Below are 144,179 nucleotides of genomic sequence, written 5' to 3'. Positions count from 1 at the left end.
TACCTCCCCCATCAGCTCGTTCCATACATCACCACCCTTTGTGTGAAAAATTACCCCTCATATTTCCATTACATCTTTTCCCCTTCATGATATGATACGATACAATAGAACTTTATTTATCCCAGGAGGGAAATTCATCTGCCAACAGTCATAAAACACAAGATACATGAAACATTAAATTAAAGTGACAAGTGGAAAGGATTGGGGATGTGCAAAATTTGGGTCTACCTCCAGTGTAAACATAGAAACATAGAAAATAGGTGCAGGAGTAGGCCATTCGGCCCTTCGAGCCTGCACCGCCATTCAATATGATCATGGCTGATAATCCAACTCAGTATCCTGTACCTGCCTTCTCTCCATACCCCCTGATCCCTTTAGCCACAAGGGCCACATCTAACTCCCTCTTAAATATAGCCAATGAACTGGCCTCAACTACCTTCTGTAGAATTCCAGAGATTCACCACTCTCTGTGTGAAAAATGTTTTCCTCATCTCGGTCCTAAAAGATTTCCCCCTTATCCTTAAACTGTGACCCCTTGTTCTGGACTTCCCCAACATCGGGAACAATCTTCCTGCATCTAGCCTGTCCAACCCCTTAAGAATTGTAAGTTTCTATAAGATCCCCCCTCAATCATCTAAATTCTAGCGAGTACAAACCGAGTCTATCCAGTCTTTCTTCATATGAAAGTCCTGACATCCCAGGAATCAGTCAGGTGAATCTTCTCTGTATTCCATCCATGGCAAGAATGTCTTTCCTCAGATTAGGAGACCAAAACTGTACGCAATACTCCAGGTGTGGTCTCACCAAGACCATGTACAACTGCAGTAGAACCTTCCTGCTCCTATACTGTACTCAAATCCTTTTGCTATGAATGCTAACATACCATTCGCCTTCTTCACTGCCTGCTGCACCTGCATGCCTACTTTTAATGACTGGTGTACCATGACACCCCGTCTCGTTGCATCTCCCCTTTTCCTAATCGGCCACTATTCAGATAATAGTCTACTTTCCTGTTTTTGCCACCAAAGTGGATAACCTCACATTTATCCACATTATACTGCATTTGCCATGCATTTGCCCACTCACCCAGCCTATCCAAGTCACATTGCAGCCTCCTAGCATCCTCCTCACAGCTAACACTGCCCCCCAGCTTTGTGTCATCCGCAAACCTGGAGATGTTGCATTCAATTCCCTCATCCAAATCATTAATATGTATCGTAAATAGCTGGGGTCCCAGCACTGAACCTTGCGGTACCCCACTAGTCACTGCCTGCCATTGTGAAAAGGACCCGTTTACTCCTGTCTGCCAGCCAGTTCTCTATCCACATCAATACTGAACCCCCAATACCGTGTGCTTTAAGTTTGTATACTAATCTCTTATGTGGGACCTTGTCGAAAGCCTTCTGAAAGTTCGGCATCTGCACTTCCTTCCTACACATAAAAGACATTTGGACGGGTACATGGATAGGAAAAGGTTTAAAGGGATATTGTCCAAACACAGTCATGCGGGATTAGTGTATATGGGGCATCTTGGTCGGTATGGCCAAGTTGGGCCAAAGGGCCTGTTTCCATGCTGCATGACTCTATGATTAATTCTATTCTAGCCATATGCTTCGTTCCTGCATCCCATGCCTTTTGTGACTATGCAGCAGGTGAGAGGCTCCCACCAACAGTAGACCATTCGGAGCTCCATCTTTCTTGAGTCATCTGTGCCGACTGTTTGTTCTCTACCTTTTCACATCTGTAATTTCTCTCTCCAGTGACTCTCAGTCTGAAGAGGAGTCTTGACCTGAAATATCACCTATTTCTTTTCTCCAGAAATGCTTTACCCCAGACTTGTTGAATTATTCCAGCATTCTATGCCTATCTTGTGTTCAAATGTTAACTCCTGCCTGCCACAATCAGATCCATACTTTACCATGCAGATCTCCAGAGTCCCACGACAATGGTTCAGATGTCTACAGAGGCCTAGCTGCTCCTTGCTGTGCTGCGCAGGAAGAGCATTCCATATAACAGTGGGTTCTGTTTGTCCGGTGTTTCTGCTCCGCAGCTGAGACAATGAACACATCCTGCCTGGTACAGTAAATACGCACTGATGGTGCAGATAATGGAGAAGCTGCAAGAGAGTTATGACAGTTGCCTGCAGCAGAGTTCCTTGGCAGAAGCTCATTGCTGAGTATTTTCTCTGAACAACTGCTGCATTGATATTCATGCTCACATCTCTGCAAGTCCATTCACCCTCAAACAGGCTGATTCTGCCCAAAGCATTGATATTTAAGTCAACTGACAGTGCGAAAACTCTTCCAATATGAAATGAGTTAAATAAAAACCTATTGCAATTGTATTAAATTGTACAAGGCATTAAAACCTTTAACTACCGTTTAGACTACCTGGTGTCTGTTTAACTCTTTCACTACTTGATACAAGGTTTCACACCCAGGACCAAATGGGTGGCCCTGTCTAGGGTGGGAGATACAATGCCTGATCACCTTTAGAAGTTTGGGCTTAAGGCACCCAACAGCAACTCAGAACGTAGCCAACTTTCTGGCAGCAAGTTGGACATTTGTGGAAGGAATTGCATGAATGAAGACATTTTGCCACCTTGAGAGAAAGCAATATATTCCACACCTCGTGAGCATCTTATCGCTGCCAATAGGCTCTGGCTCGGCCCCCATGATGTGCAAGAGAGCAGAGTGTAGGAGATGGACACATAGTCTGGAGTAACTCAGCGGTTCAGACAGCATCTCTAGAGAAAAGGAATAGGTGGCGTTTCAGGTCGAGAACCTTCTTCAGACTGAGTCGGGGGAAAGGGAAACGAGTTATAGACGATGATGTAGAGTGATATAGAACAAATGAATGAAAGATATGCAAAAAGTTAACAATGATAAAGGCCATTGTTAGCTTGTTATCGTGAAACAGAAAGCATTGCTGTGAAATGTACAAGCAACTTCACCCTGTTTTAAAATCCACTAACAACCAAGTGAAGAAAAAAGCAAAAGGATCTAGGATGCGACATTACAGTTTGCACAGAAGTGAAATTAAAATTGGAAACACTTCTTCTAATTTTACCGAGTACTTTTCAAGATATACAGCATTTTGTAGAACGCATGTGGGTATGTCTTAACCGATAAAGTCATTGTAAATATAGTGGTCAAGGAGTTACATACGTTTCTGCTGATTCCCCATCGTAAATCAAGTGAAATTTACTAGAAAATACTGGATGGTTGGTTGCTGCTTGTGTTTTGCATTTCCGAGAGTCCTGACATGCTTTCAACCAGTAAGTTGGGTTTAAGTCTGCCTGCAGACACCAAGTCAGAGGTGGTCATAAAATTAGCCTGGTTTCCCAAGTTAAGCAATGCTAATGCTCAGAGCCAACAGGGCCTCGATGGGCCAAATCATCTCCATTCCTGTTAAATGAAATACGGGAAAAGTATTCTTTAGTATACTTACATCAGAAGCTGTTTATTTAAATTCCCTTATGAAGACATTTTGTGGAAACTGGTTTAATATTATATTGGTGAATTTCACATACCAAAGAATTTCAAAATATAATATCTTAACTCTTCCTTGTGATCATCTTAAATTTGTCTTCACTTATTAATGCCCAATTTTTTCAATAATTACTGGTTAGATTTTTTCTTAAATGCAACTTAAATTGCAGTTCTTTACATTGCCCCAGTCTTGACAGTGACACAAAACATCATATTCTTTGCCACAGAAGGCTGTGGAGGCCAAGTCAATGTATATTTTTAAGACAGAGGTTGATGGATTCTTGATTAGTATGGGTGTCAGGGGTTATGGGGAGTAGGCAGGAGAATGGGTTTAGGAGGGAGAGATAGATCGGCCATGATTGAATGGCGGAGTAGACTTGATGTGCCAAATGGCCTAATTCTGCTCCTATCACTGATGACCGTATGACCTTATCTTGATGGATGGTAGATCATGCTCATCGTGTCTGGTGGCTTTTTCCTGCTCCTATTTCTAAATTTCTTATTTTACAGCCTGATCTCATCCCAACAAAATTTGAACCATGTGAACACTTTGGAAGCGTATTTTTTTAATATAGGAAATTCAGACAGGCCATTTGTGCATGACAAATTTTCACAATCACTTTCGGGATAATGACTTGATGAGTGGTTGACGTGAGGGACATTAATTACCTTATTAACTGAGGAACAAATATTGGGCAGGATACCAGTGATACTTTGAAATAATGCCAAGGGATCTTCTATGTTCATGTGTGGTGCTTCCATTTAACAACTCATTGACGTCATAGTAATAAACAAGCTGAGAAAATAGTGCTAAATCCAAACTTTCAAATAGGTGGTTCTTGTTAACACAACAGCCATATAGTATTTGTTTTCAACCACTGGCTAAAATAATCCCTTCAGCTGTGTCAACTGGCAATAACTTGGAAACTATACCTACATCTGCACAGAACATTTTATACCCCTATGTAAGAATGCTGATTATAGTTGGAATTTACACCTTTGTTGCAGAAGGAATGATCTTTAATTTAAAACTCTGGAATGAATAAAATATTTGAGTCACAAGGCTACTTGGACAGTAATGGTTTGAGGAGCCTGTTATCATCTTTGCTCAAGGACTTGCTTGAAAATTCTGGACTATGTTCACAGGCCATATATAATAGACAAGGGCATACACATTCAATATGTTTCTAGGCCTTTCCTCCATTGACCGAACAATGGTAGAAAGAGCAGAGGAAGACAGATAGTTGCTGAATTTGGGTCATGAGTTTAGTGTGTAGAGAGGTTGTATGGATGTAGGTGGTCTGATCAGGATGAGACAGTGAGAGTTGAGGAGCCGCTTGATGGAGGAGATTTACCATCTCTCAGGGTTGAGATATTAACAGGAGGTCCCAATTAGGGAATATGTTTTAGTTTGGGAGGTGGTTGAGAGAGCCTCAGGTAAAAAAATACCTTAAGAAATTCTTTATTAACTTAAAGTGCATCCAACAAGCCATTTCCCAGTACCAGATTCATTGGAACCAGTTCCATTGAAGCCCAACACAAGCTTAATAACAGGACCTCACCTTCCATCGAAGCATGTTGTAGCCTTTCGCACTAAATATTGAATTTAACATCTTCGGATAACTTGATTTCTTGGTAATTGGCTGTGTATGAAACTGGCTCAGCTTTTTTTTCTTCTCTTTCGCTTATTTGTTTTCCTCTGGAAATGGACTCCCAGTGCATGTCTTACTGTTCTGCATTTAGCAACGCTTACATTTCTTTTGTAGATGTTCTCATTCTCTAACATGTAATTGCTATTCTTCAAGTCCCACATTGACCATAAAACCAGCTCCCACTTTATCCTATCAGAGACAACCCTCCACCCTTGTTAATCCGCCTCCCTGCACATTTTGTCTCCTTCCCAGTTCGGACAAATAGACTATGGCCTGAAAAGTTAACTGTTTCTTTTCCCACAGATGTGGCCTGACCTGTTGAGTATATCCGGCATTTTCCACTCTTATTCCAGCATCAGACACCTTGGACTTAGGATTTCTCTTGCCCAGCTCCCCTTAACTCAAGACAAAACAGGTCTCTCACATTTTGTGAAGGTCAGCATTTGCATTATCCATGAACTATGCAAGCTTTAATGATAATGACAGATGTGGAATCCAAACATGAATTGCATGGCTCTGGGCAGAACGGAGCTTGTCTAGACATGGATGTAAATCCTCAGGACTCAGAAACCCTGATGATTAACACCATCGATGCAATAGCCTCCTGCTTTAAATTAATAAGCACAATAGTACATATAATGGTTATGCTACATGGTAGGATTTCTAGTTCCTGTTATTTGTTTATAATGGTGTGGTGGGTCACATAGAAAATGCAATTTGTGCGGTTTATCTAATGAGTTTTGGCCAGGGTGACATGGTGTGTCAACATTCTGCATTTGCCATAGCAAACGACATTCAATTCAAGTGCAGCTGTTTACCTGGAGTGTCCACAAAGAGAGTTTCAATGCCGTCTGACTGGAGAGAAGGAAAGAAATTCAGCCTTGAAGCATTTGCATGTCAGGCACGCACAATTTGCAAAGGTAATGAAAATTCTAACATAAATACTTTAAAATTCTGTTGAATTAAATACATATAAATTTGTGCTTTAGAAACCTAAAATGCCCAACAGTTAATCACCAAAGTAATATGCTACATTTCATAAAATGCGAGGCATGTGTGGCATTTTGTTGTCTGTGGCTGCTCTTTGTATTGTGCTGATGATCCTTGTCCAACAGGCTATTCTGACTCTATTATTTTTGCTTCAGTGCAAGCACCAGTCCTGACTAATGAGTTAAAGGTACATTTCTGGATCTTAAAGAGTTCTAATTTGATAATATGTTAAGATTTATACATTTCGCGGCTTCCACTGTCATCGTACGGAGTCAGGGCAAGGTCAAGTAATTTGTGTGTGTTCAACAAGGCTCAAGGGTAATCTATGCATGTCTTATTCATGGTGGTGGGAAATAAGGCACTGCATTGTTGCTTGAGGTAACCGAGTACGATACAATACGATACAATAGATCTTTATATATCCCAGGCGGGAAAATGGTCTGTCAACAGTCACCAGATACATGAAACATGAAATTAAAGTGAGGAGTGGAAAGGATTGGGGATGTGCAAAGATTGGGGGGGGGGGGGGGGGGGGGGGGGGGGGTAGTTGAGTCAGTCTATCCCACGACTGAGGGAGGAGGAGTTGTACAGTTTTATAGCCACAGGGAAATTCTGTACTGCATCTTGGTGGAACCAATCTGTTGCTGAAGGTGCTCCTCCAGTTGACCAGTGTGTCATACAGGCCTTTACCAGAGATGTGAGCTTCCATGTTCATTCAATTGTTTCACAGGAGGCCAATCTTGCCTTTCAGGCTCAACTTCATGTTTACACTGTGGGCCCGTGACTTCACGCTGCATCCATTGCAGGGTGTAGTTTGTGGAACTGTGAACGGTTCTGACATGGGAAATCCTTCTTCTTTGTCCATCATCTCCACAGCAATGAGTCATGCTTGGGGCAACTGAATATCCTCCCTTGCCTCAGCCTCCGCTAAGGAGAAGTCACATGGTGTGTGGCATGGTGGTCCAGAAGTTCAATTAGGCAAGTGAATGGGTTTGTCATTAATAAAGCCATAATCTGGCTTACTCGAGAAAATATTGGTTACTGTTGTTTAAAAAAAAATGATTACCTGAATATGAAGCTTACTCTCTATCCCACAACTCATTGAACTCTACATTCTTGTAAATCTGGCTGTAGCAGTATTCACTCGTTAATGCATTCCTATACACTTTCTGGCCACCCATTCTAATATTTTATCATTTATCATAAGGTCATAAAGTCTTGCCCATCAAGTTTACTCCTCCATTCATTCATGGCTGATCTATCTATCTCTCCCTCCTAACCCCATTCTCCTGCCTTCTCTCCATAACCCCTGACACCCGAACTAGTCAAGAATCTATCTATCACTGCCTGAAAATATGTACAATAACTTGGCTTTTACTTTATCTTGGCTTTTACTTATTTCTGATTATTCTGCTTTGAATATTTTTTGTTAAAAGCATCATATTAATCAAAACCTTGCAAAACTAGTGTTTATTGTATTTATGTTTTAACTTTCACAAAGTGTACATGTGCCTTTATGTAATGAAGAGTCTTCAGGTGATTTTTACATTCTGATATATAACATGTCAAATATGTATGGAACTCACATTTTTTTGTGATCAGATATGGTTTGTTCCCTAACTTTACGAGTTATTTTAGCTCCAAATTAAAAATGATTGTACATCCATGCTCTAAAAAGGAGATTCTGGCTAAAAGAAGCATGAGAAAGAAAAATACATCAGATAAAAATAATTGATTATGACAGTGAAGAATAATAAATAAATATTAATAGTTGAAAATATATTTGATAAATGCCAGGGTAAATCATCACTCCTTATGCACGAGACCAAATTCATTTCAATGTTTCTTTCCCGTGTTTTAAGTCCACAAATTAACACATGGCAGTCAAGGACTACACTGCAGATCTTCCGCTGCTATCCTGTTCATTCTTCTTCTTGTGTATGGTGTGCACAACCTGAAGTTGTAGGACAGGACAACTTGTTCTATTTGATCTTAATTGATTGTGCATGCCAGGTTGATTGCATTCATTGAAACAGAGCGAACAACATGAAGGTTGCAATCTCCCACCCCTATTCATACCGAGAAAAGGCATCAGTGTGTGAGAAAGTGCCCCCAATTTATCAGAATGAATTGACTGGGAGGTCTTGTTGCAGATTTACTTCATGCTGCGTTTTATGCCAGTCCAATCAATTTTTTTTCTCTTGGCCAGCCAGTGGAATCCATTGGCAGAAATCAGTAACCATGTTTAGGACACCTAGAACCACAGATTTAGGGTCATTGTATGCCTGATAAGTGTAAGTGTGAGAGTGTTTTGGCATAGGCAAGCAGTACTGGAGTATACAAGCTTTTAACTATGTGTGTGAGCAGTGTTGATTTCAGCCCATTCAAATCACACATCTTTTTGTTGCATGATGGTATGCCCCCAGCTGCTTGTTGTACTTGGACACTGCATTGCGACACAGCTATCTGTACTTCAAGGAGGGGGATCACAGACCAGCTGTTATGGGTGAGCCAGTCCGGTTAGTCACCTTGAATGACTTCCCCTTGGGGTAATGAATTGTTATCCGTATAGAGTTTGGAGTTATCCATATAGAGCCAGTTGTGGAAGGTCAGTCACTGGATACATTCAAGACATATTTTAGTTTAGTTTAGTTTAGAGACAGAGCGTGGAAAGGCCCGTCGGCCCGCCGAGTCCACATCGCCCAGCGATTCCCGCACACTAACGTACAAGCACTAGGGACAATTTACATTTTTTGCACCAGCCCAATTAACCTACATACCTGTACGTCTTTGGGGTGTGGGAATAAACCGAAGATCTCGGAGAAAACCCACGCAGATCATGGGGAGAACGTATTTACTCCAAACAGACAGCACCCGTAGTCAGGATCAAACCCGGATCTCAGGCGCTGTAAGGCAGCAAACACTACCGCTGTGCCACCTTGCTGCCCAATGTAGTAGATGTTATATATTAAAAGGAAGATAGACACAAAAAGCTTGAGTAACCCAGCGGGACAGGCAGCATCTCTGGAGAGAAGGAATGGGTGACAATTTGGGTCGAGACCCTTCTTCAGACCAAAGATCCTATAGCGGAGCAAGATAGACCACTCCTGCTAAGTGCAATGGGCTGATGTGTAGTACGCAACTGGACGGAACGTGTGCCTTTTTTTCATCCATTTCCGTAACCCGACCCGACCTGACCCAACTCGCAGTGTAATCAACGTTGCGGGGGAACAGTTTGTGCTAATAAATTAAAATTCTGAAATGAGAAGATTTTTACCAAATAAATTTTATTTTTACGAGGATGTTTCCGTAACCGGCTTCCGTCTCTGCACTAGTTATCTTTGCTCCGCTATGGGATCTTTGGGGCGGAGACGGAAGCCGGTTACGGAAATGGGACCTAAAATTACCCATGAAACTGCCCATGACCGTACTACGTCTTTTTCGTCGACTGGTCTATCTTGCTTGCTATAGGATCTTTGCTTCAGACTGGTTAGGGATAAGGGAAACGAGAGATATAGACGAGATATAGTGGAGAGATAAAGAACAATGAATAAAAGATATGCAAAAAAGTAACGATGATAAAGGAAACAGGCCGTTAGCTGTTTGTAGGGTGAAAACAAGAAGCTAGTGTGACTTGGGTGGGAGAGTGATAGAGAGAGAGGGAATGCCGGAGTTACCTGAAGTGAGATAAATAGTAAGATTAAACGAGAACATACCAGTTTGAAGTTTGATCTTTATTTTATGAGGAGTTACGATGAGGGATTACGTGAAGACCCCGTCCAGCACGCATGCGCGACATTCTTCAAAGCAGCGGTGTGAAGTCACAGACAACAGTAGATGAAATAAACATAGTAAGATAAGAAGAACTAGGATATCAGTTGACCTTTATGATAGAGGGCGGGAGCGGAGGGCACGTAATCCCTCATCGTAACTCCTCATAAAATAAAGATCAAACTTCAAACTGGTAAGTTCTTGTTTAATCTTACTATTTTACTTCGGAGTCACGTGAGTGACTACGTGAAGATTTTAAAGATCTGTGATTTCATGCCATGGAATGAGTCCATGCTTCACTCACTGCCTTAGTTGACCAGGGGAGGAAGTATGTTATCATATTCAGACATGAATAATGACAATAGTAACCTCCCTTACCCGGGAGGAACTATGAACAGAACTTAACATAGAGTTCGTAAATAACCCCCCATCTGGCAATGGGTTAGTACTAAATGTGTGGAAAATTGCTAGATTGACCATCCTGCAACCGCTAGGATGTGGTCTCGCTAACTTCCATAACCCTGCTGCTGAGGTTGTTGCAGCCTTGGTGGAGTGATTTGAAATGTCAGTATTTACTCCTGTATAAGCCAGACCCATAACCACCTGAAGATGGTCTGAAGTGATACCTTCTTTTGAGGGTAGATGTAACTAACAATATTGCTAGTTCAGAGTCTCTAGGCTCCAGTGATCTAACATTCTGGTGTAGATGTGTGACCATACACAATCGAAGGTTCATGGGATATGTGAACATCTAGTTTGAGATCTGGTGCCCCTGGTCTATACTGCTTGACTAAGTCATAACATAAATGTTATTTAGTCTGCAGATATAATCATCCTATCCAGTCAACGTTTATGTAATGACTAGACCCATAGTGCTGCATGCAGGGCTATGAGCATAACCACTTATAAGTGAGTTAGTCTAAGGACAGGGATGTAGCTGGAGCCCTTCAGCGAAGCGACGTAGCACAACGTTAGCACCCCATATCTCTGCGTCCCTAGGCCTGGGAGTTTTTCGAGTTGCAGATTATCTTAATAATCTAGAGCTCAGAGGGTGACCCCCCCCAGAGTGGATTCTACTCCTTTCAGCCAGTATGATGAAGCACTTAGGTATGGTAGATGGCACTTAAGACATCATGATTTGTCAAGCCCTCATATGAGCCTGAATTACAAGACGTCAGTCATCCGTGCTGAATATGTAATATAATTGTAAAACTAATACCTCCCATCTCCTTATGAGGAAATATTGATATTTTTTGGTGCTATCCCTGCATCTGCAGCGAGCACGTCCATGGTTATTTAACAACCCCAGATTCAGGAACTGTCTTCTCAGTCTCTGTAATACAAAGAATTGATTATATCATGCTGAGGACGGTTTCCCGCGTCACAGCTAGACCAATGCTTGTGTCTAGAATAACCATATATGGTTCTATCATTCCCCACTTCAGTGGGAACCATGGCTGGCTAAGCCCGGCAGGCACTATAAAAATGCCTGAGGCGGGAACTTGCTGAATTTCGCAAACCCGTCTGTTGAGGCAGAAATGGAGGAAAACATAAAAGAACATTCCTCCTTAGTGTAGCTAGAATGTAACGAACGCTACCGATATGCCACATATTTTCCATTGGTGATTGAGCCTGGATGCAAGTTTCTTGGTCTTTAATGTTCACAATGTATTTTAATACTTTGTGATCCAACACCCATATTGTGTACCGTAATGAGTTTTGGGTAAACTATCACCGGATATTTTGACTTGTTTGCACCAATGTAAACAGACATTTGCCACCCCCGAAGTGTATCAACTTGGACTAGAGCATGCAGATAGGCATATTCGCATAAACCTTTAATCCCCAGAATGCGCCCAGTGTCTATAGGTAGTTGATACCATGTAACTGATGAATTGGTAACTCTACCATCCACAGCTGTAACTAGATGGCATGAGCAAATTCTCATCCTGAACAATAGCATCAGTATGTAATTTAATTAAAGATTTACTGATTTAGTGGAATAGCATAGAGCTGGTAACAATGACCACATGGTACTTGAGTGCTTACTTCTTTTGCATGCTGTATGGTTCTGATTGTGCAAAGGCCTAAATAGCACAGCTGTAAGCCAATTATACTTGATGAACAGAAGGTTGCTTGATCAGTATTGTTACGGGCTTCAATTAATTCCAATCCCTTACCTCAGGGCGGAGTCCCAGACGATTAAATAGAGTTAAAGGTAATCCCAATCATCAATAAATTCAGTTGGTATCAACTTAAATTTATCTGGACAGATGAGAACCCAATTTCTCAAATGGGTTTTGTGGCTGATACAGCTAATTTAGCAAAATACAGCGTTTAATCTCATCCAGATAGTTCTTAACAATATCTTTAAAAACTCTGAGCAGCCGAAGCACTCATTTTGTAAATAACCTGGGAACCGATGTTAGCCTATTTTGCAATGTTTTAACCATATAACCATATAACAATTACAGCACGGAAACAGGCCATCTCGGCCCTACAAGTCCGTGCCGAACAACTTTTTTCCCTTAGTCCCACCTGCCTGCACTCATACCATAACCTTCCATTCCTTTCTCATCCATATGCCTATCCAATTTATTTTTAAATGATACCAACGAACCTGCCGCCACCACTTCCACTGGAAGCTCATTCCACACCGCTACCACTCTCTGAGTAAAGAAGTTCTCCCTCATGTTACCCCTAAACTTCTGTCCCTTAATTCTGAAGTCATGTCCTCTTATTTGAATCTTCCCTATTCTCAAAGGGAAAAGCTTGATCACATCAACTCTGTCTATCCCTCTCATCATTTTAAAGACCTCTATCAAGTCCCCTCTTAACCTTCTGCGCTCCAAAGAATAAAGCCCTAACTTGTTCAACCTTTCTCTGTAACTTAGTTGCTGAAACCCAGGCAACATTCTAGTAAATCTCCTCTGTACTCTCTCTATTTTGTTGACATCCTTCCTATAATTGGGCGACCAAAATTGTACACCATACTCCACATTTGGTCTCACCAATGCCTTGTACAATTTTAACATTACATCCCAGCTTCTAAATCAATGCTCTGATTTATAAAGGCTAGCATACAAAAAGCTTTCTTTACCACCCTATCTATATGAGATTCCACCTTCAAGGAACTATGCACGGTTATTCCCAGATCCCTCTGTTCAACTGTATTCTTCAATTCCCTACCATTTATCATGTACGTCCTATTTTGATTTGTCCTGCCAAGGTGTAACACCTCACACTTATCAGCATTAAACTCCATCTGCCATCTTTCAGCCCATTTTTCCAAATGGCCTAAATCACTCTGTAGACTTTGGAAATCCTCTTCATTATCCACAACACCCCCTATCTTGGTATCATCTGCATACTTACTAATCCAATTTACCACACCTTCATCCAGATCATTGATGTACATGACAAACAACAAAGGACCCAACACAGATCCCCGAGGCACCCCACTAGTCACCTGCCTCCAACCCGACAAACAGCCATCCACCATTACCCTCTGGCTTCTCCCATTCAGCCACTGCTTAATCCATCTTGCTATTCCTGCATTTATACCCAACAGTTTAACCTTCTTAACCAACCTTCCATGAGGAACCTTGTCAAAGGCCTTACTAAAGTCCATATAGACAACATCCACTGCTTTACCCTCGTCATTGCCTCATCCAGTTAAATTTCAGATATTTCCGTTGCCCTGTGAATGAAGCTGACCCCATGGGAATTAATAGTCACGAAGTTCAATGTCTATACTGCACATGCGAGTTGGGCTTGTTGATAATAAACAGGCCTCATTTGTCATGATAGCGAGTCTGCCTAAAGAGGCAACTCCAGCCATATTCCTAGACTGTCTCGCTTGTACTGTGCAGTATAAACTAAACTCATCCAACCTTCTTGTAAATGGTCCACAACCCCACGTTTCGGAAAGAACCAGACCCACCTACCATCATGGCTACCGGTGGCTTTATGGTAAGCCCAAAAGGCCCCCGATGTGGGTTCGATTTCCATCCTTGATTGGGTCGTAGGGCTGCTGGTGTATGTAGACCCATGTCTTTCCAGGTGCATGGTAACTCCCAGCCGGCACCTGTCCCTCGGACATGCTTCCGAGTTCAGAATCTTCTTCTTCTTCTTCTTCTTCTTCTTCTTCTTCTTCTTCTTCTTCTTCTTCTTCTTCTTCTTCTTCTTCTTCTTCTTCTTCTTCTTCTTCTTCTTCTTCTTCTTCTTCTTCTTCTTCTTCTTCTTCTTCTTCTTCTTCTTCTTCTTCTTCTTCTTCTTCTTCTTCTTCTTCTTCTTCTTCTTCTTCTCCTCCTCCTCCTCCTCCTTCTCCTTCTCCTTCTCCTCCACCTCCTGGCTTCACTCCACAGTCCTCATGTCTTTACATTATATCCTTTTTATAAGGCCAGAGGCCCTCAAGAAATTAAACAACACCTTTACTCCTTTTCCTTCCCCTCCATACTCTAGAATGTTCTTTTCTGATATATCTGTCATTCCAATTTTCTTCATTTCACTGATCAAAACTCTTCTTTCTGTTTCATATCTTCTACATGCAACTAGAGCATGCTGAACTGTTTCCGGCTGATGGCATTCCTCACACATCCCAGTAGGGTGTTTTCCCAACATTTTTAATGTGCTGTTCAGGTGAGTGTGTCCTATCCTCAATCTTGTTAATACTACCCGTTCTCTCCTGTTCCCCCCCTCTTCTTGCTGTAATGCCCACTCTGTTTTGTAGCGAATAGAGGTGTCTCCCCTTTGTCTCCTGTTCCCAGTATTGTTGCCATTCCTGATTTATTTTCTTCCACACAATGTGTCTTCCTTCAGATTTGGATAATTGTAAGTTTACCTCTATGTTCTCTTTTTTAACGGCCTCTTTTGCTAATTTATCCACGTTTTCATTTCCTAGCACACCAATGTGTGCTGGGACCCACAACAAAGTCACGTCACTGCCCTTCCTTGTTACTTGGCTTAATAGTAGTAGAATTTCATACACTAGGTCAGGCCGCCTATGGGATGCACCAGACCCAATACTCTGGATTGCAGACAATGAGTCGCTACATATTAATACTTTGCATGGTTGCACCTGTTCTATCCACCGAACTGCCATCAAAATAGCGTACAGTTCCACTGTATATACTGCCAAATAGTTATTTGTTCTTTTGCAAATCTCAACATTCATCCCTTGCACTACCACAGCTGCCCCTGTTGTTTCAGCTACTGGGTCCTTTGATCCATCTGTGAAAATTAAGAGGTGTTCCCTGTATCTATTATATATATGGTTATGGTATTCTGTTTTTAGGTCCGAATTTTTTTCCCTCCTTTTTGCCTCCCATATCTCCAGGTCAACTTTTGGGATGTTTAGTAACCATATTGGGACAGATGGCCACAATACTGCAGGGCAGAACTCTTTGTCCTCTACTTCCATGTCCCTTGCCACACCTCCTCCAACCCAGCCGAAGCTTCCAGACTGAGCCACCCCTCTCTCCCAGCACTCCTGTACTACCTGTTTTGTTGGGTGGTTCTCTCCATGACCCTTAAGGCTTAGCCAGTAATTAGCCATTAGTTGTCTGCGGCGCAGTCTCAACGGCATCTCCCCAGTTTCCACCTGTAGTGCACATACAGGTGACGTCCGCACACCTCCTATACAGATTCTTAGAGCTTCCGCTTGGACTTTGTCCAACTCGGACAACACTGACTTAGATGCTGATCCATAAGCTATACTGCCATACTCTAGTCTGGATCTGATCAGTGATACATAGATATGTTTAAGAGATAATATATCTGCTCCCCACTCTAAACCTGCTAAGCATCTCATTACATTGATGGCTTTTTTGCATTTTCCAATTATTTTTGTAATGAGGACTCTCCATGTTAATCTGGAGTCAAAATGGACTCCCAGGAAACGGAAATCTTTTACTCTTTCCAAATTGTTGCCGTATAGGTTTAACTGGACATCCTCTTTAATTTTCTTCCTTGTGAAAACCATTGTCTTTGTCTTCTCTATAGAGAATTTAAAACCCCATTTCACTCCCCACTCTTCCACCTGGGCTATCCCTTGCTGCATTTTTTCCACGATAAAATCTATATTCTTCCCCTTTCTCCATAGGCTGCCATCATCTGCAAAGAGCGATCGCCCCATCTCTGGTTGAATGTTTGCAAATATATCATTGATCATGATTGAGAATAGGATCGGGCTTATCGCACTTCCCTGGGGAGTTCCATTCTCGACTACACATTTACTAGAGATGTCTGACCCTATTTTAACTTGGATACTTCTACCGTTAAGAAAATCCATTATCCAGTTAAAAATATTTCCTCCTACTCTCATTAAATGCAGCTTTATTAGAAGACCTTCTCTCCACAACATATCATAAGCCTTCTCTACATCAAAAAATACGGTAACTACAGATTCTTTTTTAACTTGTGCTTTCCTTATATCATCTTCCAAGCACAGAACTGGATCATTAGTACCTCTCCCTTTTCTAAAGCCACTCTGATAATTAGCCACTATACCGTTTTCTTCCATTAGATGCATTAATCTTTCATTTACCATTCTTTCCAACAGTTTACACATGTGTGCTGTTAAAGCTATAGGTCTATAATTTACTGGATTACTTGCATCTTTCCCTGGTTTCTTAATAGGCACAATGATTGCTTCCTTCCACCTCTCCGGTATTCGTCCTTCTTCTCACACCTTGTTATATAGTGCAAGTATCTTTTGGAGTCCCTCCTCACTTAGATGCTTTATCATTATGTAACAAATATCATCCTTCCCTGGGGCTGAGTTCTTACACTTGGCCAGAGCTCTCTTTAGCTCCCCCAAATTAAATGGAATATTGTACTTGTCCTCTGTGATACCTTTCCTTTGTAAGGCCTCAACATTTTCCTCTCTTGTTCTTTCCCTACCTCTTCTTCCTTCATCTGACAAGTTGTGGGAGCTGTGAACCCTACTAAAAGTGTTAACCATTAGTTCTGCTTTGTCTTTATTTGAGACTACAGTTTGATCTCCATTTGTTAAGATAGGATAACTCCACTCCCTTTTATCACCTTCCATTTTTTTAATCATCCCCCATATCTCCCCTACCTGTGTTGCTTCCAATTGAATCACAATACTTCCTCCAATATGCTCTTTTTGTTTGTCTTATAGTCCTCCTTACAATTGCCTGAGCCTGTTTGTAATTAATCAAGTGTTGGTAGTTATGAGTTCTTTTTAATAATCTGAATGCTCTGTTTCTATTCACCGCCGCCTCTTTACATTTATTGTCCCACCATGGCACAGCTTTCCTTTTTGATCTTCCTTTACTTTTAGGTATGGAAACTAATGCTGCTCTTTTGATACCTTCTGACAATTTATTCTCAAAGTTTTCTATATCTGTCTCTTCTTGTATCGGTTTTACATATCTATCACTTTCCTCCTTAAATTTCTCCCAGTTAGCCTTTCCAAACACCCATCGTCCACTTCTGTTTTCTTTACTCATAGTTAAAGTAATATTTATTTTGCATAGCACAGGATGATGATCACTTCCTATGGTACCCTTTTCATATACTTCCCAGTTACATTTAGCAGCAATCCTATTAGAAACAAGTGTAAGGTCCAACACAGACTCCTTCCCTGTCCTAACATCTACCCTGGTCTTCTTTCCATCATTTAGACATACTAGATTACCATCATTTAATAATTCCTCAATTACCTGTCCATTATTATCTGACTTTCCACTGCCCCATAATGTATTATGTGCGTTAAAGTCCCCACACCAAATAACATTAGATTTGCTCTGGCCTTCTACTTCCTGTAACTTATTGACCTCTAATCGCTTACATGGATTATAGTAATTTATTACCACTATTTTCCTCCTCTCAGACCACACTTCTATTACCACATATTCCTGTTCCTGCCCAATTCCTAATACCTTGTATGGTATCACTTTTTTTAATGAAAGTGGCACAACCCCCTCCTCCCTCATTTCCCCTATCACATCTCACTGCAACATAATCATATAGAACAAAATCTAAACTTGGTTTCAACCAGGTTTCCTGGATACATACGATATCTGGTTTTTCCTTCCTACTGTCTATGAATTGCTTAAAGTCTTGCCCATTGGCTAACAAGCTTCTTGCATTCCATTGTAGGATTAACATTAATATTATTAACCCACACATGTTGACTCTTGGCTCGCCTGGATACTGAGACCATCATGTATTTCCTCCCACTTCAATCCTGCCATGCCCAAGTGGTGGACTGCAGCCTTTACAATGATTTGGATCCTTTCTGTTTTGGATTTTACTTCTGCTGTCGCATTTATTACTCCTGCTATAAACTCGTACTCTCCTTTGCAGAAGGGAGTTTTGTAGGCAGCCCTGAAAAAGGGTGCTGCCACGGGCTCTCGAGGAGACCTGCGCTGATATGCCCCTCCCTGGCCAATTAGGATGGGTAAAACGTCCGAGGACGAACCCATATCGGAGGGGCCCTCCTGGCCTGACTTCAGTCTAGGCCTTTCAGTCTCCTGCTTTCAGTCTCCTGCTCTTACCCTCCTCGGGCAGCCGGAGTCTGAATTCGCCGCCGGCTACCCGCTCTTCTGCGGTCCTAGCCGTGTCTTCCACACGGTCCCCGTGGCTGAGGTTTCCCCCATGCACGGATCGACCCGCAGCTTTTGCACGGTTCCCGTAGTTGAGGTTTCCCCCAAGCACGGCTCTGCCCGTGGTCTTCACAAGGTCCCTGTAGCTTGGTTATCCGCAGTCTTCCCGCGGTCCCTGAAACTGGGTTATCCGCAGTCTTCCCGCGGTCCCTGGAACTAGGTTATCCGCGGTTTTCCCACGGTCCACGAGGCTGGGTTATTTCCAGTCTTCCCACGGTCCTTGAAGCTGGGTTATTTGTGGACTTCCCACAGTCCCTGAAGCTGGGTTACCCGTGGTTTTCCCGTGGTCTCTGGTCGGATTATCCGTGGTTTCTCGTGGTCTCCGAAGTCGGGTACCCGCGGTCTGCCCCGCGGTTTCGGAGACCGGGTTACCCGCGGTCTTCCCCTGGTCCCGGAAGGCAGGTTACCTGCAGGCTTCTGAGGTTCCGTGGTCCCCGCAGCCAGGCTTCTTCCTGCGGTCGGCATTCCCCACGGCCCTTGTAGTTGGGACCTTAAATGCTGGCGAAACTCAGCGGGTGCAGCAGCATCTATGGAACTTTGTAGCAGGGATCCTTGCAGTGTCGGGAGCCGGGATTTCCCTTTTGAATGCTCCCTCGGTTTGGGGCTTCCCCCGAGCCAGCGTGGCTTAGTAAACGGGTTTCCCCGCGATTCTGTGGTCGGCTTCGGATATCCCCGCGATTCGCAGCCGGGATTCCCTCCCCTTCCCTCCCCCCCGGCGGTCCCTGTAGAAGGGAGCCGGGTGGCGCTGGGGTTCCGACCAGGAGCGTTGAACGCTTCCTGCAGTAAAAAAGAGACCTGAAAAAGTTAAAAACATACCTTCAGGTCCGAGCTGTTGGAAGCAGCGCTCCAACAGCTTGTCGTTTGCGCAATGCGAGGACGATATGACGCGCATGCGTGCTGGACGGGGTCTTCACGTAGTCACTCACGTGACTCCGAAGTAAAACCAATATTCATACCACTGGGCTGTAAGCTGCCTAAGCAAAATATGAGATGGTGTTCCTCCAATTTGCGTTTAGCCTCACTCTGACAATGAAGGAGACTTAAGACAGAATTGAGGGAATGTGAGGTTTGTGCAGGAAAGTGGTTTTGCAATAATGGATCAACCTTGATCTTATTAAATGGTTGAGCAGGTGTGAGAAACTGAACACTCCCGACCTGATATTTATTATATTCTCTAACTTGTCAGACAATCGTCTTGGCCTCCAAAACAAACCCTATTCCCTAGCCATGATGGGAGGCAAAGATGGAGTAGACAGTCAGAATATTTTCTCAAAGTGGACATGCCAAATATCAGAGGGCATAGTTTTAAATTGAGAGGGGCAAGGTTTAAAGGAGATATTTGTGGGGTAAATTTTGTATGTAGAGAGCAGGAGATACCTGGAATGCATTGCCAGGTGTGGTGGTAGAGGCAATACATTAGGAACATTTAAAAGGCTTATAGATAGGCAGATTGATATGCAAGGAATGGAGTAACATGGATCACATGCAGATAGAGAAGATTAGTTTAACTTGGCATCATGTTGGCATGGATGTTGTGGGCTGAAAGGCCTGTTTCTGTGCTGTACTGTTCTATGTTCTTCTCCATCCCCATCCTTGGCATTTATCAGAAGGTGACCCATGCTTGTCTCACATTTAGCCCGGAGATGTACTTCAACCCTTATCTCCTCATTCACCAGTCAGGCCATACCTTGCCCTTCCGGATTTAGCTGCTGTTGAAACCTTTAACCACATCAACATCACCAATAATTTTGACTTTCCACAACTTCTGACTGATTCTGCTCGCTGTAAATCTGAAATCAAAACTTTGTTGCCTGTATCCTTATTTTCCTCAAATCCTATTCTCATATCAATCCCATTCTTAGTTAAGCAATCCTTGATTTAAAATTGCACACATATTTTCCTATTTCTCCATGGCCTCAACCCTCTCTCCCTCTGTAATCTCTTCCAGACCCGTCACTTTGAAAAAGTGTCCTTCCTTTCAAATTCGGCCCCTTGATTATCCTCAGATTTAATTAATCCACATTTGGCAGCCATGACATTAGTTATCATAGAGAGATACCGTCCACTGAGTTCATGTTGATCACAACCTTCCATTTGCATTAATTTTACCCAAGCCTATTTTATTCTCCCCACATTTCTATAAACTCCCCCTGGATTCTGCAGCTTACTTTTCCCTTGCAGAGCATTAACAGTTCAAGTAAAGAAAATTATGGTGACAATATGAAGAAAGGCCATTCAGAGAAAGAGTGAAATACATCATTTTAATAGTGTTCATGTCATACTTGCTAAAAAATAAGAATATGGGAATGAAAAGATGTATTATATGCTCTTGCACTTTTTCCCAGGCCATCTGCAGAGCATCGTAGAGCATTCACTGAGAGACCGTGAACATATCATTTTTGACTCCACCTCACAGCACACTATCTCTGTGGCATTCAAGCATAGTAAGGAATTATGAAGCTGAAAATAAATAAAGCTTTTGGAGCGGATGAAATCTCTGCTGAAGGGCTGAAACATGGTACAGAAGTTCATCTGCTGTACATTCATGACTCCCTCTCATTCAGCTGGGAAGAGGAGGCATGCCAAAGTGGGGAATCCTAGAGAAGTCAAAATTGTGACTATCTCCAAGTAATAACAAGCCAAGATAGTTCAATAGATTGCTGAAGTGCGAAGATGAAGAGGCCAATGAATACTGTGGCTTGTTAAGGGCGACACGGTGGCAGAATGGTAGCGCTGCCTCACTGGGAGACCCGGGTTCAATCCCGACTACGGGTGCTGGCTGTATAGAGTTTGTATGTCCTCCCCATGATCGCGTGGGTTTTCTCTGAGATCTTCGGTTTTCTCCCCCACTCCAAAGACGTTCAGGTTTGTAGGTTAATTAACTTGGTATAAATGTAAAATTGGCCCTAGTGTGTGTAGGATAGTGTTACTATCGGTGCGTACTCGGTACTATCTGCCTGTTTATCTGTGCTTTTTTACCTAATAAGCTTGTTGTGCACCGTATATCTCCAGAATGAAACACCAACAAGAGTCTGATGAAGGGTCCCGACCTGAAACGTCACCCAATCCTTCTCTCCAGAGATGCTGCCTGACCTGCTGAGTTACTCCAGCACTTTGTTGCAGAAGTATCTCTGTCTAAATTACATATTTTACAGCCTTTTACCTAGACTTGAAGATCCTCATATTAACTTGGCCATTAAAAGTATTACAACGAATAATTTAACATTTCTAATGTCAGAGTGTCCTCACATAGCTCAGATTACAATCTGAGGAACTGACCTAAATGGTATGCAGTTTAGTTCAATAAATAGTTCAAGATATTTGTTGAAAGGATGGCTTTTAATCATTATTCATTTTTATCTTCTGGTTAGAACTAATGGGCTTGATTTTCCTGAAACCGTTCACAAAAATAATGGTGGGAGATTTCCATGTTAAAGATTGAAGAAATTCGGGGAGTAATGTAACCTTCACTTGTCTAAGGCTACTTCAGAATTTCCTCAGTTATTTACCATGGGTCAAACATGGGGTGAGGAGCTGATTTACAGAAGAGAATGACAGTCCTTGACATCAGGCAGCATTTAACTAAGAGTAGCATTGTCGAGTATTGCTAAAACTAAAATCAATAGGCATCAAAGGAAAACTACTCCAAGTCTGAAGTCATACATTAAACAAATGAATATGGTTGTTATTGCCAAAAGGCAAAAATCCCAACCCTAGGTTATCCATAGATGTTCAAAGTGACAGAGTGTTCTTACATAGCTCGTATAACAATCTGATGAACTAAACTAAATGGTATGCAGTGGCTACAGGAGCAGGTTGGAGCCTAGGTACTCGGCAGTCAGTGACTCACCTCCTGATAACCTGAGGTCTTTTCATCATCTAAAAAGCTCAAATCAGAAGCATGACAGAATTCTCTCTGTATAAGTGCAATCATAAGAACTCTGAAGCAGTCAATGCCCTCCAGGACAAGGCAGCCTTCTTTCTTGACCCACCATCATCCACTCTAAACATCCATTCCCTCTACCATGGTCGACAGATGGCACAATGGGCTAAGTGTTCGGCTGGCGACCGGAAGGTAGCCGGTTCGAATCCCGCTTGGAGTGCATACTGTCGTTGTGTCCTTGGGCAAGACACTTCACCCACCTTTGCCTGTGTGTGAATGTGTGTGAGTGATTGGTGGTGGTCGGAGGGGCCGTAGGCGCAGATTAGCAGCCACGCTTCCGTCAGTCTGCCCCAGGGCAGCTGTGGCTACAGAAGTAGCTCACCACCACCGAGTGTGACTGAGGAGTGAATGAATAATGCGATGTAAAGCGCCTTGAGTATTCTAGAAAGGCGCTATATAAATCCCATTCATTATTATTATTATGGTCATATTGTGAATCAACTTTAAAATTGACTACCATTCCTCTCTGGGTTACTTCGACACCACTGCCTAATTGTGTGACAAAGGCACACAGTGCGACAACGGTTCACCAGATTGAGTTCTGGACCTGGTGATTGTACAATGATTGTACAATGATTAAGCAGATTGGACCTTTGCCCTCTGAAGTTTAGAATAATGAGAAACATATAGAAACATATAATGAAGCTTGGCAGGGGAGATGCAGGGATGATGGTTCACCTGGCCAAGTGTCTAGAACCAGGGCTCAATTTCACAACATGGGGTTGGCCATTTACGGTTGGATGCGGATTTTTTTTTGCCACCAGAGGATAGTGAATCTTTGGAATTCTTTGCAGCTGGATTGTGGATGATTATTTACTGGGTATACTCAAGACTGAGAGTGATCACCTTCTATATGATAAGGGAATCAACGGATATGATATTGGTGAAGGAGAATGCAGCTGAGTTGACAGATCAGCCATGATTTTATTGATTGATAGAGCAGGTTTAAAGGGCTGAATGAAGATTTTCTGCTTCTATTTTAAAAAAATGTTTTATTTCTCCTTATTACTTTACAATTTCTTCTTATTAATACCAATCCTGCATTTCCTGCATCTTTGGAAGTGTTTTCAAAGCATCAAAATGCTCCCCAGTGACTGCCGTTTTTAAAATATCCTAGAAATTGGATCCAACATTGTCTATTGTTTGGAGTTCAATTTGCCTCGTAAAGCAATGTATTTGGTTGGGGTAGATTGTGATGGTATCTTTCTCCAGGTGAAGTTGATCTGGGGATTTTACTCATGGATTTGATATTATCCTGGCATCCATTGCGCATGAAAAGAGCCATAAGATGCCCACCGAGTGTTCCCTTTATCATCATGACAAATTGTGCACACACTAGAAGTGGGAACACTTCACATAAAGGTCAGCCATGAAAAGTTCAATGAAAGGTTCTGAATGCTGATAATAATGTCTTGCACACACCATTGAACATCATCAGTTTTTAGTGGTCAGGGTATATAAAACCTCATCATTGGTTGTGCACTACTCTTTCCAATCTTTCTCTGTTTACTTCAAAGCTGCAAATGCCAATGTCCACATCACTGATCATTCCTCACTTGGTGGTGGTAGGGGGTTACCTATGTAGGGACGATAATGGTAGCCATGCGCACAAACGCACATGTACACACACCTGCAAGCATGCACGCACGGGCATGCACACATAAACACAGAGGACAACCATATCTCCCCTCACCCTCACTTTCCTGTATCACCAAGGCAGCTCTTTATTCAGCCGTGGTTAAGGGGAGATCCTTAAAGGCTGAGCCCCTTTTCCAGCAAGCAGCATGGCAGCAAATGGCAACTTCTTATTCAGTTCCCATTTAAAATCATATAGGTCCAAATTTAGTGCTTGACTCTAGGTAGAAAACACCATAGTTCTGGTTTAGTTTAGTTTAGAGATACAGCATGGAAACAGGCCCTTCAGCCCACCGAGTCTGTGCCGACCATCGATCGCCCATACATTAGTGACAATTTACAGAAGCCAATTAATCTACAAACCTGCATGTCTTTGGAATGTGAGAGGAATCCGGAGAAAACCCATGCGCTCACAGAGAGAACGTATAAACTCCGTACTGACAGCACCCGCAGTCAGGATCAAACCCAGGTCTCTGGCGCTGTAAGGCAGCAACTCTACCTCTGTGCCACCATGCCGTTCTATGTTCTGAAGTAGATCTCAATATTTTGTGAGGCTCCAATTGATTGTTAGTGTTATTGATCCTCCAGTGCTTCTACTCAGTGGCTGTGGGAAGCATCTTGTCCGGAAACATCACAATTTGGCTTGGGAACTGCTCTGCCCAGGACAAGAAGGCTCTGCAGAGAGTAGTGTGTTCGGCCGAACGCACTATGGGAACTACACTCGCCCCCCTGCAGGAACTGTACATCAGAAGGTGCAACTCCAGAGCCAACAAGATCATGGGAGACCCCTTCCTCCCCAGCAACAGACTGTTCCAGCTGCTACGGTCAGGCAAACGCCTCCGTTGCCATGCTGGGAAAACTGAGAGGATGAGAAAGAGTTTCTTCCCAGAGGCCATTAGGACTGTAAACTCCTATCTCTCCAGGGACTAACTTTACTGTACCAATTTACTGTTGTGTGATATGTTTTTAAAATTGCTGTTTTTTCTTTTTTTTCCTCCCACAAATATGTAATATGTGAAAATGTGATTCTGTTCCATTCTGTTTTGTAGTTTTTTGCACAAATCCGCAAGCATTGCCACTTTTCATTTCACTGCACATCACGTATGTGTGTGTGACGAATAAACCTGACTTGACTTGACTTGACCAGATGCCCGTGAAGGGTGAAACCCAATTTCTAGTCAGCTTTGATGACTGAGAATAAAGGAAGCATTATTTAATATAAATGGATGAATACAGGGTAAGGTTTGTGTTTCCTTCAAGCAGTGATTTTGTAGGTTAACTTATATTTGATGTGTGCCAATCTTTCCATGACAGGATGTGATCACAGTCATGTAGTGACTCCACAATCAGGTTCAGCAGCAGTTCCCTGCCACTAAATCAAAGCCATATGCTATCTGTCAGCATTGCTACCTTACAATGCCAGCAAATTTTGGAACGGCATTTGTTCCATTATCCTAATTCAGTTAATAGGCAGCCATGAGACTAATTTTGGAGATATTGGGATCAGCCCATCAACTGTGGCTTCCTGTATTGAATACACATTGAATGCTTTCAGAAAATAATATGATGTGCAGACACTAAATGAGGGAGAGGAGCTTTGAGATCCCGGAGATGAGGCTCGAATATCGTTGCCCTTAAAGGAACACTCTCTGGCTGCAAGAATACCCCTCAAAATTAAATGTTATTACATGAATCAGATCAGAAATGAGTTAAAAACAGAAGGAAGACATCTGACAAATAAGGTGTCACTAAAAACTTTCTCCACCTTTCGACACATCTTTGCCCTGAGAACGCAGCCCTGAAAGCATCACACCACAATAAAAACTGGAACATTTTCAGCTGTCGGCTAGTGTTGGACAGCAATGTGTACTAGGCCCCAAACAGTGACCTGTTAATTCCTAGTCTTTGCTTCTTGTCTGCCAACCAGTTCTCTATCAATACCCTACCCCCAATACCATGTGCTCTAATTTTGCACACTAACCTCTTGTGTGGGACCTTGTCAAAGGCTTTTTAAAAGTCCATATACACCACCTACACTGGCTCTCCCTTATCCATTCAATGTCTCATCGTCAAAAAAATCCATAAGATTAGTCAAGCATGATTTCCCCTTCATAAATCCATGCTGACTTTGACCGACCTTGTCACTGCTTTCCAAATGCGCAGCTACAACATAACAGATTAGCAACAGGATAGAAAGGTTGTATAGGTGCTCAAAACCTTGGTAAATGGAACTTAACATGCAATGTCAAATGGAAAATTTGATAAATGGAACTTAACATGTAAGAGGAATCGAAAGGCAGACGATTATCTAAATGGAAAAAGACTGCAAAAGTGAGAGGTTCAGAGAGTTGTAGGTGTTCTTGTGCATGAAACACAAAATGTAAACATGTAGATACAAGTAGCTAAAAAAGCAAATGGACTTTTAACCTTTATTAAAAGGATAGAAACATAGAAACATAGATTGTGCAGGAGTAGGCCATTCGGCCCTTCGAACCACCACAGCCATTCAATATGATCATGACTGATCATCTAAAATCAGTTCCCCGTTCCTGCTTTTTCCCCATATCCCTTGATTCATTTAGCCCAAAGAGCTAAATCTAGCTCTCTCTTGAAAACAGCCAGTAGATTGGCCTCCACTTCCTTCTGTGGCAGAGAATTCCACAGATTCCTAACTCCCTGGCTGAAAAATGTTTCCTCATCTTAGTCCTAAATGGCCTACCCCTTATTTTTTAACTCTGACCCCTGCTTCTGGATTCCCCCAACATCGGGGATGTTTTTCCATCTCGCCTGTCCAATCCTTTAAGAATTTTATATGTTTCTATACGAATCCCTCGCATCCTTCTAAATTCCAGTGAATACAAGCCCAGTCGACCCATTCTTTCATCATATGTCAGCCCCTCCATCCCGGGAATTAACCTGGTGAACCTACCATGCACTCCCTCAATAGCAATAATGTCCTTCCTCAAATTAGGAAACCAAAATTGCACACAATACTCCAGGTGTGATCTCACCAGGGCCCTGTACAACTGCAGTCGGAACTTCTTGCTCCTAAACTCAAATCCTCTCGCAATGAAGGCCAACATGCCATTAGCTTTCTTCACTGCCTGTTGTACCTGCATGCTTACTTTCAGTGACTGATCTACAAGCACACCCAGGTCTTGTTGCACCTCTCCTTTTCCTAATCTGACACCAGTCAGATAATAATCTGCTTTCCTGCTATTGCCACCAAAGTGGATAATCTCACATTTATCCACATAATACTGCATCTGCCATGCATCTGCCCACTCACCCAAACTATCTAAGTCAACCTGCAGCCTCATGGCATCCTCATCACAGCTCACACTGCCACCCAGCTTTGTGTCATCCACAAACGTGGAGACGTCACATTTAATTCCCTCGTCTAAATCATTAATGTATATTGCAAATAACTGGGGTCCCTCTCAGGACCATACAGGCGACCCCTGGCGACATGTTGCGGGTGACCTCTCATGACCATAGGAGACCTCTCATGACCATACAGCCTGTATGGTCGTGAGAGGTCTCCTATGGTCGTGAGAGGTCTCCAAAGAGTCGTAGCATCTTTCTGGTCGCCGCGGAATTTTCAACATGTTGAAAATTTTGGCGACCTATTACGGGTGCCAACAGTCGCCTGTAAAGGTTGCGAAAGTGCGACAGGCCCTTTAATGTTTTAGATAGAGAATGTTTGTCTGAACTCTGGTTCTCTTTCAACAGATCTTGCTTGACTTGCTGATTGTTTCCAGAGTTTTCAGCTTTTATTTCAGATTTGCAGCTTTTCCATCAATTTTGATAATTAAGGTGTTTAGTTCCAATATTGCGATTAACACTAATGATATCTAAATCATTAAATCTAAATCTAAATAGATATAAAAATCATTTGAAGAATATTGCATTGCGGGGCTTTAACTTGTGAGTCTTAAATGTCTAAAAAAAAAGAAATTTCTTAGTGTTACTTGAAAACATGCAACCTTTACTGACAATTTCTTTTTTTCTTGATGTTGGTTTGCAACTCATATTTCCAGTAAGGAAGTTAAAATATTTCCCATATTAATCTAATGATGGATCTTCACTGCTAATTGAGAACATCACATCATGTGCTAATGTGACATTGGCATTTCTAGCGCACTTTGTCATTATGACCTTTCAGAGGAAGACTTATGCTGATCTGCACAACATATTTCAGGCTAAAATACACTTGGTTACCGCCAACCTCTTTTTAATATAATCAAGCCATTCAAGCACACATTGTACCACATTCATGTGGCCAAGTAGCATTCAGCCTGCAAATCTAATCTGTCAATAAGTGATATCTAATAATCCTAAAGAACAGTTCGCTCTGCTCATTTTCATGAATGTTTATGTTGCCTTCCAGCTTTGTTTTGCTGAAAAATTAGAATAGATTCACAACATGATAAAGACATCACTTTTCACAAGACTCTCTGGCCAAACAATGCTCAGGATCTTTTAAGAGACAGCATTCTAGAGAAGGAGGAATTAATTTTCTAACAAGAGACCAATCATCGGTCTATCATCGAAGAATAATTCTATAAAATTGTAGAATTATTTTTAATAGTTTAAACATTTTGGCCATCCCGACTATATTTGCTTGCTGAATGGCAAAGAGAGACCTCACAAATATAATGTATAATATTGCACATATTTTTTGCAGCCATTGAAGCCTCTTCCAGAACTTTCTGTATCCAAGATGCAGCACAATACTAATTTAATTTTAAGGAATGGGTTCAGCATTGTCTTACAGTTTTTACTTCCGATGTCCTAATAGTTTTAAGAGAAGGCATCAGCAAAGCACTACCAGCAAAGTGCTAGTGGAACTCAGCAGACACAGTAGTATTTGGGGAGGGAATGACCAAACGATGTTTTGGATCAGGACCCTCCTTCAGACATAGTGTGGAGAAACCTGGAAAAGAGAGGTGAGGGTGGGAAAAGGCCTAACAAGTGATAGGTGAGAGAGTGGGAGTTAGCTGGCAGATGGGTGTAAGCAACAAATACTCAGGTGAAAAGGAGACAAAAATAGCGTCAGATAAGGAAAGAAGAGAAGGAAAATGTAAAACGGGGGAAAGGATATGGGTGAAAGGGAACAAGGGAGAAAGGAAAGTGTTTGGATAAAAGGATAAAGATACCCCACCCACATCATTTTCCAATGTTTCCGCCAACTTCAAAAAGTTTTTGGTGAGATGTTGGAGTATTGCATTCAGTTTTGGTCATCTTGGTCAGATTCCATTGTTAGAAAGGGCGCAGAGAAGATTTATGAGAATGTATCTTTTTCCCAGAGTAGTGGAATCAAGTACTGGAGGGAATAAGTTTTAGGCAAGAGGGAAAAGTTTTAATAGGAACCTGAGGGGCAACTATTTCGCATTCAGTGCAGTGAGTTTATGGAGTCAGATGAGGTAATTGAGGCAGGTTCAATAACAATATTTAAAATATATTTTTACAGCTTCATGGGTTCCAAAGGTTGAGTGGTATATGGGCCAAATGCAGAAAATGGATGAGGTTAGATGGGGCATTTTAGTCGGCATGAACGAGCTAGGCTGAAGCACCTGTTTCAATGACTCTATGAGTTCCCTTTTATCGTTCATCTTTCCCTTCACCCCTCCCCACCATCCACTTTCACTCATATCCCCCCTCATCTTGCTCACAACCAGCATCTGCAGTTTCTCGTGTCTCCATCCAGAGAACAAACCTTTTTTTCCTCTCAGATATACAAACAGTAAAGGGAAAATCTATTCCAATGTGGTGCAGTTTCCCAGGCTTCAAGAGGTCAATCTTTTGCTTCTTGTCCATCTAGATTATCCAGGTACAGAGAGTCCTTTCAGGGACTTTCTGTCAGTGATGACAGGAGAATATATTGAAACACTCATCTTGTAGAAACAAGATCAGCATCTCTGATTTCAGGCTCCCCACCCCATTACCGCACCCTAACCCGAAGAAGCACATTGTTCAAGACTCCCACTGGAAGGCAATTTAATCTATATAAATACATTTCACGGAAGGAAATTAGATGCACTCTTAGCCCGCTGAATTACGCACAAGCGGAAGACCTCATAATTCACTTAAGAGACCATGTTTTAGTTGGCAAGCCTTGACAGTTTCTTTTTATCGAACTGTTGAGGCTCAGACATCACAGTTAAATCAGCTGTTAACACAATTCATGACTAGACATACATACAATTCTGAAAAGGAAGTAATGTTGGGTCCACACAGATTTTATAAACATAATGTTGCAAATGGGAATTTTTACTTCTGGTTATTAATGAAAATTAGAAACAATTTCTCAAGACTTGCAAAGGAGAATAAAAGATAAATTATTTGAACATTTTTTTCTGCACTATCCAGGCCTTTCACTATTCTGTATGATTCAATAAGGTCCCCCCTCATTCTTCTAAACTCCAGTGAGTACAGTCCTGGTGCGGTCAAACACTTATCATATGTTACCCCCATAATTCCTGCGGTCATTCTTGAAAAAACTTCTCTGGACCCTCTCCAATGCCAGCACATCCTTCCTCAGATATGGGGCCCAAATCTCCTCACATTACTCCAAATGCAGTCACCAATGAGGTTGATAGCAGTTCAGCATTGTTCTATGGTTGAGGTAGGATGAGTCAGTTGCCTGATAACAGCTGGGAAGAAAAACAGTCCCTGAATCTGGAGGCGTGCGTTTTCACATTTCTATACCTTTCGCCTGATGGGAGGGGGGAGAAGAGTGATTGGCCAGGGTGCGACTCATCCTTGATTATGCTGCTGGCCACCCCAATACCAGTGACACAACAGTTAGCACTCTGCTTCACAGCCCTGTTGACCTGGATTCTTTGTTGATTTCAGTTGCTGTCTGTTGTGGAGTTTGCATGTTCTTCTTGTGACTGTTCATTTGCTCTCACCCTCCCAAACACCAAAAACATGCTGGTTCATAAGCTCCGTTTTACTGCAAGTTACTCCGAGTGCAATTGGATTACAGGAAAATTAGTACCACGTGAGATAGAATGGATTACAGGGAAAGAAATGAGAGAATGGGATTGCTCTGCATACACTTGATAGGCTGAATCGCCTCTTTCTATGTTTTTATGTAATATGAGAAAATAATATTTCTACATTGGCAGTTTTCCAGGTTTAACGAAGAGTCATTAATGTGACAGTTTGAGACTGATCCTTTCTCCATGGACACTACCAAACCTGCTGAGCTTCCTATCATTATCTGTTTATGTTCCAATCACTATCTTGGGGTAAGAATTACAATTGACTTCTTATTTCAATAAACTCCACTAACTTTTCCCTGTCTAACTTAGTATACAGTTATGCTCTGCAAACATTCTCATGGGTAATTATGTGCATAGCAGCTGCTGTATAAATGTGGGAGGATATAAAACATTGCTTTAAAAAGCATGACATTAAATGAGCAATGGTTAACATTTAAAGAAATTATGCTTCAAAAATATACCTTTAAGGAATTAATCCCCAGAATGGAGCAGGTCTAATTAGCAAGAAAAGTTACAGATAGCACTGGATCAAAGAAAATAGTTTATAAATTTGACGAAAAGCACAGTGAATTTGAAGTGTTAATATTTCAGCGAAGGAAGAACAAGAAATTGATAACAGTGGGAAGAGTAGAAATAATCCAGTGAGAAAGACAAAGATAAACTGTAAGTTTCTGTGGCTATGTAAAAGGGAAGACATTTGCAAAGGTCAGTTTGAAAGCCTTCCTTCCAGAATTGGGGAATATTTATTGAGGGAGAAAGAAAAAGTTGGGAACAGTTTAGTGCTTGTGCCAATAAAAGAATGCATAAAAAATCCTCCAGAAAAAGTGCAAAATAACAGGTTTAGAGTGAATGAAGAACTAAAATAAATTAGTTGGCGGCGCGACTCACCCGTTGCAGCGGTCCCTACAGCTTGTCTGTCTTTTTTTATTTTTTGTCTAGTTTAATGTAGTGTTGGTGTTTTTTAATACTAGTTTTAAATGTGTATACGTGGGGGGCGGGGGGGGGGGGGGAGGGGGAAACCGTTTAAAATCTCTTCCCTGTCCGGGAGACCCGACCTTTTCCCTGTCGGGTCTCCGTTGTCGTTGGGGCCTAGCACCGTGGAGCGGCCTCCAACCTGAACGACCCGGGGGCTTGGGAGACTGCAGAGCTGTGGACTACTCACCATCGTGGGGCTGGCTGGCCTCGGAGCGTGGGGAGCGGTGGTGACTCGCTGCTGCGACTTGACTCCTGGGGCTCGGAGCCAGCACCGCAGCCGCATGTCCGGTGGACTGTCGGGACATCGGGAGCTCGCGGGTCCGGGGGGAGAGAGAGACCATTTCCCGGAGCTCCTGCAATGCAACTTCTCCAGCCCGTGTCGCGGGGTTGGAACGACCTGGAGCGGGGTCGTACATCGCCCTGCACGGCTTCATGGCCATGGGACATTCCAGCGCCCGCCGGGGGCTCCAACTTTGTGACATTTAGACCGGGAGTGGGGCCGTAAATCGCCCGGCACGGCATAAAACCTGGACGACAGATGGCACAATGGGCTAAGTGTTCGGCTGGCAACCGGAAGGTAGCCGGTTCGAATCCCGCTTGGAGTGCATACTGTCGTTGTGTCCTTGGGCAAGACACTTCACCCACCTTTGCCTGTGTGTGAATGTGTGTGAATGTGTGTGAGTGATTGGTGGTGGTCGTAGGCGCAGATTGGCAGCCACGCTTCCGTCAGTCTGCCCCAGGGCAGCTGTGGCTACAGAAGTAGCTTACCACCACCGAGTGTGACTGAGGAGTGAATGAATAATGCGATGTAAAGCGCCTTGAGTATTAGAAAGGCGCTATATAAATCCCATCCATTATTATTATTATAAAATGGCCGTGGGACTTATCATCGCCCGCCTGGGGCTTGGACATCGGGAGAGACATGGAGAACAGGGGAGAGAAAAGACTTTGCCTTCCATCACAGTGGGTCCACTGTGATGGATGTTTGTGTGAATTAAATTGTGTGTATGTCTAGGAAATTGTCTTTGTTTGTATGGCTGTGGAAACAGAATTTCGTTTGAGCCTCACATTGTATTGTATTGTATTGTTGTAAAAGAAATTAGCATTAATAAAAGATGCATTTTGGAGAAATTAGTGGAACTGTTTATGTTCTCAGACCTGTTGTCCTGCATCCCAAGGTTCAGGAAGAGGTGCCAATAGAGCAGGTTATGGAATCACAGAAGTGAATCTATGGAGAAACATGACCAAGCATTGGTGTAATCTTTCAAAATTCCACATTGTAGAATGGTTCACTGAAATTAGAACATAGAAAATGTAACTACACTATTTGAGAAAGGAAGGAGAGTGGAAGACCAAACAGCAGACCTGTTGATTGTATTATTAAAATAAGTAATCACAATGGCTTTAAAAAATCAGGGGGACTGGTGGAGTCAACATGGATTTATGAAAGGGAACCAACACCTATTAGACTTCTTTAATTAACAGTATGTACAAGGAAGAAACGATGAATATGGTGTATTTGATAATTGAGAGGCTTTTGATAAATTGATCCTCAAGAGATTATTAAATAAAATAAGAGAACATGGGCAGAAGGATCATACACTGGCATAGACTGAAGATTAATCAATAGATGGAAAGGGCCAATAAGAACAAGCAGGTTATTTTTGAGAAGGGAAGCTCTGATTAATGGGGTGTTATGGGAATGTGCTGTAGTCCCTGCTTTTCGCAAGCTATATCAAAGATTTGTATGAAGGGATTAAGTGCAATATTGCCAAGTGGTATAAATGTGAGGTGGTAATAACTTGGTTGCAGTGTGGGTTGTAAGAAGATCTTCAACCATCTCCTCCCTGTAATCGATGAGCTATCCTTTGGATCACAGTGCAAATTCTGTCTATGTAAATACACTGCGGTTGTGATCTTCACCACAAGACATTTCCAAGATAAATTCAGAGAGCAGCACTAGCCATTATCCATGACCTTCCTCAACTGACTCCATCATTATGACTCCATCAATCGAGAGAGATATGGAGCATTCTCTTCAAAAAAGACAACACAGAGAAATTTATCTCCATCTTATGCTTGTACCACGAACATGCGAGCTATGATATTAATGAATGGATCTGTAAAGCATCTATCTCATTATAGAGCCAAACAAGTGTGCATTATTGTTCCAACACTTCTCTCAATGTTTCCCGCTGCACCTCAACGGCACCAACAGACCTGGGTTTAATCCTGATCTTGGCTGTTGTCCGTATGGAGTCTGCATGTTTGCCCTGTGACAGCGTAGTTTTCCACCAGGTACTCTTGATTTCCACCCATATCCAAAAACATGTGGGATTGTAAGTTAATTGGCCTCTGTAAATTGCCTCTTGTGTATAGGAGTGGATGTGAAAGTGGTTGGTTGGTTGGTTGGCATGGACTCAGTGGGCTGATATGCCAGTTAATTCCCAGGGATGGCGGGACTGTCATATGCTGAGAGAATGGAACGGCTGGGCTTGTACACTCTGGAATTTAGAAGGATGAGAGGGCATCTTCTTGAAACATATAGGATTATTAAGGGTCTGGACACGCCAGAGGCAAGAAACATGTTCCCCGATGTTGGGGGAGTCCAGAACCAGGGGCCACAGTTTAAGCATAAGGGGTAAGCCATTTAGAACGGAGATGAGAAAACACTTTTTCACTCAGAGAGTTGTGAGTCTGTGGAATTCTCTGCCTCAGAGGGCGGTTCTCTGGATACTTTCAAGAGAGAGCTAGATAGGGCTCTTGAAGATAGCAGAGTCAGTGGATATGGGGAGAAGGCAGGAACGGGGTACTGATTGTGGATCAGCCATGATCACATTGAATGGCGGTGCTGGCTTGAAGGGCGGAATGGTCTACGTCTGCACCTATTGTCTATTGTTTTCACATATTGACTTCAATCCCACTAATTTATTCAATAGACATCTTTTATTGAGATCAATCAATGGATCGATGGATCAATTGATCATTCGATCAATCGATCAATCAATCTATCAATCAATCAATCAAACTTTGAACCACCCATAAATGCAAGCATTGGTGATGAATTCACTACACCCTTCAATGCACTAGCACCCTTCATGCCTTAGCTTGAGCGATGACAAGGGTGATTGAAGATCAAGACCTCATACTTGGCTTAAAATGCAAGGTCCACCAGCCAACAGGGATGTTTGTCCTCCTGTATGCCTTTGAGACCTGACCTACCTTCAGAAGATAAATCAAGGCATTGGAAAAATAGTAAACACAAAATACTGGAGTAGCTCAGGTCATCGAAACATAGAAAATAGGTGCAGTAGGGAGGTCATTCGGCCCTTCGAGCTAGCACCGTCATTCATTATCATCACGGCTGATCGTCCCCAATAGGAAAGAACTGCAGATGCTGGTTTAAATCGAAGGTAGACACAAAATGCTGGAGTAGCTCAGCGGGTCAGGCAGCATCTCTGGAGAGAAGGAATGGGGACGTTTCGGGTCGAGACCCTTCTTCAGACTGAAGCCAGAGGAGGGGGCGGGATAAAGATACAATGTAGTCGGAGACAGTAAGACTAGTGGGAGATCTGGGAAGGGGAGGGGATGGAAAGAGAAAGCAAGGGTTACCTGAAGTTAGAGAAGTTGCTTTCTCTCTCCATCCACTCCACCTTCACAGTTTTTCCACTAGTCTAGCTGTCTCCGACCCCATAGCAGAAGCGTCCACGTCATGGGGCTGGAAATTGGAAGTATCCCGAGCTAATTCTGTTACCATCATCTATTGCAACAAGTGATGGCTCCCACTGATTTTCGCCGGAAGCTTGCGTCCTGTTCAGGACGGACAATGACAGCGATGTCAACATTTGAAACATGGAAGATGGACACGAAAGAAGACTGTCTCCGATTACATTCTATCTTTATCCCTTCCCTGACATTAGCCTGAAGAAGGGTCTCGACCCGAAACATCACCCATTCCTTCTCTCCAGAGATGCTGCCTGACCCGCTGAGCTACTCCAGCATTTTGTGTCTACTTTCAATTTAAACAGCATCTGCAGTTCTTTCCTACACAGTGGGAAAATAGTATCCACTAAATTTTCCAAATTCATTGAAAGGATAAGCAAACCAGGTTCATTAACTTCTCACAAGTCAACGTCCCCACCATTAAAGGTCTGGATATATTCAGTCAGCTATGTTGGGCAGGCTATATTGTTCCCACAAGCTCTGGTAACAGATATTCTATTCCGAGCACTTTCATGGGATGGAAGAGAAGAAAATACAAGCGTGTGCTCAAAATATCTCTCTGAAGAAATACAACATTCCCACTATGGAATCTCTGGCTTATATCTACTCAAAACGGATACAGAATATTTGCAATGGTACTGAGAATTCTGACCATACACCAGGAGCAGAAAGATGCCCCGCATAAGTGGCTGAAGGAACATGCCATTTTACAAAGTTCACAGAATATAAGCAGAAAATGCTGGGAAAACTCAGCAGGTCAGGCAGCATCTGCGAAAAGAGAAATGGAGTTAATTTTTCAGATCGAAGACCCTTTTATCACAACTGGGAAAAAGAGAAAAGTTGGCTTTAAGTAGCAGAGAGTTGCGGCTGTTGGGACGGGGGTGGGGGAGGAGGGTAGAAATAATAGGACAAAGTCCCTGTAGAGTGGGGCCGGGTCTGCTGTGAGGTCACGCTGTAGATGGTGTCTCCAATTTCATAGGTCAATGAGGTCAATTTCATAGGTCAAATTGTCGAATTCAAAATTGAGTCTATAAGGCTGCAACATGCCCAGGTGGAAAATGAGGTGCTGTTCCATAAATGTATGTTGTGCCCCTTATAACAATGCTGTAAGCCACAGTCCCATACATCAGAGTGGTAGTGGGATGGTGAATTTTATTTCGAAGTCACGTGAGTGACTACGTGAAGAGCCTGCCAGCCCGCATGCGCGTCAATACGTCGACACATGGCGCGGGAATTGGAGCAGTTCGAAACTGCTCCAGCAGGTAGGCCAAATTTTGGTTTCAGGAACGGGTTGCTGAGGTGCAGCGGGCCCGGAGTAGCTGACGGGTGCAGCCTGTGCAGCTGCCGCCATTGGAGCTCCAAACGGGAGCAGGCGGCCGGACTTGGAGAGGCTGCCAGTGAGGTTCCGAACGGGACCAGGCGGCCGGATTTGGAGAGGCTGCCGTGGAGGCTCCGTAAGGAGCTGGCGGGATGGAAAATTGCGGCTGTCGGCATGGCCAGGTCAGCGACCACTGCGGAGGCTCAGCAGGAGCTGGTGGTTTAAAAATAGCGGCTGCCGGCTTCGGCCAGGACAGCGACCGCCATGGAAGCTCAGCTGGAGCTGGCGGGTTTACAAAAATAGCGGCTGTCGTTCTGCGACTGCTGTGGCAGAATGGGGCTCCACTGGAGCAGGTGGCTGTTTTGGAGCATCTGACGGGCAATGCCTGTTCAGATTGGAGCTCTGAAAGGGAGTCAGCCAGAGGCCTGAGGAGGCAACACCTGGTTCAGGCTTGCGTTCTATTTCCTCCCCTAAGAAGCTCCGTTGAGGCTCCAGAAGGGAGCAAGGACTCGGAGTCACTAGCAGGCGCAACCAGTCTAGTGAGTAAATAAATGAATAAACAAATAAACAAATAAATAAATAAATAAAGAGAAAATAAATGAATGAATAAATAAATAAAATGGAAAAAAGGAAATGTGCTCCTAGCTCAGGAGACATTTACAGGCTGTGTCAGTCAGATGCCTGTTGGAGCAACACCTGGTTTAGGGTTGCATTATAATATCTCCCGCTCAGCAGAAGGGAAGCAATACCTGGCTCAGGGTTGCGTTATAATATTTCCCGCTCAGAAGAGGGGAGTGTTGGAGATTCTTACATAGGTGACTCCAACTATGTGGATATCGATAAAGAAATCGAATCCCTGAACTAATGGGGGATATGCTTCAATTTTAATCATATGAAGGAACTACCGGCTCTTGTCACATATTTTCCATCGCTTTGGGGATAGGAGATTCACTGGAGGAAGATCTGGCTAAAAGTATCAGGGAAAAATGCCAGTCCAGATAACTGCCAGATCTCTGGATGTACCACCAGTCAATTTCATCAGTTGCGATATCCTAGTGATGGTCAACATTGGTTGTTATAAAGTGCTTAACAAATAAAGTTGGATTGGATTGGAGGATGTGTAGGCAAGAATTATGTCAGTAAGACCAAAAGCAGCTCTGGAGTCTTTACGGCCTTTTGCAAGTCAGTAGATGGGTTTCAACACTTGGAAGTGCAGAAAGCTGCATTATCACTTCTCTGTAATACACAGTTGGGGCTATTGCTTTCACAAGATGTTATAAGGCATGAGATAATTCCCAAAATGGCTCATTTTTACAGGGCCAGTAACATGCAGCCTGCATAGTATCTCTTCAGAGAGGACTTATGTAGCAAGTTGAAGACTTGCGGGGCGGGAGTTTAACGCTGCGGGGGTGGAGTACCATTCTATGTGGGTAAAGCTCCAGTATTCCGGTGGGTTTTCACCCTGTATTCAAGGAGCAGGAAGCGCCGTTGAAGCTCTGGAAAGGAGCAGTCGGGAGTCTAGCTGGCCTCGCTAGAACAGCTTGTAGCATGGCAAGCGTGACCTGTCCAGTGAGCCCCGCTGAGGCTCTGAAGGAGCAGCTGGCCAAAGGAACAGCCTGTCGATCCAGGCTGGGAGAATCTGGCAGCGCGATCTGTACAGTCAGCTCCAGCAAAGGCTTCAAAAAAGGCAGAAGGCCGCAGGAATAGCCTGTCGAGGCAGGCTCGGGGTTATGGCAGGCGTGGCCTGTTCAGTAAGCTCCGCTAAGGCTCCGAAGGAGCAGAAGGGGTCGAAGGAGCGGCCTGTTAAACCAGGCTGGGAATAACTGGTAGCGTGACTTGCACAGTAAAGCTCCAGTAAGGCTCTAAAGGGGCTGTAGGCCGAAGAAGTAGTCTGTCCCATTGGGCTCAGAAATGCTGGCAGGCGTGCCTTGCACAGCAATATCACTTTTGAGCTCTGGAAACGAGCTGTTTGACAAGCGTGGGGTTGAAGTTGTGGGCAGACAGGGTCTGCAATGGAACTTTGCTGAAGCTCCAACAAGCAGGTCGACCTGGGCATAGAGACGCTGGCAGGTAAGGTCTCTTTATTAACCGCCGTAAAACACAGAAATGGAGCAGTCTGTCGCCCCGGGTTTGGATTTACTGGCAGCATGGGCTGTCTAGTACCTTTCACTGTCTCTTGAGTAGATCAGGTTAATGCAGAGACATTGGCAGGGTGCCTTGCATAGCAACCTCTGTAAGTTCCAAGTAGGAACAGCTTGGCTATACTGGTTCAGGTTAGAACATCTCGGAACTGGCTGGCCATATGGAACATATTGACCAGGGACATGCTGCCTCAACGTCTGTGATTGAGGTTATCAGGCTGCTCAGTAGAGTGAGGTAGTTTGAGGTTTCCCTCAACCCATTTTTTTAACTCAGTTAGTAGAGTTGCCAGTTCATTGGAAACATCTTTGCCATCCTCTCTGGGATAGGTAGCTACCAGCAGAAAGCCGGTCTGGCATGTGGCATTTTTTATCTGACCTGCAGGTTCATGTTGTGAATTAAAAAAAATATATAACTAGACTAAATGGGACCCGTTGGGTCCCAGCATCACACGGGAGGGTTGGTCACCAACACAATATTCCACCTCTCCACCAATTCCAATACTGCTCGCCAGTGGGGGGGGGGGTCTGTCTGTTGCGCTATATTGGGTGTTACGGTCTGAAGGTACTGGTTTCCAGAGGGCTAGTATAGACGTTGTGGGCCGTATGAATGCTTGGCCGGGCATCCAACTGTTGCAACGATTTTAAAAGCCAAACCAAGGCAAACAATTGGGCTGCAGCCACCTGACAACCAAAATTCATTTTGTGAACACAAACTTGTTAAAAAAAGGCGAGGCAAACAATTGGGCCACAGACGCCCGACAACCAGAATTCATTTTGTGAACACAAACTTGATAAAAAAGGCGAGGCAAACAATTGGGCTGCAGACACCCGACAACCAAGGATGCTCACAAAGGATGCGTAGTCTACCCAAAAACACGAGGGGTATATTTCTTATCTTTCTCAAGATTGCAGAAACGTGGAGCATGCCAAATCAGGTTAGGATTTGGTTAGTCTGATCACGTGTTTGGTTACCCAGTTTAAGATGGATGATTGGCTTCCAGCAATTTAGCTGATTCAGAGGATTAAGGCCTCAATCGATCTTGAAGATGCATACTTTGCCATATCTATACACGAGAGGCACAGATATATCTGGTGTTTTGATAACAAAGCCAGTGGTGGAAAGTGCAGGCTCTACCTGGGGGTTGTCTTCAGTCCTAGGCTATTTACAAAGATTCTAAAGCTAATTCTGCCCTACTCAGATCAAAAGGGCATTGTGCCATGGAGTTTATAGATGACATGCAAAATTTGTAGCTGATAAACCAGGGGTTTATCAGTAGATACCTCTTACGATATTAAGGATGAGGCAACATGAAATTTAATAGTGCCAACTTTGCCCACTTATTCAGACTAGACTCATAGTAGTGTGGAATATATATCAGTAAATTATAATGCAGATATTCATCTACTGTATTCTTAATGGGAGCAGTATCTTTTAAGTTGTTTATGCTTTTAGCAACTGATTTCAGCACAAAGAACACAGTCTTTACTCAATCTCTGGCTCGGCCTCTGGGTCATAACTGATATGAGGGTAGCTTGTTATGGGAATGATCTCATAAAGCAAAACGGGCATGGTTGCGTACAATTTGGAGTTGACAGCATACCCACCAGATCGGAGATTGGGGGTGTTATTATGTATACAGGTACACTGAGCTTGCTAGTACATATGAGATGAAGGATACTTGCTTCATTGTTATTTAATAGTTTTCTCAAGAGATTGCTGATGGCTCATTAGCAGCCAATAGAATGGATATTCCCATTTGATCATCTTCTTGCGACAGCAGGAGGCTTACATAGTGTGCTTTCGCAAGTTATAAAATTTGGTTGCCTGGATGTTTGCTGATAGAATTCTGAACAATGTTGCATGAGTTATTAGCTAACTCAAAGCCAATTGGGATTGTGGTCCGATTCAGGGAAATGGCCATGTATGCCAGTTAGCATCATGTTGTTAATAACCCATGTCTTTCTACCATTTATCACACACAGATTGGGTTACTGCATGAAACCACAGAGCTTTGAAGGCTTCATGTAGTCACTCACGTGACTTCGAAATAAAATAGAAAGATTAAACGAAAACTTACCATTTGAAGTTTGATCTTTATTTTATGAGAAGTTGAAGTGAGGGATTACGTGCCCTCCACTCCCAACCCTGAATCTCATAAAGATCATTCGGTAACTCAACGGTTATTGATCTTTCTATAGTTTAGGTTTGTGCAAGTGGTCTGTGGTTCATACAATTGCTCTGAAGATTGATGCGCATGTGGGCTGGTGGGCTCTTCATGTAATCCCTCACTTCAACTTCGCATAAAATAAAGATGAAACTTCAAACGGTAACTTTTCGTTTAATATTTCTATTAAAGTAGAAAGCAGTTCAGACTCTAAAGTAGTTACTCTAAAGAGTCTAAAGTAGTTCAGACTCAGTCATGCATATTGAATGCTGGCTCTCTGCAAAACAATCACACAATTCTGTATTTTGGGTTTCTCCAGAGTAGAGGAGACTATAGAGTGAGCACAGAAGAAAGTATAGGCAGCATCTCTGGAGAGAAGGAATAGATGACGTTCCGGGTCAAGACCCTTTTTCAGACTAAAACATCACCCATTCCTTTTCTCCAGAGATGCTGCCTATCTTCGGTTTAAACCAGCATCTGCAATTCCTTCCTACACAGAACACGTTACACCTGATTGCAAGTGAACAGGTGTTTCACATGGAAGGACTGTTTGGATCCCCTGATTGTAGTAAGGGTAGAGTTAAATAGACAGATTTAGAGATTAGAGTTTAGAGGTACAGAGCGGAAACAGGCCCTTCTTCCCACCATATCCGTGCCAACCTGTAATCTCTGTGCACTACTACTATCCTACACATTAGGACACTTTATAATCCTTACCAAAGCCAACTAACCTACAAACCTGTATGTCTTTGGAGTGTGGGAAGAAACCAGAGCACTCGGGGAAAACCCATGTTTAGTTTAGAAATGCAGCGCGGAAACAGGCCCTTCGCCCCTATATGTCCCTGCTGACCAGCGATACCCGCACACTAACACTATCCTACACAAACTAGGGACATTTTACAAAATACCGAAGCCAATTACTTACAATCCTATATGTCTTTTGAGTGTGGAAGGAAACTAGAGCACACAGAGAATTGGGTGGTCATGGGGAGAATGTACAAACTCTGTACAGACAGCACCCGTTGTCAGGATCAAACTCAGGTCTTTGGCGCTGTAGGCAACAACTCTTACCACTGCTCCACAGTGCTGACAGATATTACACCTTCCACTGTTGCATGGGAAATTTCCTTGACAAAGAAAGTGATTGGTGGAAATCGAAGAAAGGACCAGGCAGTCCAAGGAAATGCTCCATTCAAAATGAATTCGGGGAAGATGTGTCAGGTGTGGAATCCTATTGAAGGAGGTAGAAATTGCAAATGAAGATCATTTGAACGTGAGGGCTGATGGGGTGGCAAGTAAGAACTCGATCCTCGCTCCATCTAGTTGGAGAGGAGGTGAGGACAGGTGTGCAGGAAATCACTGAGATGCGATTAAGGGCTCCATCAATATTGTAGACTGGAAGCCTTGGCTCAGGAGAGTTTGCAAAGTATTATCTGATCGTCCCATTTCAGGAAGGATTTGGAGGCTTTGGAGAGGGGGCAGAAGTGGTTTACCAGAATGCTGCCTGGATTATAGAGCATTAGCTATAACTAGATATATATTGTTGGATGTTGAAGGGTGCAGCGAGGTTTACCAGAATGCTGCCTGGATTAGAGCGTTTTAGAAAAATGAGTGTTTAGACAACCTTGGATTGTTTTCTCTGGAACGTTGGATGTTGAAGGGAGACCTAATAATTTACAAAATTATACGAGCCATAGATTGGTAGACTGCCACAATCATTTTCCCAGGGTATAAATGTCAAGGATTAGAGGGCATAGCTTTAAGGTGAAAGGGGCAATGTTTAAAGGATATGTGTGATGTATGTTTTTTGCACAGAGTATGGTTTAGTTAAGAGGTTTTTAGATAGCACATGTATGTGCAGAGAATCGAGGGATGTGACTCATATGCAAGCAGAGTAGATTGGTTTAACTTGGCATCATATTTGGCACAGATATTTTGGGCTTGTTCCTGTGCTGTACTGTACTGTTCTGTGTTCTATATTACCGTGGATTGCCACCTTGTCGTGGTAGAGAAGCTTGTGTGGACCTGAGATCCTGAGAGCGATGCTGTCTGGAGCTATGCTCCTGGTAGGGCCACCCATGGCGGTAAAGTCGAGGGGAGGTCTCTGACAAAGAGCAATTGAACTCAAAGGTGGAACAAGCGGAGGACGATAGCTGACCTTAGTGGAATGTCACAACGGCTGGGAAGGCGGATGAAGGCTGCAGCAGAAAAGGGTCTCCGGTCATCTTGGACTCCATGCCACTGGATCCTGACCCAGATCCGTCTGTGCACCAGTCTCCCCACATTAAACAAAGTCATGCACAGGCGTCCTCCATATAGGGAATAGCACCCGGAGACACCCATGGCCAGCCATGGCCGAAGGGGGCCTAAGAATTATTGTAAGGACAGATATGACAGAAATAGTGCAAGTGGGATCAAAAAACTATCTGCCTGCCCAGTCGGCTTCAATTTGCACACCTGCTCAAGAAAGGAATCAAAGGATATGGGGATAATGCAGGAACTGATTCTGGATGATCAGCCATGATCATATTGAACCGTGGTGCTGGCTCAACTCTACATATCTTCGGATTTTCCGCCGATGATCGAAGGGACCTGCAAGGCCGAGCACAAGTTAACCTCTGGGTATGGCAAGTATTAAGGGAGGTAAACAAAACATTGACCCTTATTATAAGAGGGTTGGAGTAGACATGTTACTGCAATTGTAATGAACCCTAATGAGGCCATACCTGCACCGTTCTGTTCAGGGCTTACCTCCCCAACTAAGGAAGATTATACTTGAGACAGAGGAAGTGCCAGAAAAATAATTGGGATGATATAAGACCGCACCTCTTGAAGGCAGAAGTATGAGAAGTGATCTAATTGAAATATGAAGAATTCTAATGGGGTAGTCAGGGGTGCCCCGGTTGGGGATCTAAGAAGAAACTCTTTCATCCATAGGATGATGACCCTTTGGAATTCCCCCCAATAAAGATTCTATCAGTATCGTTTGGTTTATTGTCACATGTACCGAGGTACAGTGAAAAGCTTTTTATTGTGTGCTATACAGTCAGAGGAAAGACAACACATGATACATCGAGCCATTTACAGTGTATAGATACATGCTGTATAACATTTAGTGCAAGATAAAGACTGTAGAGTCTGATAAAGGATAGTCTGAGGGTCACCAATGAGGTAGACAGTTGTTGAGGACTGCTCTCTTGTTGTGATATGATTATTCTGTTGCCTGATAACAGCTGGGAAGAAACTGTCGCTGAATCTGAGGTAGACATAAATGCTGGAGAAACTCAGCGGGTGAGGCAGCATCTATGGAGCAAAGGAAATAGGCAACGTTTCGGGTATAAACCCTTCTTCAGACTGATATGAGGGTGGGGGGGGGGGGCTGGAAGAAGAAAGGAAGAGGTGGAGCCAGTGGGCTGAGGGAGGGAGAGTTGAGAAGGGGAGGAGAAAGCAGGGACTACCTGAAATTAGAGAAGTCAATGTTCATACCGCTGGGGTGCAAACAGCCCAAGTGAAATATGAGGTGCTGCTCCTCCAATTTACGGTGGTCCTCACTCTGGCCATGGAAGAGGCCCAGGACAGAAAGGTCGGATTTGAATGGGAGGGCGAGTTGGTGCTGAGCCACCGGGAGATCAGGTTGGTTATTGTGAACCGAGCTGAGGTGTTCGGCAAAGCGATCACCAAGCCTATGCTTGGTCTCACCGATGTAGAGCAGCTGACATCTAGAGCAGTGGATGCAATAGATGAGGTGGAGGAGGTGCAGGTGATCCTCTACCACACTTGGAACGACTGCTTGGGTCCTTGAATGGAGTCAAGGGGGGAGGTAAAGCGACAAGTGTAGCATTTTCTGCGGTTGCAAGGGAAAGTGTCCAGAGAGGGGGTGGTACGGGTGGGAAGGGACAAATTGACCAGGAATTTGGAGGTATGCTTTCACACTTCCAAACCTTTTGCCTGATGGGAGAGGGGAGAAGAGGGAGGGCCAAGGTGTGACTCATCCTTGATTATGCTGTTGGCCTTGCTGAGGTAGCTTGAGGTATAAATGGAAGCCATGGAAGGGAGTTGGTTTGTGTGATGGTCTGGGCTACGTCCACAATTCGCTGCAATTTCATGCGGTCTTGGATGGAGCTGTTCCCAAACCAAGCTGTTATGCATCCTAATAATATGCTTTCCATGGTGCATCTGTAGAAGTTGGTTGTAAAGAAGTTAAGTCTGACACACTGTAACTTTACTGAGCATTTAATAAAGGCACATGTGAAGCACGTCCCAGTACTGACTGCATCTAGTCTTCAGGCGTACTGGAACCAAGGGAGGAGCAAGGGGAGGATATCACAGTTATACTGAGATGACTAAGGCGTGGTTAGTGGTATTGAGGTAGCTACATTATAGGTTGCATGCATAAACCATCTACATCCTTTCCCTTAGAAATCTGAAATTGAAGTTAGAACAGTGGCAGTGTGATTATACAACACATGCAAATTCAGGCTAAATCACCATAGCGGACAGGAGGTTTGACAACCCGACCCGAGCGTGTGCGTATAGCACCATCACCCTCCCCACCAGATAGAAGAGGAGGCGGAGCAGCAGCAGCCGGGAATGAGAAAGCAGGTGGAGACCCAACCGGGAATGCGGGAGGCGGGAGGCGACCCAGCCGGCACAGGTGATCCAGGAGGAGGAGACGGAGGAGGTCCACACCAACAACGGTTGCGAGTCGGGAGAATCCGGTGGCTGTCTGCATGCGGACGACCTGGCCAGGCAGTAGTGGCGAGAGCGGGCGGCAGGACTTGTCGTGAGAGCGGCGCTGTACCTCATGCCTTTGAGCAATCTGTTGCTGGACGGCGGCAGGCTGGAGGACCTTGGGCACCAGGGACTGTTGGGCGATCGGCATCGGTGGGCGAAGCACACGGGACATCAGACGCTGGGCAGGGGATCGCATGGTAGGGTCCCGTGAGATGTTGCGAAGGTTGAGTAGACCCAGGTAGAAGTCACCATTGGAGAGACGAGACTGCTCGAGCAAATTCTTGGCACTGCGGACAGCTCGCTCGGCCAGGCCGTTGCTCTGTGGGTATTCGGGGCTGCTGGTATAGTGAGTGAAGTTCCACTTCGCAGCGAAAGCCTGGAATTCTGCGCTGGTGAACTGACGGCCGTTGTCGGTCTGTAAGCGGACCGGGGACCCGAAGGTAGCAATGTGTCTGCGCAGCTTACTGATAACCATTTCAGAGGTGATAGCAGGGAGAAGGTCCACCTCGAACCAGTTGGAGTATGAATCAACCAACACCAGGTAGTGCTTGCCTCGCCATTCGAAAATGTCAGCAGCCAGCGAGGTCCAGGGCATAGCAGGCGCAGGCTGCTGCAGAAGTGGCTGGCGCTGCTGATGTGGGGCCAGGGTGTTGCAATCAGGACAGGAGGCTACTCGGGCTATAATGTACTTGGCCATGCCGGGCCAATAGTATTGTTCTTGGGCATGTGAGACGGTGGCATCGGCACCGGGATGCCCCATGTGAGCAGCGTTGTAGTGCAAGTCATATAGGGAGGCAGGGACGACCACCTTGTGACCCTTGATGATGATACCGTCCCGGAGCACCAGTTCGTCGTGGACCAGAAAGAAAGGGTGGGCACCCGCAGGCAGTGAGGTGCATCTTCTGGGCAACCCCCGCTGGATGACAGCTGCGAGCTGTTGCAGGTCGGGGTCGTTGGCGGTGTGCTCAACCAGGCACTGCAGCTGCTTAGAGGGAACAAAGTTGACATTGAGTACCTGCAGATCCTCCTGCTTGTAGGGATGTCTGTCGCAGGAGGAGCGGGGGGCCCGGGACAGCGCGTCAGCCACATGCATCTCGGTGCCCTTCTTGTACATGATTAGAAAGTCAAACCGCTGGAGCTGTAGCATCATGCGCTGTAGTCTGGCTGGAGCGATGTGGATGGGCTTATTGAGGATGGTCACCAAGGGTTGATGATCCGTCTCGACGGTGAACCTGGTACCGAAAAGGAAGTCCTTGAACTTGGAGCAGGCGAATACAACTGCAAGAAGCTCCTTCTCGATTTGTGCATATCGCTGCTCAGTGTCTGTCATGGTACGCGAGGCATAAGAAATGGGCTGTAGCGAGCCGTCATCATGGAGTTGCAGGCAGGCAGCACCGAGTCCGAAACGGGAAGCATCGCACGTAACTACAATCGGACGTTGCAGATCGAAAAACTTGAGAGTCGGTGTGCTGATCAGCTTTGTTTTGAGAAGGTCGAAAGCCTGCTGGTGTTGGGGAAACCAGGACCAGGCAATGTTTTTTTTCGTCAGTTGCCTCAGGGGTGCGCTCAACTCGCTGAGGTCGGGGATGAACTTGCCCAAGTAGTTGACCATGCCCAGGAATCGCTGCAGGCTGGTCACGTCGGTCGGGGCAGGCAGCTTGGAGATAGCGTTGGTTTTCTGCGGATCGGGTTTCAGCCCGTGGGCTGTGAAGATGTGGCCAACATAGGGTACTTCAGCTACACGGAACTTGCACTTTGACAGGTTGAGGTTTAAGTTGATGTGGCGAGCGCGGTCTAGAATTAGTTGGAGGTTGTAGTCGTGCTCAGCAGCATCTTTCCCGTAAACCAGGATGTCATCCACGATAATGGCACACGGCAGGCCAGCAAACAGTTGCTCCATGGAGCGTTGAAACACTTCGCTAGCAGAGTTGATGCCGAACGGCATCCGCAAAAATTTGAATCTTCCGAAGGGGGTGCCAAAAGTGGTTAAGTCTGAGGAGTGTTTGTCTAGAGCTATTTGCCAGAATGAGCTCCTGGCATCAAGAACAGAGAACACCGTGGCCTGGCCGACTTGGGCAGCAACATCTTCTACAGTCCTCATGGGATAATGAGGACATCTTATAGCTAGATTTAAGTCTTTGGGGTTGATGCACACCCGTATCTCGCTCTTACCCTTCTTCATGGTGGCGACCATGGTGGAGACCCAGTCGGTGGGTTCGCTGACAGCTTCAAGCACTCCCATGTCAACCATGTTCTTAAGCATTGCTTCGACCTTGCCCTTCATGGCAAACGACACCCTGTGCGGAGCACGGACCACTGGTACAACCGACGGGTCAGTTGCGATCTTGTACACAAGGGGCAGCTTACCCAGTTCATCATCGAATAGGTCAGGGTATTCAGAAAGTGGATTCAGCATCACCCGCACTTTGTGGACAGTACGGTCAAAGGACACTAGCCCGAGATCCTGACACGCCTGATTGCTCAACAGAGTCACACAGTCGCAGTCAAGAATGAAGAACGACAGGTCTCTCGAAGATTTCTTCAGCACACAGTGGAAGGTGGCCCTCCCCACAGGTTTTAGCTCCTCTCCCCCATAAGCACGCAATATGGAGCGATCAGCAGTTAACAGCTCATTATTTCTAATCTTCCTGAACAGGGATGTTGACATAACATTCACCTTCGCCCCCGTGTCTAGCTTGGCAGTGAAGGATTTGTTGTTGACAGTGACTAGTACAGAAGGATCAGGGAGGCGAGATTGATTATGAAGGAGAGAATAAACACTGGCATCTCCCATGGAAGTACTGGGCTCAGAGTCAAGGGCAGTGTCGACAGAAGACTGGGAACCGAATTCATTATCAACTTGTTGCAGGTTGTTTAAAACTTGTCTGGGAGCTGGTGGAACGTTCCCACGGGAGCGACAGGCAGCTGAGAAATGGTTCATCTTCTTACAGAAATTACAAGCTTTACCAAAAGCTGGACACTGCGACTGCATAGAGTGGACATAATTACAGTTGGGGCACTTTTTAACAAGCGGGACCCGAGCGGCATAAGTCAGCCGCGGTGCAGGGCGAATGGTGTCTTGCTTGCGGCGGGGCATAGCAACACCAGTTGGATTGATAGCCCGATTGTCAGATCCCCTCTGCCCATGTAGCGGGGCAACCACTTCAGCTAGTCTGCATGCATGCATAGCTTCAGTCAGGGTGAGAACCGGTTTTCGCAGCAGCTCGGCTCATAACTTCTGATCTAGCATGCCGGTGACTAAAATATCTCTAGTGAGCTGATCACACATGTTCTCGAAACGGCACCGCTGAGCAAGGTAGCGCAGGTCAGCGATAAAACATTCAACAGGTTCATCAAGCTGCTGTTTCCTTGTAAATAATCTAGCCCGCTCCAATATACGGTTGGAGGGCAAGTCACAAATCTCCGCAAACTTGCGTAAGAGACATACCGGGTCGTTGGCAGACTCCGCTGGCTCGACGACCTGGTCGTTGTCATCCAGGACCACTGGATTGTAGATGAAAGTCCGAGCTCGTTTCATGGCATCGGGACCGGCAAGGTTCAGCAGTAGTGAGGCTTTGACTGCATCAGTGTCATTTCGGTGCACGATGTTGATGAAGTGGTTGTAGTCCATCACGAAAGTAGCCCATCGCTCCGCAATGTCAGCGTCAAAGACAAGGGGAGAGGGCTTGCGGCACGAGAATGCCATGGCAAAGAGGGAATTAAACACTAGTAAAACTAGGGGCAAATAAAACCCGATAAACAGGAGGCGAGCGTTAAACCAGCTGACACCATGTAAAGAAGTTAAGTCTGACACACTGTAACTTTACTGAGCATTTAATAAAGGCACATGTGAAGCACATCCCAGTACTGACTGCATCTAGTCTTCAGGCGTACTGGAACCAAGGGAGGAGCAAGGGGAGGATATCACAGTTATACTGAGATGACTAAGACGTGGTTAGTGGTATTGAGGTAGCTACATTATAGGTTGCATGCATAAACCATCTACATTGGTGATAGTTGAAGGGGACATGCCAAACTTCCTAGGCCTTCTAAGGAAGTGGAGGCATTGGTGTGCTTTCTTGGTTGTAGCTTCAATATGGGTGGTCCAGGAGAAGTTGTTGGTGATAGTTACTCCTGGGAATTTGAAGTTTTCAACCATCTTTACTTTGATGCTGTCAATGCAAATTGGGGTGTGTGTACTGCTTCACTCCCTGAAGTCAATCACTATCTCCTTTGTCTTGCTGACATTGAGGTGAAGACACTTGTTGCATATAAAGTCAATTCTCATAAACCTAAAAGAAAATTGTTACTCATTAAGATATTGAGGAAATCTAGGGATGTCGGCTAGTGCAGGACTGTGACACCGGGATAAGACATCAGACCTCATCTGACTAAATGGCAGAGCAGGTACAAAGGGCTGAATAGGCTGTTCCTGCATCGATTTCCTACAAAGTTATGTGTTTTTTCTCTTCACTGTAGTACCAAAGAATGGTGAAAACTCATGGAACCATGCCTGTATGAAGTAAGAAGGAGAATAATGTGGACAGACAATATATTAAAAGAATCTCTTTAAAATAGCAGTCCAAATAAAGTGCCCCAAATGATTACTCTTCCAAATTAAACAAACTTGAACAAACAAAAGCTGGCTTCAGCTCAGCACGACACAGTTGGTTGACTTTGGCAATGAAATGCAAGAAATTTCATTTCATTAGAAATTTAAATACATTTCAAAGCTTTAACATAAATGTTATGTCGTAGCAGCCACATGCTGATTCTCTTTGCCCAATTGCTGATATCTCAGCATCTCATTGTCAGAGCTCTTTATCTCAATTGCGTCAAACCTTAAGAGTTGCAGTTGAACATAAATAGAGGGAAAGCAGGATGATTGTCATGAGTAATAGTTCCACTCACAAAGAAAAAGGGCACAAAAAAAATGGGTTGTGTAATACATATTATACTGGTACAAGATTTAATAGATGTGACATAATGGATGAAGACAATTTTGCTTTCCCACACTACATGAATTGTGGACAGAACGTAATGTCAACAGTGAATTAGGCTTCTCTGCTGAACCAACAGCTGATCTCTATAGATGGTTGGCATCTTGTAGAATCATGTTTGCCAATAGAAACAAGGACAATAGCTGACGCACTTTAAGTGTAACACACTGATGCATTTCATTGTGGCTTAATGGTAAACATATGGTTTAATTCCACAAAGCATAATGTAGGCACTTTCATAAGGATCATCCTCTGCGATAATCTGCAACACTGCTGCTCCGCAAGGATGCTTTTTCAACCCCATTCTTTACTCCTTAAACACCAGTAACAGTGCAGCCACATACAAATCCAACTCAATTTACAGACGACGCCGTCATAGTGGGCCGGATATCAAATAATGATGAGACGGAGTACAGGAAGGAGATTGGGAACCTCATGACCTGGTGTCAAGACAACTACCTTTCCCTCAATGTTAGCGGGTCAAAGGAGATTGTGATCAACTTCAGGAAGTGAAGAGGCAAACATACCCTAGTATACATTGACGGTGCTAAAGTAGAGATGGTTGAAAGCTTTAAGGAGTAAATATCACCAGGAACTTGTCCTGGACCAGCCACTACAAAGCAATGGCCAAGAAAGCACACCAATGCCTCTACTTCCTTAGAAGGCATAGGAAGTTCAGCATGTCCCCAACAACTCTCACCAACTTCTACAAATGTGTTGTAGAAAGTATTTTATTGGCATGCAACACAACATGGTTTGGGAACAGCTCCATCCAAGACCCCAAGAAAATGTAGCGATTGGTGGACACCACCCAGGCCATTACGCAAACCAAACTTCCTTCCATTGACTCCATCTACACTTCACACTGCCTAATCAAGGATGAGTCCTACCCTGGATACCCCATCTTTCCACCCCTCCCTTTAGGCAAGAGGCACAGAAATGTGAAAAAGCAGGCCTCCAGATTCAGGTACAGTTTCTTCCCAACTATTATCACTCAACTGAACCATCCTTCACCAACTGTAGAGCGGTTCTGATCCACCATTTAACTCATTGGAGACCTTGGGCTATCTGGACTTTATCTTGCACTAAATGTTATTCCCTTTTTCCTGTTTCTGTACACTGCGGATGGCTTCATTGTAATCATGCATAGTCATTCTGCTGACTGGACAGCACGCAACAAAGACGTTTTTCACTCTACCTCCGTAAAGGTGATAATAAATAAAACAAACTAAACTAAACTAAACTAAACTAAACTAAACTAAACTAAACTAAACTAAACTAAACTAAACTAAACTAAACTAAACTAAACTTAAGTAAACTAAACTAAACTTACTACGTAAAAATACTAGGAAAGTTGTTTCTCCTGCCTATGGCACTCCACCCCAAATCCATATCCTACATCAGCCATCAATAAGAATGCAATAAATGAATAATAAATAGAACAACATCCTGAAAGCAAGGACTGGTGTTGGTATTGATTTATTATTGTCAATAGATGTGAAAAATGGTGTAAACATTTGTTTTGCATTCTATTCTTGTTCTATTCTTGATTAGTACAGGTGTCAGAGGTTATAGGGAGGGCAGGAGAATGGGATAGATGGGCTGAATGGCCTAATTCTACTCCTATTCCTTATGTCCTTATGTCCTTATCCAGGTAAATCATCTATACATGATTACGATCAAACCATATCTTAGAACAGGGATAGGAAACAATGGAACAATTGTACAAGATACTTTTTTTTGGACGAGCACACCTTGCCATCTTGCTGGTGGCAACCAGATTGACATAAGAATGTACAAGTAAAAATATACCACATGGCCCTTCAATCCTGTGCACCAATGAATATGATCGTGGGTGATCTGCTCAAGGCCTCGCCTACGTTTCTGTGCTATTTCCTCAGAGCCCTCAATTCCCTGATATTTCAAACTTCCACTTTAAATACCCTCAATAACCAAGACTCCATGACCCACTGGATTGGAGAATTCTAGAGATTTACCGCTCTCTGCAAGAAAAGTGATTTCAGGCAAGAGGAACATTCAGACCTGAGAAGCACCACCCTTGAACCCTTGGTGTGGTTTTGCATGGACTCATGTGTAAGGGGAATGATTTTGCATGATGTATCTAAGGGTTGTAGTCCTCGGGTCTAAAGGCTCCTCACCCTTATTGTTGCAAGTCTGTGAAGATGATATTCAGGGATTTCCAGCTCTAGAAAGAGGATTGTCTGAGGAGCTGGGGTCAGGGTCCAGATGGTGAGATGGAAAGGCAAAGGAATTAGGGAAATGAAAATATTTCTACATTAGGGAGACATCAACGGTTGAAGCGACAAATAAATTATTTGTAATTATTTGGAAACATGAATCAAATTCATTTGAACAAATTGCAGGAAATAAATCAAGGTTTCAAGGTCAGTTTATTGTCACTGGATAGTAATGTTTTCAGGCACTAGCATAGCAGAGTGGCATCTGTGTTCAAGTACATTTCTAAAATGGATGTTGGTAAGGGCATTAGTGCATAATTCCAGATGGCATACAAAACTAAATTATCTTCCTTCTGCAGCAACTGCAGGTAAATGAATACAAAAACAACTCAATGCCTGGAACTTGATAAACAGGCATGGTGCTTGCGCTCACTTCTTCTTCACATTGGCCTGGAATCTGCCATTATCAACAACACAATGTGAATTTGAAGCCACAGTATCCATCTGTAAGTGTGCAGTTATGAGTGGCAATTATATGGTGTCAATGATTCTCAGACTGTTCTGTGGCACTCTTTCCAAATACACTAGACATTGAATCAGTGATTTGACATGAACTTAAAAATGGTACAGACTATACTTGCTATGACAAAGAACAGAAATATTGAACTTTGTTCAGTCTGGAGTAATTACATTTTGTACAAAATACCAATATAATTACAGCTAAGTAATTTCTACGGCCATCAAAGCTTAATTTATAGTGTTGAATCCCATTCTCTTCGTTGGAAAATACGACCAAATTAAAAAAAATCCAAGGTTTTAAAAGGTTTTTTTTGTTGTGTTATTTCAATTTCACTCTCAATTAAATGTCAATCTCAATTAAATTCTCAATTTCTGTGTAAAGATACTTTGGAAGAATGGAAAGTATTTCAGAATGTTTTCAGGAAAAGAATTGTATTGTCTTTTTGAAAACAAAGACTGTGCATGATCAAGATAGTGCAAAATAAATAACAGATGGTATCAATTATATAACTTTCAGTGTTTAGTTTTCGCAGAAAAATGAGGGAAAGACATAAAGCTATACTTGAAAAAAATAATGTAGAGCAACAAGTGCCATGTTTGTAGATATCTCACTGGAAGGGTTCCAATTTATGGCAGATCCTTGCTAAAAAATTGGATCAATCCTATCTCGTAGCACCTATTCTATAGTGTCTGGCTATCCAATGCCCATTCATAGCAGTACAACATGGATGTGAAAGGTAATTGTGGCTCTCATGTTAACTTCCACATGCATCTGTAGCATCCAATGCTATCATCAAACACAACCTATACAGATTCCAACAATAAGTTCTTGAATTCGATGATCTTGATAAACAATTCCAGTGTTTTTAGTGCCAGGGCTCTGGCCCTTAAAGACCCCACCCCATTATGTCAAGGAATTGCTGGAAACATATTGATTGCTGTGGTACCTGAAATAGCTGACAGAGAATGTGCAGGAGGAAGGGAGAGGGAGAGAGAGGTCCTATTTCTCTGGTAACCATCATATCATCCTCGTGGATAAGCTGCAGGACAGCAGGCCCATCCTTCAGACCAGGTACACCAGGAGTCCTCCCAGAGCTGACATGTGCAGGAAGTAAGTTAACCTCAGGGATTGATGCACCTCCACAAATGGGAGGTACAAATCTCTCATTGCACTGGGTGGAACACTGTTGACGGGCAGTTTATGTAAATTAGATCCCATTGTGACGTCACACGCGCTAACTGCCAGTGGAACACTGGTGAGAGGCAGTTTATGTAAATGAGAACCCATCGTGATAGCATAGGAGGGGGGCAGAACTATAAAACCCGGATGCCTGGACGAGACTCAGTCACACTGCAAGATCGCGAGGGAGAGGCCACGACTCTCATTCTAGGCTGTGAATCAACTGAACTGTGAGTCTGCAATGTACTTGCAATAAATGATTTGTTAGTCCTTAATGACAATGCCATGAGTTGTTTGGTCTGCTGCCCTGCCTGTGCTTGAAACTGCAATTGGAAGGAATAAATGCTTTATTAGGTCCGACTGTGTTTGGTTCAAAAGACCCGCTCATTTCGTGACTTCCGCTTAGTTGACAGGTCACGCTGATTGCCTAATTTCCGGTAAGTGCCGAGGTCACGCTGATTGCGGGAGTGCCATTGACTGCATAAGCCCCAAAGTGGAGAGGCCGCGCTCAGCTGTGTGAGTAGATTCAAGAAAGTTTACTGCCATATATATGGTGTGTGTGTCAGTGAGTGTGTGTTTATGTGTTTGTGAGTGCATATGTGTGTGAGTGTCTGTGTGCGTGTGTGTGTCTTTGAATGTGTGTGAGTGTCTGTGTGTGTGTGTGTGTGTGTGTGTGTGTGTGTGTGTGTGTGTGTGTGTGTGTGTGTCTGTGTCTGTGTCTGTCTGTGTCTGTGTCTGTGTGAGTGTCTGTTTGTGTGTGTGTGTGTTTGTGAGTGTATGTGTGAGTGTATGTGTGCATATGTGTGTGTGAGTGTGTGTGTATATGTGTGTGTGAGTGTATGAATAGAATAGAATAGAATAGAATGTATTTTATTGTTGTTCAAACCTTGTCTGTTTTCCTACAGTCATGACATTACAAAAAAAACAAAGACACACACTTAATACAATTTACACAAACATCCATCACAGTGAATCTCCAAGCCTCCTCTGTGATGGTAGGCAAAAGTCTTATCTTTTCCCTTTGTTCTTCTCCCGCAGTCCAGCAGTCCAACTGCAGCGTCGAGGCGACTGGGGCTCGCGATGTTAAAGCCCCCAGTGGGTGATGGTAAGTCCTGCGGCCGTTTAAGCCGCGTCGGGCGATGGCCCCACTCCGAGTCATTTAAACCCCGCGATTCCGGCGGGAGCAGTTGCCATTGTGGGAGCTCCGAAAAGCGGTCTCCCATCAGTGACCTGCGAGCTCCCGATGTTCCTGTCCACCAGGCCTGTGGCCGGAGCCTCCAAAGCTCTGAAGTTGGGTTGCATCCATGCGCCACCACAGCTCTCCCCGCTCCAAAATCGGCAAGCTCCGCGATGGCGAGTCCGCACGCTTCACGACTGGAGCACTCAGGTTGGTTCAGGTTGGAGGCCGCCGCCGGCTCCACGATGTTAGGCCCAACGACACCGGAGACCCGACAGGGAAAAAGTCAGGTCCCCATACAGGGTAGAGATTAAATGGTTCCCCCACCACCCCCCCCCCCACCCACCACATATACACAGCTAAAATAAAATAAAAATTAAAACCAAAAACATCCATCTAATGGGACAGAAATTTAAAAAAGACAGACGGACTGCAGTCGAGCCGCTGCCGTTAGGCGCCGCCACTTTGCTGTTTGTTCGTGTGTGTGTTCGTGTGTGTGTGTGTGTGTATGTGTGTGTGTGTGTGTGTGTGTGTGTGTGTGTGTGTGTGTGTGTGTGTGTGTGTGTGTGTGTGTGTGTGTGTGTGTGTGTGTATGTGTGTATGTGTGTGTGTATGTGTGAGTGTGTGTGTGAGTGCGTGTGTGTGTGAGTGTATGTGTGTGTGAGTGTGTATGTGTGTGTGTGTATGTGTGTGTCCGTCCATACTAGCCCCCTGGAAACCAGTCCCTTCAGCCCACAACACCCATGCTAGTGCTCCAGAAAGCCTCCCCCCCACTGGCCAGCAATATTGGAATTGGTTGAGAGGTGGAATATTGCGTTGGGGACCAGCCCTCCCGTGTGAAGCTGGGACCCAACGGGTCCCACTTAGTCTTAAAAAAAAAATATATATATATATATCTATCTATCTATATTTAAAACTCTGTGTGTGTCTGGCTGTGTGGCTGTGTGTGTTTCTGACTTGTGGCTGCCAGCCTTTGATTCATTGCCACGCCAACACCCGACCCACAAACGCCCTGATTTTTTCCCATTTCAGTAGAGATTTCACTTTTCATTCCAAGTATCCACTCCTCATTAAATTTCGGCGTGTTTATGTACACATTTTTAATCAAATCCTTCTCCCCCTCCCTCAACTCACTCATTTTGTCGCCTCCTGCTGGCCAGCGACCATAACAGCTGCTGGCGCCCGCATCTCGCCTCAAAGACGCCATTTAAAAACAGCCGCACTGCTGATTCCTGAGCCGCTTGAGTTGGAGGACCACGTCTCCCGTGGGGGCTACGGGTAGGGTCGGCTGCGTTGGGGGAGCAGACCCAACGGGTCTGCACTTGGTCTAGTATATATATATATATATGTGTGTGTGTGTGTGTGTGTGTGTGTGTGTGTGTGTGTGTGTGTGTGTGTGTGTGTGTGTGTGTGTGTGTGTGTGTGTGTGTGTGTGTGTGTGTGTGTGTGTGTATATATTTATATATATAAGTATATCTGTGTGTCTGGTATGTATATATATATATATATATATACAGGTGCACAACCTTTTATCCGAAGATCCAAATAACGAAAACCTCCGAATAGTGGCCATTTTTTCGGTCCTTGAAGAAAGGTCCTTGAAAACGTTCACCGAGGGCGGCCCGCAGAGGTGACAGCGGAACCTCCGGTCGGTCCTCAAAGAAAGGGGAACTAAATCCCCATTCATAAAAGAGAAGATGAGGGTATATTGCGCGGGAGGGTTAATAATTGACAATATGCTGCTGCCTGCCCGCTGAGTTAAAAAGTTCCCACGGTAGACTCACGATACACAGTGCAGATTGTTGCTCCCTTCAGTTTCACCCCACCTACGCCCCTCTGCTTCCCGGCCATATGTGTGACCCCTTCCCTCCCCTCTCCAGCTCCCCGCCCATTGCACCGGCGCGGGGGCTTTGCACTGTCTTCACGTCGGCGATTGCAGCAGGACCGTGCCAGTCACCGGAGACGTCAGGACCAATTGGACACCGATCACCAGGCCCACCGCAAGCACGGAGAACCCAGAGACCCACAGCCAACAGCAGCCCAGCCCAGCCGCACTCCAACTACAGAGGAACCTGGGTTGCGGATGACGGGGCGCAGCTCGGGGCGTCGTAGGGGCCCATCGGGGAGCGGCCACTCAAAGCCACGCCGGGCGATGTAGGGCCCTGCCCCGGTCTTGATGTTGGAGCCCCCGGCGGGCGCTAGCAAGTCCGCTGCAGTTTACAGCCGCGCCGGGCGATGTAAGGCCCCCCTCCAGGTCACTCTCAACCCCGTAATTCGGGCGGGAGAAGTCGCCGTTGCCGGTGCCCCGCAAAGCAGTCTCCCACCGGGGACCCGCGAGCTCCCGGTGTCACCATCCACCGAAGTCGGGTCGCAGCAGCTCGCCCCCGCAGCTCTCCACGCTCCGAAGCTGGCTAGCTCCACGGAGGTAGGTCCGTAGGTCCACAGGCTCCACAGCTCCCACCGACCCCCAGGCCCACTGCAAGCACGGAGATCCCAGAGACCCACAGCCAGCAGCAATTCCAGCCCCGCTCCAACTCCAGAGGAACACGTAGGGGCAGAAGCTGATGGTGTGCAAGGTACGTCTTGTTCTTGGGGTGGCGGATGAGGGGGCGCAGCTCGGGCTGTGGGCAAACTGCCACTTGTCGCCGTAGCGGCCCATCGGGGAGCGGATTCCTCTGGAGTTGGAGGGGGAGGGGGGTATTGTGCTGTTTGATCGCCCCCTGCTATCCCAGGGACAGGGAGACACAACGGCTTTTTAGACTGGTGGGCAATCACTTCCAAAGTGGGCAATCACTTCCATCACTGCGACTCTCGTCTGCAGCGGCCTCTGCAGTCCGTCTGCGTTTTTATTATTTTATGTCTATGTTTTAATGTAGTTTTTGTTATTTTTGTTGGGGTATGTGTGTGGGGGGGTGGGGTGGGGGTGGTGTGGGGCGGTTGGGGGTAACTTTTAAATCTCTCCCTGCACGGGAGACCCGACCTTTTCTTTGTCGGGTCTCCGTTGTCGTTGGGGCTGCAACGAGGAGCGGCCTCCAACAGGAAAACCGGGGGCTGTGGTGCCGACTACTCACCTCACCGTCGCGGAGCTGGCTGGGTCCAGAGCGGGTGGAGCTGTGGTGGACGCTGCTGCAGCCCGACCCCCGGAGATTCGGTGGCTGCAACTGCGGGTTGGCGGACGGTACCACCGGGAGCCCGCGGGTCCCTGGAGGGAGACCGCTTTTCAGGGCTCCCGCAACGGCGACTTCTCCCGCCCGAGTTGCGGGGTTGAAGAGCTCCTGGAGCGGGGCCTTACATCACCGCCCCGCGCGGCTTGGAATGGCCGCGGGAGTTTGCGAGCGCACGCCGGGGGCTCTAACATCAAGACCCGGTGCGCGACCTTGCATCACCCGGCGTGGCTTAAATGGCCACGGGACAATTCGCCATCGCTCACCGGGGGCTTTGACTTTGACTCTGACACGGGGGGGGGAGAGTGCAGTGGAGAGAAAAGTTTTTTTGGCCTTCCATCACAACAATGTGATGGATGTTTATGTAAAATATGTTGTGTCTTGGGTCTATTTGTTTGTAATGTATGGCTGCAGAAACGGCATTTCGTTTGGACCTCAAGGGGTCCAAATGACAATAAATTGAATTGTATTGTATTGTATTGTAAGTTGTGCCCACACAGTCAGTACACCTCTCCTACACTGCATTTCATACAAACATTTATTCTGCAAGAAAAAACGACATTGAAGACTCAAACTCGCGATCGAGTAACTGCCAGGATCAAGGCGCAAACTCGCGACCTTGCGGATATGAGCCGAGCACTCTACCACTGAGCCAGCCATTAAAATCTACGCTAAAAAATTTCCATTCCGAAGACCGACAAATTCTGAATTACGAAAAGTGTCTGGTCCCAAGGCTTTCGGATAAAAGGTTGTGCACCTGTATATATATATAATATGTATATATATTATATATACACACATGCAAACATGCACCTCTAAATATGCAGAATCAGTTGGCTCTGTCATTTTAGCTTTCTTATAGCAATGAATGCATTGTCTGCATATATTTTCAGGTGAGCCGGCCACTCTGCCTAAGGAGCATGTATTCAACTTGGACTCTTCTGTTTGAAGAGTGTAAAAAGATCTTGTCATTTTAATTGACAGCATGAAGATGCTGGCACCAAGCTTTTTGGTCGCATCATTTCTGCTGGAGAAGCAAATTGGCACAAATGTTCTGCAACTAAACTAAGGGACAAGGAAGTTAGTGTGCCAACTTCCAGAAGGAGATCCCCCATCAGAAGATTACATTAGGACTACAGTAGACAATGCATGTCAAAATACACTGCCATGTCTGGTCTGCCTTGCACAGTTAAAGGGATTTCAAAGCACATGATGCACACGGACACGAAGACGCGGTCTCCGGTGAGGAAGAGCCGATCCTGGACTGACTGGACTCTGGTCCTGTACACGGGGGGGAAATGGAGGAGGACTGGCCAAATATTTGTGCATTCCACCACAGTGATGAATGCTGTGGTGGATGTTTGTGTTACAGTTTTATTGTGTGTTCTTTATTATTGTACTGTTGCTGACAACCCAAATTTCCACCAACCCTGGTTGTGTGGCAATAAATTATATCTATCTATCTATGAGGGAAAACCATCATAATCTTTGCACCAGACTTTATGTGGAGTCAGGGTGACATCATTTTCGGTCTGGAAGGTTGTGTGACTTACAAAGTGAGGCGGCGTTGGCATCTTCATGGGGAGATGTCCGATGGAGCAGGTTCTTGCTGTTTTCTCTCACTGCCATCTGTATTTCTCTTCCCCACATTGCCTCATGGGGAGAGGTCATGCCTGCACAACCTCTAGGAAGCAACTCAGGACTACTGCCGATCACACCAAGATGCTTCAGTCTTTCACCAGCCTAGCTGCAGCTTTATGCATGCTTTGTGCTGCATGCAATAGTGGTTGGGTGGGGGGAGAGAGTTAGAAACAAAGAAACATAGAAATTAGGTGCAGGAGTAGGCCATTCGGCCCTTCGAGCCTGCACCGCCATTCAATATGATCATGGCTGATCATCCAACTCAGTATCCCGTACCTGCCTTCTCTCCATACCCTCTGATCCCCTTAGCCACAAGGGCCACATCTAACTCCCTCTTAAATATAGCCAATGAACTGGCCTCGACTACCCTCTGTGGCAGAGAGTTCCAGAGATTCACCACTCTCTGTGTGAAAAAAGTTCTTCTCAGTTGATGGAGGGGAGGTGATGGTAATGGAAACAGCAAAGAGGGTGTGGTGTGGAATAACAGGGCCTTGTAACCCTAATGGAATGTATCAATAGAGGGTTACTCTGGTTGTCAAGTTAGTATCGAACGTATATGAAAGCTTTCCTTTGTCATTATTGCTTAGAAAATTCTGGAAAAAAAATCTCTTAAATCATTCTAACATGATTCAATGGAGTTCAATGAGAATTGCAGGTGTAGTGTTTGGGTAGGATTGAAAGTTGGAATAATGTACGCTGCAATAATTTTAATGACGTAACCTCCGGTCTTCATTTCTTTGTTGAATACGCTTCCAACTAGACTCACTTTGGCAAAACTCCTTCTTTCAAACAGTGCCAATGCCTAAGCCATTTTCTCAATACCCCAGCGAGAAGATGCAACAGTTGTTGGGCATCTGTTGGGCAATGGAGACCATCTGGAACATCTGTGAAAAGGGATCAGCATCAGGGGCCGTCTACTCAAATTGCCGTCGACTCAAATTGTCTGAGATCAAATTTCCCCTGTCCTTTTTTTTTAACAGAGACAGATCCCTTTTGAAAAATCGTAAGACATATGAGCCTTCATGCCTTCCTTGTAGCCCTGACCTATCAGTGAGGCTTTTCTGGAAAGCTTTTTTACTCAGTAGTTTTATGCATGTCAAAATATGAAAGCAGTAAGAAGACTAGGTTAGCAGACCTAACTCGTACAGAGAATCCACGCATTTGGATGAGGGGGATATTGTGCTCCCCATATTACATTGTGCACAAATCTTGAGCATTTCTGTTCCATTAATGGTTCGTTCAATGGTTTTGTGGAACTTTATTGTCACATATCCCTATGTATAGTGAAATTAATTTCTTTACATACAATAAAAACCTTATTATACATGGGCACAGTCACACTTAAGTATAAGAGGGTAAAGGGCCTGTCCCACTTGGCCGTCATTTGTGCGTGATTTATGCGACATCATTTACGCGTCACGCGTCACGACGCACGACGCGCGCGTCGTGACACGCACGTGATGCGCACATGGTGATGCGCACATGATGACATAGGCAGTGAGGCGTGGCGTCGCAGGATTTTGTGATGTACAAAATCTTCGCACTCCATCTGCGTGACGCGTAAATGACAGCAAATTGGGACAGGCCGTTTAGAATAGTAGATTATACTGAGGCAGTTCATAAGAGTCGCCATGTTTTCAGCACCATCTTATAACCTTCAAATTTAAACGTTCTTAAAAATGTAGAGTCTTGACTAAGTCTTAAGGGCTTGCTGCCCTGGAGGTGGCACTGGGTCGGACTCGCTGATGCCATGGTGAACAAATACTGTAGGGATCTGCCACAGTTGCTTGGAAAGATCTCATTTTAAATCACATGTTCATTTTGCATGTGTTCTCTTTAGACATTGAGAATATTGTAGCTAGGAAGTGGAATGTTTTAGCGCACTGCACCTTTCTCCCTTTTCTTCTCTCCAAACACTTACGAGGTAATAATGAAAGAATTGCCAAATTGAATTGAATTGAATTGAATTGAATTGAATTGAATTGAATTGAATTGAATTGAATTGAATTGAATTCCTTTATTGTCATTCAGACCTTACGGTCTGAACGAAATTTCGTGCCTGCAGTCATACATACAATCATACAATAATAAACAACACTAAACACAAATTAACATCCACCACAGTGTATCCTCCAAGCACCTCCTCACTGTGGTGGAGGCAAAAATCTTAGGGCTGCAGTCTCTTCCCTCCTCTTCTCCCTCTGCGCTGAGGCGATACCCCACCGGGTGATGGCACAAACAGTCCCGCGGCTCACCGAACCCCGCAAACGGGCCGGTTCAAACACCGTGGCCCGGGGTGGTCGAAGCTGCCGCCCTCCAGTCCAGCGGACGCAGCCGCTGGTCCGCGGCTGAACCCAGGACTCAGGTCATAGCCGCCAAAACGCCGTCCCAGCCACCCGAGCACTGTTCCAGCCCCGAGCCGGATCGCCCTCATGTGAGTGCCGTTCCTCCCTCGAGTTGGGCCGCTCCGACGGGAGTGCCGTTCCTCCCTCGAGCTGGGCCGCTCCGACGGGAGCGCCATTCCACCTCGGGCTGGGCCGCTCCGACGGGAGCGCCATTCCACACTCGAGCTGGGCCGCTCCGACGGGAGCGCCATTCCACCCTCGGGATGAGCCGCTCCGACGGGAGCGCCACAGCCCCTCACGGGAGAGTCTCAGCCCCTCGCCAGGCCGCCCTCACGAGAGCATCACAGCCCCTCACGGGAGCGCCGTTCCAGCCCCGAGCTGGGCCGCCCTCACGGGAGCGAGCCCAGGGTGAGTCCTGACTGGCTGCCTCCGGAGTCTCGAGGTCGCCAGCTCCGCCATTAGGCCTCAGTGCAGACGGAGGCAGAGAAGGGGGATACGACAAAAAATCGCATTCCCCCGAAGGGAGAGACAGCAAGCCCCATTTCAACCCCCCACCGCCCCCCCCCCCCACATAAACACAACCTAAAAACCAAAAACTTAACTAGACAAAACTAAAAAAAAACAACACAAAAAAGTAAAGAGAAACGGACTGCAGGCGAGCCGCAGCCGTTCACCAGCGCTGCCACTTCCGGATTACCAACACTGCCATGTATTTACACTGTATGAACACCTCATTATCATCATTCCTTGAGCTGCAAATGGTTGATGATTTGGCTACCCGCTGTATTTAATCCAGTGTTAAGGGCCTGTCCCACTTAGGCGACTTTTTAAGTGCAGGAGACTCTGCGCTCACCTCATGATCGCCACATGGATGCCACATGTTCGCTGGTGGTCTCTGGTTAGTCTCCTTCATGGTCGCGAGAAGTTCCTGCATTCTGGGAACTAGTTGCGGCCTCAGTATGGTCGCCGCAAATGTTTCAACATGTTGAAACATTTTCTGCAACCAAAAATTGGTCGCCATGGAGAAAATTGATAATCCTGTAATCATAGGTGCAGTTGTAGTGGGGTTGCCATGTGATTATGGGTAGTCGAGGTAGTTGTAGGTAGTTTTAGTTAATCTCCTTTGCTGACCGTTCATTTTCATTGGCTCATTGGGGAAATAAAACGTAAGCACGAGTTTTCAGAACCAAAGATAACTGACCGATAATGGTAAATGTTAAATGCTGTGTATCTCTGGCTTAAAAGTTGTCTGGTTTCTTAAAAGTGTCTCCATTCCTTCTCCCCCCTTCTCCCCCCCCTTCTGCCCCCTTCTATCCTCCCTTCACCCCCCTTCCCCCCCCCCTTTTTAAAGGATTTACCGTACACTGTGCTAGCCGTCTTAACCTTCCTGTTCATCGTGGTGTGTGTCTGTATCACCTTGGCTTTGCACCGTCTGAATTTCAGACAGCGCTCCCCCGCTTTCCCTGGTCCCCGCCTAGCGATGTGTTTATGTGTGTGTGTGTTCCACTCTGACAGTCGGCGTTCCAGTTCCCGGTTTTTCAGGTGAGTGCCGCGAACTTGACACTCCCCAGCAGTCCGCTGAAAAATCGCCTAAGTGGGACAGGCCCTTTACTGCAATGCACGCTACCTAGTTATATTGATTTCTGAGCTGACTGGTTATTACAAGGTCCAGTACCTTAATATTCCCTGTGTTAAGAGATAAATCCCGGCACTCTGCTTCATATCAATAACTTCTGAAATAGCATAGCCCCAGGGTTGTTGATTTGTTTAGATGCAGCTGCTCCAAAATGTCAATCGTTCGTGCTTCAATGGTGAAATTGGTTCTGATTTTGCTCATTTGTCATATGTCAGATTTTAATGATGACACTACTCTGTAAGGTCCTTTGTAAATTATCTTAATTGGACAGAATGAGGTCTCCCTTTAACTAAGAGTGTCGTTGTTGAGAATAAACCATTGACAGTTCATCTTCTCCGTAACTGCTGAAGCACTAAAGTAAGAACATTGGATTTAAAGATCATTCACTTGGTTCATGCAGGACAGGCAGTGAAATAACTCTATTCTTCCTCTCAATGGAAGTGTCATTCAGCTTTATGCAACTTTCTTCAAGTTTCACTTTGGAAAACTGTGTTTGTAGATGATGGCGATTGCAGCTGATGTGCAAAAAATGTGAAAGATACTGTAATCTCTCCCTGTCACCCATTGGTAACCACAAATCAAGTGTTAATAGTGTGGCCCATAATTTCTCTGCTTATTAACTTCCTGTCTGAGGGCAGAGTTCATAGAGTGGAGCCCTGGACAGATTTGCCAGGACATCAGATTGTCCTAATGGTCCATTTGGGATGGGTTGCTTCTTATGGCCAAGGCAAAGTATGCCCATTGGCTTGTACCTCATCTACCTCTTTCTCCTACTCCCGATGCTGGAGGATCTCAGGAAAAGATTTGCTCACCTGACATCAGAGTTGTGCAAGAGGCAACAAGCATTAGTGAATTATGAAACTGTCAGGAGAGAATTGTAAGTGACTCGTGGAATTATTTGAGTACCTCAGGTATCTGGTGTTCTCAAGGCAATCACCAGGCCAGATGCACCATGGACAGGAGTGCTGGGATAGATTTCTGGGTGAAGCAGCAGCTGAAATATCACGGGCAAGTCTCACCAACACCCACAATTATATAACTTTCATGGGCAAAGTAGTTCAGGTTCATTCGAGGTGGCTATAAGTCAATCCCTAGAATATCACAGATCTCTCTCATCAAGGCCTCAAGCTTAGCTTCCAAAAATATTACTCTTCAGAGAGCAATGGGTAGTAGCAGTGTTGGCATTAAAATCTTGGGGTTTGGGGTCTGTGGATGTGTCTTCTCCCCTCCTCACTCTGGACCCCAGCCATGCGTGGTCTGTTTGTGATGCTTGCCATGTTGTGCAAATTGACCTTTCACAGTTGCATCACTGTAACGTGCGGTACTGGAAATGCTGATGCCGAAGTTGTCTGGGGATTTGTTACATCTGTGTACCTGAACAGACAACCTCCAGTGTTACAGAAGTGAATGTTAATTGCGCAAGTGGACCTTAGAATTGCATGTTTGCACTAAATGGAGCATTCTGAATCCATGTTTCCCAAGAATGGATAATTATTTATCTATGGCAGATAACTTCACTCAATTTCACCTGGCAATGCTTTATATAGACACAATGAGAGATACCATGTTGGCGTCCTGTGGTAAGCATCTGTCACAATATAGGTAATCTCCGTATTGCAACTATTTGCATTACAGAAATATGTCCCTACAAAATTCACAAATCACAACCCAAAAATTTGAGTTACGGAATAAAATTCACTCTTGTGGAATTCATGTGAAAAACAGTAAATAAATCAACATTTTTTTTATTCAAACATTTCTTGACACGATAACAAATGATATGGCTTTGCATTATTTAAAATCGTGATATGGCTCAACTCATCCATGCTGACCAAGAAGCCTGTCTATGCTAATCCCATTTGCCTGCGTTGAGCCCATATCTCCCAATCTTTCCCATCCATGTACCCTGTCCAAATGTTCCTTAAACATTGAAACTGTACCTGCCTGCACCACCTCTTCTGGCAGCTCATTCCACATGCCCGTTACCCTTGGTGTGAAAAACATGCTTCATAGACACCCACACTATGAGAAGAAGTTCCAGGCCCAGTTTCCTGCACCATATAATGGGATTATATTTGAGATTAGCTTGGAAGTACACCGATCCTCAGTTCGCTCAATACCAATTGCCTGACGTCGAGACCGCACCAAAAACATTCTTGGGATCATGCTTTTCAACCATCTTTGAGTAAAAATTAAATCATGTTTTAATTCAATTTCCCAAACACACACGAAAAGCACAGAAATGAACAAAAATTTTTAAAATTGACTAATTCTGTCTTTGTAAACTGAGTAAGTTATTAAAATGGATAACTGTCTAATATCCAAATATACAGTTAATGGATGAATTGAGTGCATCAAGAAATGAAGGAAGCCAAGCTGGCCTTGCGGTTTCATATTTAGTCTGAACTGGGTGATCTTGAATGACAGTTGCACATTATCACTATTAATCTCAGTATTCTTGTACGAGGGAAGGGGAACTTGATCCAAAGTTCTATTCCTGAGCACCATCTACTTCTATCTTGCTTGAAGGTTCACTTGTGCCTTACCGCCATTACCTAAAGAGCACTATCCTACACCAATTTTGAATTCTCACATCAGTCATTCTGTTAAACACAGAAACATTTTGCTAATTTACTGCCATATACTTGGGATATGTTATGTTTTGGAGCCTTGGCCATTATAAACATTGTTGAACTTGAGACTGCCCAATCTTGTTTCACTTGGGAAACAGAGAGTTGCCAGAAAGCAGTGTTTCATCTCACAATAGAGGACTGATTGCAATCTAGATAACAGAAATAAACAATGATATGAAAGTCCCTGCAATAATCAGCATTCCTTACCTCTCTTTCTCGTGAGATTTACAACAATACTGATTTGATTCTTCTTCCAAAAACAGTGGTTTCTGATGTTTAATATTTAAAAAAACTTAAGCAGCTGCTGAATCGCATAAGGCTTTCCAATTCTGCAAATGATTAAAAAAAAGACAATATATTAAGGAAGTCCTGTGGAGATTTTCATTGTGGGTCAGTGATATACTATTCTGTACATTCAGCACAATGCATTATTCTGCTGCTGGGTTGGAACTTACTGTTGTCTGCAAAATCTGACCTTAATTATGCAAAGAGCAGCCCAGGTCACAAGAACAGGATAGAGACATTTAACCCCATCAGGTTGTTTAAACATTTAACTAAATCATGGCTCTAAACACTCTCTATTTGCCTTGGGTTTTTAACTCTGAAGAAAGTCCCCCCCTTCATCAATCAGAGTAAAAGTTAGGAGGTCATGTTGCAATTATATATTATGTTGGCGGTTGCATTTAGAGTATTGTGTTCAGATCTGGGCAGCATGTTATAGGAAAGATGTTGTCAAGTTGGAAAGGGTACAGAGAAGATTTACGAGGATGTTGCCAGGACTCGAGGGTCTGAGCTATTGGGAGAGGCTAAGAGCAGGCTGGGATTATATTCCTTGGAGTGTAGGAGGATGAGGGTAATCTTCCAGAGGTGTACAAAATCATGAGAGGAATAGATTGGGTCGACGCACATAGTCTATTGCTCAGAGTAGGGGAATCGAGAACCAGAGGACATAGGTTTAAGGTGACAGGGGAATGATTTAATAGGAATCTGAGGGGTAATGTTTTCACTCAAAGGGTATTGGGAGTATGGAAAGAGCTACCAGAGGAGGTAGTTGAGGCAAGGACTATTTCATTGTTTAAGAATCGAATAGACTAGTACGTGGATAGGACAGGTTTAGAGGGGCATGGGACAAACTGACATATGATGACAGAATGGATCGACTGGGCTTACAATATATTAAGTGGAATTTAGAAGGATGAGAGGGTATATAGAAACATATAAAATTCTTAAGGGATTCTTCAGGCTAGATGCAGGATTTGCATTTCTGTGCATTGTCACCTTGTCGTGGTGGAGAAGCTTGTGTTAACCTGAGATCCTGAGAGCGATGCCATCGAGGGGGAGATGTATGGTCGAGGGTGAGATCTCTGAAAAAGAGCAACCCAACCAAGACCTCAATAGTGGAACATGCGGAGGACGATGGCTGACCTTAGTGGAGCGTCACAACGGCTGGGAAGGCAGATGAAGGCTGCAGCAGAAAAGGGTCTCTGGTCGTCTTAGACTCCATGCCACAGGACCCTGACCCAGATCTGTCAAGGATCGTGGGGTGGCTATCTGGCACCTGTCTCCCCACGTTAAGTAAAGTCACACAAAGGCGTACTCCATATAGGGAATAGCATCCTGGAGACACTCATGGTCAGCTACGACCAAAGGGGTCTTAAGAAGAAAGAAGATGCAGGAAGAAATGTCCCCATGTTGGGGAAGTCCAGAACCATGGGTCACAGTTTAAGAATAAGGGATAGACCATTTAGGACTGAGATGAGAAAATACTTTTTCAGCCAGAGAGTTGTGAATCTGTGGAATTCTCTGCCACAGAAGGCAGTGGAGGCCAATTGACTGGATATATTGAAGAGAGCATTAGATATAGCTCTTAGGGCTAACAGAATCAATGAATATGGGGAGAAAGCTGGAACTGGGTACTGATTTTGGATGATTAGCCATGATCATATTGAATGGCATGCTAGCTTCAAGGGCCAAATGACCTAATCCTGCACCTAGTTTCTATGTTTCTATGTTAATATAGGATTATTGTAGATGGGTGGTTTAGGGTTGGCACAGACATAGGACCGAACAGCATGGAAACAGGCCCTTTGGCCCAACCCGTCCATGCCGACCAAGTTGCTCTGCAAATCCCAATTGCCCATGTTTGGTCTATATCCCTCTAAAATAGAGGGTCTCGGCTATTGGGAGAGGCTAAGAGCAGGCATAAAAAAAATAGGCATAAGCCTATTGATTGCATCCATGACAAATCTCAGATATGTTTGCAGAAATGGATTTGCAGTCTATACTTACTGCCTGCTTATCCCATTTCCCTGCTCTACTCAACGGAACCACCCTATCAACAAATAGAGAGCGGATCTGAGCTACCATCTACCTCACTGGAGATCCTTGGACTATCTTTAATCTGACTTTACTTTGGCCTTTATGTTATTCCCTTTATCCTGTATCTGTACGGTGTGGATGGCTTGGTTGTAATAATGCATTGTCTTTCCGCGGACTGGATGGCATGCAGCAAAGATATTTTTCACTGTACCTCAGTACACCTGACATTAAACTAAACTAAACTCAACTCCGGTGAAGTCTGTCTGTTGCATCTTCTCCCTGTGACTGTGTGGGTTTTCTCCGGGTCCCACGCCCCAAAGACGTGAAGGTTTGTAGATTAATTGCCTTCTGTAAAATTGCCCTTAATGCACAGAGAGTGGGTGAGAAAGTACGATAACATAGAACTAGTGTGAACGGTTTACCGGTGGTCAGCATGGACCAGGTGGGCCGAGCGGCCTGTTTCCATGTTGTATCTCTAAATTAAACTACACTACAGTGGATGAAGTAGAATCGTTCACGTCAACACTGGTTAATCTCCTATCTTTACTACCCTTGTTCTGTCCTTCGCAGGACTGTGGGGAACAGGACTAAACGATTCATCTTTCAAAGGCACGGGTCAAACAAGAAGTCGGAATGGTCTTCGGTGAGTTCCCGTCCTTTGCCTGATGGACTGATTGCCAACACAAAGTTATCGTGGAAATAAATAACTCCAACCTCTCTACCAGGGTTCGTGCGTCACATTGCTCTCGGCGTTCATTTGATCTGCGGCATGAAAAAACACGAGCAGCTTCAAGCTGTGGTTCTTTGGCAAAAATTAAATAAAACATGTAAACTGAGCACCGAAGTGATAGCTAAGGTCCCGGCCCTTTCGAAATCAGACGCTGCAAAATGTGGTCCAATAATGTTTAGCGTGTAAGGTTTCAGCTGACATCCCCATCTAAGCTTCAGATCCCTCTAATATACAGTCAGGCGTGATGTTCGCCCTTGAAACCCCGAGGCAACGTGAATAATAATTTTACTGCTCTGAATTCCTGTAAAACAGAAACTTATTGGGAATCGGTGCAAATTTGTTTTAAAATAAATTTCACCCAGGGTAAATTTATTATTAAATGTTCGTTGTGCAACGCATTGTGAGTTCCAGATTGCTTGGCGCATCGTTCAGAAAGACTTGACTAAAGACAACGGTCTAGCAGTCTATTCCTTATAACCCTTATAAACATCTAATGCAGGTGGCGCAAGCGATGCTCTTGATTTACATTTTAATTAACTGGAAAAAAATATTTAGAAATCCGAGCTCATTATCATCATGAAGTGAAATTGAACCAAACTTGACTTAATTTACAATAAATTTAATATAATGTGTTTCTTTTAAAAATACGAATGAATCTTCTGTGTCTTTCCATAATAAAGTTACTGCACAAACACTCAACAATGATTTGGACAATTTCCGAAGTACTGCATTTATAATATTGTTCTCTGTGTCTGCAATCTTTCAAAAAGAAACGAGGGCCGAGAACAAGTTTCATTATTTGTACTGACACTACGCACCGTGTTCTCCTCCCCTGCCAGGTCTTCAAATCATACGCACATGTGGTTTGGAATAAATATGATGAAAGTCTGGAAACAGGGTAAAGAGCGCCAATGAAGGCAACGGGTCTCCAACTGATAATGTACTGAACTCAGGGGGTGTGAAGCGTTAACGAGACACCATCATCAAAGAGAATGAGTGTGCCTTCCTCAGTCGTTTACCCAATATAAAAGCACAATAAGAACCGAGTCAGTCCAGCAGAAATCCCCCTCTCTGATACGACTCCTCCGGCTCTGCATTACAGTTAGTCTTGCCTCCCTCGCATCGCAATACACTTTTCAAAATTTCTTCCAGACGGACTTCGAAACTTGGAAGGGCTCGTGGTATATTTTTGCCAGTGACTGCTTGCAGCAGGTGAGTTATATTTAACGTTACACTCGAGGCATATTTAAAAAATCAGAACACGGAATTCAGCCGGGTTACAAGGAAATGCAAAATTCATCAGATGTATCTTTCAATATTTCCATTTGAATGTTTCTATTTATTTGCGTTTGATAAGAGAATGGTATGTAGTTAATAAATGCATTTGGTGTAGGATACGGGTTCTCTGGACAGATGTTCTCATTAATTGAATGAACCAAGAGTTTGGAGATGTTGCATCTTTATAATGATCTACCTGCACACATATTGTTCTTTATTCGGTGTAACCTCTGATTTGCAGCGCTCCGCTCTCCCGATGGCAACCATGAGGCTCTGCTCCATTCTAAGTTTAATCAGGTTATTGTGCGCTGTGCAGGGAACAAGTGCATCTATTTTGGTAAACGCCAGCGACATGCTCCTTTCATCAAACTTCAGCAGTACAGAATTGCCTTGGAGAAAATATCCGGCACCCGAGAACGTCCCTAAAACCAGACGGAGGCGATACATCTCACAGAATGACATATCGGCTATTCTCGATTACCACAATAAAGTTCGAGGTCGTGTCACCCCACCTGCTGCAAACATGGAATACATGGTGAGTTCACCGATCCGCTTCTGAATGCATGTCTGCATGCATTAGTCTGCATGTTCACCAATCACTAAATTATAGGCGTGTTCTAGTTTGAGCAGAGGGAAAATAACACCAGACTCCCAAAGCTCTCAATAATTTCACTCCCCCTGCCGGAGAGAGGACATATTTGAAAGCCAGAACCAAAATAAAAACTGGTGATCTTCAAACATTTTCGCGGTTTATTTAAAATCGCAATGAATGCCAAAAACGGACGCTAAAGAAAACAGGGGCATTGATTACTTCGCATGCCGGTGCTAGGGTTCATCCCACCTTCAGAGAGTTTTATAATGAAGGGATTAATGCTAATAAACTATTGTTTGTCAAAAATAATCCAATCTTTTTCAATCCTCGCATTGTAATTTGGCAATATTGCGAGTTGTTTTGAAAACCTATTACAGTATTTTAGAGTATATGTGTCTCGGGCGGTGATGCTTGTAAGGTATCCACTAAACTGCTTAGTGGTTTTAATATTTATTTATCAACTTGTGTATGTCCTACTAATCAAAGTAATAACAAACAATGGAATATACAAACAAGCAAAACATTACTTCAACAGACATTAGTAATCTATTTTTTTTAACCAAAAGTAGTTGAAATGTTGAGATTAGCAATAGTTTCCTCATGTTTTTGCTAATTAATGTATTTTCATTATAATTAATTTTGAAAGAAATGGTGAATAATGATTATTTTTCTATTTCTTTTCAAGCGTATGATAAAATTAACCATGTTAAAGAACATCACCTTGTCAGCTCCTCTTACATTGAGAGAGTTGCTTCATTTGGCTCATTATCCGTGTAGCAAAATGAATAAGAGAGGAGTAGGCTGGTACATTTTGATTTAGTCAGCCCAGTTCCTCCTAGATAAAGCTGTCTTGTGTTCAGTATAAATGGGCAGCATATTCACAATTTCGGCAGAACACACATAATGAATCATGTTCGCAGGGTTCCACACTGCTGGGTGTATTTTCTGGCTGTAGTGCTGAATTATCCATTTTTTCCCCCCAGCTAGTAAGTGCTTGGAACTAGTACATTTTTTCCAATCAATCAATCAATCAACCTTTATTGTCATTTTGCAAGCAACAGTTGTACAGTGCAAAATGAAAAGACGTTTCCCAGGGAATACCGGAGCATCGCACATGAAATTTAAAACATTTCACACATAATAACACTAAAAACAATCCAGTCCCTGATGGAACAGTATAAATAGTTAAAAGCAGGTAAAACAACAACGTTAAAATACAGTAAAACCAATCATAAAAATGTCCGGGGCAGCTGATTTGAGTGGCCAGTGCCAGTTATTAAAGTGGCCAGTGCCAGTTATTAAAGTGTCCGTGCCAAGCCGCAGAATCAGGTGACTGAGTACAGAGTGACTGTTTAGCAGCCTCACAGCCTGTGGCAGGAAGCTGTTTAGCAGTCTTGTAGTCTGGGCTTTGACGCTGCGATATCTCTTGCCTGATGGCAGGAGATCCAGGTGTGTGTGGAGGGGGTGCAGTTTGTCCTTAGCAATTCTCTGAGCTTTTTTCAGACAGCGGCTCTGGAACAGTTCTTGTACCGAGGGTAGGGAGACGCCAATGATCCTCTCTGCTCCCCTCACTACCCTCTGCAGAACCTTCCTGTCTGAGCAGTTGCAGGCGGAGTACCACGTATTTATGCAGTACGTGAGTACAGACTCCACCGTACCCCTGTAGAAAGTCCTGAGGATGTTGGTGGGGAGTGAGGCCTGTTTTGGTTTCCTCAGGAAGTGCAGTCGCTGATGGGCTCGTTTGACGGTCCCAGTGGTGTTCCTGGACCAGGTGAGACTGTCTGTAATTTACACACCGAAGATCTTTATGCTCTCCACTCTCTCCACTGTGGTGCCACTGATGTTGAGGGGTGTATGCTTTGGCTGCGCCCTCCTGAAGTTGACAACCATCTCCTTTGTTTTGTCGACATTTAATTCTAGATTATTTTTGCTGCACCAGTCCACTAGTTGTTTTACTTCCTCCCTGTACATTGATTCATCATCTCCGCTGATGAGTCCCACCACTGTTGTGTCATCCGCGAATTTTATGACCTTATTGTCCCTGAATCTGGCAGCACAGTCATGTGTGAGCAATGTGAACAACAGCGGGCTGAGCACACAGCCTTGAGGGGAGCCGGTGCTCAGCGTGATCGAGCCTGATGTGTTCTTGCCAACACGGACTGACTGCGGTCTCTCTGTCAGAAAGTCCAAGATCCAGTGACACAGGGTGGTGTTGAGGCCCAGCAGGGTTAGTTTCTCCACAAGTCTCTGTGGGATGATGGTGTTAAACGCTGAGCTGAAGTCAATGTACAGGATTCTGGCGTATGTGTTTTTGTTTTCCAGATGCGTGAGTACTGTGTGCAGCGTGGTAGAGATGGCATCCTCTGTAGAACGGTTGGGGCGATAGGCAAACTGGAGGGGGTCTAACGATGAGGGGAGGCTGGCAGTAATGTGGGGTTTCACCAGGCGTTCAAAACACTTCATTATTATTGGGGTCAGGGCGACAGGGCGGTAGTCATTTAGGCAGGCAACAACTGGTTTCTTCGCTATGGGGATTATTGTGGAAGTTTTGAGGCATGTGGGGACAATGGCTTGACTAAGGGAGATGTTAAAGATGTCTGTTAGCACATCTGCTAACTCCTCAGCACATTCCTTGAGCACACGTCCTGGGATGTTGTCGGGGCCGACTGCTTTCCACGGGTTGACCTTAGACAGGATTCTCCGTGTGTCCATCGGGTCTATTGTCAGGACTGGCTGGTCGGTTTGTAAGCAGGGGCTGGCTCTCCCCTTGGGTGTGGTGTTTGCTGCATCAAAACGTGCAAAGAATTTGTTCAGTTCATCTGGGAGAGAAGTGTCCGTGTCAGTTACCTGCTGCCTTGCCTTGTACCCCGTCAGTGTTTGGATTCCCTTCCACATCCTCCTGGTGTCTCCTGTGTCACAGAGGTGTCCCTGGATTTTTCCCGCGTAGGCACGTTTCGCTGCCCTGATTCCTTTTTCCAGTGCAGTCCTGGTAGATTGAAGAGCGGCTGCGTTACCGGCTCTGTAGGCTGCATCATGAGCCCTCAGCAGCGAGCGCACCTCTGCTGTCATCCATGGCTTTTCGTTTCCACGTGCAGTGAAGGTTTTCATGTTAGTGACATCCTCGGTGCACTTGGCAATGTAGCTGGTTACAGTCTCTGCGTACTCCTCGATGTTGATGAGGTCATCATAGGATGCAGCTGTCCTGAACACATCCCAGTCAGTGTGCAGGAAGCAATCCTGCAGTGCTGAGGCTGCTCCCTCTGGCCAGACCCTGGTGTGTTCTCTCTCCGCTCTGACTTGTTTTTGCAGAGGTCTGTAGGCTGGTGTTAAAAACACTCAAATGTGGCCCAGGTGAGAGCGTGGGGCTGCCTTGTAAGCCTCTGGGGTGTTGGTATAAACCAAGTCCAAGATGTTCTCTCCCCTGGTCTCAAAATCCACATATTGCTTGAATTTTGGGAGCACAGTCTTAAGGCTGGTGTGATTAAAATCCCCGGCCACCACAATGAAGCTATCAGGATATTTGGTCTGGAACTCACTGATGGCGTCATGCAGAGCTCCCAGTGCTTCGTTGGCCTTAGAATTTACAGCTGTATCGTTCCTTATTTTAAGCAAAATATTTCATTGAAAGGAAAGGATTGACTTTAACATTTAAATTAACTTTTATTTCATTGTTGGAAGAGTGATCACCGATGACATCTCTGCAGAAGAGGAGGAGGTTCCTAGACAAATAACCTGAGTGTATACTTCTTATTGTGAGCTCTGGATGCATTAACAACAATTAATTAACCACACTTGCAGTTTGTAAACAGTAATTTCTGCAATTTGGTAGCTGACTTCAGGGCAATGTGATGTAAAAAAATAATAATTATGCCTACGTTTTGAAGAGATGTTGTTTAATTGTGAGAAGCTTCGTATGATTTCCACTCATTGGAACTAAACTGAAATTTTCTGAACCTATTTCACATTGCATTCTTTCAGCGATCTGACCTCGGGCTTTTATCTAATCATTCAATATGAGATTCCAATGTGATAATATCCAAATTCAATGTGCCATCCAATTCTGCCAGATCTTTTAGAATTTTTGTCCGGCATCTTGTACTGGATGAGTTGAAGTCTTCTGCAACTAAACACTGGATAGATCAAAATCTTTTTCATAAATTTACACCATGAACTCTGTTCTCGAGCCATCAACTTACTCAACATTCAATACAATACAATACAATACAATACAATACAATACAATACAATACAATACGGGTTTATTCGTCACATTGCACATAAAGTGCAAGTGAAATGAATATGTCAGCAGCAATACAATGAGAAAGAACATTCAATGCTTCATCTAATTCTTTCAGCAGACATTGATCAGTTGATTATTCTGTATTTCTATCATATGCCATGTGTGTACATTATATATGTTGCTCTGATGTTGCCACTGCAAATTAGCATGTTGACCGGACACGTTTCTTCTATATGTTAACTTGCTTTATATTCTTTTGCACATTAAGTGGATAGCACAAGGTGCGTATTCTAAAAGTGCGCAGAGAAATTTCAGAAAATTGAATATAGAAATAGCACAGTCATTGTAAAGATTCTGTGGTGGGAAAGAGAGGCCTGTCAAAATATAGAAATCGAACAATCCACCATTTTCCCCAGATTAACTAAATATTAAGATGTGATAGTCAGTTAATGACATCTGGGTCAGCTGAGAAAATTTACTCAAAACCTTCAGAGAGTCTAAATATAATTCAGACAATCGCAATGATGATTTTGGAAATACAAAGTAAAAACAGAAAAATGTTGCAAACACAGCAGGCTAGGCACCACCTGTGAAGCAAATTATATCTGAGGGGCTTCAACGTGAAACATTAACTCTGCATTTCCAACACTTCCTGTTGTTGCAGTATTTCAGCCTGATGAGTTTGTTTCCTTTTCCCTAAAGGATCACCCATCAGAAGAGTCCTGTGCCGGAAGCAAGGTAGACAGTGCATTGCAGCTGGGTAGCATCCCTCTCAAAGAGTGCAGCCCTTACACAGAAAGGCTGCAAACCCTTTAGGAAGAGATGGGAATTAGAAGATTCAGGCTCTGAGTGTCAGGCAATATGTTACCCTCATTGCATGGCAGCACACAGCTCAGCACCAACTTCTGCTGTCATGCTTCAATATTATTATTGACTCTACACCCACCTCATTACAACTTATTTTCATGAAGAAGAGTCTCGACCCGAAACATCACCCATTCCTTCCATCCAGAGATGCTGCCTGTCCCGCTGAGTTACTCCAGCATTTTGAGTGTATATTTTCATGGGACCTGCCATAACATCTTCAGACTCTGTGTGAAAGTGCCTTGACAGTGTGAATCTGTAGCACTGTAAGAGACATTGATTGGGGTGGTAGTGAATAAGCAACAGTTTGAAAAATATATTATTGAAGCTAGAAATCAGAAAGCAATATTTAGATTACTTCAAAGCTGTTAAGCATTTTGCTTCTTCCATGTTCATGTAGGAGAGCGTATTGAGCTGCTTTGTGAGTCTGACTACCATAGTGCAATAATGCCACAGAATATTGCGAGCACCATCAGATGAATGGACATTGGTCCTATTGAAAGGGTGTTGTTAAAACTAACAAAATAAAACAAATCTATTGAAACTTGTTTAGAACAGATTTCTAGCGTTTTAAGAGATGCTAAGAGATATACTAGAGATATGATAGAGATATGATGGGTTTCCTAAGCATTCTATAAGCCCAATAACGGTCTTGGCATACAGCTAGGACATTTTGGACGATTATATCTGTGCCTTTCATAGCGTATCCATTTGTTTCTGTTCAAACATTTTTAACATCGTCTCACTCTTAGCTTAAGATTGTTGAATAAAATTAACATCATGGGATATCTCAGGATCACCATAAAATTACTCCGGTATTTCACTTGCATTCTAAGATTGTCAAATTGCTTTGATTATTTATTCTCAGTTCGTAGCCTTATGCACACGATATAATAGCAGCAGCAATTTGTACTAAGCACCAGCTTCCTCCCCTCCCACATTAAATTTATTCCAATGTGCTGCTGTCAATATACGCAGCATGTTCAGCACTGGTGATGAGTTTCTAGGCTCATGTTTCTTTAGAAAATGATCGGCAAAGAGCTTCGGCTCAGTCAGACGGTAGAGGTGGTCATTTGTCTAAATAATGTTTTTTGTATCAATCTAGATCTGGTAGAACACTTCTGTTTTGCAGCTCAATGTTAGCTGGGTTAATATGATTCTAAAGCTCAGGGTATTTATGGTGGTGATTCATTATACATGCAGATTCAGAAAATAATGCAGTTTAGATTAGAGATAGTGTGGAAACGGGCCCTTTGACCACTGAGTCCACACCAACCAGCGATCCCCGTACACTAACATTATCCTGCACACACTAGAGACAATTTACAATTATACCAAGTCAATTAATTCACAAACCTGTACCTACAACAGTTCTACTGTTCCTGCAAGGGTCAATACCTAAGGAGGATGCAGGTTCTCCTTAATTTTATTTTGTTAAGCTTCATAGAGCACTGCATTTCAAATCCTACTCATTGGCTGCTCCAGTGGTCTTTGAATTGTCAGAATCTTTGTCTGACCTCTCATTCTCAATAATAACTTGGTTCAACATCTGAACATCAAATGTTTGGTATTGTGCTTGCAATGCAAATATCAAGTTTTACTGAGCAATGTCCATATGGGGCAAGCAAGATATGCCCAATTATTATATCAATGGGGAACCAATGATATTGGGAACTGCATATAAAGTGCTGCTAATGGGCCAAATGACTAATTGTAGACCTGGAGGGGTGTATTTGATTTTATTTAGGTTGTATGAAGGTTTCAAAAAATCTTCTCAGCTGGCCCAGATGCCATTAACTGGATATCAAATTTCAATATTTAATTGATCTGGGGAAGTTGGTGAATGTTTAGAATTCTATGTTTTGACAGGCTGTGGAAGTTTAGTCATTCAGTTGATTCAAATCAGAGATAGAAAGAACCTTGGATTTTAAGGGAATCAAAGGACATGGAGATAATGCGGAAAATTGAGCTGAGATAGAAAATCACCCATGATTTTAGTTAATGGTAGAGCAGTCTTGATAGACCAAATGGCCTACTCCTTCTCCTACTTCTTATGTTGCTTCTTAAGTTGACCCTTCCTGTTCGCTTCTGAACGCTGCAAATTTAAAGTTATCCCAAACTAATTTAATCCGTACCATTCATCCATCACCCCTGTGTTTAGTAATATAACATAAAACAGACCAGCACAAGAACAGGCCCTTCGGCCCACAAAGCCTTTGGTGAACATGATGCTCAGTTAAACTAATCTCCTCTGCCTACATGTGATCCTTATCCTTCCATTCCCTGCATATCTAGGTTCCTGGCTGTCTGGTGACATGGCTGTTGTTGCAGCTCACATTATAGCAGCTGGCAACAGAGCTTTCTTCGCACTGCCTCCACCAACAAGACGCGCTCGCTCCTTCTCCGCCCCTCCCACCAGCTGTTGCTTCTTCCTGTCACCGGTGGCTTTGTCCACTCCTCACTGCCGCCGCCACCAATTGCTCCTCCTCTTCCCGTCTCTCTGTCCACCACTCGGCCTCTAAACAAAGATGGTTAAAATGATGAAAACATCTGTTTAGGATAATAGATTATTATCAGCAATTATAATTACTAGCTTGACACAAAAAAGCTAGAGTAACGCAACGGGTCAGACAGTGTCTCTGGAGAAAAGGAATAGACCAAAGAAGGGTCTCGACCCAAAACGTCACCTATTCCGTCCAGAGATGTTGTCTGACCCGCTGAGTTCCTCCACCTTTTTGCGTCTATTTTCGGTTTAAACCAGCATCTGCAGTTCCTTCCTACATAATTACCAGCTAGTAGTTTGAGATTACAATCTCTAACTCCTTATCCTATTTAAAAACAAAATAATTGAAATTGCTGTATCCAGTGTGTATTAGGTAAATTGAAGAGCGGTAAACTGGATTGATTGTAGCGACACTGCCAATGATCACCATTCATCAGCAGCTGGCTTGCAGCTTTGGAAAGTTACAGACCACCAACAAACAGATGGTGGAAAGGATGTTGGCTTTTCACCAGTATCATTTATAACTGTTTCTCACAGAGGTTCCAATGTTTACACAGAAGTAGGAAAACAGACCATTAGAGGTGACATAGTTGACAAGGTCACAGAAACAAGAGGAGAAACAGAAAGGGCAAAACATCAAATGTAAAGGAGGCAATAACTGTTGAATTGCAGAGTTTCAAAGAGTATGTACTGATCAATACATCAAGGCCAATTATCAACACCTTTATAAAAGCTAAATTACATTTAAACTTAGATTGTATGTAACTTCAACAGTAATAAAATAAGATTTGCTTTTGTCGCTCCAGTGTATCATTTGTAAATTAACCATTATGCTTGCGGACATAAGCAAATTTATAACTTGCAAAGTGGATGTTCTAGACTAAAATTAATTTGAGGGCAGCTGCAGATTAAACCATGACTTGAATTAAAATTGTAACCCTTAAAAACATGCAAAGTGAAAATTTTGTTTTGCATGCCATCCAAACAGATCAGATGAATCATACATGGATATATAATCAGTTCAAACGCAAGTATATCCGGAGGAGGCGCTGTCCTGAACGGCTGCCTGTCCTGCAGCTGTCCGTTTTTTTCCCTTCTTTTTTATTATTTTTAGTTTGTTAAGTGTACAGTCAGGGGGTCTAAATCTTTTATGTGTGGGGGGTGGTGGGGGGGGGGGAAGGGGGAAACTGCTTTTCTATGTCCCTACCTGGTCGGAGGGGTTCAAAGGTTCAAAGGTTATTTTATTGGTCACATACACCTAGGTGTAGTGAAATGCTTCTTGCCATGCAGGACATAAAGAAAGAATACAGACATAACAATAATAAAGAAATTTAAACATAAAAACATCCCCCCACAATGGTTCCCATTATGAGGGAAGGCACAGTGTCCAGTCCCCATCCCATGTCCACCCATAGTCGGGCCTATGAGGCCTCCACAGTTGCCTTTAAGGAGGCCCGATGTTCCAGGCCGTTTTCGCCGGGTGATGGTGCTCCGGCGCGGGAGAATCCTCTCGGCGGCATGGGAACCCTGGAACGGCCGCTTCCCTCACCGGAGACCGCGGCTTCCGAAGCCAACAAGGCCGCGCCGGTTGAAGCTCCTCCACTGGCGATCTCATCGAGAGATCCCATGCTCCCGATGTTTAAGTTCAGCGCTGCCGCCCGCAGCTGGCCACTCCAAAGACCCGCAGCTCCGCGATGTTTATCTCGGCCGTCTTCAGCTCACCGGAGCTCCAGCGCGGCGACCCGGGCAAGGCATCGCCCGCTCCGCTCCACGATAGCGCTCCAGCGATGTGCCGCCACCGAAGCCGAGGTTCTGGGAGGTCCCCAACAGGAAACACCGCTCCAGGCCCGCTGGTAGGCCGCGAGGACGGGTTGAAACTGCAGCCCGGAGAAAAGCTGCCTCTCCGACCAGGTAGGGACCCTAAAAGATAGTTTCCCCCTTCCCCCCCCCCCCCCCCACCCCCCACATATAAAAGTCTAGACCTCCAGAACAAAAACACTTTAACTAACTAAAAATTAAAAAAAGAGATGAAAAGATGGACAGCTGCTGGCTGGGCAGCCATGCACAGGACAGCACCCCCTCCGGGTTGCCTTCCTCCGAGCAGCGTCTTCGACTAGTCCTCGCGGCCTACCAGCGGTTCCTGGAGCGACGTTTCCCTGAGGGGACCTGGCCAGAACATCGGCTTTGGTGGCGGCGCAGAACGTCGGCGGCGGCGCACAACATTGGCTTTGGCGGCGGCGCAGCGCTGGAGCGCTGTCGTGGAGCGGGCGATGCCTTTCCTGGGTCGCCGCGCTGGGACTCCAGTATGCTTGGTACCGCCGAGGAAAACATCGTGGAGCCGCGGTTCTGCGGAGCGGCCAGCTGCGACGTTGAACTTGCATCCCGCCGAGATCACCAGTGTGCGGAGCTCCGTCTGGCGTGGTCTGTTGGCTAGGAAGCCGCAGGCTCCGGTGGGAAGGCGGCCGTTCCTGGCACCCCAAGCCGCTGGGGGTTCACCCGACGCTGGAGTACCATCACCCGGCGAGAACATCGGGCGCCGTGGCGGCGACTGTGGAGGCCTCAATAGGCCCGACTTTGGGTGGACAAGAGGATGGGGACTGGACTTTGTGCCTTCCCCCACAGTGGGAATCACTGTGGGGGGGATGTTTTTATGTTTTGGTGTTGAATTTCTTCATGAATACTGTGTTGTATTTTTATTAGTGTGCTGCAAGAACATCAGAATTTCCCCTGAATAAGGGGATTAATAAAGTCTATCAATCAATCAATCAATAATAGATAGAGCAAAGGGGAAAATCAGAGTGCAGAATATAGTTCTCAGTATTGTAGTGCATCAGATCCTTAGACAAAGTCCAATGTCCTCAATGGGGTAGATATGAATCAAACAGTGCCCTATCTTATGGAAGGACTGTGTGTGTAGGAAGGAACTGCAGATGCTAGTTTAAACCAAAGATAGACACAAAAAGCTGCAGTAACTCAGCGGGTCATTGAAGAAAATGAAAGGAATAGGACTTATTCCTTACCTCAAGAGATGCTGCCTGGCCCGCTGAGTTACTCCAGCTTTTTGTGTCTATGTTATGGAAGGACTGTTCAGAAGCCTGGCAACAGGGGGAGAAGCTATTCTTGAGTCTGGTAGTCCGCGCTTTTAAACTTCTGTACCTTTTTCTGGATGTAGGAAGAAGAATAAATGACTGGGATGGGACGTCTTTGATTATATCGGCTGCTTTTCTGAAATCTTTTCAATTTCTTGTGGTCCAGGGCAGAGCTGTTCCCAATTCAAGCTGTGATGCAACCCAACAGTATGCTTTCTATGGTGCGTCTGTAGAAGTTATTATAGAGGTCATTGAAGACAGGCCAAATTTCCTCAGTCTTCTCAGGAAGTAAAAGTGGTGATGTGCCTTCATGGCTGTTGCATTAATGTGGTTAGTTTATGGCAGATAGTTTATGGTAATGTTAACACCAAGGAACTTGAAGCTCTCAACCATTTCCATATCCGTGCCATTGATGCTGATTGAGGCATGTACTCCATCATGTTTCCTGAAGTCAATAACTAGCTCATTCCTCTTGCTGACATTGACTATTGTCCTCTCCCTCTTGGCTCAATGCTAAGTTTAAGGCCCCTCTGCCAAACTGGATTGTGAATTACTACATCAATGATAAATAAAAGTTCTTCCCTACCACTTGTGAAGTCAAGACTTCCAGGAGCATTCCTTCTGGATTCATCTTAAAGCCACAGGAGTACATGTGCTACTGTTTATTCTGCCTTCTGAATATTTTTCCCTGAGTCCCTCCTGACCCCCAGTCTTGCTGGCACTGTGAGAGGTAAACTGTCACCTGTGGTCATGAATGGTGCTAATGGATTGTTGACACTATGAAAATGAGGCCAGGAAATTAGCAATTATCCCACCACTGATCTTATTATTTGGGAATGGGAAATAACCACATTGCAGAAGAGTGCAAGGGCAAAAAAGCTACTGGAAATTCATTCTTGATGGGTGCTAAGACACACTGAGATGTGTTCAGAATTGGGTTACTTCAGTTTAAGCAAATGTTCAACTCCACAGCACTATGGTTTTTGGAGTTTGCAGTTTGTAATATCTGAGCACCTGTGTTGATGAGCAATTGGCCACACCTCACAGTTCCAAAGTGGAGAAGCAGTTTCTATATTGCAAATATCCGGAATAAGAGTCTCTAAAGACAGAGATAAATTTGAAAACGAACAACAGAGGTCAGCGACCATCCATAGGGTTAATAGAAGGAGACAAGAGCCACAGGTTTTCTTCAGGTGCTCCGGTTTCCTCCCACACTCCAAAGACGTACAGGTAAAGTTACTCCAGCTTTTTGTGTCTATTTTCAGGTTTGTAGGCCAATTGGCTTCGGTAAAATAGTGTGTAGGATAGTGTTAGTGTACAGGGTAATTACTGGTCAGCGCAGACTCGGTGGGCTGAAGGGTCTGTTTCCATGCTACATCTCTAAAGTCTAAAGTTGGTGCTTAACTTGACTGAAGTGCCAGTAAACTCAGGGAATAAGTGGTTCTATGTAACATTTTCATACGTGAAGTAAGGCAATGAGGAGCAATTAAACAACACGAAGAGGAGTGGCAGTAATTGTACATTCCAAAACGGAGTTTTGTGTGTAGCCTAGGTTGCCGCATTGCAGGAAGGATGTAGCGAGTTTGGAGAGGGTGCAGATGAGGTTCACAAAAATGGTGCTGGATTAGATAGTATTAATTATTGGGAGAGGCTGGACAAACTTGAATTGTTTTCTCTAGAGCGTCAGAGGCTGTGGTGGATCCTGATAGAAGTATATCAAATTATAAGAGGCAGAGTTAGCGTACTTATGGGCCTGTTCCACTTAGGCAATTTTATGGGCGACTACTGGCGACTGCTGCAAAATTTTCAACATATTGAAAAATGTTCTGCTACAGTGGCGACAATTTTTGCGATTGTAGGTTGTTGTAGGTTGACGTGGGTGTTGTCGTAGGTTGTCATGGGTTGTCGTAGGTGCTGTCGTAGGTTGTCGCCAGGTGTTGTAGGTGAATTCCATTAAAATTAGTCCCTGGCAGTCGCCTAAGTGGAACAACCCAGTAGTCTTTTCTTCTGATGAAAATGCAAAATAGAAATGCAAAATACTAGGGCACTTGGCTTTAAGGCAAGAGGGGGAAAGTTTAAAGATAATTCACAAGGCAAGTTTTTTAAACAGAGAGTGGTAGGTTTTTAGACGCAGATATGATAACTTCATTTAAGAAGTATTTAGACAGGCACATGAACTTAAGGATATAGATTGGTGAGATTAGTCAAAATCAAAGATATAGCATGTTTGGTATAAATTGGCATTGTGGTTGAAAGGCCTTTTCCTGTGTTGTACTATTCCATGTTGTATCTTAAAAGGGGTGCAGCCAACCTTTACCACATGTGCGACTAAGAAGCTCTCTATTGGCAAGTTGAAAGAAATCTAGGAGAAATCATAATAAAGTAGGCCAGTGAGACTTACATCAGTAATAGGAAGATAATAAGAAAATTCTAAAGGATCGGAATTATGTACTGCTGGAAAGGCAGTGGCTGATCAGGGATTGTCAGGATGTTTTTGTACAGGGGAAATCCTGTCTTATTAATTTGATTGAGTTTTTGAAGAAGAAACTGAGGTTGTCTATGAACTATGGATTTTAGTGAAGCATTTGACAAAGTCCCACCTTTTTGGCTGATCCAGACGGTGAAAGCACATTGGATCTAAGGTAAACTGAGTAATTGGTTCCAAAATTACCTTGGTGAAAAGAGGAAGAGGGTAATGGTGGAAGTATCCTTTTCTGGTTAGAAGTCTGTGATCAGCAAGAAATGGTGCTGATGACTTGTTGTTTGTGATATATTAACGACATGTAGGAAGTATGATTAGTAATCCTCTGGACACAAAATTTGGTGATGTTGTGGACAGTGAGATAGGTTGTCTATGGCTTCAGCAGAATAAAGATCAGGTAGAAAATTGGACAGATCATTAGTAGATGGAATTTGCATTTTGGGGGAGTTAAATAGGGGTAGGACATATACATCAAACGGTAGTCCACAAAGCAAAGTTAATGAACAGAGACACCTTTAGGTTCAAATCTATAGTTCCCTGAAAGTGGCAGCACAGGTAGATAGAGTGGTGAAGAATACAAATGCATGCTTCATGGGTTGGGGCATTGAAGATAAAAGTTGGGAGGTCATGTTGCAACTTTACAAAGCACCAGTCAGACCACATTTAGACTGTTGCATGCAGTTATGGTCACTACGCTATAGAACATATGTGACTGCTCCAGAGAGAATGCAGAGGAGATTCCCAGGATGTTGTCTGAATTATGGAAAGAGAGGTGAATGTTGAGTGATCGGCTAGAGATGTATACAATGAGATGACAGATGAATAGAATAGATAACCAATGTCAACCTCGTTACACGCTCCATCTCCATTGCACAACCACCTCTTCAGACATGCGGCACAGTGGTGCAGTGGTAGAGTTGCTGCCTTACAGCACCAGAGACCCGGCTTTGATCCTGACCTTGGGTGCTTTCTGTAGGAATTTGTATGTTCTCTATGTGATCACGTGGGTTTTCTCCGGGTACTCCAGTATCCTCCCACACTCCAAAGACTAAAAGGTTTGTAGATTAATTGGCTTCTGTAAATTATCCCTAGTGTGTAATATAGAACTATTGTATGGGGTGATTCTTGGTTGGTGAGGTTTCGGTGGGCTGAAGGGCCTGTTTCCATGCTGAATCTCTTAACAAAACTAAACATGCTTTTTCAAGTTTCTGCACAAAGAGTTATTAACTGGCTCGACCACATTTTGCCTGACACTCGTTTCGGTCCAAGGCTACGTAAGTCCTGACTGCAGCCATTCAGTGGATTTCTGATTTGCCTGACGTTAGACACTTTTACCTGCTGAGCCTAACATGACCTGGTTTGACCTATGCATTTTTCCCTGTCAAGGACACTTGTCTACATTGCAGCTGGGTGGCCATTACCCAAGTCTAACTCATACAAGAAATAAAAGTCAGTGTAAAATTATTTTAGGCAAATATTTTCCTAAACTTGCATTGTTCCACAATAGTCAAGTTTTGGGATAATTTGCTATATATTAGCTTGGTTTATTTAGTTTAATTTATTATTGTCACATGTACTGAGGTACAGTGAAAAGCTTTTGTTGCGTGCTATCCAGTCACCGAAAAGATTATACATGATTACAATCAAGCCATCCACAGTGTCTGATACAGGATAAAGGGAATAACCCTTTTAAATTATTATTAAAAATAATCCGACGGTCTCCACTGAGATAAATGGTAGATCTGGACCGCACTCTATTTGGTGATAGGATGGTTCAATTGCCTGATAATAGCTGAGAAGAAACTGTCCTTTTAAAAATATATTTTAACATGGATATGGTTACATTTTAAATTCAATTCCATTGAATATTTAATATCAGATTCAGAACATAGTGTTTAAAGATGTTTTGGAAAGTAATTTGGTGACATAGTTCAGATGACTCTATTACTTGCTTAATGGCTAAAATATGTTTTCAGGCTGAAAGGAACATATACTATTTTACTTCGGAGTCACGTGAGTGATTCCGTGAAGAGCCCGCTCAGCACGCATGCGCGGCATTACGTTCAGCAGAGCAACAGCGGCGCAGCGGGAGTCAGGCGGGAGTGAAAGAACGGACCGTCAGGTAAGCTGAGGTCGGGTTTTTCTTTCACAGGGAGCCTTCTGCTTTCAGGCAGAGAAGAAAGGCTCTTAGACAAACCTGTCCCCCGCTCGACTCCACGGAGGAGCGTTCCATCTGAGGGGGGGCAGCAACAAGGCGGTAGGACCGCTTACCCGGCGCTCCGCTATCCAGACACCGTGCCGAGCCCAGCCCCGCTAGCGCCTGAGCAGCAAGCTGGAAGTAAAGCCACAGAAGAGGCGTCCGGCCGGTGGCTCCGACTTGTCGGACGGGGACGTCTCTCCACCCGCACGGGGAGGGGAGACAGCCGCCTGAGCCGCTTGGAGCGGCTCTTGGAGCAGGAGCTCCAGCGAGACGCGCTTCGTGAGGGGCGCTCTCGCAGGGAGAGTTCAGGCACTCCCTCCACAGTGCCTTGTGCACTGTCCATTGCTTCCTCCTTACCCGAGGGTAGCTTTGGTGACCAGGACTGGGCTGGTTAATAACAGGGGACGATGGCTGAAGATCTCGGGAGTATGCAAGGGGTGCAGGAACAGGAAGAGCTGCTAGGTATGGTGGACCGCTACATGGAAACCCCACGTGCAGGAGGCCGTTAAAAGCCTGACGTCAGCCATCACATCGTTTTCCTCATTCCGTGGACAAATACGGAGATGACCACAACCTTCGTAAACAAATCATAAGACCTGCCATAAAAATCCTACATTTGCGGGGTTGTGCATACCCCAGCCACTGAGCCAGACCCACTGCTCTTTGGCAAAAACCTCACACAGCATATGAAGGACATGAAAGAGGGTTTTAAAATACTTTCGGTCTCATGAGGGCAGGGCCGGGACGAGCAAACCAAAAACAATAATTCCTACGCAGCAGCACCCCATCGTGTCCATCAGTCGACGTCTACCATATGGGACTGATGAAAGCTCGGGGTCCGCATTCTATCACCGAAAGTCTTTTTTTAGACCAGGGCCCAGAGCAGACCCCATAGAAAATGTGCCACCTCCCAACGTCACCGCCATGTCAGACGACGTGCAACACTCGTTGGACCGGCAGGAAACAGAAGAATACCCATAACCATGGAGGTAGGTGGGTCTGGTTCCTACCAGCATATAGAGTAATATTAACACATGGGAGTCTATCACGGGTGATCGGTATATACTCAATGGCATTAGTGGATACAAATACAATTCATACTAGAAAAATTGCCACCAGGTCAACATTCACCCCAGAGGGTATTTTCCCCTCTCCGTTAAAGAAACGAGAGGGACAAGCTGAACTGGTGAGACTAATTACAAAGGGTATCATGGGAAAACCTGAACCCTTGCAATTCGTATCAAATATATTCACTAAACCTAAAAAAAAGATGGTGGATGTCGCATCATCATTGACTTAACTTCCCTAAATATGTTTGTTAAGTATATACATTTCAAAATGGAAACGGTTGTTACTGCCAAACAACTAAATTCCAAAGGATACTTCATGGCAAGCATTGATCTTAAAGATGTTTACTATTTAGTACCATTCACAAGGATCATCGCAGATACCTGAAATTTACCTGGAAGGGGCAGCTATAGCAGTTTAAAGCGTTACCCAATGGGTTCACATCAGCCCAAGATTGTTCACCAAGACACTAAAACCAGCCCTGGCAATATTCAGAAGACAAAAACATATTGTCATGGCATATCTTGATGATATCTTAAATTGTAGGCAAAACCATAAAATTGACTATGTTAGCTGTATCAGCTACCAAATAGTTATTCAAAACCCTGGGATTGTCTTACATCCAGATAAATCTAAGTTGAAGCCATCCACAATCATGGACTACTTGGGCTTCACAATTAATTCAGTCTACGTGACTGTAACATTGCCAAGAGACAAAATAGTTGAATTGGCACAATCATGCAACAAAGTAATGGTCAACAAACTACCAACTACTCGACAAGTAACAGAGTAATTGGGAAAATGGTAGCAGCATTTCCGGCTACATAATTCGGACCTTTGCACCAAAAACGACATACAGGTCATTATGATCGTGTCATGAAGTTACCCACTGAAGCAATATCAGAACTACAGTGGTGGGCAAAAAACGTTTGGCATAGTTTCAGCCTATTATCATCACTAACCCTACGTCAGTTATCCAAACAGACGCCAGTGCTCAAGGCTGCAGAGCAACTAACTCTATATCCAGCACAAGTAGTAGATGGACTAACCCAGAGTTATCGTTACCACTTACACTGGGCATTAATTATCTAGAGATGTTGGGTGACTTTTATGGTTTAACAGCATATGCATAAGTATGCATCACTTGCATCTACGGTTACAAATAGATAATACTACAGTGGTGGCCTACATTAACCATATGGCGGCATAAAATCGATATCATGCGACAAGTTGGTCAACACAATTTGGCAATGGTGTGTCCAAAGACATATTTGGCTATTAGTAACTTACCTGCCAGGTAAGCTAAATACAGTGGCAGACACCAGGTCACGTTTTTCGCAAAAGGTATCAAGCAATATGGCATGCCAGATATCGATTTATTTGCATCAAGGCTAAATCACCAGGTACCTATGTATGTCGCTTGGGAACCAGACCCTGAGGCAGCAGCGGTAGATGCGTTCGCGCTGGATTGGGGAAATTCTTCTTCTATGCATTTCCTCCCTTCTGCCTCATCAGTCGGGGACTACGCACAATACAAATGGACTCTGCTTCAGGTATTTTGATAGTACCCGACTGGCCTACATAGTCATGGTTCCCAATACTCCATGACATGGTTGTTGAAGCTCCGATGGTATTCCCCAGTGACCCAGAGCTATTAACACCCAGTGTCGGGCACAAGCCACCCGTGCCATGAAAAGGTCAAACTCCTGGGTTGCAGATTCTGCACAAACCACTTCTGGGACTGGGATTATCATAACAAACCGTCGACACCATGTCAGCATCCCTCCGAACATCCACTAAAAAACAGCACTTGTCCAGCATCAAAAAATGGGAGAAGTACTGCTTGGATACAGGGACCGCTACAGTTACCAACCGCTACAGTTACCAATGTACTGGAATTCCTGGCGAACCTTCACCACGATGAAGGACTCGGCTACAGAGCCATCAACACAGCTAGAAGTCCCCTGCCTGTCTATTTAAAACCAGCTCCAGGACAACAGGCCATGGGGTCCCACCCGCTGGTGGTCAAACTAATGAAGGGTATTTACAACTCTAACCCCCTAGACCAAGGTACACCCATACATGGGATGTCAGTGTGGTCCTGACATACCTCAGGGGATGGCCACCAGCCAGATCCCTCAACCTGGAACAATTTATGCTCAAAACACTCATGTTGATGGCACTTGTATCTGCACAGAGGGTCCAGTCACTACACCTATTGTGACTGGACAGCATGCTCACAGCTCCAGACCAGATCTCTGTCGTTATCCAGGGACTGATCAAACAGAGCAGACCAGGAACACCTAATCCAGTTGTGGAATTCCGGGCTTACCCGCCAGAACCACGGTTATGTGCCATGACCCACCTACTATCCTACATAGACACAACCAAAATATTCGAGGGAGATGAAAAGCCTTGTGGGTCAGTCATAAAAAACCTTATGGTCGGGTGACGAGCCAAACCATTGCGAGATGGCTCAAGCAGGTGCTTAAAACTGCTGGGATAAACACTAACATGTACAAATTTTATTCCACCAGGGCAGCATCCACGTCGACGGCTAAAAGAATAGACGTGCCTATAGACCACATCCTAGCTGCAGCAGGATGGTGGGGGGAAAGACCGTTCAGAAATTTTATAATAAGCCGTTGGCAAAACCTGTTTTATTTGCAGGAAAGATTTTACAGACTGCAAATATTTAATTTAAGCCCAGGGGAGCAATTTAATTTCTTTGTTGTTATTGTTTAAAAAAAAAAAAAAAAAAAAAAAAAATACCATTGTGTTTTTCTACAAACAGATTCATTGATTGATTACGATAACAATCAATCAAGGACTTCGGCAGTGCGTGAAGTAACTGTTACACGGTTTGAAATCACAGAGCTTTGAAGTCTTCACGGAATCACTCACGTGACTCCGAAGTAAAATAGTAAGATTAAACGAGAACGTACCAGTTTGAAGTTTGATCTGTATTTTACGAAGAGTTACGATGAGGGATTACGTGCCCTCCGCTCCCACCCTCAATAATATGGATCAAACTGATAAACTGATGTCTCCTTGTCTTTACTATGTTTACTTCAATAACTGTGTCTATCTGTGATTCCACACCGCTGCTTTGAAGTATGCCGCGCATGCGTGCTGAGCAGGCTCTTCACGTAATCCCTCATCGTAACTCCTCGTAAAATACAGATTAAACTTCAAACTGGTAAATTCTCGTTTAATCTTACTATTTTATTGTATAAAACATAGAACATAAAGCAAAGGAGTGTGAGAAATGACTGAGAAATGCTCCAGAATAATGAGGGAAAAGTGACAATAAACTGAGGAAAAGGAAGAAGGAGCTACATTAAAAAAAAGGATATTGAGGGAGAAGTATAGACAAATTATATGGAAGTGGAGAAACAGTGAATAAATGAGGGGTCGGGGTCTTTTTTTTATTAGAAGTACAGTAAATTACAGTAATACACATCACATATATCTTATTACATTTGTTGTACCACTTCGTTTTTCGAGCTTTAAAAAAGGTAGAAATAAAAGAAGTAAGGAAAGTGAGCAAGAATCGTGGGTGCAGGAAAGTGTTGTGCAAAAAGAAAGCCCCTTAGGGAAGAAGTTAGAGAAGGAAGTAAAGAAAGGAAATAGACCCTAGAAAGAAAAGAAAAAAAGGAAAAACAATCGCTCTATTATAACACAAAACTCCGCAAAAAACGATATCACTAGTGTTTTTTTTTTGTTTTTTTTTACCCCCCCGTTACCAGATCCTGGTACCATTTATATTTTAAATTACTATTGCACCTTATGCTTGTAATAGTTCCATAAATGCAGGCCTCATCTTTTGGAAGTGGTCTGCTTTGCCTGCTAGGAGGAGTCTCATCTCTTCCAAGTGTAGTGTTTCGAACATGTTTGAAATCCACATTTTTATTGTTGGTATTGGAGCATTTTTCCAAAATTTGAGTATAAGCTTTTTTCCCATTATTAGCCCGTAATTAAGTAAGTTCTTTTGAAACACGTTTAGTTCGGGGTTACCTTCCGATATTCCAAAAATGATCCATTCTGCTTTTGGTACAAGTTTTATTTTAATTAATTTTGTGAAGATTTCAAATATTTCGTTCCAGAATTTTTGGATTTTTATACAAAAAACAAAAGAGTGCGCTATGGTAGCTTCTTGTGACTGACATTTATCACAAATTGGTGAGACATTGGGGAAAAGTTTATTTATTTTAGTTTTTGAGTAATATAGTCTATGTAATGTTTTGAATTGAATTAGAGTATGTCGTACGTTGATCGAGCATTTATGCACAAGTGTTTATCCCAGCTCTCTTTTGAAATTTTTATAGCTAGTTCTTGTTCCCAGTCTCTTCTAATACCATCGGTTGTAGGTATTTCTATATTTAAAATAATGTTGTATAAGTATGATATTAGATTTGCTGATTCAGCCTTTGTCTTCATGGCTTCATCGAATAAGTCTGGGGGCATGTTATGATAGTCTTTTGTGTACTTTTTCAGATAGTCACGGATTTGAAGATATTTAAAATATTGATTATTTTTCAAATTATATTTCAGTTGTAATTGTTGAAATGATAATAATTTTCCTAATTCATACAAGTCCCCGAGCGTTTTGATTCCCATTCTTTCCCATTGTGTAAATGATTTATCTATAATTGAAGGTTTAAACGACGGGTTATTGACTATTGGCATTAAAAGAGATAGATTTCTTAATTTTAGATTCTGTTTTATTTGTTTCCAAGTTCTAATTGTGCTATGTATCATTGGATTTTTATTATAATTTTTGTTATTCAGATTCATTGGTGAGAGGAGAGTCGCTCCTGTATTACACGGAGAGCAGTCCTCTCTCTCCATTACAATCCAGTCCACCTGCTGGGCAGAGTTGTCCAGCAGGTGAATCATATTTTTAATATTTACTGCCCAATTATAGTACATAAAGTTAGGGAGCGCTAGACCACCCATCTCTTTTGGTTTACTAAGGTGTGCTCTTTGTATTCTGTGGGATTTATAATCCCATATAAAATTTGTAATGTCTGAGTAGTTTTTTGAAAAACTTTTTTGGAAGATATATAGGTATTGATTGAAATAAATATAGGATTTGTGGTAAAAAGATCATTTTTATAGCATTTATTCAACCTATTAAAGACATCGGGAGCGTTTTCCAGAATTTGATTAGATTATTTAGTTTCTTAAGTAAGGGACTATAATTGGCATTAAACATAGCGTGATAGTTTCTAGTGATTTCAATTCCTAAATATTTAAATATTCTGTGGCTATTTTAAAGGGGAATTTCAAGAGATGTGTTGAGTCTTTCGGTTTTATCGACATAATTTCACTTTTGTTCCAGTTTATTCTGTGTCCTGAGAAAGATCCAAAGTCTTCAATTAGATTTAATATGTTTGGTATACTGATTTGGGGTTTTGTGATATACAGTAGTACATCGTCTGCGTATAAAGATATTTTGTTATTTGAATATTTTTTATTATAACCGTAAATATCCGGGTGTGTTCTGATTTTTTCAGCTAAAGGTTCAATTACCAGAGCAAATAACAGCGGTGATAATGAACATCCTTGTCTATTGCCCCTTGATAATTGGAATTTCGTAGATAGTATATTATTAGTTAATATTCTAGCCGTGGGTTTGTTATATAATAATTTTATCCATGCGATGAAGTTCTCTCCCATTTGAAATTTTTGCAATACTTTAATCATATAATCCCATTCCACTTGATCAAACGCTTTTTCTGCGTCCAATAAAATGATAGATAACTCTTGTTCTTGAGGTTTGTGAGAGTGCATTATGTTAAGCAGACGTCTCAGGTTATTAAATGAATGTCTCTTAGGTATAAATCCCATTTGATCCTCATTTATTAATTTACTAACATATTGACTTAGTCTTCTAGCTAGTGTTTTCGCTAATATTTTTTGATCCGTATTTAACAAAGCAATAGCTCTATATGAGTCTGGTTCTTCTATATCTTTATCTTTTTTAAGTATTAATGTGATCGTTGATTCTGCTAGTGTTTCAGGTAAGATTTGTTCTTTAAAAGCGTATGTATACATTTTCTGTAGACGTGGTGTAACTATGTCGTAAACACATTTATAAAATTCATTACTGAATCTGTCTGGTCCTGGTGTTTTTCCATTCTTAAGTGTGTTTATTGTGTCTTCTTGTTTCATATTTCAAGTGCAAAAATTCAACATGCAGTTGTAGAATAGCATAGGCTACACAATCCTAGTGCATCAAATAAACTTGTTTAAGATTACAAGCCTTAGTGGGCAGCCCAGTGGTTAAAGGCCAGGCATCTGTCTATTGGTTTATAACAAGGTAAGCAATTGTTTGGGTTATAATTACTGGTTTTAATAGTCTCCCTGAAGAACAATGTAAGGTAAGACACGATTCATTTTTATAGTGTCTATGTGGAAAGTGCATGTTTTGTTCAAGATCTATTGAGGAGGAACAGATCTTCAGGAATATAATGTGTTTCTAATTCATGGCCCTGCAAGAGGTTGTGAGGCCAGGAGTACAATTACTGGTGTAGTTATGAACTTTCCAGGTTTCTTATGACTCATAAAGTACGATATGGCCAAAACTGTATTGGCAGACAAATTTAACACACCCTTTTTGGAATTTAATCCATATCTTATTTTAGTTACTCACTCCTGCATTTGTAAACTTGAAGCAGCATAGCATGCAGGCTTTTTCACTGCTTTTGAATGGTGTTCACATGAGTCTGGGTTTTTGCTTTGGATTTTCTTTATCTTTGCCCCAATTCAGATGCTTAAAATCTGGTGTAGTGCATGCGTTCTTTCTTTAATAACTAGAATCAAGCAGGTTTGATTTGGATGATGCTGGAAAGCACACGCAGGGATGGTATTGTGTAATTAACTTGCACTGACTTGACCCTGTGAGGGCCTTGCTCCAAATCCGTGCTGGCTGCTCATTATCTTCACTTCAGCATAGAGCTGGCAGTGATCAGACTGTTTCCCTTAACTAAACATGTTATGTTATCCTCACAATCGCACTTTCCCTTCTCTTGGAGGAGAACGTGGGGCATAATTGGAGCCAGCAGCAGCAAATGGTATGGGCAGGGATGGCTACAGATAGAGTAAAACAAAAACTGCTGGAATAATTCGACAACAGTTGTGAAGGGAATGCATGTATCGGATTGGGACCCTTCTTCAGGCTGATTCAGACTGATAGAGAGAGTACATCACATCCACAACTGGAGTCTATGGCTGGTTGCATGTGTGAATCTATTAAAGACAGTGGTGCCTCTTCTACCTAAACATCCTTCGTTCCTCACAACCCATGTTTTCTTCAATGAGATGGTGTAAACACACATCTTATGTTTTGCTGCCTGTCACATCTCACCCTCTCACATGCCTGACCACAATCCCCCCAACTCTGCTTGCTTCACTTCAACCCCATCCTTCAGCTTTTTTGCTAAGAATTTCATCCTGAACAACATGCTGGAAGACCAAGGGGAAAACAGAATGAAGAAACATCTTCATTTCATTTTACACTGGGTTGTCAGCCAGAGACCGAGATTAGTCCAGGAGCAAGATTCTTAGTTAAGGAAGTGTATCGAGCACAAAGAGAAAGGGCAGTCTATATGCCAGTAAATACAAAAATCTGCAAATGCTGGTAAAACTGAGCAGGTTAGGCAGCATCTATGGAAACACAAACAACCAGTTTTGGGTCTGACACTTCTTCGGACCTATGGATCACATTAACTGAAACATTGAACCATTTGCTTTCCAAGATCCTGCCTGACCTGCTGAGTTTTCCAGCATTTTCAGTTTTTGTTGATGTTTATAAGCCAGGTTCCATAAAGCCAAGATTGCATCATGATTGCTCGCAAAGGGTTAACATGGGAGCCTCCATAATGCAGCCTACAATTCTGCATACTAGAAGCCTCCAACATATGGCATACTGCAGTGGAAGCTTAGAACTGTAATATAGCCCAGACTGCTGGTTTCATGGATATCTGTTGGACATCAGAGTCGCCTTCGTGGACATCTTTGCAATTAAACTTTTCCTCTACTTCCTTGGATCCATCTTCTTTACATCCCTTTATTTTCCAGCCAGTTACTTTTCAATCAACCAAACTGTTTTTTCTTGCTGTCCAGTCAATTGGTTGCATCATTAAGGGGCTGTCCCACTGCGGCGACCTAATCTGCGAGTTTAGAAGAGTTTGCCCTCGACTCAAACTCGCAGCATGGTCGACACGTGCTCCAAGGTGGTCCTATTACATCACTGGAACTCTCCTTCATGCTCGAGGGAAATTCCCGCATACTCGTGGCCTCAGTTTGGTCAAGAAATGTTTTTCAGCATGTTGAAATATTTTCCGTAAGTAAAAATTGGTCGGCATGGTTCTTTTGAACTCGTAGTGCAGTGGAGTGGGGTCGCTATGTCGCTATGGGCAGTCGAGGGCAGCCGTAGGCAATCTCCTTCGCTGACCGGGCATTTTAATTGGCTCATTGGAGTTTTCATAACCAAGAAAATTAAAATGCCCGCTAAACTTTATTATAAGTTGTCTGGCTTCTTAGAAGTGTCTCCACTCCTTCTCTCCCCTCCTCTCCCCATCTCTCCCCTTCTCTCCACTTCTCTCCCCCTCTCTCCCCCCCCCCCTCCGCACTCTCTAAAGGACTCACCGTACACTGTGCAGCCGTCTTTTACCTTCCTGTTCATCGCGGGTGTGAATTTCAGACAGCGCTCCCCTGCTTTCCCTGGCCCCTGCCTTTGAGATGTGTGTGTGTGTGTGCGGTCGGTCAATCCAGCTCGCGGTTTCATCACTGACGGTTGATCCAGCTCGAGGTTTTCCAGGCGAGTGCTTTGAGGATAATAATTTCATTGAAGGGTGTAACCGAAAATTCATTGATTAAACTTCAAGGATAATACATACAGTTTATAAGCCTCCTGGTCACTGGAAATTTCACTAGTGAGAGAAAAATTGTCAGTGGTGTATGTCTCAGAAGGTAATTTGACTGGCACGTGTTGAAACAATGTTACAACACTGAGTCATGTTATTACAGGAATCAAGGTCAACCAATGGTAAGAGTCAAGTGATAAATTAGAAAAGAGATATCCATCAGAGTATCATTTATTGGTACCACACGGCAATACTGCGATTAAGCACAAATAATAAAAAATGGGATAAGATTACATAGATGTTCAGAATACATGACCCATGTATCAATGAGGATGGCACAGCAGTGCACTGGTAGAATTGCTGCCTTACAGTTCCAGAGACCCGGTTTTGATCCTGTCTATGGGTGCTGATTGCATGGAGTTCGTACATTCTCCCTGTGACTACCTGCATTTTCTCCGTGCGCTCCGCTTTCCTCCCACACCCCAAAAACATACAGGTTAATTGGCTTCAGTAAAATTGTAAATTGTCTGTAGTGTGTAGGATAGTGCTAGTGTACAGGATCGCTCGGTGGGCTGAAGGGCCGGTTTCCATGGTATATCTCTACACTAAACTAATCAATCTGGTAATGTAGTGTTTTATATAATCTGCAAGTTACCTATAGGTGGGATAATTTCTTTGGCCATTATCATAGAATTTTCAATACAGGGGAGGAGGCCACTTGAGACTCTGCAGATCTTTGTAAAATAATCCCTTCACACATTTCCTTGCTCATTCCCCCACTTTCTCCAATGATCTTTTGAAATCGCTGTTTGACTCCCTTTACACCACCCTTACAATTCATATAAGAGTTTGAGGTGGAACTGGCTGAACCAGAAGCAAAACCAAAAAAAAAAAATGTAATCATCAAAATAGCAAAAATCTTGCATTATTTAAAGGTTTATAAATGTAAGTCACAAGAACTGGATAACTCATGAAATTTAGATGGAAAATGAAATATTAAACATGAAGTTGCGTCATCCATGGGTGCTTATATATTGTGTAATTGTTGGAAAATTATGAGTATCTTAATTTATTGGTTATAATACAAAGTGATTTTTTTTTTCATGTCAATATAGGTCTGGGATGAAAATCTGGCAAAGTCTGCAGAGTCTTGGGCTGCCACATGTATATGGGACCACGGACCAAAATATTTACTGAGATTTCTTGGGCAAAATCTCTCAGTTCGCTCTGGACGGTGAATGTCTTTAAAATTGTTTTTTTCTGGAATATGAACAGAAATATATATTACTTTTTTTGTGCAAATTCACTTGATTCCTTCAATATTTTGAGTCATATCAACCGGGAAGGTTCCTTTTCCCATTTCCATTTAGTGCTGCATTTATTAATAATAATAATGGATGGGATTTATATAGCGCCTTTCTAATACTCAAGGCGCTTTACATCGCATTATTCATTCACTCCTCAGTCACACTCGGTGGTGGTAAGCTACTTCTGTAGCCACAGCTGCCCTGGGGCAGACTGACGGAAGCGTGGCTGCCATTCTGCGCCTACGGCCCCTCCGACCACCACCAATCACTCACACACATTCACACACATTCACACACAGGCAAAGGTGGGTGAAGTGTCTTGCCCAAGGACACAACGACAGTATGCACTCCAAACGGGATTCGAACCGGCCACCTTCCGGTCGCCAGCCGAACACTTAGCCCATTGTGCCATCTGTCGTCCCAATTGATCTCGGCCAAGCAGGTACTGGTCGATCCACAATTGATCTTAATCTCTCACTGTTAGAAAAGAGATGAATCATTTGGGATTGCAGAAATTGATGAGTGTGCATGCTATCTGATGGCAGGATTTGACTTGATTTGGGATTTTCTTGACCGTGTAGAATCTTACTTGCGGAATGATCACAGGATGAGGTTCCACAAAGTGGATTATGCATGTTACGTTGTATGCCCGGAAATATCAGATGCATGAGGGGAAGAGAAAATATCAATGTATTCATGCATTAGCAAGAACTAAGCCTTAGCTTCCACTCAAAAATCTTGGCATCCAACGGATTGTGACATCCTGGTGCTAAATCATTTATTTTTTACTGCTAACGTCAACATACAGTGAGGTGACTTTTTCCACAAAATGAAAAACATTCAATAGACAATAGACAATAGGTGCAGGAGTAGGCCATTTGGCCCTTCGAGCCAGCACCACCATTCAATGTGATCATGGCTGATCATCCCCAATCAGCACCCCGTTCCTGCCTTCTCCCCATATCCCCTGACTCCGCTATTTTTAAGAGCCCTATCTAGCTCTCTCTTGAAAGCATCCAGAGAACCTGCCTCCACCGCCCTCTGAGGCAGAGAATTCCACAGACTCACCACTCTCTGTGAGAAATAGTGTTTCCTCATCTCCGTTCTAAATGGCTTACTCCTTATTCTTAAACTGTGGCCCCTGGTTTTGGACTCTCGCAACATCGGGAACATGTTTCCTGCCTCTAGTGTGTCCAAGCCCTTAACAATCTTATATGTTTCAATGAGATCCGCTCTCATAGAAACATAGAAACATAGAAATTAGGTGCAGGAGTAGGCCATTCGGCTCTTCGAGCCTGCACCGCCATTCAATATGATCATGGCTGATCATCCAACTCAGTATCCCGGACCTGCCTTCTCTCCATACCCTCTGATCCCCTTAGCCACAAGGGCCACATCTAACTCCCTCTTAAATATAGCCAATGAACTGGCCTCAACTACCCTCTGTGGCAGAGAGTTCCAGAGATTCACCACTCTCTGTGTGAAAAAAGTTTTTCTCATCTCGGTTTTAAAGGATTTCCCCCTTATCCTTAAGCTATGACCCCTTGTCCTGGACTTCCCCAACATCGGGAACAATCTTCCTGCATCTAGTCTGTCCAACCCCTTAAGAATTTTGTAAGTTTCTATAAGATCCCCTCTCAATCTCCTAAATTCTAGAGAGTATAAACCAAGTCTATCCAGTCTTTCTTCATAAGACAGTCCTGACATCCCAGGAATCAGTCTGGTGAACCTTCTCTGCACTCCCTCTATGGCAATAATGTCCTTCCTCAGATTTGGAGACCAAAACTGTACGCAATACTCCAGGTGTGGCCTCACCAAGACCCTGTACAACTGCAGTAGAACCTCCCTGCTCCTATACTCAAATCCTTTTGCTATGAAAGTTAACATACCATTCGCTTTCTTCACTGCCTGCTGCACCTGCATGCCTACTTTCAATGACTGGTGTACCATGACACCCAGGTCTCGCTGCATCTCCCCTTTTCCTAATCGGCCACCATTTAGATAAAAGTCTGCTTTCCTGTTTTTGCCACCAAAATGGATAACCTCACATTTATCCACATTATACTGCATCAGCCAAACATTTGCCCACTCACCCAGCCTAGCCAAGTCACCTTGCAGTCTCCTAGCATCCTCCTCACAGCTAACACTGCCCCCCAGCTTAGTGTCATCCGCAAACATGGAGATATTGCCTTCAATTCCCTCATCCAGATCATTAATATATATTGTAAATAGCTGGGGTCCCAGCACTGAGCCTTGCGGTACCCCACTAGTCACTGCCCGCCATTGTGAAAAGGACCCGTTTACTCCTACTCTTTGCTTCCTGTTTGCCAGACAGTTCTCTATCCACATCAATACTGAACCCCCAATACCGTGTGCTTTAAGTTTGTATACTAATCTCTTATGAGGGACCTTGTCGAAAGCCTTCTGGAAGTCTAGATACACCACATCCACTGGTTCTCCCCTATCCACGCTACTAGTTACATCCTTGAAAAATTCTATAAGATTCGTCAGACATGATTTACCTTTCGTAAATCCATGCTGACTTTGTCCAATGATTTCACCACTTTCCAAATGTGCTGCTATCCCATCATTAATAACTGACTCTAGCGGTTTTCCCACTACCGATGTTAGACTAACTGGTCTGTAATTCACCGTTTTCTCTCTCCCTCCCTTCTTAAAAAGTGGGGTTACGTTTGCTACCTGCCAATCCACAGGAACTACTCCAGAATCTAAAGAGTTTTGAAAGATTATTACTAATGCATCCACTATTTCTGGAGCTACTTCCTTAAGTACTCTGGGATGCAGCCTATCTGGCCCTGGGGATTTATCAGCCTTTAATCCATTCAATTTACCCAACACCACTTCCCGACTAACCTGGATTTCACTCAATTCCTCCAACTCCTTTGACCCGCGGTCCCCTGCTATTTCCGGCAGATTATTTATGTCTTCCTTAGTGAAGACGGAACCAAAGTAGTTATTCAATTGGTCCACCATATCCTTGTTCCCCATGATCAACTCACCTGTTTCTGACTGCAAGGGACCTACATTTGTTTTAACTAATCTCTTTCTTTTCACATATCTATAAAAACTTTTGCAGTCAGTTTTTATGTTCCCTGCCAGTTTTCTTTCATAATCTATTTTTCCTTTCCTAATTAAGCCCTTTGTCCTCCTCTGCTGGTCTCTGAATTTCTCCCAGTCCTCTGGCATGCTGCTTTTTCTGGCTAATTTGTACGCATCATCCTTCGCTTTGATACTATCCCTGGTTTCCCTTGTTATCCACGGATGCACTACCTTCCCTGATTTATTCTTTTGCCAAACTGGGATGTACAATTTTTGTAGTTCATCCATGCAGTCTTTAAATGTCTTCCATTGCATATCCACCGTCAACCCTTTTAGAATTAATTGCCAGTCAATCTTGGCCAATTCACGTCTCATACCCTCAAAGTTACCTTTCTTTAAGTTCAGAACCATTGTTTCTGAATTAACAATGTCACTCTCCATCCTAATGAAGAACTCAACCATATTATGGTCACTCTTGCCCAAGGGGGCACGTACAACAAGACTGCTAACTAACCCTTCCTCATTACTCAATACCCAGTCTAAAATAGCATGCTCTCTCGTTGGTTCCTCTACATGTTGATTTAGATAACTATCCCGCATACATTCCAAGAAATCCTCTTCCTCAGCACCCCTGCCAATTTGATTCACCCAATCTATTTGTAGATTGAAGTCACCCATTATAACTGTTTTGCCTTTGTCGCACGCATTTCTAATTTCCTGTTTGATACCATCTCCAACTTCACTACTACTGTTAGGTGGCCTGTACACAACACCCACCAGCGTTTCATCCTGTTTCCTGATGGAGTTTCATCCTTCTAAACTCCAGAGTGTACAAGCCCAGCTGCTCCCGGGAATTAACCTTGTAAACCTACGCTGCACTCCCTCAATAGGAAGAATGTCCTTCCTCAAATTAGGGGACCAAAACTGCACACAATACTCCGGGTGTGGTCTCACGAGGGCTCTGTACAACTGCAGAAGGACCTCTTTGCTCCTATATCGATTCCTCGTGTTATAAAGGTCAGCATGCCATTCGCTTTCTTCACTGCCTGCTGTACCTGCATGCTTACTTTCATAGGTACACAAAATTGCTGGGGAAACTCAGCGGGTGCAGCAGCATCTATGGAGCGAAGGAAATAGGCGACGTTTCAGGCCGAAACCCTTCTTCAGACTGATGGGGGGTGGGGGGGGGAGAAGGAAGGAAAAGGGGAGGAGGAGGAGGAGCCCGAGGGCGGGCGGATGGGAGGGTGGGAGGAGACAGCTAGAGGGTTAAGGAAGGGGAGGAGAAAGCAAGGGCTAGCAAAATTGGGAGAATTCAATGTTAATACCAACCGGACGCAAGGTCCCCAGACGGAATATGAGGTGCTGTTCCTCCAATTTCCGCTGTTGCTCACTCTGGCAATGGAGGAGACCCAGGACAGAGAGGTCGGATTGGGAATTCCCATTCCCAATCCCATTCCCATTCCCATTCCCATTCCCAATCCGACCTCTCTGTCCTGGGTCTCCTCCATTGCCAGAGTGAGCAACAGTGGAAATTGGAGGAACAGCACCTCATATTCCGTCTGGGGACCTTGCGTCCGGATGGCATTAACATTGAATTCTCCCAATTTTGCTAGCCCTTGCTGTCTCCTCCCCTTCCTTAACCCTCTAGCTGTCTCCTCCCACCCTCCCATCCGCCCGCCCTCGGTCTCCTCCTCCTCCTCCCCTTTTCCTTCCTTCTGCCCCCCCCCACCCCCCATCAGTCTGAAGAAGGGTTTCGGCCTGAAACGTCGCCTATTTCCTTCGCTCCATAGATGCTGCTGCACCCGCTGAGTTTCCCCAGCAATTTTGTGTACCTTCGATATTCCAGCATCTGCAGTTCCCTTTTGAACACGACTGCTTACTTTCATAAACTGATGTACAAGGACCCCCAGATCCCATTGTAATTCCCCTTTTCCCAACGACACCATTTAGATAGTAATCTGCCTTCCTGTTTTTGCTGCCAAAGTGGATAACCTCACATTTATCCGCATTAAACTTCATCTGCCATGCATCTGCCCACTCCCCCAACCTGTCCAAGTCACCCTGCATTCTCATAGCATCCTCCTCACAGTTCACACTGCCACCCAGCTTTGTGTCATCTGCAAATTTGCTAATATACTGTTCCATCAGGGACTGGATTGTTTTTAGTGCTATTATGTGTGAAATGTTTTAAATTTCATGTGCGATGCTCCGCTATTCCCTGGGAAACGTCTTTTCATTTTGCACTGTACAAATGTTGCTTGCAAGATGACGATAGAGGTTGATTGATTGATTGATTGATTGAATGTTACTTTGAATCCCTTCATCCAAATCATTGATGTATATTGTAAATAGCTGCGGTCCCAGCACCGAGCCTTGCGGTACCCCACTAGTCACTGCCTGCCATTCTGAAAGGGACCCGTTGATCCCTACTCTTCGTTTCCTGTCTGCCAACCACTTCTCTATCCATGTCAGCATTCAGGAATAAGATGAAGCAGATCTATTTTCTGTAATGGATTTAGGCTGCATCGTACAAGCATTTCCAAAGGAAAATGTACCAATAAATTCACTCTATAAGTATACTCTATTTACATTGGGAATGGAACATAGCTCACATTCCATTATGTTCCATTGTACAAGGAGAGCAGGCTAATATAAACAAATCAAGGTGGTGGAGTTGATTTTGGGTTAAATTAATATTTACTATAAATGGTGTCCATGCATTTTTTGTTGTTGTAATTTTGATATGATCCCTATCTCACAATGTTACAATTCAAACCTCACTTGCGAATTAGCATTGATACTCCAGTGCAATATATTGAAAGCTGAGTAATCAGAATTAGAACATTTCTGTTGAAAAATGTTAAAACACGATTCTTTGTTTTAACTTATGGCTATTAAAGATCCCATGAACCCATCTGAAGAGGTTAGGATTTTATTTGGATTCCTGATTTACATTCCTCTTTCAACAACACTACCAAACCATTGTTCATCTCCTTGATTGATTAAGCAGAAGGCACTGTGGTGTAAAGCAACTATTTTTACATAATAGGCTATGAAGTGGTTTGGTGGATGAGAAAATCAACATATGAATGTAAGCATTTCGTTCTTGCTTTAGCCTTATTAGCAGACAGCTATCAGTTAAAACAATTATTTTACTCTGAACAGCTATCGGAATATTCTACAACTAGTGAAACCTTGGTATGATGAAGTGAAAGATTACCGTTTTCCATATCCTCAAGAATGTAATCCCAGATGTCCCATGAGATGTTATGGACCAGTGTGCACTCACTACACCCAGGTAAAGATGATTGTGATATTTTGTCTGACATTTGCATTACAATATTTTATAAAACAATATGCCATAATAATTGATAACGATACTTTCATTGTTTCAGATGGTTTGGGCAACATCCAACAAAATAGGATGTGCAATCCACACCTGCAACTACATGAATGTCTGGGGAGCTAGATGGCGGAATGCTGTTTACCTTGTGTGCAACTATTCTCCAAAGTAAGTGCTCAGATTCACCTTCATTAATTGCATTATTTTTAATCCAGCCACTAAATGATAATGGGACAAGAAGCATCTCTGTAGAGAAGGAATGGGTCGAGACCTTTCTTCAGACTCTAGAGATGCTGCCTGTCCTGCTGAGTTACTCTAGCTTTTTGTGACTTTTCGGTTTAAACCAGCATCTGCTGTTCCTTCCTACACTAAATGATAATACTACGTAGACAGAGTTATAAAGTCAAACAGCATGAGACAGGTCATTTGACCCAAATAATCCATGCTGACCAAGATGTCCCATTTAAGTCAGTCCTATTGGTCCACATGTGCTCCCTATCCCTTTAAACGTTTCCTATCCAGGTGTCTTTTAAATGCTGTTATGGTATCTGTTCAACTACCTCCTCTGGCAGCTCATTCCATGTACCCATCATCCTCTGAGTGAAAAAGTTGCCCCTTAGGTTCCTATTACATCTTCTGTTCTCACCTTAAACCTATACGCTCTGTCTCTTGATTCCTGTGTAAAATTCATCATATCTATTTCTTTCATGATTTTACAGACTTGTATGCTTCATTTGATATTAGATAGCAAATTGGGTTGACAATAGACAATAGGTGCAGGAGTGGGCCATTCGGCCCTTCGAGCCAGCGCTACTATTCAATGTGATCATGGCTGATCATCCCCAATTAGTACCCCGTTCCTGCCTTCTCCCCATATCGCCTGACACCCCTATCTTTAAGAGCCCTATCTAGCTCTCTCTTGAAAATACAGCTTTACAGTATTGAAATAAATAAACAACTGTGGAAGTCTGAACTATTGCTCTGGATATATGTGTTGAAGCACCTACGATGGGAAAGTTAAATAAAAATAATTAAATATCCAGAACAAAATTCTATTATTACTAATGGTAAGTAGGAAACTATAAGATATTTATAAACAAAACATAACATTCACACAAAGGGTGGTGGGTGTAAGGAACTAGCTGCCAGAGGAAGTAGTTGAGGCAGGAACTATCCCAACATTTAGACGGGTACATGGATAGGACAGGATTGGAGGGATATGGACCAAATGCTGGCAGGTGGGACTAGTGTAGTTGGGACATGTTGACCATTGTGGGCAAGTTGGGCTGAAGGGCCTGTTTCCACACTGTATCATTCTATGACTTCACTAATAGGAATATTTAGAAACACTCATAAAATATGGTGGCTTTGACAAAACCACCATATCAAAGCAAGGAAGATGCAGACACAATGAACTGCAGATGGTGTTTTGCAAAAAAGACACAAAGTGCTGTAGTAACTCAGCGGGCCAGCCAGGCAGCATCTCTGGAGAACATGGGAAGGCAACATTTAGGCTCGGGACCCTTGTTCAAACTGAAGAAGGGACCCAAACCAAAATGTCATTTATCCATGTTCTCGCTGCGTTACTCCAGTATTTTGTGTCATGGCAAGGAATGTGGCTTTGGTGGACAATAAACAATTTATTCAGCTTGCTCTGCACCATCCACATGACACCACATTTTGCAAGACTCCGGCATTATGGAGTCTGCAAGTATGGGTAAGCACGTGAGGGTATGTTGGGAAAAGGAATGAGAGGCAAGACTTCTAATTGCTCAGTCTTGTTGGTGGATAATTCATAGTACATTGAGTCGTAGGTAAGTTTAGAGTATTTTAATTGATCTGACCAAATGTGAGGTCATTGACTGTCTTGCAGTGAGACCATTGAGCCTTGGCTTCTTGGTATTGACTGTGAAAGTGTTTTCTTACTGCTGGTGTTTCAATGTGTGCCTGCCTCTTCCATCTCTCAGTCATTATTAACTCCTCGAGAGTTCCAATTGAACATCTGTGTGCCTGTTTTCACTATTCAGCTTTGGCTATCAAACACAATACTGGGATCCGTGTGACTTCTCACCATCTCTGCCTTAGTAAGAGCATATTGGCTTTAATCAGTACAAGCTTGAAGAGATGCTAACAACTCATCAAATCATGGTGAAGTTGAAGTAGGAAAATAAAGAGAGTAGTAATCAATGGCCAGCTATTATAACTAAATTGGTGCATGGTTTATGTAAATTCCACGTGTGCACTGCATTAAAGGGCTTCTATTAGTTACAAATTACAATACCACTGGTTGATTTTCTGTGAAATTAGCACTTTAGTTGCCTCATTGAATAAGAATGCTGTGGACCAGACTCGTGAATTAAATGTTGTTTTTCTTTACTCATAAATTGAGTCAGCCCATTTTACATCATTGATTAGGTCCTGGAAAATAGTTGCACAACTTTTTATCAAGGTAACTGTCAATTGGGAAAATAATTTGAAGACCAGAGGTTCTTATATAAAGGTGTATGAAAATGCTTTAATATAATTTCACACAAACAATATCAAAAAAGGTATATTGTCAATAATTGGACAGTTGTGTGAAATGCCAACACAAATAAATATATTGTTGAACACATATTAAACCAGTTTTACAAAGGGATACTCTCAACCCAGAGACTTGCCCACTTATTTCTTATTGACTCCTCAGATTAGAGTGTATTCAGACAACTAAGCACAATATTTCCATTAGGTCATAGAAACAAGGAACTGCAGATGCTGGTTTACAAAAATAAAAGAAGACACGGTGCTGGAGTAACCCAGCAGGTCAGGCAACATCTCCGGAGAACATCGGTGACATTTCTTCAGAAGAAGGGTCGCAACCCGAAACATCGCCTATCCATGTTCTCCAGAGATGCTGCCTGACCCGCTGAGTTCCTCCAACACTTCTTATTTCCATTAGGTCCATCAACTCATAGTTTTCTGAAGAGCACGACAAGCAGTAAAGGTCTCATTGCAGAAACATGTATCAAATGAATTTCCCTTGTAATGTTTTCTGTCTATAACCTTTTGTCAAATATCTATTGCAAGTTCATTGCTTGTTTTAATATTTGTTTAGGGGAAACTGGATTGGAGAAGCACCGTATAAAGTTGGAAGGCCCTGCTCAGCTTGTCCACCCAGTTATGGTGGAGTCTGCAACAGCAATCAGTGCTTCCCGCGAGTAACCTCAAACTACTTATACTGGTTCAAGTGATCTGTCCAGATTCCAGAAAAAAATAGCAATGCCAATATTAGGATTCCTCAACAGAGTTACTAATTAGCTGAAGAGACTTCACAGAACACATTATATACCCATTATTATCACTGAAAACTTTGCCTTAAATTTATCATCTTCCAGAGACATTTACTATTATCATTTTACTGCTTTTAACTTCCATCGAGTTAGCTCGTAGAAATGCAATATGTATTATATCAACTCAAGGCACTGTATTTATGAAGAACAACAACAGCATAATACTTCAGAATATTGCTATCTTTTTATTTACCAGGTGGGAATAGAAAGCAGTTCTCAGAACGTTTTGTGAATGGATGTGATGTAATGTTAACAACTTGTAAAAACAGTTTATTATTTAAACCTAATGGTTATGTATAGGTTTGCACCTGGGTTGATGTTAAAACTGGAGGGTCAGTTAGATGAACTATAGAACTTGCTTGCAGATAGCATTAATTAAAGCAAATACTAATAACTTAATAAGCTATGGTCTGGATAGCTGAGGCAGTATAGCTTCTCATGGTGCTAAACATTTTATTTAAAATCCCTGCTAACCCGCATCAGGCATAACTTCAAAGAACTTAGCTAAGATATTAAATATGGAAGACAAATAGGACAATCTTAAGGGTGCTAATGATCACAATAATCAGATTTGTGATCACTTATGTATTTTCCCATCACAATGGGAATTAAGCCCCAGGCAGCTCAGACACAAACACATCTGTATTTTCAGGTAGCACATGAGCAGGCTCTTGTGCCAAAAACAAGTTACATTTCTGCAACATTTACAGAGGATTGCACTCACGATCCAACACTGCCTCTGATTACTTATCTACCCTTCTTCTTCCTCCCATATCATTATTTTCATTAGATCCTCAGCATTTCATTTCATAAATAAATATTTTGGCCCTTTGGTTTGATGGCATTATCCCCTAACCTTAATAACAAATTATTTCTCTTGTGTTTTTAACATGATAAAACGTCTTATGGCATGACAAAAGTCACTACTCAATGCCACATACTAACACAATTAGTACCACAGACAACAATTGATTCATGCCTTTTGCTCCAAGGGGAGATATCATCAGAACTTTCTGAAAATTCAGTTTCTGTGGCATGCAATGTATTTTTACAACAAAAGCTATGGGGCATTTTTTAGAGAAAAAGTCAGAAATACTGGATTAATATAAAAGCAGGAGTGCTGGAAATACTCAACAGGTCAGACAGCACATTTGAAGGACGAAGCACAGTCAATGTTGGAGATCAATTTGTTCCATTTTCTGGTTTATTTCCTACTTTTCACACTTCTGCCGTATTTTGTTTTTGTTATATTAGAATGGTAGCTTAATTGTCTCACTATCTGCTTATTATTCTTTGCTACTTGCATTAACTTTGATAACTCTCATTCATAATTAATATAAAATAGAGGAGAAATGGAGCAGTTTTCAGGAAATGTAATGTACTTTTGAATTGTTCAGTTATCAGGAGCATTACACATGGTGCACAATAAATCACAAATGGTGACCTCTTTACCAGGTAAAGCCTGAATACTTAATCATTTAGGCAGTTTAACGCTGATTACAGTTATGTGCCTGAACTTCATCCTTGGTTGCTTTGTTTCCTTTTTCATTTAATTTGTTCGATATCAGCACAAATAGCTGAAACATTGTGGAATTTTAAGTGCAATCAGTGCAATGCAAGCTTTTACGATTTTTTACACAGACTTAGAGCTGCAGACACTTATTGCAGAGAATTTGAAATTAAATGGACACTTGCCTTGCCTGATCAAATTCTCCATTGTGAGTTTTTCTGAATTCATTTATTTGCTTTAATGCAAGGAGTTTCTTAACATTCAGTCTTCAAGTACAAGTAAACGATAAAACATTAAAAAAAAAAAGACTTTTAGTTTATGAAGGAAACTGACTACTGTATTCTAATACAACTAGCAATGGTTCTAAAAAGCTTTTCAGTCATTTTCGGCTATTTAACATTAGGTTAAGCTCAAGTAGTAGACTAGAGATTGATTAAAATGCCAACAAATAATGCCAATGAGCACCCTTTTAGCTCCATTCGTCAAACCATACCAAATTCCTCCTTCAAATATTTCAAGGAATATATTTTAAAATTACATTTTAGAAACAAATCTGGCTTGGATTTTCCATTGGAGATGTTTGACCTGAAGAAAAAGCTGGCCTCAAAGAAACGAACCCAGAAAGTTAAATAGCCTTGTGCCATCACTGCAAATTCTTATCCATTATTCTGCTCAATCATATTGGCTCAGGGCAGAGATTTACATTTGGTGATATACAAATTAATTTCAATGGAAATTCCAAAGGAAAAACGTATCTCAAAATTGCACAATTGAGTTGTGAAATAAGGAACTTGGTTGCAGAAAGCATTAATTAAAGCAAATGTTAATAATTTAATAACTGGCGCACTATAGCTCTTAATTGATGAAGAAATTTTATATCACTGAAAAAATATTAAACGCCAATATATTTTCTATATATTTTTATGGAATATTAAAGCTTGAAAGATTTTTTTTATATGAGCTGCTTTGGATGATCTGTTGTAAAGGAAGTCAGGATGGTCATGGAAGCAGCTGCCATGAATCTGTCAGTAAATCTCATGTTTGTGGTTGTAATTGAAAACATGGAAGGAAAGGTTTGGTTGCACCCCCCACCCAAGAGTGGAACTCGCTATCAAAACATGGGGGAGACGTGTCCCCTCTGGCCCCTCACCCTCGTCCAGAGCTGTTAAGCAGAATATCTTGCCTGAAACACACTGTAATAGCTAGGTGTTTGCTGCATAGGAGGAGGGATTGCTTTTCTCAACAATTAAGAAAATTAGTTTAATTTAGTTTCGTTTAGAGGCACAGAATGGAAACAAACCCTTTGGCCCACCGAGTCCACGCCAACCAATGATCCTCGTACACTAACACTATCCAACACTAGGGATAACTTACGATTTTTACCAAAGCCAATTAACCTACAAACCTCCACGTCTTTGGAGTGTGGGTGGAAACCAGAGCACCCGGAGAAAACTCACACGATCACGGGGAGTACATAAGAACCCCGTACAGCCAGTACCCGTAGTCAGGATTGAACCCGGGTCTCTTGCGCTGTAAGGCAGCAACTCTACCACTGAATTGTCCCAAGTGTGGTCTATTTTTTAAAGAACTGTTCAAGGTGGGCTTCTCCCTGTGTTAGGGCTGCTCTGCTAGATGAAGGCCACACTGTTTTGCTCTCAAGTATTCACAACCCAAGCGTAGCGATGTGTAGCGTGATGCATACCAGTTATCATCAATGCTGCGCGACCAGTGATGCTGTGCGCAGTAAAGTCTCTCACATTGGAAGCAATCTGAAGTCAGATCATGTACTGTGGGCACCAGTAATTGCTGTCCACGTTTTGCAATTGATCCTATAATATATTTTAATCTCATAGTGACCAAAACATGGTGAATTTCATGGCCTGTGCCTTCAGGGCAGGAGAGAAAGTTACCTGTGAAAACCGATTATCAGGTAATTTAATAAAAATGCCTTTTAACTGTTTAGAAATATATGAATTGGTCTTGCTTGAAACTGCACAGGAGGCTTCGCCACTGCACTTGACATAGAGAGATTAAAAAATGCACAAATTCTAAATTTCTCAAAACTCTTGTGGAAGTAATATATTAAAAGATGCTTTAAATTTTATTACAATTTATAAATCTCTGAATACTTCATCTTCTCCTGCAATGTTTTACCTGGGGATGGGATAGGGAGCAAAGACTATTGGATGCAGTTAAAAGTCTCATTGAAGCTAGGAAGAGAAGGTTGGCCATTCTTCTGCAGAATCCTGCACTGTTCTGTTGATCAAAGGCAGACCATGACAGAAGCATTCAGATGCAAAGCCGTTCACAGCTGCCCAGTTTTGAGAAAATTTAGAATTAGTTTCATGTTTTTTTGAAAGCTCGCTGTATGTTAAGTGCAGGAATGAATGAAATAATAATAGCCTTTTTGTGTTGCTTCAAGCAAGACCCAGTCATACAGTTCTAAAATGTTGGTGCATAGATTATAAATATTCTAAAAACCCATTGTAATTAGTTCATGAATGTTTGATATCTCATTAGTACCTACTTGTACTGCACAAATGGGTCAACATTTTGGAGCAATTAGTAGAGCTGCTGCTTTTCAGCACCAGAGATTTGGTTTCAGCCTTGACTACAGTACCTCACAGGGTTTGCCGGATCTCCTTGTGATAGCAAGGGTTTACTTTGGGTTGCTTCCAACATGTCGCAGATGTACATTTTAGTAGGCTAATTGGCCACCATAAACAACCTTATAATCAGAATGGAACAGGAGATTTCCCATAATCCTTCCTTTCCAATGATGCCAATTGCAGTTCTAAATTGAAAGCAACCAGTGTACCTGCCTGAAACTGACAGTTTTTTCCAGAAATATGCTGCTTGGTTCTCAATAATGTAATGTTCACCCTAGGTGTGTGCTGGGAAGTCTAACACATTATGAATAGGGAACAAGCCAGAAATGGACTGGCAAAGTAGATTCTTTAATCTTTCATTTACAGGCAGGAAGAATGAGCCTTCAGCAGGGCTGCCCCTGCTCTATATTTTCCTCTCTTGAATCAGAACTCTTCTGAACCATTTTTGATATCCCATATTCGCAGAACATCCAACTTTATATAAGATGCGAAATATTAATATTCTCTATTTATATATAAAATGAACATATTGATACTTTGAGATGCATTTCAAAGATCTAGGCTTAAAATTGGCTTAAATTTACACATGTTTGATCCTATCAAAATCTACAATGCCGCGTGTTTTCTGTAGCAGTGAAAACAGAAAATCTTCTGAGATCATTAGTTTTTCTAATTTAAGGGTTAGACTTTAAAGGTGCGCTAAGGTCAAATTTGCATTTGGCAATAAAATTAGTGAAAGATGTAGAACATGCAGCTAATCTGATATCTCCCTATTAACATAATTGCCAAAGTTGAAATTCACCATTTATCAGTTATTCCATGGCATAGTTTGAAAACAATTTCATAAGGAACCAAATAGTGCTTATAATCTGTAGCATTAGTTAACAAAATTAAACTGGTTGAAAAACAAAAGAAGTAGTTTGAAAAATCAGTGCCCCTTCCCATGCAATTAATCATACATTGGTTAAATTTGTTTCACTTTACATTGCATTGTATTATATATCAAGTATTGTAATATTATTGACTCTGTGTTTTGAAATATTTTGTAAGATTTGTACTGAAATTGTACCACTGTAAACTTGTCATCCACTTTGAAATCCACAAGCTGATATTAATGGAAAGTTGATTGTTTAAATAATACAACAATAATATTTCAACTGTGTTCCATGAGTGGTAAATAAAAGTTTATGAGAAACGTTTTTTAGAATTCATTGTGCAAAAAGGCATTCATAACTGTAACCATGTAAGTTACTGTGAATTCTAATAGATCGACCAAGGCATTTATAACAAAGATTTAACACTTGGGTACATTGGCGCAGCGGTAGAGTAGAGACCGGGTTCGATCCTGACTACGGGTGCTGTCTGTACGGAGTTTGTACATTCTCCCTGTGACCGTGTGAGTTTTCTCTGGATGGCCCGGTTTCCTCCCACATTCCAAAGACGTGTAGGTTTGTCGGTTAATTGGCTTCTCTAAATTGTCCCTCGTGTGTAGGACAGAGTGTATGGGTGAATTGTTGGTCGGCACGGACTCAGTGGGCCAAAAGGACTGTTTTCATGCTCTATCACTAAACTAAACTAAACGTCTTTGGCAGGTAATTGGAAATGGTGTATCACTGACCGGTTACATATTTATGTGTCTGTAATTAATATAAAGGGCCTGTCCCACTTGGGCGACCTAATCCGCGAGTTCTGGCGAGTTTGCCCTCATACTTGCAGCATGGTCGATAAGAGGACATAGGAAGTCTTTGTAACTCTCCTTCATGCTCGAGAGTAGTCCCCGTGTACTCGAGGCCTCAGCTAGGTCGTGGCGTATTTTTCAATATGTTAAAAAATGCCTGCAAGTAAAAAAAAGGTCGCCATGGAAAAAATCAATACTTTTTTTACTCGTTGGTTTAGTCGTAGTAGGTCGTAGTAGGTCGGCATGTTGGTCGTAGGTAGTCGAGGGTAGTCAAAGGTAATCAAAGGTAGTCGTAGATAATCATCATAATCGAAGGGAGGTCGGAGATCGAAGGAGATTGTCTTCACGCTCCACTTTTCGGTGTCCAATTTTCCTGAAGTTAGTCTGAAGCTCGTGGAAGCTAGCCTTCAACTAGCCTTCAACATAGTCGAAGGAGTTCTTCTACATAGTTGAAGGAGGTCTTCGACATGTCATTTTTTCAAACTCTTCTAAACTCGCCAATTAGGTCGCCCAAGTGGGACAGCCCCTTAACATTGTGAAAAAAGCACTTTGCACAAGGATTTCAATCAAGTTTATGATTTTACTGATTCATATAATTAAATCTCTCCAGACGACATTGTTATGTCACAATATCAGTACGAGTCAGAATTACCCCAGAGATTGCATATGTTTCTGCTACATATATCCTTCTACAAAGAAACGAGAAAGATGATTATTAAAGGGCCTGTCCCACTTACGCGATTTTTTCGGCGACTTGCCGGCACCCGTCATAGTCACAGCAGGTTGCTGAAAATTTTCAGCCTGTTGAAAATCCAGCGGCGACCAGAAAAAGGTATGACTCTTTGGGTGACTATTCACCACCAAACAGGCGTCACTCCGCGACATCGCGAGGGGAATGGAGTCTCTCACCTTAATGAGGACAAGAGTTCACACATAATTTTTGAAAGTAAATTAAATTATTCTATGTGTGCATAAGCCTATTATTTATGCAGATCAAGTAAGTTGGCTGCACTTAACATGAGGGGAAGTCATTGGATTTATCTGTAGTGATGGACCTGTGGCAAGAAATCACCAAATGAAACTGTCCAAATCTGAGGTCTTTATTGTATTGGCCTAGTGATGTGTGCTTGGGGATGCAAGTGATCTCTGTGTCTTTACCATTGTGCCAGAGCTACTACACTCCAAACTTTCCGTGTTGACTGTGCCTGAACCCCTCTGTCGGTGGATCACCAGCTTCCTGACAGACAGGAAGCAGCGTGCGAGGCTGGGAAAGCACATCTCGGACCTGCAAACGCTCGGCCTAGGAGCACCGCAAGGCTGCGTACTCTCTCCTCTCCTCTACTCTCTCTACACCAACTACTGCACCTCCACAGACACCTCTGTCAAGCTTCTCAAGTTTGCGGACGACACAAGCCTGATTGGACTTGTGAGATATATTGTTTGTGCTCACAATCACTACTCAGAGACTAAATCGTGGAAACAAGAAATGCTTTATTTGCGAGTCTGCAGAATCGGGTGCCTCTCCAAGTTGTGACACCCCGAGCAAAGGAAAAACGCCTATTTTTATACAATTCAGTATACAGTCTTTATTGATTGGACGCCTCCCCTTCTGACCCCTTCCAATCAGGGTACCGAGGTTCACAATCTTCCAACCCTCCCCTCCGTGCGTCATCAATCATTCCCTCTCCTCCCACATCATACATCGCATGTACATTTAAATTAGGTTCTTTGTCATGAGGGGCGTAAAGTTAATATTCATTTAACTTATTAAGCATGCGCAGTATCTGTTGCCCTAACTTACTTAATTGCCTTTGACCTAAAGAATAGCTTCTGTGTTGTCAGCTACATTCCTTACCTCATCTTGTTATTCTACAATGTTATCAACAGCTCTGAAGGTCTGACTGTTTGTTCGAATCACATGGTTGGTGATTCCAATTACTCAGCCCATCACAAGGTCGGTGACTTCAATCACTCGGCCCCTCGCAATGATGGTGGTTTAATCATCTTATCCCTCACAATCCTCCCTTTTTCTTTTGCTACGCATCCTGTATTAAACCCCATTCCTAGACTTCCTGCTGTTCCAAAGCTAATAACATTCTTTTTATCTCTCTTTCCTCTGGGTCCTCTCTCGGCCTCATTATCATTATCTTCTGGACACCCCCTTTCTCCCCCATGGGGACTACAACTGCCTGCATTTGGCTTATACTTCTAGTTATAAGAACCCTGAGACATGGTATACAACAGGGGATAAGATCAATGCAGCTAATGCCCATAAAATCACCAGTCCCACCGCTTTCCACCAGGCTCCTCCTAAGATGTAATCCCACCATCCTGCTCCCATGATTGTGTTCCATCTCTGTACCGGGACATGTGCTATTTTTCTGATTCCTTCTGATATATCCATTACTGCTTGCCCGTTGTCATCTATGTTTAGGCAGCAATTAGAGAGGTTGAATTTTCCGCATACTCCTCCCTCTTCGGCTAGTAAGTAGTCTAAGGCCAAACGGTTTTGGTATATCGCTGTTCTCATCTGTGTCTGCTGCTTTGCCAACATCTCTAGTGCAGATGCAGTCTGGTTACTAATTACTTCCAGCACTGCCTGTAGTCTTATGATCTGATTTAACATATACACTGGGGTCCGGTAGCCCCAGGATCCGTCCTGTGCCCAAGTGGCTGGTCCATAATATGAGATGATTCTTGCAGGTGGCCACTCATCATTTTCCCATTTTCCGATGTCCATTCCTCTCTTCGTTCGGTGTAGATCATCAAAGATGGGTGTTCCTAGCGACCGCCCCTCCTCAGTGGTCAACAAAAAAAACCCTGGTTGTATCAGTCCAATTAAACAAGTCCCACTCTATTTTTCTGGCAATACTGAGTATGCCTTGTGTCCGCATATCCATAGCAGTCCTTCAGGGGCCGGTCCACTAGAGGTAACATTGTCCCATATGTCCTGCAACACTGGGATTCCCTGGTAAGGGTTGTTCCCGGTGCAATTCCATAATCCAGTCGATTCGCTTCCATCAGTCTTCATCCAGATAGTACAGTTTCCTTCATCCTTTACAGTGGGATACCATTGAGGTTCCTCTGGCCACCACACTCGGGATTGATTTGGCCACTGGGTGATGATGCGCTGGCAGGGGCTGCTGCCTACTAGGATGGCATCCTTTGCCCAGGGCCTGGCGATACACTCAGTTCCAACCGGGGTGTGTGTCAGGACCCATTCCTGGGGACTTCGATCTCTTCCCACCGTCAAATTCCACTTTATCAGGTCCCATACCTCAATGATAGATCCTCTCCATGGCCAGCGTGAGCTCATCATCGGTCCTCCACAAACCCAACAGTTAGTCACATTCAGGGTTCTGGCTATCCGGAGGGCCAAGTCCACAAACAGGTTTCTCCCCACTTCCTACATGTCCCTTATTTTCTACTACATAATACCCCCTCCCTCTGTCCTGACAAACAGCTCTAGTCCTTAGGTCGTAGCAATCATCACTTACATGGGAATGATAGGTAAATGATCTGGTTGTTCGCCCACCATATCTGATAGGATGGTAGCACTTATCACAGTTATTAACACTTCTTATAATGGTTACATACATAGTTAGTAATACTACAACTGCTCCTTTCATGCTGTTAGTTTCATACACTTATTTCTTACTGAAAGTTAATGCCAGGGGCTTATTCCCTGGTTTTACCGTCCACTGATCGTCTTTCTCAGGAACTGACGGTGGGTCAACGGGTCCTTTAACCCGGGCCGCATGTGTCCACCCTTTTTCTTTTGTTCGTACTGCTGTCTCCGTTGTCAGCAATGCCAGGTATGGGCCAGTCCACCGGGGCTGCAGTTTCTCCTCCTTCCAACTTTTAATCAGTACCCAGTCACCGGCCTTTATAGCGTGTATTGGAAAGTCGAGTGGTGGACTTTGTGCCAACAGTCCTTTTATTTTTAATTCTGCAAGGGAACGAGACACTGCCAGTAAATAGTTCCTCAGGAACACATCGCTGCCTTCGAAGGTCGGCGTGCCCTCTACCTTTCCAAGATAGGGCCGCCCAAACAACATTTCGTAGGGAGACACCGCAATATCTTTACGGGGTGCCGTTCGTATTCTTAATAATGCAATTGGTAAACACTTAGTCCAGGGTAGTCTGGTTTCCTCCATTAACTTAGTTATCTGTGTTTTAAGGGTTGCATTCATCCTTTCCACTCGCCCAGAACTCTGGGGGTGCCAGGGTGTATGCAATTTCCAATTTATTACCAAGGTACTGCAAACCAACAGGTGAGCCTTAGAGGCAAAATGTGTTCCTCGGTCGGAATCTATGGATTCGATGACCCCGTATCGGGGAATGATTTGTTCTAATAATATCCGGGTTACTGCCTGAGCGGTGGCATTTATCGTGGGAAATGCTTCCACCCGCCTGGTGAAATGGTCTACAACTACTAGGAGGTACTTCCACCTTTGTATTCTTGGAAGTTCTGTAAAATCTACCTGTATTCTCTGGAAGGGTCTTATAGCCAATTGTTGTCCTCCACCAGGGACAGCTCTCATTACCTTCTTGTTAACCCTCTGACATAACACACAACCGGAGACTGTCTGCTTAGCCAAAGTATAGATACCTCGGCAAGCGTAGGTCCGTAGTAGTGTGTCACACAGGGCCTGCGCTCCCCAATGTGACTGGGAGTGCAGTTGTGTCATCAAATCCCGAGTTAATCCTTTGGTTAACATTTGTTTCCCATCCGGCGTCCACCACCTCCCGTCAGTGGAACGCCGAGCCCCTAACTCATTCATTTTATCCTCCTCCTCCTGTGAGAATACAGGTATCTTTCCTACTCCTTCCCTTAATGGTATTAAAGACAACATCCTCACTGTTCCTTCTGTCGCTGCCTTTTTGGCGGCTCTGTCTGCCGCTTCATTTCCCCTTGCTTCTAATGAGTTCCCCTTTTGGTGTCCCGCCACATGGACCACCGCTATCCTTTCTGGCAAATGTAATGCTTCCAGCGCCTTCTCAATTAATTGCTCATGTGCCAACTCCTTTCCTCTTGCTGTAATCATCCCCCTTTCTTTCCATATTCTCCCAAACGTGTGCACTACTCCAAATGCATATTTGGAGTCGGTGTACACCGTTCCTTCCTTCCCCTCCAACAATTCTAACGCCCGTATTAAGGCATGCAATTCACATGACTGAGCCGACCAACTACCTGGCAACCTGCCCGCCTCCACTCCTTCAAATCCTTCTCCTTCTATTATGGCATACCCACTATATCTTTTTCCATTTATACAGCGGGAAGAACCGTCTATAAACCACCTTTCTCCCTCTACCAGAGGCTGCTCCTCCAAATCCTCCCTGCTCTTGGTCTGTAGTTCTATAACTTCGCTACAGTAGTGTTCTGGTCTCTGCCCTTCCTGCTCGTCATCCGCCGAGTATAAAAACTGGGAAGGGTTTAAATTCTTATCGGTCAGAATGGTCAAATCGTCTTTTTCCATAAGTATCACTTCGTACTTTAGGATCCTGGAGTCAGTCAACCACCGGTTGGACTTCTGAGTTAGTATTGTCCGGACCGTGTGGGGAGTAGATACTACCAGGTCACCTCCAAATGTCAATTTTCTACTTTCTTCCGCTAATATTGCTGTTGCTGCGACCGCTTGAATACATACAGGCCACCCTCGTGATACCGGATCCAAGAGTTTAGAAAGGAATGCGACTGGCTGTCGCTTCCCTCCTCTCTTTTGTGTCAGTACTCCCAACGCAATTCCATTCTCCGCATTAACAAAGAGATGGAATGGTTGATCGATGGACGGGAGGGTCAGTACCGGTGCGGTGATCAGGCTATTCTTTATTTCTCCAAATCTCTGTTCGTCCTCAGAATCCCATTGTACTTTATCAGTCTCCTCACACAATTTATCATACAAGAACTTGACTTGTCGGGTGTAATTGTCTATCCATAATCTACAGTATCCAATTAACCCGAGAAACTTCCTGATTTATTTTTTGTTCCTTGGCATCGGCAGCCCAGTGATCCCAGCTATTCTTTCGGGGTTTATTCTCCTTTTCCCGTCACTAATCAGGTGTCCTAGATATTTAACCTCCTGTTCTACAAATTGTAGTTTATTTTTGGACACTCTCAATCCATTTTCCCCTAAAAAGTTTAAGAGGGTTATGGTTGCATCCCTTACTGGCTCTTCTTCTCCGCCTGAGAGTAACAAATCATCTACGTACTGCAATAATTGTGTCCCATAGGTCCTGGGAACATCCTCTAATACTTGTTCTAATATTTGCCCGAACAGGTTCGGGGATTCAGTAAATCCCTGAGGGAGCACAGTCCATCGATACTGTTGCTTCCTCAGTGTGTCTGGGTTTTCTCACTCGAATGCAAAGAGGTCTCTACTTTCCTCAGCCAGGGGGCAGCTCCAAAAGGCGTCTTTCAGATCTACCACACTGAACCACCTATGGTTAGGGGGTATACGTCCCATTATGGTATAAGGATTTGGGACTACCGGGTGTCGAGCCCTAACTACCCTATTCAATTCTCTTAGGTCCTGGACCAGTCGGAACGTTCCATCAGTCTTTCTTACAGGGAGTATTGGCGTGTTGTAGGGGGACATACAACTCTCCAATACTCCATCCTTCAGTAAGTTTTCTATAATTGGCTGCAGCCCTTTCCTTCCTTCCATTGAAATCGGATACTGTCTTACTTGTACTACTTCACTTCCTTCTCGCAAGGCTATCCTCAGAGGTGGTATTCTTAGCCCTCTCCTATTTCCCTCTCTTGCCCACACCTGTGAGACTATTCTTTCTTCATCTTCGGTCGTCAATTTATATAGTTGTACTATAATCTGTCCACCTACGGGAGCTGTGCCCATTCCTAATTGAACTTGTAAGTCCCTTCCCATCAGATTTATTCCTGCCTGGGGCACCAGGATTAAGTCTTCCATGGCCTCTCGATTTTCATATCTTACCATTACTCCTTCTATCTCGGGAGCTGTCATTACCTTTCCCCCTACTCCAGAGATTTTGACTTGCTTTTCCCCTAATCCCATTCCCTCCGGTATCCTGGTTACACTTGATCTTTCCGCCCCTGAGTCCACCATAAATACCGTGTCTTCTCCTTGGGGACCTAATTTTAAGTTTACCAAGGGTTCCCGTGTATTTCCTACACCCCCCAAGGAGGGGAACCCCTGACCCCCCTATTCCTCCATCAGTGTGTACGATTGTACTTCATGCCTTATCTTTGGACATTCTCTTTTAAAGTGTCCTTCTTTGTGACAATGATAACACCGGGATGGCCCGGTGCGCGATCCCCCTGATCCTTGTTCTTTATTTCCCGGGGGACCCCAACCTTGGTCCCTCCATTCACCCCTTCCTCTTTCTCTTCTTTGAAAGTTTGGGGTCCCTGGTTCTCGCCCCCCCCCCTCACGGGAGGAGCAGATGCCCTGACCACGGGGGTTCTTTGGGTTGGGTTCCAACGCCACTTATTTCTCAATCCGACAACTCTTCGGATGTCTCAATAAGCCAGACGCACACCTCATCCCCCCCCCCCCCCCTCACCCCATCCGTGCAACATCCGCCCCAATGGACTATCAGGCGGAATGTGCGGATCTTCACCAGTTTGAGCCTTTTTCCCCCGGGCCCTTACTTTGCCCGTTCTGGTTACCCATCCCTGTCAGACCTTTTCCCGTCCAACAGAACCCAATCGCCCGAGTAATACTTAATAGTTAATATTCTTACCCGAGTCCTGTGCACAGGAATTGCTCGATTGATTGATCCCTTTCACCGGATTCCCTCTTATTTCCAGAGTCTCTTGTCCGAATGTCACTCGCTCAAACCGCTGACGACAAGCAAGGAGATCAGAGACTGCTGAAATCAGCAGGGTGCACCTTCCCTTCCTTTCGTGCCTCCGTCAAGCGGCCGGAGTGGCGATCGCGGACGAGCCCCCAACTTGTGAGATATATTGTTTGTGCTCACAATCACTACTCAGAGACTAAATCGTGGAAACAAGAAATGCTTTATTTGCGAGTCTGCAGAATCGGGTGCCTCTCCAAGTTGAGACACCCTGAGCAAAGGAAAAACGTCTATTTTTATACAATTCAGTATACAGTCTTTATTGATCGGACGCCTCCCCTTCTGACCCCTTCCAATCAGGGTACCGAGGTTCACAATCTTCCAACCCTCCCCTCCGTGCGTCATCAATCATTCCCTCTCCTCCCACATCATACATCGCATGTACATTTAAATTAGGTTCTTGGTCATGAGGGGCGTAAAGTTAATATTCATTTAACTTATTAAGCATGCGCAGTATCTGCCCTACCTACTTAATTGCCTTTGACCTAAAGAATAGCTTCTGTGTTGTCAGCTACATTCCTTACCTCATCTTGTTATTCTACAATGTTATCAACAGCTCTGGGGCCAAGGAAAGAGCGTTCACGTCGCGGCCCTGTTTCAACCAATCTTTCCACCACCACGCACAAGAAGCACAAGAAGCGCAAGACAGACACCATTGTGCAGATGCCGAGAAGTGTGTTCAGCTCTGGCTGAACAACTTCTAATCTTGTGTGTGGACTCGATAAGAAGAAGATCAACAGCTCTGAAGGTCTGACTGTTTGTTCGAATCACAAGGTTGGTGATTCCAACTTCTCGGCCCATCACAAGGTCGGTGACTTCAATCACTCGGCCCCTCGCAATGATGGTGGTTTAATCATCTTATCCCTCACAGACTGATCCAGGATGGGGAGGAATCTGCCTACAGACAAGAATTGTCACAGCTGGCGTCCTGGTGCCATCGCAACGACCTGGAGCTCAATGCTCTTAAGACAGTGGAATTGAATGTAGACTTTAGGAGAGCTCCTCCTCCCCTCACCCCACTCACCATCAACAACACCACAGTCACATCTGTGGAGTCTTTTAAGTTCCTGGGTACGATCATCTCCAAGGACCTGAAGTGGGGGGCTACCATCGACTACACAGTCAAAAAGGCACAACAGAGGATCTACCTCCTACGGCAGCTGAGGAAGCACAACCTGCCACAGGCAATGATGGTCCAATTCTACACGGCCATCGTAGAGCCTGTTCTCACCTTCTCCATCATGGTCTGGTTTGGCTCAGCCACCAAGCGCGATACCTGGAGGCTGCAGCAAATTGTCAGAGAGAATCAGCAGAGAAGGTTATTGGCTGCAACTTTCCCTCCATTGATGAACTGTACACTGCAAGGGCCAAGAAGCGAGCGGGCAAGATCATCTCTGACACCTCTCACCCTGGCCACAAACTCTTTGAAATACGTCTGTAGATTGGTTATTGCATGTGAACCAATCAGAGTAGAGTAGCATCATTAACCCCACCTTACTGTACACTTTATATTATCACCCACTTCCTACATTAGGTGGTCTTGGAAGCGGTAGTGATGAACTAACAACCTGCTGTACCGCTATGCTATATGTTATAATTAAAGATGACAAACTCTAGACCTGTGTTCCGTCAATCATTTACATGGTGTCAGACAGGGTGAAGTGACCCACTGCGTCCGTATATTGGGTTTTATTTGCGTTTCATCCGTTTTTATTTGTATTACCATGGCTCACTCGTGCCACAAGCCAGCGCAGCTCATCTTCGGACATCGGTGAACGATGGAGGCGCTTCGAGATCGACTATGAACACTACACCAACATCGTCCATCGTAATGACCCAGACGAGGTCAAAGCTTCGCTTCTACTGAACCTGGCGGTGTGAGAGACTCTGATGAGAGCGCAGACTTTTGACTTCGCGCAAGCCGTTCTTGACGGTAGTTGTACTTGCTGAGACTGTGCGTAACCCCAATGCCTTACTGCGTAGTTCCGGAAACTATGCGAGCTACCCTTCATCAATGTGCCGCCGCACAGGTGTCCGAACTGTAACTATTTCCACAACAAGGGACAGATGTTCTGTCCAGCAAACGGCAAACCATGTAACTGCTGCGAGATGATGAACCATTTCGCCGTTTGCTGCAGGTCCCGCGGGAACAGAACTTCCAGCTCAGCGTCTAATCTGCACCTGTTGCAACAAGACCAAACATTTTCAGACTCACAGGACCAGCTCGAAGCTGCCCACGAGGACGATCCAATTAGCCTGTATGAAGAGTCTACTTTGCATACACTCCTACACACAGCTGGTTAGCTTTTGGATCCCTCTGTGTCCATGCTAATTAACAACAAGCCTGTGAAGGCCAAATTGGATACTGGGGCTCGCGTGAAAGTAATATCTCTGCATGTCTACAACAAGATAAAAAATAATGAGACCTTGACTAAAGATGGCTCTACCTTACATGCTTATGAGGGGGAGGTCCTGCATCCTCTTGGAAGAACTAGCTTTAAATGTGTGCTGCAAAACACCACAAGAAATCTGACTTTCTATATCCTAAAATCGGACTCTGTGACTCTACTGGGCATCCGTGTGTGCCAGGACCTAGGGATAGTCTCCTTCGATCGCTCTGTTCACAAGTTACTTATATCCGAGGACCCGATCTGTTCGATGGCAAGCTGGGCAAGCTGCCTGCGACTTAAAAGATCGCCATTGACCCCACCGACGACCCAGCGGTCCGTGCCCCCCACCGCGTGCCACATGCCATGCACAACAGAATCGAGATTGAACTAAAAAACATGGTCTCCACTAGCCGAAATCAGCGAACCCACAGAATGGGTCTCCACCATGGTAATCACGCAAAAGAAAGACAAAAACGAGCTCTGCATGTGCATCAATCCAAGAGACCTAAACACTGCCATCAAGCGCCCACACTATCCGATGAGGACTGTCGAGGACGTCGCGGCACAAATCGTGTACGCAACAGTGTTTTCTTTACTAGACGCAAAAAGCTAGTTCTGGCAGATACCCCTAGATGATGAGTCCTCGAACCTCACTACGTTTGCTACAACATTTAGCAGATTCAAATTTCTTAGAATGCCATTCGGCATCAACTCGGCCAGCGAAGATTTCAAAGAACCATGGAACAGTTGTTCACAGGCCTCCCATGTGCCATCATCATAGATGACATCCTGGTGTATGGCAAAGACATAGCGGATCACGACCTCAACCTCAAGCGAATTCTGGACAGGGCACGAGAGATTAACCCAAAATTCAATCCCAAGAAATGCAAGTTCCGGAGGTCACCTATGTAGGACACGTATTCGCTTCTGATGGTCTTAAGCCTGAATTGAAGAAAACTACAGCTGGTCAGCGTTCCTACCCTGACATACTTCGATATGAAGCGACCTGTCACGATAACCTTTAATACCTCACAATACGTGCTGGGCGCAGCCTGCCTTCAAACATCTGCTGATGGGACTATACTACCTGTATCGTACGCCTCCCGTACCATGACGGACACCGAACAGCGATATGCCCAGATCGAGAAGGAGCTGCTAGCTGTGGTCTTCGCTTGCTCAAAATTTAAGGATTTCATCTTTGGGAACACTTTCACAGTCGAAACCGACCACCAACCACTTGTAACCATCCTGAACAAACCTATACACGCAGCACCTGCACGACTGCAGTGCATGGTGGTGCAGTTCCAGCGGTTCGACCAGAATCATTTACAAAAAAGGAAAGGACATGCTCGCACCTAACACTCTCTCTCATGCACCACGTGTATCTCGTGAACAACATCCCTATGAATGTGATGAGCTTACTGTTCTCAAGGTTGGCTTCGTTCCCACGGAACGCCTGCGTCGCCTGGCTGAACACATAGCGGCTGATGGCACTCTACAGCTACTCTCATCCATAATTAAAAGAGGCTGGCCAGACAGACAATCCAGCACACCACTGGAGGTGCAGCCGTTCTTTCTAGTCCGTGATGAGCTGGTAATACAGGACGGCATCATTGTTAAAGGTCACAAAGTCGTGATCCCCTCATCCTTACAAGACGAATACTACAAAGAGGCACACAATGGTCACTCAGGCACCGAGGCCATGTTGGCTCATGCACAGAGCATGTTCTATTGGCCTGAGATGAGCAAGTACATACAAAACAAAACAACATCCTGCCCCATCTGCAACAGTTTGGCACCACACCAACAGAAACAGCCTCTGCTCAACAACCCCCACCAGCACTGCCCTGGACAGCTCTGGCAGCAGATATTTTCGAGTGGCACGGTAAACACTACCTAGCCTAGTAGCTCCTACTCCAACTGGTTTGAATTCGATTTACTGCCCACCATCACATCCGACATGGTTATACAAAAGCTACAGGGACAATTTTCTGTATTCGGCGCACCAGTTCGTCTGCAAACTGACAACGGAAGACAATTCACCAGCCACGCATTCAAACACTTTGCCAACCAATGTCACAAGCAGCCCCGAATACCCCCAATGCAACGGGCTCGCTGAACATGCCATCAGGAGCGCAAAACAACTAATGGAACGCTCCCACCTGGCCAAGTCAGATGTTTATCTGGATCTTTTAAACCTTAGAAACATTTCCAGGGACGGGGTCATAGAAACATAGAAAATAGGTGCAGGAGAAGGCCATTCGGCCCTTCGAGCCAGCACCGCCATTCATTGTGATCATGGCTGATCATCCCCTATCAATAACCCGTGCCTGCCTTATCCCCATATCCCTTGACTGCACTAGCCCCTAGAGCTCTATCTAACTCTCTCTCAAATCCATCCAGTGACTTGGCCTCCACTGCCCTCTGTGGCAGAGAATTCCATAAATTCACAACTCTCTCGGTGAAAAAGTTTTTTCTCACCTCAGTCTTAAATGACCTCCCCTTTATTCTAAGTGTGGCCCCTGGTTCTGACTCGCCCAACATTGGGAACATTTTTCCTGCATTTAGCTTGTCCAGTCCTTTTATAATTTAATGTTTCTATAAGATACCCCCTCATCCTTCTAAACTCCAGTGAATACAAGCCTAGTCTTTTCAATTTCCTCATATGACAGTCCCGCCATCCCAGGGATCAATCTTGTGAACCTACGCTGCACTGCTTCAATCACAAGGATGTCCTTCCTCAAATTAGGACACCAAAACTGTACACAATACTCCAGATGTGGTCTCACCAGAGCCCTATACAACTGCGGAAGAACCTCTTTACTCCTATACTGAAATAATCTTGTTATGAAGGCCAACATTCCATTAGCTTTCTTCACTGCCTGCTGTACCTGCATGCCAACTTTCAGTGACTGGTATACAAGGACGCCCAGGTCTCGCTGTACCTAAGGGTATGCTGTACCCTTACCTAACCTAACCCCATTGAGATAATAATCTTCCCCCTGGGTCCTGGGCTCACCAGCTCAACGCCTGATGTCTCGGACAACACGACCTCCGATACCAATTGCCCAGCGAAAGCTGATGCCACAGGTGTTTAAAACAGCCATGGTCCGGAAGCGCATTCAGGAGAAACACAATATTCAGAAGCGCTCTTATGACAAGTCCAGCAAACCACTGAAGCCGTTACTGCAGGGTCAAGTTATCCATTTACAGACTGTTGTGGGTCATTCCTGTCTCGGTTTTGTTGTCCGCCCGTCTAAGGAACCCCGCTCCTACCTTGTCAACACCGATGGTGTCCTGTACAGACGGAGCTGCCAAGACTTGCTGCTTGTAAAAGAACCTCGTTCACCTCCAGCTGATCCATTTGCTCCACCCCTGCTGTTTAAACCCTCTGCTGCTCCTGCTACCACTAGCCCCAGCGTGTGTTCTCCGCCACGGTCGGCAACCCCTCTCCCACATGCTTACCCTACCAGTTGCCTCAAATGTCCCCAGCTGCTTTCTCCTTTCCGGGTTCACTGCCTCCATCCCCCACTAACTTTTCTAGTACGGAGGGAGATGGGTTTGTCCGTACGCATTCGGGTCATATTAGTAGACCGCCCGACAGATACGGTGAGTATGTTTAAATCCGTGTGTTTAACATTTGCCTATCTTTACTCTTTACGGGGAAGGATGTAGATTGGTTATTGCATGTGAACCAATCAGAGTAGAGTAGCATCATTAACCCCACCTTACTGTAAACTTTATATTAACACCCACTTCCTACATTAGGTGGTCTTGGAAGCGGTAGTGCTGAACTAACAACCTGCTGTACCGCTATGCTATATGTTATAATTAAAGATGACTTAAACTCTAGACCTGTGTTCCTTCAATCATTTACAACTTCCCTCTGGAAGGCAACGCCGGATTGTCAAAGCTGCCACAGCCAAACATAAAAACAGTTTTTATCCACGAGTAGTTGCTCTACTCAACAGCCTAAAATCTGTAGCCTCCCTTTGATCTGGTATTTTGTTGGTTCACATGCTTGATCAATAGTGTTTTATCATTAATAGACATAGAAAATAGGTGCAGGAGTAGGCCATTCGGCCCTTTGAGCCTGCACCACCATTCGATATGATCACGGCTGATCATCCAACTCAGTATCCCATCCCTGCCTTCTCTCCATACCCCCTGATCGCTTTAGCCACAAGGGCCACATCTAACTCCCTCTTAAATATAGCCAATGGACTGGTCTCAACTACCTTCTGTGGCAGAGATTTCCACAGATTCACCACTCTCTGTGTAAAAAATGATTTTCTCATCTCGGTCCTAAAAGACTTCCCTCTTATCCTTAAACTGTGACCCCTAGTTCTGGATTTCCCCAACATCGGGAATAATCTTCCTGCATCTAGCCTGTCCAACCCCTTAAGAATTTTGTAAGTTCCTATAAGATTCTATTAATGTTTTATTATTATTAATATTTAGTGTTTTCTGAGTCATTCGTAACTGTCACTGTATGTCATGTTGTTACTTGTGGGCGGAGCACCAAGGCAAATTCCTTGTATGTGAATACTTGGCCAATAAACTTACTTACTTACTTATTGTTATATCATTGAGATGTTGAAAAGCAATAAACAACAGGGCAACAAATTATCTATTAATGATAGCTGATCCCCTTATTTCATTTGAAATTCATAAATTCCTAATGATAACCTACTTAAAATCAAAACTAATAAGTCATCTTTAGTTTAGTTTAGAGATACAACATGGACACAGGTGCTTTGGCCCACAGAGTCCACACCAACTATCAATCGCCCATTCACACTAGTTATATTTTACCTCACTTTATGGGGCAATTTACAGAGGCCAATTAACTTATATTCCCACATGTCTTTGGGATATGGGAGGAAAACGGAGCATTCAGAGAAAACCCATGCATTCACGGGGAGAACGTGTAAACTCCACACAGACAGGACATGAGGTTGGGTCTTAGGCACTGTGAGGCAGCAGGTCTACCAGCTGAGCCACCGTGTCACATCTCTGAAGGCTTATTACAATGAACAAAAGGGCGCTGAATTCAGGAGGAACAACATTTATTAAGGTGAGGGGCACATAAAAAGGTGCAGTCAATCTGAAATTGGCTAAGGATTTCAAAAACCTTTTATCGCATGTGTTGTCTAATCTTGTTGTGTAGCAAATCATGCAATTATACAGTGCATCGGAATAGTAAAATAGCCAATGACTTATTGTTGATTTGTTATCAAATTAATTCAGTGACAAATGACGTAAAATATATTAGGGAAGCTGGCAGAGTCGAAGAGATAGGCTTTAATGAATGCCTCAAAGGAATAAAGTGAAGGCGTTGCAAAAAGTTTAGGGAGAAAAACATTTGTTAGATTGAGAGTGGTGAATGGGAAATTGGGAAAATAATTCAAAAAGATTCCAGCCATCCCATCTCGTGGAGAGGAGCAGATGAATGGCAAATTATTTTGGATTACCTTTGCTTATTTGTTGCTTGCATGCCTGTCACTATTGTAAATGAGCTGGAAATCCAGGTAGGCAAGGAAGCGTTTGTTGAGGGCATGGATCTAGTATAGAATGAAATAAAGTTGGGGTCCATTGCTGGTCTGGGTGAGTGAGGCCCAGAGCTGTGGGAAAGTCTGAGTGAGGGCCTGCTGGCACCAGCACATCGCAGCCAGTGTGGAACACAGGGCACGGAAGGAGAACTGGTGAGAAAAACGGTGGATCGACTGTCGGTACCTGTTGGTATTCCGCCTAGGGCTACCCGATCTCCCAGTTGATAAACACTTTAACTCCCCTTCTTATTCCCATACTGACCTTTCTGTCCTGGGCCTCCTCCATTGTCAGAGTGAGGCCCAACATTAATTGTAGGAATAGCACCTCATATTTCTATTGGGCATCCTACAACCCAGCGGTATGAATATTGATTTTTCTAACTTCAAGTAACTCTTGCTTTCACTCTGTCTCTGGCACACCCTATTTCTCCGACTAGTTTCACTGCCCTTCTGATTAATTTTACTGATTGTATGCCCCATTGTCACCTTCTCCTCAGCTAACAATGAACCATTCTCATTTCCTTGTTCAATGTCTGCTTTGATCTGTCGTTTTCACACCTTGCCCTTGCATATCTCTAGTCTCCCTCTACTCTGACATTCTGAAGACGGGCTTGACCTGAATCATCATCCATTCCTTCTCTCCAGAGATGCTGAGTTACTCCAGCACTTTGTGTCTATCTCCACTATTATAAACGATGTGTCATAGCTACTTGTTATAGTGTCATAGCTACTTGTTGTTGCTTGGTGGGAGACTCCTTAATATTTCGACATCAGGGTCCCAAAATGACCATCTTATTTACTAATTGGCTTAGAAAATTGGCTTCTTAACTATTTAGAATTGATATATTCTGCCTGTGGCCACCTGGTGGACATTTAGAATGACAGAACATGGAAACCTATTTTTTATCCTTTTTGTCAGATTTTGAATTGTAAACTGTACATTTAGAGAAAAAGATTAAACTGTAATATATACAGAAAACAGAAGAATTATATAAAGAATGATATGAAGAATTATATGACATCATAGATTGAGACTCTGGACTTATGCATATTAAACCTTGTTTCGAGAAACCATAGACTTCAATATAATGAAAACCCAGAATTTACGTAGCATAACATTTGAACTAAATTAAATAAATGACACATATAATTTGTGGGCAGGAACAACACATGTGAAGGATTTATAATTGTTCATGTTTCAAATCCTGTCAGTTCCATTGCCTATAATTTTAAATATGAATTAGCGCTATTTGGGATGAGTTTCCAAGTTGGCGTTTGCATGTACAACTTTTGTTACCCAAATGTTTGTTTGTTCAAATCTGTTGCACAAGCGCAATTCCATCAAATCCCAATGGTTTTACGTACTAAAATGTAACCTGTTTCATTGCAACTTATTACATGACTTGAACTTAAACAATGAAACAAATATTGCAAAACTCAATAGAAACTAGGTTTTCAGTGAACAACAGAATAATTCAAACTAAATTGTTTTACAGAATTAAATGTTAAGGCTTTACTCAAACAGTGGTAGTAATGATGCTTAATATTGGAGAACTGAAAAAAAAGCAAACTGTTTTCCAGTCTCTGATTGCTGCCCACCTGAGCAACATCATGTTCCAATTCTTTGAAATCAGGCCTGCTGTAAATGACCATTTTCATCTTTCATTGACCAATATTCATCTATGAATCTAGTGAAGATAGACAAAAATGCTGGAGAAACTCAGCGGGTGAGGCAGCATCTGTGGAGCGAAGGAAATAGGCTACGTTTTGGACAAAAACCCTTCTTCATTCTGATGTGAGGGAGGGGGCGTGGGAATAAGAAAGGAAGAGGTAGAGCCAGTGGGCTGAGGGAGAGCTGGGGAGGAGAAAGTAAGGACTACCTGAAATTAGAGATGTCAATGTTCATACCGCAAACGGTGTAAACTGCCCAAGCAGAATATGAGGTGCTGCTCCTCCAAATTACGCCATGGAGGAGGCCCAGGACAGTAAGGTCGGATTCGGAATGGAAGGGGGAGTTGAAGTGCTGAGCCACCGGGAGATCAGGTTGGTTATTATGAACCGAACTGAGGTGTTCGGCTAAGCGATCGCCAAGCAACGCTTGGTCTCACCGATGTAGAGCAGCTGACATCTGGAGCAGCTGATGCAATAGATGAGGTGGAGGAGGTGCAGGTGAACCTCTGCTGCACCTGGGACGATTGCTTGGGTCCTTGAATGGAGTCAAGGGGGGACGTAAAGCGACAAGTGTAGAATTTCTTGCGGTTGCAAGGGAAAGTACCCGGAGAGGGGGTGGTTCGGGTGGGAAGGGACAAATTGACCAGGGAGTTACGGAGGGAGCAGTCCCTGCGAAAAGCAGACAGAGGAGGAGATGGGAAGATGTTGAAAGTGGTGGGGTCACATTGGAGGTGGCGAAAATGACGGAGGATTATTTGTTGTACGGCTAGTAGGGTGGAAGGTGAAGACAAGGGGGAATCTGCCCTTGTTATGAGTGGGGGGATGGGGAGTGAGAGTCACAGGGTATAGAAGAGACCCTGGTGAAAGCCTCGTCTATAGTCGAAGAGGGTAACCCCCATTCCCTGAAGAATGAGGACATCTCCGATGCCCTGGTTTGGAACACCTCATCCTGGGTGCATATGCGGCGTAGATGGAGGAATTGGGAGTAGGGGATGGAGACCTTACAGGAAGCAGGGTGGGAAGAAGTGTAGTCCAGATAGCCATGGGAGTCAGTGGGTTTATAGTGGATGTCGGTCAGGAGTCTATCACCTGCGATGGAGATAGTGAGGTCAAGAAATGGTAGAGAATTGTCGGAAATGGTCCAGGTGTATTTGAATTGCGGATGGAAGTTAGTGGTGAAATGGATGACGTCAGTGAGTTGTGTGTCGGTGCAGGAGGTAGCACCAATGCAATCGTTGATGTAGCAGATGTAAAGTTTGGGGATAAGGCCACAGCACGTCTCGAACAAGGATTCGACGGCCCATGCGCGTGCCCATAGCTACGCCTTATATTTGGAGGAAATGGGAGGAGTCATATGAAAAGTTATTAAGGGTAAAGACCAGCTCCGCTAGGTGGAGGAGAGTATCAGTAGACAGGGATTGGTTGGTTCTCTGGTCGAGGAAGAAACAGAAGGCTATGGGACCCTTCTGGGGGGGGATGGAGGTGTAGAGTGACTGGACATCCATGGTGAAGATGAGGGAATGAGGGCCTAGAAAATTGAAGTCCTGGAGTCGACGAAGAGCGTGTGAGGTGTCTTGAACTTAGGTAGGAAGGGATTTAACCAGGGGGGATAGGATGAATCTAGTGATCTTGAATGTAGTGATCTTGTCATAACTCATTCTCCCTAAATAACTTCACACTGAAACACTCTTGTTTGGTCCCTGCAGAACCAGCTCCAGCTTTGCCTCTTTCCTTGTTAGGTTAGAAAATCTCTCATACACATTTCAGCTACATGGGTTTATATGGGATACACACTACTGTGCCCATCAAGTCCAAATGGGGCTTCTACTCCATAGCCTTTTCCCATCTGGCTTAGTTTAGTTTAGAGATACAGAGTGGAAACAGGTTCTTCGGCCCATCGAGTCCGCACTGACCAGCGATTCCATGCACATTAACACTATCCTACACCAGGGACAATTTTACCATTTATACTAAGCCAATTAACCGACAAACATTGCCTATGTTGTCCCTAATAGGTCCTACTCTTTCCCTGGTTATTTTTTTGTCCTTAATATACTTCTAAACAGCTTCAGATTTACCTTAACCTTGCACGCCAGTAATATTTCATGACCCTTCACTTTTTATACTAAAGAAGGGCCACACCAATCTTTACTTCTCTATACCTACATAGGGTGCTTCCTTTATTCTCTTTATCCAACTCTCAATGTTCCTTGATATCCAAGGTTCCATGTACCCGTTACCTTTATCTTTCACCCTCACAGAATCATGATGGGCCTGGTATTTTTATTTCTTCTTTGAATGCTTCCCAGAGGTAGACTTCCCTGCAGGTTGATGCTCCCTGTCTACCTTTGCCAAGCCCCCTAATTTAAGATCTTTACTCCTGGTCTATCTTTCTCTTTTTTCATAACCACTTTAAAATATACAAAGTTATGATCATTATCTTCAAGTTCAGTTCAGTTCAGTTTATTGTCAAGTGTACTGAGGTACAGTGAAAAGTTTTGGTTGCGTGCTAACCAGTCATCAGTCTGAAGAAGGGTCTCGACCCGAAATGTCGCCTATTCCTTCTCCCCATAGATGCTGCCTCACCCGCTTAGTTTCCCCAGCATTTTTGTCTACTTTTGATTTTTCCAGCATCTGCAGTTCTTTCTTAATCATGATTACAATCGATCCATTTACAGTATATAGATACATGATAAGGAAATAAAGTTTAGTGCAAGGTAAAGCCAGTAATGTCCTATCAAGGATAGTCCGAGGGTCATAAAATCGGTAGATAGTAATTCAGCACTGCTCTCTGGTTGTAGTAGGATGATTCCGTTGCCTAATAACAGCTGAGAAGAAACTGTCCCTGAATATGATGGTGTTTCACACTTCTATACCTTTTGCCTGGTGGGAGAGAGGAAGAGTGGCTAGGGTGCAACAATTTCTGGCTGGTCTTGGATGGAGCTGTTCCCAAACCAAGCGGTGATGCATCTTGATAAAATGTTTTCTATGGTGCATCTGTAGAGGTTGGTGAGAGTTGTAGGGGACATGCTGAACTTCCTAAGCCTTCTAAGGAAGTAGAGGCAAAATGCTTCCCTCTGAGTGACTACATTCCCCAAGATAATAAAGTCCAATAATGCTCCTTCACTCATTGGCCTACATAGATAATAGATAATAGATAATAGGTGCAGGAGTAGGCCATCCGGCCCCTTCGAGCCAGCACCACCATTCCATGTGATCATAGAAACATAGAAACATAGAAAATAGGTGCAGGAGGAGGCCATTCGGCCCTTCGAGCCAGCACCGCCATTCATTGTGATCATGGCTGATCGTCCCTTATCAATAACCCGTGCCTGCCTTATCCCCATATCCCTTGACTCCACTAGCCCCTAGAGCTCTAGCCCCTAGAGCTCTTAAATCCATCCAGTGATTTGGCCTCCACTGCCCTCTGTGGCAGGGAATTACATAAATTCACAACTCTCTGGGTGAAAAGGTTTTTTCTCACCTCAGCCTTAAATGACCTCCCCTTTATTCTAAGACTGTGGCCCCTGGTTCTGGACTCGCCCAACATTGGGAATATTTTTCCTGCATCTAGCTTGTCCAGTCCTTTTATAATTTTATATGTTCCTATAAGATCCCCCTCATCCTTCTAAACTTCAGTGAATACAAGCCTAGTCTTTTCAATCTTTCCTCATATGACAGTCCCGCCGATCATGGCTGATTACTTATATACTGTGTAATAAAATAAGAATCTTTATTAATCATGCTGACACTATTTGGTATTTCATTTATTGTGTTGGAAAGAAGTGCATTTGCTGGTTTACAATGAAAGTAGACACAAATTCTGGAGTGGCTCAGCGGGACAGGCAGCATCCCTGGAGAGAAGGAAAGGGTGACATTTCGGGTCGAGACCCTTCCTCAGAAGAGCCCATCTCAACCTGGAACGTCACCCATTCCTTCTCTCCAGAGATGATGCCTCTCCCACTGAGTTACTCCAGCATTTTATGTCTATCTTTGATAGGTAATGTGTCTATCTCTTTCCTGAGGTTGTGAAGAGAATGGACATAAGTTTCATGAACCAGTAGTATGTTCTGCAGCTTTATTATTCTTAGGCAAATATAAGGCAGATAGGATAGCAACATTTAAGAAGCCTTTAGACAGACAGAGGAAAAGGCAGATTAGAGAGGTATGAACCTTGTGCCCCAAGCAGATGAGATTAGTTTAGAGCGCCATCATGGTCAGCATAGACTTCTTGGGCCGAAGGGCCTGTTCTTGTGTGGTATTATTTTATGTTCTATGTCAGAAAGACAAATTATTGTCTGAATTGTGATAGACTTGTAAAAGAGAAGTTGCAATGAGACCCGGTGCAGCAAGCAAGGATGTGCTGCAATTATGAGCTTCATAGAATCAAAGAATCATACAGTGTAGAAACAGAACCTTCAGCCCAACTTGCCCACACCGGTCAACATGTCCCAGCTACACTTGTGCCACCTGCTTGTGTTTGGCCCATAACCCTCCAAACCCATCTTATCCATGTACTATCCATGTACTTGTCTAACTGTTTCTTAAACGTTGCAATATTACCTGCCTCAACTACTTCCTCTGGCAGCTCATTCGATACACCCATCATCCTTTGTGTGAAAATGTTATCCCCCAGATTCCTATTAAATCTTTTCCCCTTTACCTTAAATCTATGTCCTCTGGTCTTTGATTCCTCTACTCTGGGCAAGAAACTCTGTGCATCTACCCGATTTATTCCTTTCATGATTTTATACACCTCTATAAGATTAACCCCATCCTCCTGCGCTCCAAGGAATAGATGCCTAGACTACTCAACCTCTGCCTATAGCTCAGACCCTCTAATCCTGGCAACATCCTCGTAAATCTTCTCTTTACCTATTCTAGCTTGACAATATCTTTCCTATAACATGGTGCCCAGAACTGATTACAATACCCTAAATGTGGTCTCACCATCATCTTATAACTGGAACATGACCTCCCAACTTCTATACTTAATACTCTGACTGATGAAGGCCAATAAGCCAGGTCTTTTTGACTATCCAATCTACCTGTGACTCCACCTTCAAGGAACTATGCACCTGCACTCCTAGATTCCTCTGCTCCACAACACTCCCCAGAGCCCTACCATTCACTGTGCAGGTCCTGCCCATGTTAGACTTCCAAAAATGCAACACCTCACGTTTCTCTGTATTAATTTCCATCAACCATTCCTCAGCCCACCTGGCCAATTGATCAAGATCCTTCTGCAATTTTTCACAACCATCTTCACTATTTGCAAAACCACCCACTTTTGTATCAACTGTAAACTTGCTAATCTTGCAGTGTATGTTCTCATCCAAATCATTGATATAACAACCCAGCACCGAACCCTGAGAAACCCCACTAGTCACAGGCCACCAGTTCAAGAAGCAACCTTCCACCATTACCCTCTGCTTCCTTCCATGAAACCAATTTTCTATCCATGCAGCTATCTCTCCTGGTAATCCCCTGTGATCTGGGGTTTTGTGTGAAAATTTGGTCTGCTTATCTCAGGAGGAAAGTTCCTGCCATACAAGGAATGCAACAATGATTTAATAATCTTGTTTCTAGAATGGAAGGGTTAATATATTAGAACAAATTGGGTCTGTTGAGCTTTTGGTCACAGGGGTTGAGAAGAATGTAAAATTCTCAAAGCACGCAACTAGATACAGGGAGCATGTTCCAATCTCAAGTGCAGACTCAAAATGCCATTTAGAAACGAGATCAGATTCCTGGCATTGGCTCTAGGTTAACTAATAGGACTTTGGGGAATGGGCAATGGAAGAAGACCTGATCGCAGCTATGGGCACCGCAAATAATGTGGAGATTTAAGCCCCCAAAAACCTGAGATTTGGTGAGAGGGACAAGATTCAATAGGAACCTGAGGAGCAACTATTTTACTTAGGGAGTGGTGGATATATGAGTTGCCAGAGGAGGTAGTCGAGGCAGGTACTATGACAAAATGTTTGAGATAAGGATTGAAGAGTTACAAAATGTGATACTAGAGAAATGAATGTAAGTAGAAGGGGAGACGGTGGAGAGAAGTGGGATAAGGGAAAAAACGGGAGGAGGGAGAAGGTGGTGGTGCGCTAGTTTTGGTCATGCATTGTTTAAGAATATTTTCACACTCAAGTTTAAGCCTGCAAAACAGATACAGCAAATTCAATTTCTACTATTGTTTTCCAATATTAAATTTATCTTACCCTGTGGTTCTTTAACATTAAATTCTGTTTGTTAATTAGAAAACAATGTGGTTTCAAATAGTGCCAAATTTCTTTGCAAAGCAACTTGTTTTATGCCTGTCATTCCATTGTCTTCTGGAGACTTTTATTTTAGTTGTAACTGCATTAAATGCCCACAAGGTGGCAGCTGTTCCATTTAGTGCTTTATGCAATACAAAAATAGCACTTGTTTAAGAAACTATATAGAAGTAAATTGAAAGGACATATTTAAATAATCACAAAAAGCTGGAGTAACTCAGCGGGACAGGCAGCATCTCTGGAGAGAAAGAATGGGTGACGTTTCAGGTCGAGACTGAAGAAGGGTCTCAACCCAGAGATACCGCCTATCCCACTGAGCTACTCCAGGTTTTTGTGTCTACCTTCAGTTCAAACCGGCATCTGCAATTCCTTCTTACACATTTAAATGATCAATTTTGTGACGTCATCTGAACTAGCGAATTGTAAGGCATAGACTTTCAGAACTAAACCTACAGAATGTGGTTTGCTAATATGCTTACAAGCTGATTATCACACGGTGCCTCAGGAAGGCCGTCAGCATCCATAAAGACTCCTCACACCCTTGTAATGGTCTGGTCGAACTACTTCCCTCCGGCAGACGTTACAAGACCTTCTACGCCTGAACCTCCAGACTCAGGAACAGCTTCTTTCCCAGAGCTATAGCGGCTCTGAACCGGCCCTGCTGAGTGCCCCCATCCCCCCTGGACTGTCTCCCTCGGATGGCCACGTCGCACAGACACATCTGCACTTTAGTCTGTTGAACAGTTTTGACTGTTTTACTGTTCTTTTTACAATCCATGTTCTCGGGATATCAATACCTAAATCCAAATTTTATTAGTTATTTATGTTATGACATCGGTTGGAAGCTGCATACCAAATCTCGTTGTGCAATGACAATAAAAGATATTATTATTATTATTATTATTATTATTATTATTATTATTATTATTATTATTATTATTATTATTATTATTATTATTATTATTATTATTATTATATTACTTGGCATTTGGTGATTAGAAAGGTGGCACAGTGGTGCCTTGCTGGAGACCCAGGTTCGAGCCTGAATTTGCACGTTCTCCCTGTGACCGCGTGTGTTTTCTCCGAGATCTTTGGTTCCCTCCCACACTCCAAAGACGTACAGGGTGGTAGGTTAATTGGCTTGGTATAAGTGTAAATTGTCCCTAGTGTGTGTAGGATAGTGTTGGTATGTGGGGATCACTGGTCGGTGCGGACTCGGTGGACTGAAGGGCCTGTCTCCGCTCTGTATCTCTAAACTAAACTAAACTAAACTAAAGTAAATTTAATGGTATTGCTATTAAGTCGATGTGTCAAAGTGACTGATGCCGTGATCTACCCACTTCTCCATGCCTCGCACAAGTTTCAGAGTTACCCGTGCTAACGTCCTTCATAATATGATCACACATGTAGACATGCATCAGGCACAATCATTAAATCAGTTAGCAACAAAACAAGGGCCGCTGAGCAGCCTTATTTTTCAGTGACAAAATCCAGCACTGAGAGTCATACAGCATGGAAACAGACACTTCAGCCCACCCTGCCCACACCGAAAAAAATGTCCCATCTACACTAGTCCCACCTGCCTGCATTTGCCCCATAGCCATCTATTCCTGTCCTTTCCATGTACCTGTCTAAATGTTTCTTAAACCTTGCGATAGTACCTGCCTTCAACTACCTCCTCCGGCAGCTCGTTCCAGACACTCACCACCCTTTGTAATCCAGCTCTTGTAAGCATCTTGTGAGCATCTTAACAGAACTAGATTATGCTACCTATGGAAAGACACACAATGATTCCTGCAATAATTCCCAGCACAATGTGCAGGATAATGCCTGATTTCTACTAGCTTTTGTAATGTTGTGGCTGCTGGAGCACCATCAAATTGACGAAACACACTCTGAAATTTTTTTAAAAGGTCACGTCTGTGGAGGCAAGAGGTCTATATTGAGGTCTACATTGAGTCCAGATCCTGCATCCTGGAATTTTCTATGCATTTTTCATCAACCCCATGTTACATTTTACATTATCTTTTGTTTCTGGCCACCCCACTCTCAGTTCCAGCTTTGGACACGGCTCTCAGCTCATGACCATTGATCCATTCATTAAAAGTTACCACTTTTTACCTAAAAGTTAAAATGAAAGAGCAGCAAATGTAAGTCATGAAGTGCCCAGAGAACTGATGAAGTAGCTCTCTGGATCTGGATCTGGATATAATAAGCTGAAAAGATCTAGTTAGAGCATCACACGGCTCCTCATCTTCCACCTGCACATGTGGCAACCTCTGGGTTTCAATGTCAAATTCTCAGGGAATACAACGTTACTGTCGAAACAAAGAACTGCAGATGCCGGTTTACAAAAAAAGACACGATGAGCTGGAGTAACTCAGTGGGACAGGCAGCATGTTTGGAGAACATGGATTGGTGACATTTTGGGATGGGATCCTTTTTCAGACTCCTTTACTTTAACTGTTTATTCACTTTAACAGTTTTTTTTTCATAACTGAACATTTCTATGTTAGGCCCCTGCAATATTAATTCAATTTTCCCTCTTTGTAATCACAGCTTAACTTACTGGGCATTGGCAACTTTCTCCTTTTGTCTTCAGATCTCAGCTACAGTTTCAGACCTGCATTTCAGAGTTTTAGTTTAGTTCAGTCTAGAGATACAACGTGGCAACAGGACCTTCGGCCCACTGATCCGCACCGACCAGCGATCACCACGCATTAACACTACCCTACACACACTAGGGACAATTTTACATTTATACCAAGCCAATTAACTTACAGACCTGTGCATCTTTGGAGTGTAGGAGGAAACCAAAGATCTTATAGAAAACCCACGCAGGTCACTGGAAGAATGTACAAACACCGTACAGACAGTACCCGTAATCAGGATCGAACCCAGGTCTCTGGCGCTGTAAGGTAGTAGCTCTACCGCTGCGCCACCGTGCCGCCCATTCCTTGTTCCTTTGTATGTATATTCCTTTGTCTTCGCTCTAACTTCCCCCATTAATCTATTAACATGTTGATTCCATAAAGATTTTACTCACGCTGACAACCTTGGTCTCACCAATTCAAATTTATTATATTAATTTCTTATCCCATCTTCTTTGCAACTTAAAATTATCTTGCTTTCTTGCTTTCCTAGTTGAGACTAAATGTCTTCAACATGTGGAGTTAACTGCAGCTCTTTCCACTGATGCTGCCAGACCTGCTGAGTGTTTGCACCAGGTACACAAAATTGCTGGGGAAACTCAGCGGGTGCAGCAGCATCTATGGAGCGAAGGAAATATTTCTTCGCTCCATAGATGCTGCTGCACCCGCTGAGTTTCCCCAGCAATTTTGTGTACCTTCGATCTTCCAGCATCTGCAGTTCCCTTTTGAACACGAGTGTTTGCACCATATTTATCATCTTCTATTTTAATCGTATCCTCAGTGACCTCACCTTCTTGAACTCTCTCTAAATATAACTTTAAGATGGTTTAGTGGCAGTGTAAAAGTTAGAATGATCAATATATCATTGCCTAGAAGATGGGCCCCTTTATACCTGTGTCTGTATATAAGATGCACATAGAATCATTTTGTGCATAATTTAGTATTGCTCCTGCATTATGTCATTTGAAATCCTAAAAATCTGGAAATTGGACCAGGCGCTATTTAGCATGTTAATTCCTCAGCCTCATTCGAGCATGAAATTATGTCATCATGCTTGATGGTCATTTCTTCTTCAATGACAAATTGATGGAAAATGTTTTTCCATTCACAGTAGAACAGGGAACTATCATTGCATTTGGTCAACATCATGCTTGAAATTGTCGTAGCATTGAAGATCTGCATTGGAGACCTTGTTGCATCTGCCGCACAAATTACTGGTACAAAAACACGGAATATTGCCTAGGTACTGTATGTATTGTTTACAAAAAGCCATACAAATCAGATTTAGCTAATTGCCACCCAATCAGTGGACTCTCAATCATCAGCAATGTGCTGGAAACTGTTGGTAAAAGCGCTATCAGGCAGTATTTACTCATCAATAACCTCTTAATTGATGCCTAGTTTGGGTTTTGCCAAAAAAACTAACTGCAGACCTCATCACAGACTTGGTCCAAACATGGACCAAAGGGATGAATTTTAAAGGTGGGATGAGAGTGACTGATCTTGACGTAAGGCAGTATTTTGCCCTGGAAAAATTGAAGTCGATGGGCATCAAGGAGAATATGCGGTAGTGGTCGTCAAATCAAGAAAGTTTATTGTCGTGTCCCAGATAGGACAATGAAATTCTTGCATTGCTGCAGCACAACAGGATATTGTCATCATAAATACAGATCAGATCAGTGTGTCCATATACCATAGAATATATATACACACATCAGTAAACAGATAAAGTGCAATAGGTTGTTATAGTTCAGAGTTTGTTTAAAGTTGTGTTTAATAGCCTGATGGCTGTGGGGAAGAAGCTGTTCCTGAATCTGGATGTTGCAGATTTCAGGCTCCTGTACATTCTACCCGATGGCAGTGGAGAGATGAGTGTGTGGCCAGGATGGTGTGGGTCCTTGATGATGCTGGCTGCCTTTTTGAGACAGCGACTGCGATAGATCCCCTCGATGGTAGGGAGGTCAGAACCGATGATGGACTGGGTAGTGGTTACAACTTTTTGTAGCCTTTTCTGCTCCTAAACGCTCAGGTTGCTGTGCCAAGGCACGATGCAACCAATCAGCATGCTCTCTACTGTGCACCAGTAGACGTTCGAGAGAGTCCTCCTTGACATACCGACTCTCCATAATCTTCTCAGGAAGTAGAGGCGCTGATGGTTGGGAACATACCACACAAAAGAAGATAGTGTGAATGTATTGACATTGGTTTACTATTGCAGTGAAAAACTTTGTTGGCATGTTACCCAGTCAAATCATAGCATGAGTACAATGAAAACTTACACAAGTACAACAGGTAGTGCCAAAGAGAAAAATACCAGCATGCAGAATGTAGATGTTCCAGCTTTATAGCCTTAGAACTACAAAAACAAAGTTTAAGGTCTGTAATGAGGTCGATTGAAAGTTCAGAACTGCACGCTAGCTTACGAGAGAACCGTTCAGTAGTATGATAACTGTGTGGAATAAACTTATCTAGAATCAGGTGGTACATGCTTTTTGTGACTTCTGCTGGCCTGTGGAAGGGAGAATTTACAGGCCGTCCTTAAATAAAGGAGAGGTGCCGGAAGATTGGAGGGTGGCAAATGTTGTGCCTCTTTTCAAGAAGGGCAGTAGGGAAAATGCTGGGAACTATAGGCCGGTGAGCTTAACACTTGTAGTTGGGACGTTACTAGAGAGTATTCTGAGGGATAGGTTATACAGGCATTTTGATGGGCAAGGGCCGATTAGGGATGGCCAGTATGGTTTTGTACGTGGGAGGTCATGTCTCACAAATCTGATTGATTTTTTTGAAGGAAAAGGTCGATGAGGGCAGAGCTGTAGATGTTGCGTACATGGAATTTCAGTAAGGCATTCGCCAAGGTTCAGCATGGTTGGCTGCTCTGGAAGGTTAGATTGCATGGGATCCAAGGAGAGATAGCTGAATGGATAGCAAATTGGCACCATGGCAGGAAGCAGAGGGTGATGGTGGAAGGTTGTTTCTTGGACTGGAGACCTGTGACTAGTGGTGTGCCTCAGGGTTCGGTGCTGGGCCCGTTACTGTTTGTCATCTACATTCAT

The 144,179-nt window shown here is 43.6% G+C and overlaps 1 protein-coding gene and 1 long non-coding RNA gene across 2 annotated transcripts; one reads left to right on the top strand and one right to left on the bottom strand.

Annotated features, from left to right (window-relative positions):
- Nucleotides 1-71,602: 71,602 nt before the first annotated feature.
- pi15 (peptidase inhibitor 15) lies at nucleotides 71,603-110,656 on the top strand. Its single transcript, XM_033019276.1, has 6 exons — nucleotides 71,603-71,935; nucleotides 72,243-72,536; nucleotides 99,028-99,146; nucleotides 105,445-105,577; nucleotides 105,675-105,790; nucleotides 108,717-110,656. The coding sequence occupies exons 2-6, from the start codon at nucleotides 72,258-72,260 to the stop codon at nucleotides 108,850-108,852; spliced, it is 783 nt and encodes a 260-aa protein (XP_032875167.1). The 5' UTR covers nucleotides 71,603-71,935; nucleotides 72,243-72,257; the 3' UTR covers nucleotides 108,853-110,656.
- On the bottom strand, nucleotides 103,636-132,722 carry LOC116972022. The gene is made up of 3 exons (XR_004411698.1): nucleotides 132,490-132,722; nucleotides 126,013-126,015; nucleotides 103,636-103,671 (listed from the first exon to the last, which is right to left on the bottom strand). It is a non-coding gene; the product is annotated as an uncharacterized LOC116972022 (long non-coding RNA).
- Nucleotides 132,723-144,179: the final 11,457 nt, after the last annotated feature.

Source organism: Amblyraja radiata, chromosome 4 (genome assembly GCF_010909765.2).
Source record: "Amblyraja radiata isolate CabotCenter1 chromosome 4, sAmbRad1.1.pri, whole genome shotgun sequence".
In the NCBI taxonomy this organism is placed as follows: Eukaryota; Metazoa; Chordata; class Chondrichthyes; order Rajiformes; family Rajidae; genus Amblyraja; species Amblyraja radiata.
The sequence above is the reverse complement of the archived record's forward strand: the minus strand, read 5'-3'. Positions and strand labels throughout refer to the sequence as shown.

Coding starts and splice junctions, on each gene's coding strand:
- pi15 (XM_033019276.1), top strand. CDS start 72,258: ATGGCAACCATGAGGCTCTGCTCCATTCTAAGTTTAATCAGGTTATTG. Junction 72,537..99,027: donor CTGCAAACATGGAATACATG/GTGAGTTCACCG, acceptor ATGTCAATATAG/GTCTGGGATGAAAATCTGGC. Junction 105,791..108,716: donor GTGTGCAACTATTCTCCAAA/GTAAGTGCTCAG, acceptor ATATTTGTTTAG/GGGAAACTGGATTGGAGAAG.